At 42.3% G+C, this 124,987-nt stretch overlaps 3 protein-coding genes and 1 pseudogene across 9 annotated transcripts; 1 reads left to right on the top strand and 3 right to left on the bottom strand.

The window, feature by feature from the left end:
- Positions 1 to 9,486: 9,486 nt before the first annotated feature.
- Positions 9,487 to 22,220, bottom strand: CUNH2orf49 (chromosome unknown C2orf49 homolog). 4 transcript variants are annotated; one of them, XM_016142286.2, is made up of 5 exons: positions 22,072 to 22,220; positions 20,016 to 20,182; positions 14,948 to 15,074; positions 14,699 to 14,821; positions 9,487 to 12,578 (listed from the first exon to the last, which is right to left on the bottom strand). In XM_016142286.2, exons 1-5 carry the CDS (start codon positions 22,168 to 22,170, stop codon positions 12,522 to 12,524), a joined length of 573 nt encoding a protein of 190 aa, XP_015997772.1. In that variant the 5' UTR covers positions 22,171 to 22,220; the 3' UTR covers positions 9,487 to 12,521. The 4 variants fall into 4 exon arrangements, with proteins under 4 accessions (XP_015997772.1, XP_015997771.1, XP_036080007.1 ...); XM_036224115.1 differs by having other exon boundaries at positions 12,559 to 12,578; positions 14,699 to 14,801; positions 22,072 to 22,196; XM_016142285.2 differs by having other exon boundaries at positions 14,699 to 15,074.
- LOC118606230 lies at positions 14,290 to 14,408 on the bottom strand (annotated as a pseudogene).
- Positions 22,172 to 87,591, top strand: TGFBRAP1 (transforming growth factor beta receptor associated protein 1). Of its 4 annotated transcripts, XM_036224112.1 has the most exons (14): positions 22,280 to 22,790; positions 22,870 to 22,912; positions 24,518 to 24,582; positions 50,979 to 51,679; positions 60,419 to 60,613; positions 62,724 to 62,878; positions 69,595 to 69,677; positions 72,823 to 73,164; positions 74,812 to 74,869; positions 76,695 to 76,838; positions 78,457 to 78,603; positions 79,147 to 79,306; positions 81,976 to 82,409; positions 84,828 to 87,591. In XM_036224112.1, the coding sequence occupies exons 3-14, from the start codon at positions 24,569 to 24,571 to the stop codon at positions 85,002 to 85,004; spliced, it is 2,610 nt and encodes an 869-aa protein (XP_036080005.1). In that variant the 5' UTR covers positions 22,280 to 22,790; positions 22,870 to 22,912; positions 24,518 to 24,568; the 3' UTR covers positions 85,005 to 87,591. The 4 variants fall into 4 exon arrangements, with proteins under 4 accessions (XP_036080004.1, XP_036080005.1, XP_036080003.1 ...); XM_036224111.1 differs by lacking the exons at positions 22,280 to 22,790; positions 22,870 to 22,912 and adding an exon at positions 22,172 to 22,273; XM_036224110.1 differs by lacking the exon at positions 22,870 to 22,912.
- An 18,191-nt stretch (positions 87,592 to 105,782) lies between these two features.
- GPR45 (G protein-coupled receptor 45) lies at positions 105,783 to 109,136 on the bottom strand. Its single transcript, XM_016142287.2, has one exon. The coding sequence runs from the start codon at positions 108,113 to 108,115 to the stop codon at positions 106,994 to 106,996; it is 1,122 nt and encodes a 373-aa protein (XP_015997773.2). The 5' UTR covers positions 108,116 to 109,136; the 3' UTR covers positions 105,783 to 106,993.
- Positions 109,137 to 124,987: the final 15,851 nt, after the last annotated feature.

Raw genomic sequence — 124,987 nt, 5'->3', positions numbered from 1 at the left:
GGGAGGAAGAAAAAACATGAGTGAACTTAAAGATAGATCAGTAGAGATTATGAAATTTGAAAAACAGTAAAATGAAGAAAAATGAACCGAGAGCCTCTGAAGTGCACCAACATAAGTAAAATGGGAGTACTGGGAGAGAGAAAAGGGACAGAGAAAGTGTTATAAGAATTAACGGCTGAACACTTCCCAAAATCTGAGGAAAAAAACATTAATCTAAAAATTATCCAAGAAGCTTGACAAAGTCCAAGTAGGAAAAACACAAAGAGATCCATACCCAAACACATCATAGTCAAAATGCTGAAGACCAAAGGTAAAGGAAAAAGTCCTGAAAGCAGTGAACTGAGACTGGAGCCACTACACCTGGGGAGAGAGCCTGGAGCCGGAGTGAGGACACACACAAAGTCTGCCTCTGCCTCTGCCCCATGCCCTGTATCAGCTGGGGGATCACAGTGTCAAATGATATTTCTGACTGCTCTAAACTAATACAATTCTATGATAAGCCTTTTTTATTAAGCAAGACTTTTTATTAAACTGTGAAATAAAACACATATGGAAAGTGTATAAAACATGTTTGCAAGTAAAACTACACTATAGGGATAAAAGCCAGAATAGTGGTCACCTCTGACTGGGAAGGGACGGGAGGGAATTTTCTGGGATGCCGGAAATGTTTTAAATTATGGTGGGCAAACTGTGGCCCATGTGCGAGATCCTGCACACTGCCTTTTTTCTTAAACAAAGTTGTGTTGGAACTTAGCCACGTTCACTCATTTACACACGGTGTAACCCACAAGGCCAAAAAAGTCTACAATCTGGCACTTTACAGAAAGTTTGCCAACACTTGCTCTTTATTTTGACCTGGGTAGTAGATATATATATGTATCCACTACCCAGGATACATACGTGTGTGTGTGTGTGTGTCCACTGAGCTATATGTTTTAAACTTTATAATATTTTATGATATCTCAATAAAGATGAATTAAAAACATGCATGTTATACTTTTCATGGGTTCCCGGACTGGACGGTTATTTTAAAGCTTGTTTTTTTTCTTTGAATGCAGCAAGCAAACTTTGCCTGAGTATTACCTGAAAGCACTGGTGATCAGTTTCTGCCACTTGGTGTTTCTGCGGCATCTCACGATTGGTACAGTGCTTCCTTGGCATGCTTGGATAATTCTGATTTATGCTGGTCACTGCCTTTAAAAAATTATCTGTGGGTGTTTCCTGAGCACGTCTTCCTGCAGAGATGAGCTCCGTTGCCTCTGCCACGCTCTTGGGCTGGAAATAGCTCCGAGTCACTTCCTGTGTTTCTTTCACCATCCTGGGACTGTCAGTTTTGGCTACAAGGCTGTGCGAGAGCCAGCTTGCTTGCTTGCAACCTGCACCCACTTTGCCTCTTCTTCCTTTCCTTTTCCTGTTCTTCCTATTTCCCCGTTCTTTCTTCTTTTGTTCTTCCCCACCTCCTCCTGCCTCCATCTCAGCAGGGCAGTTTTACTTCTAATTCACCTTTACCACATGAGATAGGTGATCTTTGGGGTGGTGGCTTCTAGTTTTCCTATCTTGTGGGGCACGGGCTCAGGCTTCTCTCCTTTACACCACAGTCACCTAAACCATGGCCTGGTTTCAATAGCTCATCAAACAAAATGGCCTACTTTTCCGGGTTCTTGGGTTCTCTTAAATGTGTGCCTGTCAGCTCCTCAGGGCTTTTGATTTTTAAAAAAATTTTTTTCAACAGAATTGTCCCTTACATTTAAGAAGTCAGAACAAGTTTTTTTCTTAATGTTTACCATGAGAAGATCTAACATGTCACTGAGTTGCATGAATGTACACAATCCAATCTGCAAGCAGAGGACTTCCTTCAAGTTACGAATCCTCCTAATAAATGAAACCCAATTCTCTTTGAAAATATTTTTTTAAGTTAGCTATATTAAAGCAGAATAAAAGTGGTATTTATATCAATTAGTCATATTACTTTAGAATGTCCCGACCCGCGGGACTTGTTATTTGGTGGGGGCGAGGGAGACCCAGCCTGTAAGGAAAAACGGGCGGAGAAAGAGGAGCGGAGGCAAGACAGTATTCTGATCAAGCCTCCAATTTTATTTTGCAAAGCAGCTATATTTATACAGCAAGAACAAAGGGGGGCAGGCAAAAGGGACTTGTCACAATATAATTGATCTTCAGCTGGTGCTGTGGGGAAGGGGCAGTGGAAGGAAAGAAGATGAAAGGGGGTACTGGTCATGTGCTGATAAGCAAAGATAAAAGAAGCTCTCAGAGTTATCAAACAGGATGTCTGTGGTCGGCCAGTCTCTGGAATGTTGGTGTCAAGGGCTGCTGTTTGTCTTCTTTATCTTCTGTTCTTGTGAGGCCCAAGCCCAGCACGTTTTATCCTTAACCCTTAAGGGCCCGTTTAGGTTGTGGCGCCCCTAACATATCCTCCCTTTCTGTTTTTAGAAAGGCGGGCCTTAACCGAGTGGGGGAACATTGACCTGGTTCCTCCCGTGGGCTATATACGCCCATCTATTGTTGGCTCTTGGTATCTTTTGGGGAGGAGAGGCAGAGCCGGTTTTAGATTGTGATTTGGATACCAACCTCTATGCAAACCAGGTATGTTCTCAGGGAAGGACAGAGGGGACCCTCTAGTGGGTCTTCCCTTGCAGTAGCTTTGCATCTGCACCCATCTCGATGCCCATACCTTCCCTTGGTCTATCAAAGGTGAAGGTAGACATTTCTCTGTCCCTTATGTCGTCCCCGTAGGGAGAGGGGTATTTACCACCAACCAAACCTGCTGTACCAAGGTCGAGGTCCCTCTTGGGCCAAGGTGGAGAAACTTAGGGCTGCGCCGGCTTCTTCCGAGGGCTCTGTCATTGTGATTTGTTGGTAGTATACCGTGGGCCCTTTTGACAGCGCCGAGTCAACCTGTCTTTTGATTAGATCTGTTATTCTCCTGAACGCCCAGGGGCCAAAAGTGAGTAATAAGAGCAAGCCTATGAAAGGTCCTAACAGACTAGGGAGCAGTGTTGAAAAGAGTGGGGAGGTAAGTGTCTGGGAGTCCCCAGTCTGGGGATGCTCCCGCAGCTAGTCTGCAGAGGTCGACCGTGAAGGTGGGCCAAGGGGTGGTAGCGGCCGCCAAAGAGGACGTAGAAAGGGCAACATCGCCTGCCTCGTTAATGATTTGCCATGTGTAATTAAATATTTGATGAGTATGGACGGAGGCAAAAAGTCCGCAAAGCAGGAGTAGGTACATTATTATATGCAGGTGCAAAGAGTACACGCTCCTAAGAAGAAAAGTGTAAAGAACAGCAATCCTAATCTGTGGGTAAGGGGAATATTAGAGTCAGTGCAGAGGAGGACGAGAAACAGGAGGAAGAGCAAAATTCCCGTGAGGAGGAGAGGGGCTGGAGACTATCCTCTGCAATGCATCTCCGGAGGACGAGGCGATTATCTGTAAGAGAACAGAGGGGAAGCGAGGTCTCAGGGCTGTGGATCCCTGGACGGATTATAAAGTTTTAGTAGCCGGTCAGGTAACCACCGGGCGTTTTGAGCCTGATTATCATAGATGCAAGCGTGTCCCTTTCCCCAGATAAGGACAGGGTCAGGGCCCTGCCATTTATTGGTGAGGGGATCTTTCCAAAGTGCTTGTGTATAATCAGAAGCGGTGGCCGGGTGCCAGAGACGATCACCAGCTGTTTTGCCGCAGGCGTCTAAGGTTAGGAAGTTAAGGACAAATAGGGCATGATTTATTAGGGTTTTAGGGCTGGCTCTTGTGTTATAAAGGGCAGTATTTCCGGACTGTATTTTAAAGAGCATATTTTTTAGCGTTTGATGAGCTCTCTCAACAATGCCCTGTCCTTGGGGGTTATAGGGAATACCCGTGATGTGTTTTATTCCGAGCTGCGCGCAGAATTGTCGGAAGGAGGCGCTAGTGTAGCCTGGCCCATTATCAGTTTTAAAAACTTTTGGCTGGGGGATGACGGCCAAAAGAGCTATGACATGTTGAATAACATGTTTGGTGGCCTCCCCGGTTTGGAGGGTGGCAAAAATGAATCCACTATAGGTGTCTATAGAGACATGGATATATTTAAGTTTTCCAAAGGGAGGGTGATGAGTAACATCCATTTGCCAGAGTTCTCCAGGAACTATCCCCCGGGGGTTCTTTCCGCCGCCCCTAGGAGCCTACTGACAAATTCGCTATAATCTTCTTGTGGTCCCTGAGTGATTTTTGTAAGAGGAGTAGTCACAGCCCCTGAAATAGGGAGTGCCCTTCAGGCCCCAAGCGCAGCGCTAGTGGTCTGGGCGAGGAGTGCAGAAGGGAACCTTCTCTGTTTAGCCTCCGCGGAGGTGGCAGGGACCGCATTGGGCCCCTCCCTGTGGAGCTTATCGTTTAAGTCACGACCTACTTTCTGCCATTTTTTAGGGTGAATATCAGGTCCATTAACAATGAACCAAGGGCAAACCTTGTCTATAAAAAGAAAAAACTTAATAAGATCCTTTTTCTTAACTCTAACTCCTCTTTCCCTAAGAGATTCTTTTAGGTCTCGAATAAAGACCGCTTCTTTAGAGAGCTTGGGGCCCATTTTTCAGGGCGGGGGCCCGTTCCAGGGCGGGGGCCCGTTCCAGGGCGGGGGCCCGTTCCAGGGCGGGGGCCCATTCCAGGGCGGGGGCCCATTCGAGGGCGGGGGCCCTTTTAAGGGCGGGGGCCCATTCCAGGGCGGGGGCCCATTCGAGGGCGGGGGCCCTTTTAAGGGCGGGGGCCCATTCCAGGGCGGGGGCCCATTCGAGGGCGGGGGCCCATTCGAGGGCGGGGGCCCATTCGAGGGCGGGGGCCCTTTTAAGGGCGGGGGCCCGTCTTTCTGGAGACGGACGAGGGGAGACTTACCGGGGACGGGTGACTCTCATGAACGGTGAGAGGCGTCCTCAACTTCAACTTCTCTCTTCTGTGAGGGGGCCCGGGCGACGCACTTGGGCTTCAGGGGTCCGTCTCGGCGAGGGTCTCTACCTCGAGCCCCACGTTGGGCGCCACTTGTCCCGACCCGCGGGACTTGTTATTTGGTGGGGGCGAGGGAGACCCAGCCTGTAAGGAAAAACGGGCGGAGAAAGAGGAGCGGAGGCAAGACAGTATTCTGATCAAGCCTCCTATTTTATTTTGCAAAGCAGCTATATTTATACAGCAAGAACAAAGGGGGGCAGGCAAAAGGGACTTGTCACAATATAATTGATCTTCAGCTGGTGCTGTGGGGAAGGGGCAGTGGAAGGAAAGAAGATGAAAGGGGGTACTGGTCATGTGCTAATAAGCAAAGATAAAAGAAGCTCTCAGAGTTATCAAACAGGATGTCTGTGGTCGGCCAGTCTCTGGAATGTTGGTGTCAAGGGCTGCTGTTTGTCTTCTTTATCTTCTGTTCTTGTGAGGCCCAAGCCCAGCACGTTTTATCCTTAACCCTTAAGGGCCCGTTTAGGTTGTGGCGCCCCTAACATAGAAAACTTCCAATATTTAAAATACAAAATCAATTCTCAAACATCCTTAATGATGTTTATTCCATTCTGAGGTCACCTCTTATTTGCTGCCTGGCCATTAAAGACCAGACTGAGGGGGCTCAGGGATAAGTATAAGGTAGAAATACAGAGAAATAAAATCTACAAGAGACTTAAGGATCAGTGTGAAACCCACCTGCTGGACAGAGGAAATGGAAACCCAGAAAAGAATAAAACTTACTACACAGAGGCCGACGCACTAGAACCCAGGTCTCCTGACTCCTAGCCCGTTGTCCTGAGGGAGATTTTCTGATGGTCGTACAAAGCCAACTGCTATAAATTTTTAAGTAACATACATCTCTTCTCTCCATTAGCCAAGTCAACTGTCCTTATGAATAACTGCTTTTGTAAAAGCTGGTGCCATTGTACCCCTTACCCCATGGTGAGGGTGGCAGTGGGGTGTTGTAGTAAGGAACCTATCTCTGTTTAGAGCATGGGCTCTAGGTTTTAGTCACTGTTCTGACACCCACCAATAGCATGCATTTAGAGAAGTCGCTTTCCCTCTCTGGGCACCAGCTTCCTCTATTGTAAAATCAGAGTGCTGGGTTTCGTTGTGTTTACAGTCTGAAAAAATATCTAGAAAAATCCATAATTGACTTTTGGTAAGCTTGAGGGAGGGCATTATATCTAAAATAAATTTGCTTACATGTGAAGATAATTATGAAAGAAATACCATCTCTGAATATGAGTTTTTCTGAAACACTGAGAAGGAAATATCCATACAAGGCAGATCCCAAAATGTACACAAACTAAGAAACTGACCTTTCTAAGAATGCCAAAAGGAACTGAGAATAAATAAATCTTACAAAATTAAGAGCAGTGTAACTTCATCCCAAGACACCTATTAGCAATTATACAATTAGAAGCATATGAATAAAAAAATCTCCCAGGTTCTAAGGGATCTTCTAAAAGAAAAACCCATTCCGTTTTTGGTTAGTTTCCTCTAGTACACAGAATACTCTGATTTAATTATTAAAAGTTCTTCAGACTGCTTCTCAAATTACCTGAATGTTTAGACTCAATCGATTGGGATTAATAAGAGTAAAACCTCTTGAAGGCAGAGACCACATTTTATCATTCCAATTTCTTGTTTATAGAGTGGGAAAACACAGTACAACCCTGTCGAATGAATGGCATGTTTGTCCAGGGAGTTTTTTTTTTTTTCATTTTTTATTAAGTAAATAGAGAAATGTTAACGACATTCTTTTCGTTAAAATGATAAAACTCCAATATATTTTTGAAGTGATATGCCTTAAGTAACACTTAAGATGAGTGGATCCATAAGGATAAATGAAAAAGGAACAGCACATAATCACTGTCCTCTAGGTGATAAAGTTGTTTCCTACATGTTCCTGTTGGGGTGGGAAGTTTCAAACAAGCAGAGGAGGTCTACGATGATGCCTATGGTAGTGGATTAATGAGTTGGAGACAACATCATGAATTCATGCTTAGGTTATTATAGACAGGTACATATAAAAATATTTAGATGGGTATATACTGGGGTTGGTATACACACACACACTCACACATCTACGGTATCAATGAGCACACCTAGTTCCCAGAACTTGGATTCTAATACCTTTCTTCAATAAAATGAACCAGGACTCCTTGGAGAAATGGCTGAGTCTAGGCCTGGGGCAGGAATATACAAGACGAATCTGAGGCATCTTGTACTGCCAGCAAGTAAGGAAGTGCTCAGAAGAAACCACAATGATAAGTCAAAAGGACACAGGACCCAATTGAAAGAGTTTTCAATGGTCAAAGCTAGAATAATCTGAGGGGGGGAAAAAAAAGCATTAGATTATAACCAAAAGTATCTGAGTCCACCTCGACATATTAAATAACTGAGGGAGAACAGATAAATCTTCTGCAGAGAATTCCAAATAATTTGTGTAGCTATTTGGCTTGCAAGGTAGAAGATAACTCCCCACTCCTTAAGTGACTTCCTTCCAGAGTGCAGTGTGAAAAGGAGGAAAGACAGTAACTGTGTTAACCTGACAAATACTAAGATTCACTCAAAAGTGGTAGTCATATTGATAGTATGTACCCTTGATATGTGATGAAAGTGGCACTTGACCTCTGTGATCTTCCCCACCAAACCCATAACCCTAATCATGCAAAAAAAAAAAAAAAAAAAAAAAAAAAATGAGACAAATTCTAATTGAGGGGCATTCTACAAAATTCTGAAACAATATGCTCCAAAACTCAAAAATTTAAGGAGAGTCTGAGATAAGGGAGTTATGAAGACTCGACATCAGGTGGTATCATGGAACAGAAAAGGGACATTAGGTTAAAATGAAGGAAATCTGAATAAAATTATGGGCTTTCATTAACAATAACATATCAGTACTGATTCATTTCAACAAATGTACCACTGAGGTGTATTAGCAACAGGGGAAACTGGGTATGCCATATATGAAAACTCTTGGCATTGCCTTAGCAATATTTCTATAAAACTAAAACATCTCTAAAAGGTTTATATTTTATTTTTTAAACATGTAGCAGGGCAGAATAGGCATAACAGAAAGCTTGGCTAAATATGGTTTTTTTTATGTTGGTGAAAGCTATCTTTCACCATAACTGGTATTTTTTAGTCTCCTAAGGTTTTATGTTAAAGAAATAATATTTTATTTCAAACTATATACTTAAAGGCTAAAAAATAAAACACTTGAATAATTTTACTAGAGGTAAAAACATCTTTAGTGCTATCATATACTTACTTACCTAGTCGCATTTCTTTTAACACAATGGTTGGTTAAGTCTGAACACTGCTAACAAACAGCTTCCATTTTCTCTTAGAATGAAACCCCAAGTCCTTACCTGGCTTAGATACTTGGGCTCCTGTCCACCTTCTTTAACTCCATTCTATACCACCCTCTCCACCCATTTTCACTGATTTGAGCCCGAGTCTTTTTGTTCTAAAAACCTATTCAGAGTCAGGGCTTTCCCGTGGCCCTAGAGTCTGGTATCTGTTACCTAGTGCTGGGTAGTAACTCATCCCCAATACTAAAGCTTACTACAACCCCTAATTCTATTCATTCATGATTTGGGGAGTCAGTTATTCGTGCTGGTCTCACCTGGGACACTCACGCAGTTACAGTTACCTAGCATCTAGACTGAAGATGAGTGACCGTCGGGTGAGACGTTTTTCTAGCAGATATTTTCAAGTCATGGCTGCAGCAGGGATCCAAGAATGACAGTAGAAGCATTTGCTTGATCAAAATCTACCATATGTAGGCTCCTTTTCTTGAAAGCTTTCCATAGCTGACTCCCCTTAAAACATTGTCTTTTCAGAGGTCTTTCCTAACCACTGCATTCAAGGTGGCTCCTCACCCTCCCCTCCATCCCTACTCCTTTGCTTGATTTTCTCTCTCTCATTATGATCATCCATTACTCACTGTCCACTTGCTTATCTTCTCTGTAGGAGCAGGAACTTCATTACTTTGCATCTTCATTTTGTCCTGCCACAATAGGGAAGATAACCAAGTTCAATAGCACTAAATTGAAATAAGGGTTTTTTTTTTTGGTCTCTTCTCTACACAAAAAATGAAGGATCTACTTTTTAAGTTCAAGGTAGAAGGTTATCTGAGGCTTTTCCAAGTTAATCTAGAGCTTCACCATCCAACATTAAGATACCAGTTTAGAAATTACCTTTTTTTAAAGATCACCGAAATGCAAATAAGCCTTCCACTCAATCTCTGGTTTGTCCCAGTTGATTAAGAGAAAGCTCACAAGAGACGAGATCCTGGGGACTTGTTTCCACCCCTCCAGGTGCAGTGGCGGTCTGTGCGCCAGTTCTTGAATGTCCCGAACACCAAGCCACTCTAAACACTCTCCCCTCCAAAGGAGGGCCCCAAGATGGGATCATGCCTGACCCTAACCAATCCAAGTCCAGAAGGTTTTACTATAAAGAATGACACCTTTCAATACAGTTGGCGCAAGTAAACAGAGATCGAGCCATTAGAGTATTTTTCAACTTTATTTTTTTACGAATGACAGACCTACTCAATAATTTTATTCAGTTTATTTAAATAAGGATAAGGCTACTTAAAACTTTTTACATACAAAATTGTACATTACAAGGTTAAACTTTCTGTACTGAATTACAAAACCTGCACAGGCATTTAATAAAAGAGCACACTTAAAAACATTTTAACCATTTTGTAGCCTCTAAAAATTATTGAAGTTCCACAGTAGTAAATAGAGGAAGCTCTTACATACATATGATTTAATCTATTGGCAGTTTTACTTAATGTAAGTTTTAAAAGGTCATTGCTATTGAATGAGTCTCTAGATCAGTTTTAGAACCCTCTCTCAAAACTTAAGTTAATCAAAATAGTATTTCAAATAATAATGACAATTCTGAAGAATGTTAATATTAGCGAAAATATTATGGTCTCATAGTAGTAATTGAATCGACTTTCCAAAGTGCCTGGATGCTGTCGAGGTTAATAAAGCTATTTTGGTAAACGGTGCTGCCGTCACAGCCACCAGGAAGCAACTGAGGGCCCTGGTGTGGCACGGCCACAAGACCCTCCGGAACTCACGCAGCAGTCCATGACCCCCCACGTGCAAGAGGACTGGGAGTCTCCTATCTTCACCCCGCAAGTGAATGAGAAGGGCCAAGCAATAAGACTCGCAAATCTAAGCCTGAAGCTTAGGACCGACAGAAAGGAGGAAGGAGATGGAAGCAAAGAAAGTAATAATATGGCAAAGGAAGATAAGAAAAAAGAAAACAAGGAACTAAGAGGGAGAGGAAGAGAACAAGACTACCTGCCAATGGCAGGAAGTGGTAAAGTGCCTGTAACTGCACCTTCCAAGCCGCTCACTGACTCCAATGCCAATTACTCGCCTACCCCAGCAGTAAGAAAAATGAGCTTTATTGAAACACAGAATCAAGAGCAACAATAGTAACCCATGCTAGTGAGTAAAGAGTATTCTGAAGTTGTCAGCCATTCAAATCAAGTCCTTCTCAACTTCAAAGTTCACCAAAGCAACATTTCAAAACTTAAGATTCCCAACCCTTCTGCTTCTGACTCCCATCATTCAGCAGGTTTCATGTGGAGAAAGACATTCAAGACAAGCTGTATCTCTACACCTTGAGAAGGCACAGCACTCTAATATGTTGATATGTAATACACAGCACATGGTTTAGCGCTTTCCCACATTTCTAACTCAAAAATAGCTCAAGAATATGCTGCTATATGAGCACTGATTCTGAATGTTCATAATATAAACTTCAATTTGAAGCAACAAAGTTACACAGTTCAGCTGTTATTACCAACCTACTTTGTAAGTTAAATATACAAATTAAAAATTGATTTTGAGTAACTAAAAATAAGTTTCCACTGACTTAAAACCGTCAAATGGCTAATTCTCTCTTAACTAAGAGAGAAATGAAGATGAAAGCAGAAGGATCAACTGAATACAAAATATAATTTGTCATTCTACCCTAAAATCTGCACTTTTTAAAATATCAACACAGTTCTGTATAAGATTACATTTGTCCTTCAGCAACATTACTTACATACATCGATTCTGCAGATAATCATCATCTACTAAACAACCGACTATTACATTAACAATTCATGCAACACTTATTTAGCATGTATCGATTTTGTCTTATGTGTACAGATATATAGTCTGGACAAAGGCAGAATGGCTAAAATTTGTAGGTTTAAAGTTTTAGTACAGTACTTACCTGCAAGGCTGAGTTAATTTTTTGTAAGGCTATTTAATAGCTGAACTAAAATACTTCTTTTAGCAAATCAGAAGAGGAATGAGACTGCTTGAAAAAGCACTGAAATGCAAACCCCAATTTGAAGATTACACAGAGAAAAAGTATAAACTTCACACTAGGTTAGAAGCACAGAGTAGAAAAATGGACACTAGAACTCACAAACATAAGGTGCACCCTAGTTTGCAACCGACTTCCATTATACAGTTGAAAGGATAACACCACCTTAACACAAATACAAAACCTTAGGAGATACCTGTGCGTGAGACAGCCCTATGGGAAGCTGTCCACGTCACGCCAGCAGGCGGCCCCGGCCGGGTGCTGCACTCCTCTGCTCTCACTGGCCTGACTTCTGACTTCAGCGTCTCCTCTTGCCTCCTCCGCATCACACTGGACTCTTAAGTTCTAGAATTCCACCTGCTTCTTATTCTCTAAACTTTCTACCAACACGTACCACCTCTGACATGATTATTTCACCTGAAGATTTAAAAGTCAGCTTCATTAAGCACCTAGAAGGGAAGACATCTGAGCTCGCAGAGTGAGCTTGCAGGCTGCTCATGAAAAGAGGAGGCAGGACTGCTGCGTGACAAAAACTTTCTAAAGGGTGGACCAGGGACGAGACTGACCAGTTGACTCACAACAAATAAAATGGTTATGACTTCAAGGGAAGGAACAATAGTAAGCACTGATTTCCCTTTTGATTTTTATGGGAAGAAGCAACATAAGCACTTACAGAACAGCAATTTTATCTGTATATCCTGTGTAGTTTATTGGCAGCACTGTAAATATGCTTTTCTCGGTGAACCTTGAGGATGAGTTTAGTAGTATCCATCAAAGTATTGTGATGAACTATTATATGCTCTTGTTTGGAAAAAGATAAAAATTGTGAACTTCTAAAATATTTGAGTTTTTAAAAAAATCTCAAATTTCTTCAAAGACTAAAACAGACTAATGAGAATAATTCCTAAAATTCATCGGATGCTTTATACCAGACTTGCAGCTATTGATTTGACTAGGGTCAATAAAAATGACTTACACTGAACCACTCATTTAAAAAGAAATTATTTCCTAATCAGGGAATGAAAAGCAAGAATTTTTTTAAAAAGGAGGGGAGGTTTATTTTATTTATTTCAAACCTAATTTTAAACCTCTTAAGAAAATTCCACAATAATCAAGATCTCTGTAAATACTGTCAATATATGGGAACTTGTTTGAAAAACTAGTTACAGTTATATTTACATTTTTTGGAAACTTTCCTTTATGGCCATGTTACGTGTTGTATCTTCCTCTTTGCTTCTGGGGGCTTCAGGTTATTCTGAAAAGACATGAACAGAAATCAGTTTATACTTCTAAAAACATCAGAGGATAACTGGAACGAACATTTTAAACCACTGTTTACTACCAATGTACGAATGGTAGATCACTGCTGCCATCTGGTGGGAAAATATTTTAGAAGATTGGGGTAAAAAAGCAAGCCTCCACAGCTCCCATTCCCACCGTGGTTCCCCAATGTTTGGAAGTTAGAATCACCCAAGGCACTTACAAACATGCTGGGTTTTATTCCAGAACCAATCAGATTAGAACCAGTTAGATCAGAATCCACAGAAGGTAGAGATGAGGTGCCGACCCATCTGGTTCTTTGGGTGCCCCTCCAGGTGACTGAAAGCCACCCTCAAGACTGAGGGCCACTGGTACAGCTGAAACTTCTTGGATTTCGTTAACCAATGTCACCATAAAAAAATTAACTTACAACTGCTTCCTCCCTGCCTAGCCCACATCCTCTCTCAACCTCACAATCCAAAATCTTAATATGAGGAAAGATTTTTTTTTTTTTAAATCACAGCTCTGAAAGAGTAAATATCTCTTGAGTAGAAAAATGCTTTAAGAGAATGAAAACCAAACCTCGAAGTTCACTCCTTGTTGCCATATTTGAGGTCTGGATTCTTCTCCCCATACCCACCTGCCACCCTCCTCCTTCCTCCCACAAAAGAGACTGAGGTAAATTTGGAGATAGTGTGTGCTCTGAGGCCAAAAAGGCTGGAACTCAAACTGCAGTATGGCCACCTACTAGCTCTGGAACCCTGGAAAGTTTACTGAAACTATCTAAGTCTCTGTTTCCTTATCTGTGAAATGGAAATAACTATTGTGCCCACTTCACAAGGTTACTCAGGATTCACTGAAAGGATTCAACGAATATAAGAACCCAGGGCTGGTCAGGTACACCAAGGTTGACCATTTTAGAATGTTTGAACTACTCTGAGTGTCGATCCCTCTGACACACAATTTGAAGATGATAATAAAGCCAAAGTGCATACTACGGGAACGTGCTATACACTGAATACGTACCCCCCCCATCCCCCCGCCCTGCTAAAGTCCTATGTTGAAACCTAACCCTCAGTGTGATATTTGGAGGCAGAGCCTCTGGGGTGATCAGGTCATGAGGGTGGAGCCCTCCTGAATGGGATCAGACCCCAGAGAGCTCTTCTGGCCCTTCTGCCACCTGAGGGCACAGGGACAAGCAGTCAACTATGAGCACGAAATTGGGCTCCTCACCAGATATTGAATTTGCCAGTACCTTGGTTTTGGACTTCCCAGCCTCCAGGACTATAAGAAATAAATGCTCATTGCTTGAGCCATCCAGTTATAGCAGTCTGAATGGACTGAGAAAGGAATAAAGGCTATAAAACTGTTGGATGTTTCAAAAGTAAAATCACTTTTCTGAGGAGCCTGGGGAAGGGCCAAATAGGTAGGTAATATATAGAGAGATAGATGTATCATCTCAAATTAAATCTGGACATCCAAAAGCGCAAGTATAGTAGAGCACGACATAGTTATTTCCACAAACATCCTCTATCCCTCCAAGAATAGGGACATTTGCGGAACAGGGGAGGCAAGTGGTAAACCTTAAACCTCAAGCCTCTAGTGTGGTTTGTTTGTTTATTTTTTTAAGGCAAGGCAACCCTTGGTTGACCTCACAGATTGCAAGGACTTTGTCATCTTACAATTCTTATTTTTTAATTTTTTTACGCCTATAGCACCTGGTCTTCCTCGGTGGTCTCCCATCCAAGTACTAACCAGGCGTGACCCTGCTTAGCTTCCGAGATCATTTGGGATCGGGCTTGTTCATGGTGGCATGGCCGTAGACTTAGTTTAGTTTTCAAGTAAGCGTGTAACAGACAGACTAAGACAAAGCTCTAAAATGCTACTTAATAAATGTGTGACCCTAGACAAGCCACATGACATTTCTCTCTTTTAGTTCCAAGACAGTTAACGGATATAAGTAAGAAAAATCAAGAGAAAGAGTCCAAGAGATTTATATTTTAAACAAACAAAAAAATAGAGTGCACTTTAAAAAACATTAGTTTATCATCATGGATTTTAAAATTCCAGGGTGGGGAAACATCTCTTATTAGCAGAAAGCCACCCCATACTTACCACGGCCTCGGCTTCTTCTTTAGGGGCAGCTCGCTTTAACTTCACAGGAGTGGTTCCAACAGGGGACAAAGGCGGCGACTTCGCAGGCCCGGAAGGACTTTTCCTATGCGTTAAGTCATGGTTCTGTTTAGTGTCATTATTAGTGTGTTCCATTTTATTGTTCGTAGGCAAATTGGAAGACAAAATTAGGGGTGAAACATTTGAAGAGGAATTTGATAATTTTCGAAAGGCATGACTGGTAAAGCTTGCCTGAGGGGGAGGCTTGAGTCGATCATTATCCCCATTCTCTGTCTTTTTCACTTTTATGCTTGTACTTGTTGAACTTCCATCAAACACAATGAGGGGTCTTTTCCTTAGCCCATCTACAGTGCTACTCCTGAAATCAAAGAGATGTATACATGAAAAATGGCATCTGGAATGGCAAAGCAGTTCACTAGAATGCAGAGTTAAAGCAATGACCAAAAAGGTTTATTGATAGGACTACATTACTGTAAGTGCGACTACTGGAAATGAAATTTTCTATGTTCACTTCTAAATGAAATCATAATTTCCTAGTGCTTTAAAGTTTAAATATTTATTGACATGAAACTTAAAGGTAGCTTTATTGTATACACAATATAGTTATTTTTAAAACAAGTGACCAACTAACCCTAGAACTTAAAGCAGAAAGTAACTAAAAAAAGATTTAATTTTAAATACCGCCATCTTATGGGCTATCTTGATGATGTATCAATTATTATTTAGAAAGAATATAAACTATAAAACTATACCAAGAGCACCATAGTAGCAGTCACAAACAATTAGAACATTCTATTCTATTCATTAAAGGTCTCTAAAGCCAAGGCATTTTCTAAACTAATTGTAACATATGCATTATTTTAATTTTAAAGTTTATCAAGTCTTCACATTTAGTTTCTGAAAACCTAATTTCCACTCTTAATCATAAAGAGAATAAAAGTATTGTTCATTATTCATTATACGCCAGGTCAAACAATAGATTTATGATAGGAATCTTTTAATTAAACATGTTACAAGGACTTGAGCAGGAACAACAGTGCAGCCTTGCAACTCAAAGTGCGGTCTAAGAAAGCAGCATCAGCTCCACGTCGGGAGCCTGGAAGAAACGCAGAATCCGGGGACGCCACCTGCACCCATTCAGAATCTGCCTTTTGACCAGATCCTAGGCAACTGGCCAAACTTACCAATTCTTGGGTCACCACTGAACATCATTTGGTAGATGATGAAAAATAAGCTCACGGTACACCCACTGCCATTGCAGAAAGGACACAGAGGGACTTAAAGCAGGGCGCATCACCTCGTGAAGAGTTCAATCTAAGATTCAAGAGGCGCGCTGAGAAACACGGCACTAAAGATCTATATCTAGTTCTGTGTGACCTGGGTTATGTCACAACATTTCTCTGGAGCTCAGCTCCTTCAGGACAAAATAAGAGGTTCAACAATACCTAATGATCTCTTAGATCCTTCTGGCTTTAATGCTCCTATACAAGAGTCAAAATTTTTTTTAATGGAGCCAAAGATCCTTTCTCAAACGACACTGAGGGACTTGTCATATAAGTAATATATAACAGTATTGAAAGTTTTGATTAGGACAATGTGCCTGAATATGCAGATCAAGAAGAAAATACTTTCTTCTATTGACTTTCTTAATAAGAGTCAATAATAGTAAATGAAAGGAATATACAGCATAATCCTGAAAGCTAACACAGCTAATACAGCCTGTATCAACATGTAGCTGCCAAGCTAAAATGATGCTCTATCTGAAATGAATGTGTTCCTGATCAAAAATTGAGACTGTACATGTATTTATTTTCCAAAAGACTATGAGCATACATATTGTATTCTTCAACTATCCTAACACTTGTAGAATATTCTCTCCACCAATAATGCATTTTTCTTTGTAACTAGAAATTAAAACCACTGATCAAATCATGGTTAGCATTATCCCTCTCCTCTGCCCTCCACTTTCCCACTGTCTCTAGCACACAGTCTATGACAGTATCCTACGTACAGAAGACTCAAGAAGACAATCCAGTATTAATTACTAGAACCCACTTACAATAAAAAACACAAAGGAAAAAAAATAACTAGCCCACTTAGGGATCTTTGGACTCTTTGTCCTCATTAACTAACCAGCTACATTGATTGATCAAAATGTGACTTTCTTTAAACAAGGAAATTCATTTCCCTGTGGTTTTAGAAATATTTGCTAAGATCTAAACATTTTAAAGTATTCCTAAAGCTTGTGACAGTCTCTTCATTTCTTTATTATTCAAAGATCTGAATCATATGATCATATCAATAGATGCAGAAAAAGGCTTCGAAAAGATACAGCACCCATTTATGATCAAAACACTTAACAAAATCAGTATAGAAAGAAAATACCTTAATATAATAAAGGCCATCTATGATAAACCCTCAGCCAACATTATACTTAATGGTGAAAGACTAAAAACCTTCCCTCTAAGATCAGGAACAAAGCAAGGCTGTCCGCTATCACCACTGCTGTTCAATATAACATTGGAGGTCCTAGCAAGTGCAATCAGGTAAGAGATATAAAAGGCATCCAAATAGGAAATGAAGAAGTCAAACTGTCACTATTTGCGAATGACATGATTCTCTATATAGAAAACCCTAAAGACTCCACAAGAACACTACTAGAAACAATAAGCAAATATAGTAAAGTTTCTGGATACAAAATCATTGTTCAAAAATCCATAACGTTCCTATACTCTAATAAAGAAGTGTCAGAAAAAGAAGTAGAAAAAATAATTTCTTTTGCAATTGCAACAAAAGAATAAAATACCTAGGAATAAATCTAACAAAACGTGTGAAGGACCTATATAATGAAAACTATAAGATCCTATTAAAAGAAATCAAAGAAGATACAAAGAAATGGAAAGATATTCTGTGTTCTTGGATTGGAAGAATCAACATAATTAAAATAACCTTATTACCTAATGCAGATTAATGCAATCCCCATCAAAATCCCATTAGCATTTTTTTTATAGAAATAGAACAAAAAATCATCAGAATTGTATGGAAGCACTTAAGACCCCAAATTGCCAAAGCTATCCTGAGAAAAAAGAATGAGGCTGGAGGCATCACTCTGACCAACTTCAAATTATATTACAAAGAGACAGTAATCAAAACAGCATGGTATTGACAGAAAAACAAACACACAGACCAGTGGAAGAGAATCAAGAGTCCAAAAACATACAATGGAGAAAGGAAAGCCTCTTTAATAAATTGTGCTGGGAAAACTGGAAAGCCACCATCAAAAGAATGAAACTAGACTGTTGTCTATTACCACAGACCAAACTTAATTCAAAATGGATTAAGAACCTGAATATGACTTGAAACAATAAAATGCATAGAAGAAAATATAGGAACTAAATTCAAGTACCTTGGACTTTAAGAGGATTTTATGAATTTGATCTCAAAGGCAAGGGAAAGAAAAGCAAAAATAAATGAATGGGACTACATCGAACTAAAAGAGCTTCTGCTCAGCAAAAAGTATCATCAATGAGGTCAAGAGACAACCATCTGAATGGGAGAATATATTTGCAACCAACGCATCCGATAAGGGCCTAATATCCAAAATGTACAAAGAATTTGTATAACTCAATAACAACAAAAACAAATGACCCAATCAAAAAATGGGCAGAGGACCTCAACAGACACTTCTCCCTAGAGGACATACAAATGGCCAACAAATATATGAAAAGATGCTCAACATCGCTAACTATTAGGGAAATGCAAATCAAAACCACGATGAGATACCAGCTCTCACATGTTAGAAATAGCTATAATCAACAGACAAGTAATAAAAATGTTAGAAAGGATGTGAAGAAATAGGAACCTTCATACACTGCTGGTGGGACTGCAAATTGGTACAGCCACTACGGAAAACAGTATGGAGGTTCCTCGAAAAACTAAGAATTGATCTACCCAATGATCCAGTAATTCCTCTACTTGGTATTTACCCCAAAGACTTGAAAACTCATATCCCAGAAGATATTTGCACACCGATGTTTATAGCAGCATCTTTCAGAGTGGCCAGGACATGGAAGCAACTGAAGTGTCCTACGATAGATGATTGGCTAAAGAAGCTGTGGTACATACATACAACGGAATATTACTCAGCCATGAGATGAAATATTGCCATTTGTGACACGGATGGACCTTGAAATAATCATACTAAGTGAAATAAGCCAGACAAAAAAGTTTGAAAATAACATAATATCACTTGTATGTGGAATATAAACTTAAAAGCAACAAATGAACAGGAGAGACACATGGACAATGGACTAGTGGTTACCAGACTAGAGGGGGGAAGGGGAAAAAACCAAAATGTTAAATAAACAAATAAAATGTAAAAAAGAAACCACACACACACACAAACACAAAAATCTGTGTCCACATGCCAAAAAAAAAAAAAAGGGAAAAATAAAGATCTGTAGGGTCTTACTTGACTCCACTCCTTTCTCACACTTTAGCCTATCTTGTTGGCTCTACCTCCAAAATACATCAGACCCACTCATTTCTTACCAAGTCCAATGCTACCTTAGTCAAAGCCAACCCATCTACTACTGCCTAGATTATAGCACAACCTCCTAATTGGTTTCCCTGTTCTCCTTCCCCAGTCTTAAATCACTTCTTAGTGCAGCAGCCGGTGTGATCTTGTTAAAATGTACCTCAGGTGGTGTCATCATTCTCCTCAAAATCCTTCAGAGTCGTTTCTCAGTTCAAAAGTAAAGCCAAAGTTCTCACATTGACTTAAAGAGCTTTACACAGGATCTGACAATCTCTTCTACTCACCCCCAACAAACCTTCCCTCTGCTCCCTGGATTCTCTCCACTCCTGCTCTGATGGCCTCTTTGTTGTTCCTGGCATACAATGGGCACCCTCCCGATTCACGTTCTTGTATTCTACCTGGAATGCTAGCTTGCTCTCTACTTTCTAGAGGTCTCTCCACTAAAATGGCATTTCTCAGTGAGGTTGTTTCATGCCCACTTTACCTAAAACTGCAATACTTCTTCCTGTTTTACTTTTCTCCTTAGCATGTCACCATGTAACTTTCCATGTATTTTCCTTAACTTTTTAAATTGTTTTGTCCATTTAAAATATGAGCAGGGAATTTTTTTCAGTTTTATTCATGTTATACATACTGTATCTGGGCTCAATAAATAGTTGTTGAGTAAATAATTTTTTTTAACCTAAGTTGACCTGGGGGACAAAAAAGAAAAGCGAAATTGTTGAGTCATTTAAGATGAAAACAAGAACCACTGAAAAGTACCTTCTAGTTTCGTTTTTTAGCTCCTGTTGTTCTCTTTTCTTTTCCATCATTTTCCCCCATCTATTCTTTGGCAAGTCTCTCTGAGGCAATGGTATTGCATGCTGAACATAAAGATCAGTAAGATTGTCTTTGTTTATTCTTACGTCATTTTCGACAGCTATGTTCTTCTGCAGAAAAAGAAAAAGTAATTTCAAAACAACATCTTTCATATTAATAACCAACCAACTACTTACCTAACAAGGCAAAACACTGCTGCTTAAATAACAAATTATAAAACCATTTTCACAATTAGACATATGCGTAAGGGTCCTATATAATGCTGCAAGGAGCAGTATTATAAATAGGTTGATCTTGTAAATATTGGGTTCAGCCTCATCTTAAAGACAATTGGCCATGTCCTCAGTGTGACAAGGACTGCTGTCCATGACTGTTTAGCCAACATACCAAGCAATGAGTTATTTCCAGTAGCATCATCTTAATCTATGAAGGGAACTGAAAATGGGGGACTATCTAAAGAAATCAGACAAGAGAAAGCTAAAAATGATAACAATTAGTACATTCTGTCAAAAAAAAAAAAAAACGTTATATAGTGTTACTATCGTGATCAGATTAGTGGGCTGGAGGTGTGACTCTGCATATTATTCCTCATTTATTTAATACTGCTTCTTAAATGGAAGTTAACTACCAAGATTTCAAATGGCCCTATGAATGGCAACTGCAGTCCCCTGACCAATGACTGTAACTGATTAACAAATCATTAGAATCTGCTCCTGTTTTCACCAATTCTTTCAAGTAGCTTCCAGTCATTGTCCAACTACGCCTACCTAAATCACCTCATTCTCCGTAATTTTCTAATCTGTTCTCAACATCGTGGAAGACATATAGCTTGGATTTAGGTTTATGAAGATGGAAATGAGATCTTGGGCTCTTCAACTGCCATTCAGAAAGGCCTGGAAATATTCGTGTTTAGTAGAACTGACAAAATAAATTCAATCTATGTCCTGTGATAAACTTATCCTAATTCCTTTATTTCCCTCTAAAACTTGAAAGCACAAAATTTACTTTTCTCTCTTACACTAGGCAATTCTTTATTATCAATTTTCAGCCTGTACTCACTCAGAGGTACGTGGAAGCCCTGGGGTTAACTTGGACAACATTCCCAGAGAATTCAAAGGCACGTTAGTTTGGGAAAAACTACTCCAGGGCAGAGGCACTCAAACTGTGGCTAGCCCTGGACCAGCAGCAAGAACTTGTCAAAAATGCAAAATTTCAGGCCACACCCCAGATCTACAAAATCAGAAACTCTTGGGGGGGGGGAGGGGGATGGAGGCTGGCAATCTGTGCTTTAATAAACCCTGGAGTGATATACCTAAATAGTTTGGCCACCACAGGTGGAAGACAACTGACATCACTTATAAAACCCCAGGGAAACGTTCTGAATTCTTTATCACCTTAAACAAAACCTATCACGTTTTTGTCTTATTTTTCATCTGCTCTCAGATGCCGCGTTAGCTGAAAAAGAGCAAACGCTACATTGAGAGCCAGAAGCCCGGAATTCTCCTCCTTGCTGCATCATTTACTGCATTTACACATGGTGTGACCTTAAATAAGTCACTTCACCTCTCTTGGGACTCTGTTTCCTCATTTTTAAACGAGTATGGAGAATGGGCTATTTCTCCGATGCTTTCCAGCCCTGACAGTCCCTCATTACCACCCTTCATTTCCATTCTTCTACGATTCCTCCCCCCGTCTCTTGCGCTCAGGCCTTTGCTTACATACGAGCCGTGGGGGTCGCCTAGGACTCCTCTTTCCCAGCCATCAAGAACCGAGAAAGATAAGTCCTAATCCCCAGGAATTCCTGATATGCCAAAAACGTCTCTTTTCCGGATGGGGGCGTGGGGAGACCTGGTGGGTATCTGGGCCGGATGGAGAGTGGCGCAAACCCAACGGGATGAGCGTCGCCGGCGGGTGTATCCGCCGCCACTGAGGATACTTAGTGCAGACTCCGGCCTGAGCACCTCTCCCAAGCAGGCCCACCCGCTCTGGCGCGCCCGACCTGCTCCAGCGTGAGGAGAAGAAACTCCTGGGACAGCAGCTCCGGGTGCAGCAGCAGCTCCGAATCCGTACAGCTGCGACCGCCCACATCCCCCGCCATCGTCGTCGCCAGGAGACCCGGGCCGGCTACCCACAAGCCTCCGCGAAGGGAGCGCCCAGGAAGTGACGTTAAGGGTGGGGACTCAGGCGTGTCGTCACTCTGGGTGCGTCGCGCGTCTCCTCTGCCTCGCCTAGCCGGTTTGGTGAGGCCGGGCTGCCTCTCGTGGGACACTATCCCCCGAGGCGGAAGAAGTGATGGGGGTGTCTGCCGAGGGAACGAGTGGCATTTCAAATCTGGCAGGAAGAAAGGGAAACGCGAAATTCACGGAGCCGACCACGATTGGTCGCGCCTCCATGTGACGTGCAGAGGCAGAGGCCGAAGGGATTCCCGGTCGGCCTCGCGGGAAAGAGGCGGGGAAGGGAGATAGACGTTACCTTAAGTATGGCGCTTGTCGCGTCTGAAACTCTAGGTCTTCCCTTTTTAATCTGTTTATCGTTTGTTTCCTAATCCTCCTTTAATATGATGTGAGGCCAGGGACTTTGCTTCCTAGTGCCTTGCACATAGTAGGCACTCAAGTATTTGTTCCCTGAAATACTACGCATTAAGTTCACGTATGAAAATAACCGACAGAACGCGAGTGACAACGGTCAAACGTTTGTTAGACATTTAATATGTGCCAGGTAATGCATTTTGTATGGATTATCTCATTCCTCAGAATGGCCCTATGAGGTATACATTACTAGGATGCTTGTTTTCCAGGCGAGGAAACAGGCATAGGATGATGTGCTCAAGATCAGAGAAAGGAAGTAGCAAGACAGACATTTAAATACTTTTTCTCTGCACTTATAGCTACAAGGAATAATAGTTTTAGATTAAAAAAAAAAAAAAACTCGGAGGTGTTGATTATGAACTAATTACTAATAATTTCCGAGGAAATCTTTTCTGCTTCTATTTCATCTTTTGTGGAGGAGATATACATCCCAAACTATTTTGCACATTTAAAACTCGAGTCGCTGATAGTTCTAAATGCTTACTGTTTGTATCTTCTTTGATATATCGTTTTGTTGGAAATTAGTGCAATGTCTATAAAAATGTGAACAACAGGATGCCAAAAAGATACACTTTGAAAGAGAATTGGAAAATAAACGAGAGGCGAAATTGCAGACAGGATAAAGTTGAGAGGTGTTTTGCAATTTTTCTTAATTTCCGTATGATACTTTAGAAATTCAATTTCAGAATTGGGCAGAAACTTAAAATGTTACTCAGTCCATTCTTTCATTTAGTAGTAAGGAAGCAGATCTGAAGGAAATTAACTTGCCCAAAATTGAACAGTTTTAGAACTGAGTTGAGGCAGGTGTTTGCATGTCCTAATTTGGAGTTAAGTGTATTAACTTCGTGGTATTAGCATCATGATATTCCGTATCTAAAATCTGATTTGATTTTCATGACAATAGTGAAATTAATATAACTAATATTATTGTCTCCATGTCCTTTACTGAGGAAGAATTTCCCACTTAATTGGCCAACATTTCTAATCAGTTCTATTTTTTTTCTGCTTCTGTAAACATGCTTGCTGCATAGGCCAAAGATCTCAGGGTCAACTGAAAACTCACCCTCCCCTTAAGATATATTGCTTTTAGTGTTTAGACAAATGTATCCCCTACCTTTAAGATGTATTGCTTTGGTGCTAGTTAGAAAAGATGTATTGCTTTAGTGCTTGTTAGAAAATCCCATTCTCTGTAACTGCCCGTAGCCCATAGCAATTTCAGGGGTCTGTAAATCAGCCCATGCCAACTGTAACAACACGGGTATAAAAGTGAAATTGCCCTTAAGCTCTGGGCCCAGATTTTCAGAGTACTAGCTCTTCTGGGACTGCTAGTATAATAAAACTGAGTTATCTTTCTCTATGGCTACTGCTTGGTTTTTCGCTGATCTGATTTTCGGAGCTTTTGGGATTTTTCCATAACATTACCAAAAGGCATATTGTTTTAGTAGCAAAAACAGCTGTCTTGGATAGAGCCTTGAAAATGAGACCTCTGTTCAGACTTTGTTCTGCACCAAGACCTTGGGTGACTTACTCAAGCCACTCAGCCTCAGTCTTATCAGAAAAATGCTCTAACACCTGTGAAGATTTATCCAAGAGGTAGAGATTACATGTTTGTCACAGAGTAGGTGCTTAATAACTGGTAGCTGGATTTTAGAAGTAGTTCATGTCTCCCCACTTTAGTTTCTTCCCCTGCGAAATGGAAATTAGAACACTGCCTCACATTGCTGTGAGATTGTAACCTACTAACTGTCATCAAAGGACAGAAGTGGCAGGGTGGTGTTGGAGGTGTGGCAAAAAACTTGCATTGAAGAGTTTAAAAATGTGGTTACGCATCCTTGCTGTGTTCTTTTCTCCATGTAGTTTTCTGGACCAGTCACCTGAACTGAAACCCTAAGCTCTTCATCAGCAAAAATGTTTTGTGGCAGGTAAGATCTGTGTGTTTTCCTCACAGTACTTTCCAGTTTAAATACATTAAGATAATTTTAGGTGCCTTTGAAGCTAAGACCTCAATATAGAGGAAGTGTCCTCTGAGGTAGAGGGGAAAAAAAAAAATCAAGATTCAGAGAGGAGGAAGTAAAATAACATTTAATATCCCTCCCTCTCCAAGGGAGGGTGAGACTAGGAATGCCTGCCCCCACTCCATCCTGGGCAGAACTTTGTAGAGTGGAGCCTGCTGACAATTTTAATCAGCATTTCTGAGGGTAATCAGCATTTGGGGTGAGGAAGAATTTGCATTTCGAAGAAGTTCTGAGGTGATGTTTCAAATATGTCTAGGCAGAAGGACCTCCTCACAGAGATTTCTGCCACATTGCAGGAAGCCACAGATGTCTTCAACTCTCAAGCCAGCCAGTCAGCATGATTGGAAGGGCCAGGCCTGTTAGGACTGAAATCAAAAGCCTGAAAACCAACACCAGAGTGGACAAAGAACATCTTAGAATCCTTGTGGGGACCAGTGATGCAAAGATCTGGTGTCTCCTGCTTCTCATTTTGGCACTTCAGAAATTCCTTCCCTGGACCCAGGCCTGATGAAGGGTTTCAGCCTCCATTGATAAGATTATTGTTACTGCAGCCAAGTGGGGGCTTAAAATAGTAATAAAGCTCAGTTACAGAAAAAATTCTATGATTCTGTTTCTTACACATTTGAGTTTGTAGACTGATGTTTATCCTGCTACAGTATTATCCATGAGTATTATATAGTAACTGTAAATTTTTAAGTTCAGTGTTATGAGAATTTTCCCTTCACTCAAAGAACATGGGGCTTTATTTGTTTACATTTTTATTTGGTGCCTATAGTTGACAAGAACACAGCTGAGAGAAACCAATAAACACCACCTTACCTGGCATCATCACCTTATTAGCTTATGAGCTCATCTAGGATAGGGCCAGACATTTCCTTTGAATCTCCCATGGTCACTGGTACGCACAGTGCTTGTACTTAGTAGGTACTCAGTAAATCTTTATTGAATGAATCATAAAGTGTATACTGAGAACTTTAGGTATTGATTCCTCTTGTTCATGGTATAATATTTAAGATATTTATGTTACAAATATTTTACCATTAGTTGTCAAAAGTACATTTGTGCATAAAGAGTTTCAAAGGGAATGTAGCAGAAAACACTTCACATTTTAGACCGGTATTTTTAGCTATTTAGAATCACAGTTCTGCTTTGAGTTTCAAAAAACTACCTTCAGTACCATAAAGATAATGATTATATTTTTATTGTCATTTTTCATTCCTTTTACAACAGATCATCATAAAGATGCACTTACATAAATTACCTACTGGCTTTCCTGTAAAACCTATCTCATAAGACATTTGTTTCATCAGCCCCTTGACACAGTGTCTCATATCTTTGGGTTCTCAGTGCATAGCACAGTGCCTGGTACAAAGTATGAGAACAGAAAGTGTGCGCTGAATGAATATGAATAAACATATCCCGTTAAGTCAATAGTTCTTAAAACTGAGTGAGCAATAGAGTCACCTGTAAAGCTTGTAAAAAAAACTCTGCTGGGCCCTCTACCCTCAAGTTTCTGACTTACGAGGTTTTGAGTGGGGGCACGGGGATTTGCATTTCCAACAGCTTTCCAAGGTGATGTTGGTACTGCTGATACCTATCATACTTTTCACACTGTTGAACTAAATTAAACTACTTGAGGGCAGGAGCTGTGTCTTCATTTCAGGATCCTGAGCAGCCTCTGCCATAGGACCTAGCACATAGGAGCTGTTTAGTTGATTTGAATAACTGTTCCAAAGTTTATTTCACTGAATCTAGATTATAAGTGTATGAATATATGTGTATATTATCATTAAATAAGCTAATACATGTAAAAGTCTTAAAACATGGTCCATATTAAACTGCCAAAAATAATCATAAATGTAACTTTTCTTTGCTTAACCTCATCTTCTAAAATGATACCCAAACTAAATGTGTACTTTTAACAGGAGCTTATAGAGTAACAGAATCTTAGTATTAAACATCTTTTTAAAAGATAACCTAGTTTATTAATATTGAGGATCATAAATTTTAAAAATTGGTTGAGCGTTTCCTACATGCAGCTAGACACAGCAAGAACATGATAGACACTCGTCCTTAAGAGCTTACAGCTGGTAAGGAAACTTAAGTGTGAGTATGTATAAACGTGAGGGGTTAAATTTGGGGAGTAGACGGCAACTATTAAAACATTCAGTTGTATCTATTCAACTCTTAATCCTCATTAATCTATTAGAACACATCTTTTTCACATGCTATAAAATACTCAACATGTTTAGTATTTTTAATAAATATTAATATTTAATAAATATAAATGAAGTAATTAACGATTCCTTGAAAAACACATGACTTTGATATTTCCTAACTGTAATCTAAACAATGCAAGGAATTTAGAATTAGCTCTGATGCAGATATTTATGGAATAATTTACATACAGGTGCCTCTCACATGTGAAATAGACTTCTCAGAAAGTTCTAGGGAGAACAAATGTTTCTAAATGGAACAAAGTGCACATGTCAAGCTTGCCATTTTAAGAATCCTATGGTAAATCCTTTCATAAAGTAATTGTTTCTGAATTATCTTTTTTTCCCTTTTTGTTAATACACATTTTTACTCCTAGATTGTTTAAAGCAGAACACAAATGTTCCATAAACTAATCAATCAGTAGAACTTAATTTTATATATATATAAAATTAACTGTGTTGTTGAATACTGTGTTCTTATCCTTGCTCAGTTTTTACTCCCATGGAATTTGGGATAAGTTATTCACTTCTTTTTGCCTGTCACTCATCTGCGAAATGGAGAAATTAATATACGTACTTCATTAAGGACATGAGATAATCACTGTAAGGCCCTTAGCCTAGTGTTAGGCAGTCAGTAGGTGTCACCTCTGCGACTGGTCTCCTGCAGCTCTCTGCACCCTGCAAATGTGGATTTTTGGCCTGGTGGATCGGTGATTAGCTAGCTGCTCAACAACACATTTGAGCGTCAAGAAACACCAGCAAGTCAACTCCTCAAGTCCGACTTTGTCAGTCCGATGGCCTCGTGGTCAAGCTGTAGGACTGACTGGTTTGTTCGTTCGTGCGTTTGTTTATTCATTCATTCAGCAGATATTCATTCACTATGTCCAAGCTGTTTTGTTGTTAGAAATAAGAGTGGTGAGCGAATCGTACAAGGCCTGTGTTTTCAGGAAGCTCAACATACTGGTGGTGGAGGAAATACATTAACAACAGTCATCGCTGACACTTCGTGAGCACCCACCCTGTGTCAGACAGCGTTCTACAGTGCTTTACAGGAATTAACTCATTTACCCTCCAGACCGCCCCACGAGGCAGGCGCTGTTGTGATCCCTTAGGCTGGAGGAAACTGGGCCGGAGTGGAGGTTTCTAAACAACCCAGGGACGTCTGGGCGGCGGCGCGGCCCGGGGCCGGGACGGAGCGGGGACGGACGCGCTCCCGCCCTCCCGGCGCTGGGAGGCCGCCCCACGTGACGGGAAGCGGCGGCGGTGGCGGCGGGGCGGACCAACCCAGGAGCCGCGGCCGGGAGCGGGCGGCAGGCGGCGCGGGGCCCCAGGCCTTAGGGCCAGCTGGACGGCAGAGGCCAGCGGCCACCGCGCGGGTGAGTGCAGAGAGCCGCGGGCTGCCGGGGCGCGGGGTGCGGCCAGGAGCGCGCGGAAAGCGGGGCTGGAGGGCGGGGGGCCGCAGCGTGGTGAGCGAGTGGGTGCCCGGGGCTGGTCGAGCGCGGATAGGAATGACGGGGGGTGGGGGGGTTGCCTGTCAAATCGAGGACAGGTGTGCAAGTGTAGGGGGCCGGGTGCCCAAGTGTGCACGTGTATGGGGGCTGGGGCCAGCATGCCGGAGCCTGGGGTCCTTGGTGTGGATGTTGTGGCGCGTGACGAGGGAATGGGTGCAGAGTGGGTGTGTGCTTGGGGCAGGGGAAGATCTGAGAGCTAGTCCTTAAGTTGGTGTAGGCTTTTAGTTTTCTGGAAGAAGGACCCGAGAATGACTGCGCCCCTGCACCCCTTGCCCTTCTACCCCTGTAAGGAATGGTTTTGTCGCAGTGATTGATGTTTCATGGAGCTGTTGGGATTTGAGAGCTCAAATTACGGATCACATTCGGGCCTGACTTGTTGCCCTCAACTGGGAGACTGGGCAGGGTGTATTGGAGAGGAGAGCAGAAACCTCAGGTTCCCAGCTGGGTCAGGGCCTGGAAGCTGCCACCTGGTGAGACTTGCCCTTTCTCGGGCCTTCTGGAGGTGCAGGTGCAAGTTGGGTTTCCAGCTTGCCTCTCTCTGTGTCACATGGGGACAACTCTAAAGACAGAAGCTGTCCTCTGTCCTCTGCAGTTGTCTGAACTGGTCATTGCTTCCACCCATGTGCTATTGGGCAGTCCTCACAGGCCACTCTGGGGACTCTACCTGGCTGTTGGAAATGGGGATTCACACAGTGCTTCTTAATGCAAATGACTGTATTGGGTGCCGAGGTCAAAAGTTGTTAGTGCAGGATTTCATCCATGAAATAAGTGCTGCTGGTGGGGAGGTGCCTGTCCTTAAGAAGGAAGGCAGCCGCGGGCTTGATTGTAGTGACAGGCTCAGGCACCAAGAAAAGTATGAGGAGGATCCTTTGCAGTGCGAGCTGGCTTACCTGAAGTCAGCACTCAGGACCTGGAGGGCCTGTGGGAGCCCACTACACTCTCCTCATAGATTTACTTCTCTCTCTTTGTTAGCCCGAAGCTGGTGGGCAACTGAGGGCTCCCAGGGCTCTGGTCAGACAGGAAGGAACATCTGGCCAGCTGCTTCCTCTTCTTTTTCCTTCCATTTCTGCCCAGCAAGCAGCCTCATCAGTCATTGGATCTGCCTTTTTGGTGTGTGGCACGAGAAAGAGCCCTGACCAGACTCCTGGTAACCCATTTAGAAGTAGCGGTTCCGGGCCACAGTGCATCTAGGAAATGGGGGCAGTGCTACCCTGTGGTGGTGATGAGCATAGAACTGTGGATTCAAACCTTGGCCCTGCCACTCAGCTGAAAATCGCTTTTTGAGCTCTGCCCCCCCCCCCAAACTTAACTGCAGTCGTTCCTGGGTATTTGCAGAGCAGTTGGTTCTAGGATCTCTGTGGATTCCAAAATGCTTGGATCCACAAGTCCCTTTTATAAAATGGCATAGAACAATGCATACAATGCTAGAGTTGCCTGACCAAAGAATGGGCTCCTTACCTACCAGTCACTGGAGAGTTAGGCAGAGGCTGAAGCATCCTGGGACCCTTCAGAGGTGGAAAAGGACTGTTGCTCGTGTAGATGGTAGAGGGGAAAGGCAAGGCATAGCACCCCAATGCACACATTCACCTTTCAGTCCTTGGCTTGTCGAATTCATGGTTGTGAAACCTGGGCATACACAGGGTCGACTGTGTATTGAAAAAGAAAAGCCCTGTGTTGGTGGACTTAGGTGGTTCAAAACCACGTTGTTTAAAAGTCACCCAATGAAATGCTCCCCTCTGGAGTTAGACTCCTCTTACACCCTGATCCCAATCTGCTGTACACATCATGGTGTGTACATTTTACAATGAAATGGGGTGCTATGCCTTGCCTTTCCCCTCTACCATCTACACGAGCAGCAGTCCTCTTCCACCTCTGCAGGGTCCCAGGATGCTTCAGCCTCTGCCTAACCCTCCAGCGACTGATAGGTAAGGAGCCCATTCTTTGGTCAGGCAACTCTAGCTAACAAGTTTTAAAAGCACAGAACTCACTGTTTAAAAAACGCTGAATTTTCTAGGCCTGATTTTCAGCTGATATTTCTGTTTAGGGGGGAAAAAAAGGCATTATTCTGCCTTATTCCTTCCTGCTAATATTAAACATTTATGATCCTTTAAGAAAACTTGAGGAAATTTTACTTAATAATTTAAGCATCTTTGACTGTTTCCAGTCCTTGTTAGAAATACATTAATCATTATGGTGGCCAGGTGTTTGGAAACTGCCAAATAATTTGGCCCATATTTTACAACTCATCTCCTCTGTGGTAAACCTGACTCATCTTTCTTTATTAAAATTTTTTTCTTAAAAATACAGAACTACTAAATGAATGTAAAAGTAACAAGTTTATTTGGGGCCACCCCAAATGAGCCTGACACTGAGTGTGTTGTGAAGTCTTGCAGGTGATTTGAGACCAAGATCTTTTCTCGATAGTCAAGTAGCTGCTGTTGAGTAAAGATTCAAGGAAAATCACGTATGTAAACAAGGACAATTGCCTAGGATCCTGTAGGCACTGGATAATTTTTTGTGGCTGTTTGAAGGTCCAGTATTGGGGAAGGTGTTTTAAAGGGGATCCCTAGACACCTACACTCCCACATTTCCTCTTCCACCTTTGCTGCTCTTCCCAAAGCCTGTTCTCGGTTATGGCTGTTGATGTCACTGTTATAGGATGTATATGCTATATGCACAGATATACACAGACTATATGTATATATGTGGCATGTATGAATATGTAATGTGTATAAGTGGTATAGATATGTCTGTATGTGTGTATATTTACCTGTGTATTTAAGTAACTTTGGTTAATAATGCTCAAGAAAAGGACACCACCTATGGCTAGTCACATCTAAGTGTGTAGCGGAATAATATCAAGATGACAATTTAGATGTTAGACCTTAACTGTGTGTGTGTGTTTTTTTCTTCTTCTTCTTTAAGATACTCTTTTAGGTCACTGGAACAGGTTTATTGTGCTATAACTAGTTTCTGCTGTCTCTGTCATATGAGTACAAAAGGTAACATGGAATGGTTGTGAAGTTGCATCCTGATTTTCAAAAGAGGAACAAGTCTTTAGTACAATTCAAGAAATTTGTTGTGGATTCGTGGCAAGTTTCAGTATTGAGCCACTGAGCAGTTGGCTGTGAGAACTTAGAGAAGAACTTGGGGCCAACATGGGGTGTGGTTCTATAAGAACAACTCATGTCACATAAACTTATATCCTGTTTTGATAAGATTATGAGGTCAATGGAGAAATGTATCTGAAATTTAGCAAGGCATTACTGACAGTGAACCCCATTTTAAGAACCATTTATTTGTGACAAAGGTTGTTTAGGGGACAGAGAACAGGACAAGCCATTTTGGAAGCAGAGAAACCTAAGGAGGCAGATGAGGAATTATGATAGGATGCCTGCCTCCTCTAGACTCAAGCTGGGAAGACCAGGGCCCTGCTGATAACAAGTCCCTAGGAGGAGCTATAGTAGATGGGCATCTGTAGGCCTCAAGTCACAGTGGCATCATGTTTACAGTTGTTACTTTCTTTATGAGGACCTAGTTCTAAGAGCATCTGAAATCACACTTGTCCCCTTTGGTCAATAGAGTGGAAGGATATGACCTTGGAGTCAGATACAGAAACTGGGATTGAAGTCCCTGCTTCATCACCCAGTGGCTTTGTCACCTTGAGCAAGCCACTGAAAATCTCTGTGTGTCCATAATAATGTCCATCTCTCAGGGTAGTGTGAGAATGAAAGGACCTCACATATATCAAGTATGCAGTATCTGACCAAACCTAGTGCTTATGGGCTCTTAAGAGGTGGCCATCAGCGGCAGTCACTTGGTCCCCATACTTAGTCCAGACTTGAGCAACTCCTACCCCTGGGTAGCCTGGTGGCTCAGTGGTGAAGTACGTGTACTCCTGAGGCAAACTGCCTGGGTGGGAACCCCTGTTCCCCATGGTCACTGAGCCTTTATAAACCTCCATTCCTGCCCCCTGACTCCCCCTGCAGAATGCAATGGTGACAGTTCTTGCCTTATAGGCTCGTTGTGAGCATGAAGGGAGCATTTAATACAGAGTCGGGCACATAAGGAGCCTTCTAGAAGTCTGAGCTCCCATGTTATTACTACCCTCTCCGTAGGGCAGCTGGAGATTAGTATAGGGAAAACGCACCATCCAGTCCCAATTCCTATTTTACAAGGAGGCAACATGCCCAGACACTTTAAGTGCCATGTCCAAGATCATACATAGGTAGACAAGCCGCTGGAACTCAGGACCTCCAGATCAATATGGAGAATGTCTGCTTTGTGCCAGGCCCACTTCAGCTCTGGACCCCGAACCTGACAGAGGTCAAGAGCACTTAGAGGCTTGCTCCTCCGCTCTCTCCCAGTTCTGCTTACTTGCAGCCCTACTGCTTAACATCAGAGCCCCTCACCTGTCATCTTCTCCTGAAACTCATAGTAAGTGAGATTTTGGACCCAGTGGGAGTCAGCTCACAGATACCCCAATCCCATCTGAATTCCTCTATAAGAAATAGTTCGAATGAGCAAAAATCCCTAAGTCTCCTCTTTGAAATGTATTCTCAGGAGAAAAAATTAATTTTTAAGTATTATTCATATCTGTAATTTTAAGCTAGGACACTAACTTGAGAAGAATCACCTCCAAAAGTAACATAAAAAAAGATCATGAATTCGCTTGAGCAGCCTGAGGCACCGAGGGGCCAGCTATCGGACTGCTGGCCGTTGCCTGCTCCACTCAGATCACTCTGAGCATTTTCTTTCCTGATAGAAAAGGAGAGTCTCGGCTCTCTTTTCTTTTTTGATTACTCTAAGGCAAGGTAATAAACAAAAAACTAATTACGTTTATCTATTTTTAACTGTTTTGAAGTAACTTTAGGCTTAGGAAAGAGTGGGAAAACAGTGCAAAACTCACATAAACCTTTTCCTGAGCTCCCTTTTGTTACCATCCCGTGGGACTATGGTATAGTCAGCAGAGTCAGTAAGTTAGCTTCAGCACTGCCAACCAAACTACAGGCTGTTCAGTTTCACCAGTTTTTCCACTAATGTCCTTTCTCTTCCACAATTCTGTTTCTGATCCAGTTTTCCACATTGCATTTAGTTGTTCACATCTCCTTGGTCTCTAACCTGTGACAGTTTCTCATTTTTTGTGACCTTAACACTCATGAACAAGAGAGAGATTTTATAGAATGTCCCTTAGTTTGGGGTAGGGTGGCATTTTCTTATGATTAGTTTATGGTGACTGTGTGTGTGTGTGTGTGTGTGTGTGTGTGTGTGTGTGTTTAAATCAAGAATACCACAGTGGTGACATGACTTGATTCCATTTTAATTTAATGTTGGGCTGCGTTCCATGTCCCCTTGAAGCAGCAGGAGCAACTGGGATAAAACTGCTCTGGATCCCTCAGCAAGCTCATAGCACCCAGGCCCCAGTAAGCAATTTCCCCTCCCTGTGCTTCTGGCGACCCCAGACACTAAGTGTACTCTGTCTCCTGTCATGTTTCTCTTTTGTTTCCACATGCCTAGTCCCCTAATTATCCCATTATATTACTTTGCAGATTTAGGAGAGATCTTTTTCTGAGAAGCCAATGGCAGTTTAAGAAACAAAAATGTCAAGCCTTTTCATCATATACATACCCCCCACACACACAAATCAAGTTTGTGACTACTAAGCCTTTAAGTCTTCTCAAATCTCATCTGACTTTAGAGTGGTCACTAAGATAATTCATATTTTTAAAAACCTTGAGATGATGTCAATTGTAGTTATAGTCAGTTTATATCTGAAGAAGAGCTAATTTGCCCATGAAGCCACCCAAATTCATCATTTAGGTGCTAACTAAAGTTTGGAGACACTGATGTGGTTTTATTGAATGTGTTAATTCTATAGACTGTCAGCATCCATGGAGTCACCCATAGGAATTGGGGGTCTTTAGCAGTGGACTTCAATTAACATTTTATTTTGCTAATTTAGCTAAAGAAAGCATCTGAAGATAGCAGTAGCAGCAGCAGTTTTGCTAGCAAGGTTCATCTTTTCCCACCCAATAGTTTTGAATCTGTGATTTGGCTATTCATTCCATCAGGAAAACAGCATAGGCCAAAGAAAAAAGTGTGTCCGATCATATCTACTTGTCGTGCTCCCTACCTATGATAACGTGGCCAGGAGAGGAAAGATGAGCATAGGGGAGGGCCTGTGCCAGGGAGCAGGATGGGAGTTTCCGAGTTTGTGCTCAGTGCGGCGGGGATGCCAATACAGAGGCTGGACACTGGCCGACAGGTCCTTAAGTAACTGCCCTCACTGTTTCTACTTTATTAGGAAGCTGACCCGAGCCAGGCTGATGCCAACACCTGCCCCACCCAACAGAGTCTACCACCTGACTTTTCTGAGCTATCCCAATCCAGGCACCAGGTCAGCGTCCATCTCTGGGACCACTAGAAAGCTGGCCCCTGCACTTGCTTCTAAATTTTCCTCCCTTAAATCTCCATCAGGACCAACTTAAAACAACACAGGGAGTAACTCGTAGTGTCGTGCCCTGTTGCAGAGTGCAGAGCACACCTTTCTGGACCCTCGCCCTTCAGCCTGATGATTTCCCCTCAGGTCTGTCCTCTGAACTTGAGCTTTTTCTCCTGATCATATGGGACAGACCAACATCGTAACCTGGTGACCTGGAGCCGGAAAGAACTAAGAGACTTGGGAGGGTCTGAATTCTCTCCCAGCCCTTTCCAGGAGTGTAAGAATGTGTGACAACTTCTGTTAATTCCCTTCAAGGTTTGGTTTTTAGCTCTGATGTTTTCAGTTTTCTCAGAGATGTCTCCTGTAATGGATATTGGTATTGGTCCATTGCTTTGTGATTTTCCTATATATGTTTACCCAGGTTAACTGAGAAGCTTCTTAAGAAACTTTTTTTTCCCCTTTAAAAGGAAAGTCTTCCATTAAAATGACAAAATATAAATTTTTAAAAATTCACTGTATGTATAAACATACTGCAAATCACAGGAAGATTCAAAGAAGTCAGGCACCCTACATAACTCCTGAATCTCTGTGACCAGCCATCAGTGAAGGGTTCCGTGCAGTCTGTGCCCCACGACCACTCCTGACACAAGCTTTGAGCCTTCGAATGTTGCAGCTTTCCATAGGTACAAGTGACTGCAGTAGGCAGATAAGAATGAGGCAGGGTTTTTAACTTCAGGGATTGTTGTTAAATTAACCAAACCGTTGTAGTTAACGGTAACTATTTTGTGACTGTTGTCCCTTGAAAAGGTACCCAGGGAGCAGTTTTTGCTCAGGGTCCCTCTGATGGCTGGTTGGTGTGTAGAGTACCTCGGACCCTTGTGCCTTTGGATAATGAGCTCTTTTGAACTGAAGCTGCCAATTCAAGAACTTGGAACTGAATGTAACTAATAAAATAAGTGAGCTACGTGGAGTAATACAAATAGGTAATAGCTGTAACTTCTCTATAAATAAGAGAAATAAAGTTGGCTGAGGTTAGGTTTTCAAGGGCTTCACATGTTAGGGCGAGTTTGGAGATCTTTTAGACGGTGGCATATTTTCCGAAGCTTTTGAAGAGGGTAAGGACTTGATGATGTCTCAGGTGTGAGGTCCACGTTTCTGTCCACCCTCATGTATTGTTTTTGAATCTGGCCTGACTGGTCCAAACCTTAGTGTGACCCTATGATCTCTATTCACTTATAAGGGACTATCAGAGACTCAAAAAAAAAAAAAATTAATGTAAAATGTTATAGTAGCAAATCTAGCTTTAGGTAGAGTGTTCTTTTTAAAGTGTAGATGAAGAATTCATCTTTAGCCTGTTCATAAAAAAGTACTTCCTGTTATAGGGCATAATACCCGTTGAGGAGTTTTTGAGTTTTTACCCTCTGAAGTGATGAATCTCTGGTGCACGTATATCTACCTAGGGCTATAAAGACTTTGTTTCATATAATTCTCAAATGTGAAACTTTTTTTGCAGATACGTAGGGCACCATTCCCATCTTAAGGCTCCTGTCATTGTGTCCACTTTTTGTGATAGGAGATGAGAGTGTCATTCTTTGGATCAGGAATAATGATTACTGGTGAAGACCCATCTTAATGAGTGCATCTTTGTTATTGCATTCTTTTAGCAGCATATATTTATTTCTATCTCAGAGAAGGTGTCTATATAAATATTTTTTCTTTAATCTTGTAGTGTTGGATCTACATGCCTCTTTCTATATCTAAATAATCTGTTTACTTCAGAAATTGCTCTTATTCTGTGTATATTCTTTCTGGGTGACTTTTTTTTTTTTTTTCCGGCCTGGCCTTGGTGAGATTTAGTAGAGAGGAAAAGAAAAAGGGAGTGAGGCGATTAGTAGCACCAGTCTTGAACTGGCCAACGTATAGGAGTAGAGATACATGTACAGCACTGGAGGCCAAAGGAGAAGCTGAAGCTGAAGCTGGGTAGAGGCCCAGGAGTTAAGAGGCCGCCTTTTGGAGACCGTGACCCCGGAAGGCGCAAACACTGACCCCGCACAGAGTATCTGCCCACCACATGTCAGTGTTTTCTTCCCTCAGAGAATAATCTAGGGGGATACTTGACAGGATGCCTCATACTGGTCTTTGTAAATATGGGTACAATGTAAACTCAGCACTGGATTTAGATGAGCTAAGAAATTACAAGTAATCACTTACGTGTATGATACATGTTTTTATTAAATGAAATTTTAAGCAAAGGAACATGTATTTTGTGAATCCTACCAAATTTATTAAACTAGTAGTTTCTGTATCTAATTCCGGGGTGAGCTAGTTTGGGGAAATTAGTAAAATTTAATATTTATATGCATTATATTTAAGACATTTAAAAGAATATTTATAGCCTTTATGAAGTACAAAAAATAATAATAAAAGCAACCCCAACTTAAACAGATCATTAAGAATGCCTTTGAAATCTGGCGCATCCCTGTTCACGGTCCTCTCCTCCCTGCACTTGCGTTCGTCATTCCCTTACTTTTCTTTATGGCTGAAACCCTATTATATTAGATGGATTTCCATGTCTTTAATTCTTCCAAGGCCTTCCATATCGTTCAGCATATCATGTTCGGCCCTCAGCGCTGAGAGTCATCCTCGTAGCTAGCTGCTCTGTAGTATTCCATGCTGTCCAGATAACTTGAGTTGTCTCGTTTTCCTTCTCCTCAAGCAAGACGGCTGCCGTCTTTCTTGCTTTTGCCCCGGCGGACGTCGCTTCTGTAGGGCACGCCCCTGGAGGTAGAACCACCAGCTTAGTCACATCAAGGGCTTTCTAGATGACGCCAAAATGCTCTTGCCAGTTTAGAAGCTTCCACCAGCAGTGTAGGGAGTTTTCATTTCTCAGTGTTCTTGCAAACACTTGATGTCATCAGGCTTCAGTGATTTGGTCACATTAATAGGTGTAAAATGGGGTCTCATTGTAGCTAGAATTTGCAATTCCAGCTTCATCAGCTTGAGCATTCTTTCATGGCTATTTGTTCTTGTTTCCACTTCTTTGAAACTCCTCTTCATGAATTTTGCCCATTCTTCTATTAGATTATTGTTATTTTCTTTCCGTAGGAGTTCTCTGTATCATCTAGGTATATTTTTTTTGTCACATATCTGATGTCAGTGTTTTTTCCCCATCCCTATATTTTTCCCCATCTTAACTTCTCACTTTCTTTATGGTATCTTTTAAAGAACAAAGGTTTTACATTTTAATGTGAATGAATTTATCTTTTTCCCTAGGGTTCGTACTTTTTTTTATATCTTATTTTCGAAATTCTTCCCTACCGTAAGGTCATGAATGTTTTTTCCCATATTTTCAAAGTTTGAAAGTTAGCCCTGCTATACTTAAGAATTATAATTCATCTGGAATAATTTTGATGCTTGGTAGCAGGTAGAAAACTACTTTTTTTCTTCTATATGTATGTCTAGTTATCCCAGCACTGCTTACTGAACGTGTTCATATTCTTCATATACCTTATGATATATAGTGCCACGCTTGTCATGTTTTAAGGTTCTGTAAATGCATGGTCTGTTTCTGGACATCCAGATATGTTCTCTTGGGCTCTCCTTATAGCAGTGCCACATTATCTCAATAACTGTAACTTCGTATTACATCTTATCTGTTGGGTCAAGTCCCCGTTATCTTTTTCATAAGTCTTGCTTTTTTTGGCCCTCTGTGCCATATGAATTTTATAATCAGCTTGTTGAATTTTACACACACACACACACACACAGAATTTTTATTGGAATTACATTTTTTTTTCTTGATCAGGGGGAAATTTTCTTTTTGTTGAAGCATAATTTGCATACAGTAAAATACCGAGAACCTACGTGCACAGTTCAGTGAATTTTGATAAATATATATACCTGTGTAACCAATAACTCCAACAAGATATAGATTTATTTCCGTTAGCCTGGAAAGTTCTCTTGTGTTGTTTTCCACTTGGTTCCCCCTTTCTTTCCAAAGTATAAACACTGTTCTGATTTCTGTTACTATAGATTGCTTACTTTGAAACTTCATATAAATCGAAAATACAGTGAGTATCTGTATGGTTTCTTTCATTCAGTGTTTTTGAGATTGGATTCGTCCATGTTGACTTTATCAGTAGTTTTTTCCTTTTTATTCCCGAGTTGTATTGCACCATATAAATGGGTACAAATGGACAAAATTGAGTTGTTTCCTATTTTTGACTATTATGAATAAGGCTGTTGTGCACATTCTTGTGCAAGCCTTTTGTGGATAGTGGTATATACTCAAGAAAAATGGAAACATTTAAGAGTGGATTTGTGGAGTAACAGGATAAATCCATATTTGACTTTGCGAAGAAACAACAGATTTCCAAAGTGAGGGTACCATTTCATACTCCTTCCAACAAAATATGAGATCTCTAGTTCATCTCATTAACATTTAGTGTTGTTGGTCTTTTTAACTGTTTAATTGGTGTGAAATGGTATTTCATTGTGCTTTTGGTTTGTAGGAGTTTTTGTATATTCTGTGTATGAGCCCTTTGCCATATATGTTATTGAAAAATTTATCCCAGTCTGGGGTTTGTCTACGCATTTCCTTAATGGTGTCTTTCAATGGATACAAGTTTTTAATTTTTATAAAATCCAATTTACCAACTTTTTTCTTTAATGATTAGTACTTTTTGTATCCTAAGAAATCTTTATGTACCCCCAAAGCCTCAAATATATTCTTCTATGTGTTTTTCTAGAAGCTTTGTAGTTTTAGCTTTTATTTTTAAAATAATTCAATGCATCTTTAATTTTTGTATATTGTGAGGTCGGAATAATTCAGGTTAATTTTTTTTCCCCGTAAGGTTATCCAGTTTTTTTAGTACCATTTATTGAAATGAATTTTCTTTCCCCATTGAATTGCATTGGTGCCTTTGTCAAAAACCAGTTGAATGTATGGACTCAATGTACGACTCTAATTTTAGACTTTCTCTTCTGTTCCATTGATCTATTTGTCTATCCTAATGTCTTATTACTGCAATTTTATAGCAGTTTCTAGAGGCAATTAGTGTAAGTCTTTCAACTTTAGTCCTCATTTTCAAGATCATTTTGACTATTCTAGATACAGTCATGTGCTGTTTAAGGGCGGAACTGTGTTCCAAGAAATGTGTAGTTCTATGATTTAATTGTTGTGTCAGCATGACAGAGTACTTACACAAAGCTGGGTTGTATAGCCTATACTGCACACCTAGGTTATGTGGTACAGCCTATTGCTCTTGGCTACAAGCTTCTACAGCAGGGAACTGTACAAAACCACACAAGAGTAAATGAAACACAAGAGAAAATGATGCAATCAAGAGACCAAGTAAACATGAGATATATGAGGCTGCTGCTGGCGTACTACAGCATACTGTTTTACAGCAAACTTTTTTATAAGTAGGAAGAGTACACGCTAAAGTAACAATAAAATGTATAGCATAATAAATACATAAATAACAGTCATTTATTATCATTATCAAGTATTATATACTTGCGTGTGCTGTTCTTTTATATGACAGGAAGCACAGTGGATTTGTGTACACCAGCATCACCACAATCACATGAGGAATGTGTTGCACTGTGACGTTATGGCAGCTACAACATCACTAGGTGTCAGGAAATTTTCAGCTCCATTATCATCTTATGGGACCACCGTTGTATGTGTAGTTTGTCGTTGACTGAAACGTCGCTTATGTGGTGCATAACTGTATTTTGATTTCCATTTAAATTTTAAAACCGACTTGTCTATTTCTGCAGAGAAGTTTGCTGGGGTTATAATTTAGATCTTTAATGTCTAACAGTAACATTTTATGATTTTCTCCATAAAGATCTTTTACATCTTTGTTAAATACTTCATTCATACCTAACTTTTACTATGGTAAATGTCTTTTTTAAGATTAAAGTTTCTAATTACTGTTTCCATGTAGAAACTTTGATATATGAAAATTTTACGTATAAACAATATTTGTAAACTTTTCTTAATTCTAATAGATTATTTATGAGTTTCCATGCAAACAGTAATACCATCTGTAAATAATTACAGTTTTATGTCCTTGTTTTCAATTTATTATTACTATTCTTCTTTTTCAACTGTCAGACTCCCAGGACAGTGTTGAGTAGAGATGGGGCTGCCTTTTCAAAGTAACATAAACAGGGTGCTTTAAACAACTTAAATTTATTGTCTCACTGTCTGGAGGCGAGAGGTCTGAAATCAAGGTGATGGCAGTTTTGGTTCTTTCTGAGGGAGAATCTGTCCCAGGCCTCTCCCCTGGCTTCTGGTGGCCTCAGGCATTCCTTGGCTTGTAGATGGCCATCTTCTCCCTGTGTTTTCACCTGCCTTTCCTCTATGTCTGTCTGTCTCAGTGTCCAAATGTCTCCTTTTCATAAGGAACCTAATCATATTGGATTAGGGCCCACCCTACCGACCTCATCTTAACTCGATTATCTACAAGAACCCGATTTCCACAAAAGGTCATATTCACAGGTACTAGGAGTTAGATTTCAGCATATTTGGGGGGACATAATTTAACCCATGACAGATGGTAATAGTCTTATTCCTTGTTTAATGTTTTTTCCCTTTTAATTTTGTAAATATGGTGAAATAAACCAACAGATTTTATTACCTGAAATCGCCATTGCATCCTAATTTTTCATATTGTATTTATATATATATTGATTCAGTGTGCTAATATTGAATACTTTTGCATGTTTATTTATGAGTAAGAATGAACTATGATTTTTCTCCCCCTGTAGCTGTATCTGATTTGGATATCAAAGTTATACTTTATACTGGCTTTATAAAAAAAGTGTGTGGTGGAACTTACTGGGAGAACCATCTGGACCTGGTGCTTACATTATGGGATAAACAGCATCCATAACACCAGAATATAGCCAGTGCTCTTGCATTGCTCATACACTCATCCAAATCAGCTCCCATGGGCTTGGCTATGTGCCATGAAAAGAAGTAGGGCCTCTAGAAGCTTACAGGTCATATCAAAATCTCTTCTGCTCAGCTCCACAGGTAGCAGAAAGAATGAAATTGTTTTTGAGCCAGAGCTGAGGAAATCTGAAGAACCTAAAGGAAGATGCTAAAGCAACAAGTTTTTTTTTTTTAACAGTAGCTACAGGTGTTAACTAAAAGATAATGTTTCTGTGTACATCTGTAGAAGAAAATTAGTAGTTTTACATTAGCATTTTCAAAGACACTTCGATTCTAATTATCACTAGTGGCACTGTGTATTCTTAATTTGGTAGAAAGTAATTACTAATACTTTAATTTTGGCCCTTAGCACATATTGCTTTATGCTGTTGTTTATTTTTCTAGTCCTATCTTCTCAGTGAGGTTGGGAGACTCTTGGGAAATGAGACAGTCTTGTGTAACATGTTTTTTTGTTTTTTTAATTAACTTTTTAAAGGTTCTTGTTGCATATGTATTGTTATCTTTTTTAAACTATTGTCCATGAATGTATTGATATTTTTCAATTTCCCTAACTAGGTATGTGTTTTGCTATTTTGAGAAAAATGTAAAATATTGATCTTTTAAATTATAACCATGGTTTTAAAGTGACATTCTAACAGAAAATTCATTTAAATTTCAGATCAGCTTGAGATCACATAGTAAAGTGTGAATTGTACACCTTACAGAATTTTTAAATTTTATTACCATGTTAAAACTCTCTGAATTCAGACTCCTGTAAGTTAGCCTTATTAATAATATAGGGAGATATGGCCAAAAGTTTGCCTTTCTGTGATTCATATTTTATCTAAGTAAATTTATCATGTGAACTAGATCAGGGAGAAAAATTTTCCACTGCCTAAAGGAATAAACCATTGTTTAAGTATTGGAATGTTACTTTGTCAGCTTTCATTTATCTCTGCATAATTCTGTTTTAGCTACTTGGAATTTTATAATACAGTATTTGTTATCTGTAATCACTATTATTTGCTTTAGCTCTCCAGGACTTATCTACTGATTCTAAGTTTGTACCCTTAAACAACATATCCCCAATTTCCCCAACCCCCAGCCTCTATTATGCATCATTCTACTCTGCTTTTATGAGTTCAACTTTTTTAGATTCTATATATAAGTGATAGCATAATATTTGTCTTTTTCTCTCTGACATATCTCACTTAGCATAATGCCCTGAGGGTCTGTTCATGTCATAAATAATAGGATCTCCTTCTTTTTCATGGCCGAATAATATTCCTGTGTGTGTGTGTGTGTGTGTGTGTGTGAGAGAGAGAGAGACAGACAGACAGACAGAGACAGAGAGACAGAGAGAGACAGAGAGACAGACATCTTTATTATCTGTCAGTGGACACTTAGGTTGTTTCCATATCTTGATTTTTGTGAATAATGATACAATAAACCTGAGAGTACAGATGTCTCTTCAAACTCCTGTTTTCATTTTCTTTGGGTATATACCCAGAAATGGAATTGCTGGATTATATAGTAATTCTATTTTTATTTTTTTGAGGAACCTCCACATTGTTATCGCTAGTGGCTGCACCAATTTATATTCCCACCAACAGTGTACGAGGATTCCCTTATCTCCACATCCTCTCCAGCATTTATTATATCTTCTCTTCTTGATGACAGCCATTCTAGCAGGTGTTTTGATTTGCATTTCCCTGATGATTCATGATTTGAGCATCTTTTCATGTACCTGTTGGCCATTTGAATATCTTCCTTGGAAAAACATTGGTTTAGTTTTTCTGCCTACTTTTTATTGGATGGTGGGGTTTTTTGTTGTTATTGATTTGTATGAGTTCTTTATATGTTTTGGATATTAACCCCTTGTCTGATACATGGTTTGCATATATTTTCTCCCATTTTGTAGGTTGCCTTTTATTTTGTTGATTCTTTTGCTGTGCAGAACTTTTTAGTTTGATGTAGTCCCACTTGTTGAAATTTGCTTTTGTCACTTGTGCTTTTCGTGTCATATCTAAAAAAAAAAAAATCCTTTCCCAGTCCAATATCAAGTCATTTTTTCCAGGAGCTTTGTAGCATCAGATCTAAGGTTTAAGTTTTTAATCCATTTTGATTTAATTTTTGTGAGTGGTGTAAGTTAGGGGTCCAATTTCACTTTTCTACAAGTGGTTATCTGGTTTTCTCGCAACCATTTGTCGAAGAGCCTATCCTTTCTCCCATTGACTATTCTTGTCTCCCTTGTCAAATGTTGGTTGACCATATAAGTAGGGGTTATTTCTGGGCTCTCTGTTTGGTTCCATTGGTGAATGTTTTATACCACTACCATATTGTTTTAATTAGTATAGTTTTGTAATGTAGTTTGAAACTATAAAGTTTGCTACCTTTAGCTTTGTTCTTCTTTTTCATTTTCACTTTGACTATTTGTGGTCATTTTTGATTCCATACAAATTTTAGGATTGTTTCTTCTATTTCTGTAAAAAATACCATTGGAATTTTGATAGGGATTGCATTGAATCTATAGATTGATTTGGGTACAATGTACACTTTAACAACATTAATTCTTTCAATCTATGAACATGGATATCTTTCTATTTGTGTCTTATTTAATTTCTTTTATCAAGGTCTTATAGTTTTCATTGTATGGGTCTTTGGCTTCCATTGTTAAATTTATTCCTATTTTATTGCTTTTGCTGCTATTGTAAATAGGATACTGTTTTAAACTTCTTTTTCAGATGTTTTCTATAGAAACACAACTAATTTCTATATGTTGATTTTGTATCCTGAAACTTTACTGAATTTGTTTAGTTCCAACAGTTTTTTGATTGAGTCTCTAGGATTGTCTATATATCAGATCATGATTAACAAATAACAACAATTTTATATCTTTATTTCTGATTTGGATGCCTTTTATTTCTTTGTCTTGCCTTATTGCTCTAGCTAGTACTTCTAGTACCATGTTGAATAGGAGTGCCAAGAGTAGGCATCCTTATTTTCTCCTGACCTCAGAGGGAAATTTTTCAAATTTTTACCGTCGAATATAATGGTAGCTGTTGGTTTGTCATATATGTTCTTTATTATGTTGAGATACGTTCTCTATATACCTATTTTGTTGGGGGTTTTAATCATGAAAGTATATCGTATTTCATCAAATGTTTCTGCATCTATTGAGATAATCTTATGGTTGTATATTTTATTCTGTTAATACGGTGTATCACATTCATTGATTTGCATATGTTGAACCATCCTTCCATCCCAGGGATAAATCAACTTGGTTATGATAGCTAATTCTTTTAACGTGTTGTTAAATTCCATTTGCTAATATTTTGTTGAGAATTTTCGCATCTATGTTCATCAAAGATATTGGTCTATAGTTTTCTTGTGGTGTTCTTTTCTGGCCTTAGTATCAGGTTAATGCTGGCCTCATAAAATGAGTTTGGAAGTGTTCCTTCCTCTACAATTTTTGGAATAGTTTCAGGACTGACATTAATTCTTCTTTAAATGTTTGGTAGGATTCCCCAATGAAGCTGTCTGGTCCTGGGCTTTCCTGTGTTGGGAGATTTTTGATTACTGATTCCATCTCCTTACTAGTTATTGGTCTGTTCAGATTTTCTCTTTCTTCATAATTCAGTCTTGGCATGTCGTATGTTTTTTTAGGAATTTATTTATCCAATTCGTTAGCATATAATTGTTCATTGTAGTCTCTTATACTCCTATATATTTCTGTAGTATCGTTTGTAATCTCTTTCATTTCTGATTTTGAGTCTTCTCTCTTTTTATTTTAGTGTAACTAAGAATTTGTCCATTTTGTTCTTTTTTTTTTTTTTTAAACAGTTCTTCGGTTCACTGATACTTTCTCTTTTTTTTTCTGGTCATTTATTTTTGCTCTGATCTTTGTTATTTCCTTCTTCCTGCTAACTTGGGCTTCATTTGTTCCTTTTTCTAGTTCTTTGAAGTGTAAAGTTAGGTTACTTATTTGTGATCTATTTTCTTAATATATGTATTTCTTGCTATGAACTTCCCTTTCAAACTGCTTTTGCAATATCCCATAGGTTTTGGTATGTAGTCTTTACATTTTCATTTGTTTCGAGATTTTTTTTTATTTTACTTTTGATTTCTCTTGTGACATATTGTTTGTTCAGAGATGTGTTGTTTAATTTCCACATATTTGTAGATTTTCCAGCTTTCCTCCTCTTCATTTCTAGTTTTATACCTTCGATATTGGAAAAGATAATATGATTTCCATCTTCTTCAATCTGCTAAGAGTTATTTTGTGTCCTTTTCTATGATCTATCCTGGAGAGTGTTCCATGTGCCTTTGAGAAGACCATGTATTCTAGTTTCGTTGGATGGAATGTTTTAATAAATGTCTGTTAAGTACATTTGGTCTAATATATAGTTTGAGTCCATTGTTCCCTTTTTATTTTATCTCTAAATGATCTATCCGTTGCTGAACATGGGGTATTGTTATCTGCTTGTTCTTTCAGAACTGTTTGTATTTGCTTCTTGTATTTAAATGTTCCCATGTTGGGTGTGTGTATGTTTATGATTGTGATCTCTTCTTGATGAATCGCCCCCGTTATCATCATATAGTATCCTTCTTTGTCTCTTGCTTTTGTTTTTGGCTTAAAGTCTATTTTATCTGCTGTAAGTACAGCTAACCCCATTTTCTTTTGGTTTCTACCCACGTGGAATATCTTTTTTCATCCTTTCACCCTGAGCTTTGTGTCTTTATTAATCAATCAATCAATTAATTAATTATTTTAGGCCAGGCAACCCTTGGTTGATCTCACAGATTGCAAGAACTTTATCAGCTTACAATCCCTTATTTTTTATTTTTATTTTTTATGCCTGCAGCACCTGGTCTTCTTAAGTGATCTCCCAGCTAAGTACTAACCAGGCCCGACCCTGCTTAGCTTCCAAGATGCTTAGCTTCCAAGATCAGACAGGGTCGGGCTTGTTCAGGGTGGCGTGGCTGTAGACGCTTGTGTATCTTTAAAGCTGAAGTGAGTCTTTTGTAGGCAATATACAGTTGGGTGTTTTTTGTTTTTTGTTGTTGTTTTTTTTTCATCTGTTCAGCCACTCTGTGCCTTTTAATTGGTGAGTTCAATGCATTTACATCTAGAGTTATTATTGATTTGTGATGTTTTCTAATATTATATTTCTATGTCAATATCTAATATTGATTCTTGATGTTACTTATGCCATCTTATTAATTGCTTTTTGGGGTGTTTCATATTTCCATGGTTTCTTTTTCCTTCTGTTTCTACCTATCTTTGTAAATTGGCGATTTTCTGTGATGGTGTGCTCTGTATCCTTGTTATCTTCCTGCTCTGTTTTTGCTTTGTGGTACCATGAGACTTGCATAAGACATATCATAGATAAAAGAGTTCATTTTAAGCCCATTTAGCAACTTAACTTAGATTATCTACTAAAGCTTTACCCTTTTACTCCGCCCTTTTATGTTTTTTAAAATTTATTTATGTATTTTTAGTGCTTTGATGTCACCATTTCTTTGACCCCTTTTACCCCATCTATCTTCCCCCTCCCTCCTCCCCTTTTTATGTTTTTGATGTCATCATTTACTTCTTTTTATATTGTGTGTTCGTTAACACATTATAGCAGCTGTAGTTATTTTTGATATGTTTTCCTTTTGATTTTTATACTCTAGTTAATTGGTTAGCACATGACCCCATTTCATATTTAGTTTTCTAAGTCTGTGTATTTACCTTTACTGGTGTTCTGTTTGATGGTGTCATTATCTGGGTTTTCTCTGTCTCTGTGTGGGTGCGGCTGCTCCATTCTTCTTGCTCCCTCTTCTGGCGGAATTCAAAACTCACTGCCGGCTGCTGGAGACCTCTTTTGTTTTCCAGAAGGTGACACTATAGCTCAAGTTTGCCATTTCTCCCTTGGCTACAGACTGAGCGGTATTTTCTGAGTGGGCTCCCTGTTTGCCAGAGTTCTTTCTCATGCTGTGCATGGAAACACAAGAAGGCGGCTGCAGAGTTGGGGGAGGTGTGGTTTTAGTACTCAGGCTTTGGGGGTGCCTGCAGACCCCAGTAGGGAGATCCCTGGGTGTGAGACTTCAGGAGGCTGTGGGTGGACTTCCTGCTGTATGTGATCCCTTTAATGCCCTTTGAAATTTTTATCTACCCCTTTTCCAGCCTTCCCCACACCCCCCAACAACACCTTCCCCGCCCCCACCACCACCACCTGCCCAGGGTCCTGCTTGAGAAAAATGGGTTTCTCCAGGTGCATCTCTCACAGCCTGGGTAGCTGGCACTTACTCACCACTCTCCTTTCCACTACCAAAGAGGATGCCACAACCAAATATATCAGCCTTGTGCAGCCTTTCAGGAGTGCAATGCTGGGAAAGTTTCTCTTTCCCCTGCCTCTGCCATGATCAAACTTGTGTTTTAGTTTTGTTTGTTCCAAAGGCATGCTGTATTCTCCCCCTTGGGAATGCTGGGCTTCTGCACTCTTGTCTGTACCTCTGCCCCTTGTCAGCATTCTCCAGGTTTTTCCCCAATCACAGGACAGGTTGTCTGGGCAAGTGTGTTGACTCCACTGGTTCCCAGTTCTGTCTGCCTATCACTGGATGTACCATGGGTGAGACTCCACCTGGGCCCCTTGGTGTGTGGTGTTAGATCCCACAGCACCCACCAGGGTGCTTTGTTTGTGGACGGATATCTAATTTGTTGTTTAAAAAAGGGGGGAATAAAAAGGAGGAACATTTTATGCCACCATTATGTTGGTGTCACTCTCTTGCTTTTTATAAATTACCACTTAATTATTAAAGCAACTTTCTTATTTAAAGGCCCATAGTAGGAAACTCATTTTTAGCAAGACTTGAGTAACTGTAGTTATAGGTAATGAAACAAGATTGTTTTTTTTTAATATTATAGAATTATGACTTTTTAATAAACCAAATGCTTTTCTTACAACTCCCTCTTCTCTCTCCCTCCTCCTCCATTTACCCCAGTATTTTAGGCTAAATTCGAGGCGTTTGATTCTTTCCATATGCAGTTGACCCTTGAACAGCACTGATTTGAACTGCACAGGTCCACTTATATGTGGGTTTTCAGTGGCAGTGCCAGTGGGCTCAAGGGTCAACTGTATTCTTTATTACAGAAATGTTTGGTATATTTCTTATGCTAAGTAAGACACAATGTGCTTTTAAAAGATTAGGTAGGGAAGTTTGATTATCACTGCCTGAAGCTTATTTCTCTATTCCTTCTGCAAAGTGAGTGGTACAATTCACATTTTAAATAGTAGAATCACTCTATCCTGCCATTTTAAAATACAGCCCTATTGCTTAATCAGCGAAGGAAGAACTATTTCATATTACTTTGCTTTCACAGACTTAGGATGTTTCACAGCCTACATTTCAATATCTGTGTATAACTCATTAGAATTTAAATAGAAAAAGGCTGTCAAGGTTGGGTTTTGGTGATTCTATTTCGTCATGAGAAATAGATGTTAGTGTTTAAAAACTGAATCAGAGATTAAAAATCTACTCCTCACCCAACCCTAGGCTTTCCCTGAGACCCAGGGGAGTTTCTGCAGACCCAGGCGGATGGACTTGGTTCCTTTGTGAGGCCTTCTGAGCCTCACTCCTCACTCCCATCTCTTTTCCCTAGTCTCTGTGAAGATAAGCTCATGTAAATGAAATGAATGTGTGTGTGTGTGTGTGTGTGTGTGTGTGTGTGTGTGTCTGGCTTACCTTTCAGTCTGTCTGTCAGTGGAGATGGACATAGATTATCCACATTTAAGGCCATCCCTTGGTGCCCAGCTTAGGAAATAAAAACAGTGGGCTAGAGGCTTGAGAGGGATGCATTAATGATGAGATCAAAAGCCAGCTTTTATTGAGCGCTTATGTTATCTGACTCCATCCTTAAAGAATAATGTGAAGTAGATGACATTATTACTCTCATTTCACAGGTGAGGAAGCTAGTCAGGGAGAAGCCAAGTGAGCTTCCCAAGGTCATATAGCTAGTAAGCAACAGGAAAGGGATAGGAAGGAACTCTGCGTCTGTCCTGTGGGAAAATATCACCCCCAGATTGGCATACCCTCCTTCCTGGGACTTTTGGAGAGGGAAACAGAGTCTTATTCATGTGTAGCTGTCCTTGCCCCCGTGGACAAGGGGATATAAAATTGTAGAATTCTAAAATCTTTGAGGTGATTCCTCTCCTTCTCTGATGCATGAATTTTTCTCGAACATTTCCAAGAACTCTTTCAGCTTTTGCTGGAATGCCTCAAAAGATTAAGGAATTTAGTCTCTCATGAGGCAACCCTGTTCTTGGGAGCCTGAAGTGGTAGGAAAGCCTCAGCAGCCCTCCTCTTATGCTCCTCGGTCTTCTGCAATTTTCTTAGAGCTTCGGGACCGCTCATCAGGGACTACCTGCCACGTGCAAGTCTGCTTTCTTGCCCTCTGGGAAATCGGGATGGCCATCTTACTTCTTTCCACTGCCTCATACTCTGTGGAGTACGAAACCAGAGTCCTCTTCAGAGGAAGAAGTAGGAAGCCAAGGGTTGGGCTGGGGGGCAGTCAGTGAGATTAACCCATTAAGTGACATGTCTGCAACCTTCTCACAAATCCACTGGGTATCTGAACTCTTCACCTGAAAGATTAGGAGATTCGAGGCACACCTTTACCACTCTGCATGACACACATTCACTCTGGGAGCCATGTATGGTGCCAAGACCAACACGCATGCCTCCTTGGGGAGAATACAAAGGAATTCAAGGTGTGGTTCCTGCCTCAGTGCGTCTTCCAAGATCTGACATAGTCGTGTGTCACCATTCACTTAAACGCAAAATCAAGTGGCCAGAGATACTCAGTGTGGATCATTTTTGCCTTTTTCCACAGTGTTTTCGTTGTGCTGTCTGTGAGTGAATACGTGTGTTTGTCTTCCACCTGCAGGTATGTCTCCCAGCAAGGACGCGCCATACAGCTGTCAGCTCTGGAGCACGCACGGGGTGGCTCTCCTGCTGGGGTCTGCCATTTGTCTGGTGGGAGGCGGGCAAGTAGGAAATGTTTTCTTTCCTTCACTCTTTTTTAACGATTTCCTTTCCCTGAGATTGTGACCGAGGAATCAATATATATCCATTGCAATCTGAAATGGTTCTGCTTCTTCCTCGTTATGCCCAGTGACCTTTTTCTTTTCCTCTTCCCTCAGACCAGCCGCAAGCATGATGAGCACCAAGGCCTTTACATTGGTCTCTGCCGTTGAGCGGGAGCTGCTAATGGGTGACAAGGAGCGTGTCAACATCGAGTGTGTGGAGTGCTGTGGCAGGAACCTCTACGTGGGCACCAGCGACTGCTTCATCTGCCACTTCCTGCTGGAGGAGAAGACTCTGCCTGCTGGGACAGCCACATTCACTGCCACTAAGCAGCTGCACAGACACCTGGGTTTCAAGAAGCCAGTGAGTGAGCTGCGAGCAGCATCGGCCCTCAACAGACTACTGGTGCTCTGTGACAACTCCATAACTCTGGTCAACATGCTGAGCCTGGAGCCTGTCCCCTCAGGGGCCCGCATCAAAGGGGCCATGGCGTTGGCCTTGAATGAGAACCCTGTGAATGGAGACCCATTCTGCGTGGAGGTCTGCATCATCTCTGTCAAACGCAGAACCATCCAGGTGTTCATGGTATACGAGGACCGGGTTCAGATTGTCAGGGAAGTGTCTACACCGGAGCAGCCCCTGGCTGTGGCTGTGGATGGCCACTTCCTATGCCTGGCCCTTACCACCCAGTACATCATCCTGAACTACAACACAGGCGTCTCCCAGGACCTGTTTCCGTACTGCAGCGAGGAGAAGCGCCCCATCGTCAAGAGGATCGGAAGACAGGAGTTCCTCCTGGCGGGCCCAGGAGGACTGGGTGAGCAGGGTGCTGTCACTCCCGCCAATCTCCGCCTCCCGTCTGCCCTTTCTCTGCATTATCTCCATGAATTCCTGCTGAAACCTGGGAAGGAGATTTTAGTTGTGAAAAATAGATACTCGTAAAGAGTATGTGCCCCCATTGAGGATACATGGCAGAATATAAACAGAATCACATAATCAGTGTTTGCTAAAATTTCATTAGATCGTTTTGTGAATGTGGGATTAATGGAACAAAAATAGACTGGTCACAAAACCAGTTTTATTTTGTGCTAATGTGGAGCCTGAATATGGCTCTGGGGAGAAAATTCCTCTAAGTATATAACTACAAAATTAAAAATCTGTGAGAGTTCTTGATAAGATTTTCTCAAGTAGGTGAGATTGTCCGTTGATCCTTTTTACTCTTCATTCTAAAAAGGAGTTAAGGTAGCTGACCGATAGGTCTTTTCAAATGTGCAGACTTCACTGTGACGTCCGTGATTTTCTCTTAATTGACTGCGATTTCATCCCACCAGAAAGGTTCTAGTAGCCTGCTCCTTGACTTTCTTATTCTCTGCACTGCCCTATCGAAATTAAGAATCAGAGCTATTAATATCACTGGTGACTCATGTATTTTCTCTCAGCCATGGCTGGTTCACATTAGGATTCATGTGTATGTCTGAGGCACAGGTGGTGGGGGGTGTGAACTCACCTCAACACCAGTATCTTTTAATTGTAGAGAATCTGTGTGTTGGCATCTCATTTCAAAGTGATGGGTACAGACATTTTCTGGTAATAACAGAATTGAGGTCATGAGCTGATTAGTGGACGTTTCTTGATTTTTACTTTTTTTTTTTTTAACGGACTTTTTTAGAGCAGTTTTAGGTTCATAGCAAAGCTGACCAGAAAGTACAGAGTTCTCAACACCCTCTGCCCCAAACACACACAGCTTCCCCCACTGTCAACATCTCCCTACAAAGTGGCACATTTGTTACAATAAATGACTGTACTGACACATTATCACCTAAGTCCACAGTTTATATTAGGGTACACTCTTGGCGTTGTGCATCCTTTGAGTTTGGACAAATGTATGATGCCTTGTTCCCATATTCTCGGTGTCATACAGATTATTTTCACTGCCTTAGAAACCCTCTGCGCTCCACCTATTCAGCCCGACCTCCTCAACCCCTGGCAACCACTAATCATTCTAGAATGTCATTTAGTTGAAATCCTACAATGTGTAGTCTTTTTACAGTGGCTTCACTTAGTAATATGCACTAAGGTTCCTCCATGTCTTTTCATGGCTTGATAACTCAGATTTTCACTTTTTGGAAAAAAAATTTTTTTACCCAACCACTTTTTCTTTAAAAAAAACTATAATGAAAATATTTTATTATGGAAAACATTTAAACATATATAGTAAAGAGAATAGTGTAGTGAACCCAACGTACCCATCACCCAGCCTCCGCTATTACCGGGTCCTTGCCAGTTGTTTGATTTATATGCCTAACCACTCTCCCTCCTTAGTTATTTTGAAGCTAATAACAGACATCATAGCATTTACCTGTAAATATTTCAGTGTATAGTTCTAAGTTATGTTTTTAAAAAGAAAACCACAATACCATATATAGCTAAAAATTTTTAACAGTGATTTCTTAATATCAAATGTCAATGCATGTCATATTTCTATTATGTATCATGCAATATAGAGACATACATAAATACATATGAACATACGTTTATATCTAAGTATGTGTGTGTTCATTTTTCAGTTTGTTTGAATCAGATTCTCACAAAGCCTGTACAGTACAATTGCTTGATAGATCTATTTAGTTTATCTTTAGGTTTTCTCTCCTTCTCTTTTTATTTTTCTTTAATTTTTTGTTGACGGAATTGAACTATTTCACTTTTAACTGCCCACAGCCTGAATTTCGATAATTTTATCCCCTTCTTTTGTTGAATATGTCAAGCTGACTTTTGTGCTTCCTGCAAACTGATAATTAAGTGGCAAGATTTATCAGATTTGAGTGTCATTTATTTCTTATTGTTTTGGGCATGGGCTAAGCTTCTTCATAAGTGATAGAAGACTTCTATCAGAGTCAAATAGTTTCTTTTTTATCTCTTTGTGATGTTAATAGCTGTTTTTGAGGATTGCCTAGATCCTTTAAACGAGGGTGCCCAACCCATCAGCCACAGACCTCTATGGTCCCCGCCTGTTAGGAACCTGGCTGCACAGCAGGAGGTGAGCAGTGGGCCAGGGAGAGAGAGAAGCTTCATCTGTATTGGCAGCCGCTCCCCAGTGCTAGCATCACCACCTCAGCTCTACCTCAGATCCTCAGGCACTAGATTCTCATAGGAGCAATGGTCCTTGGTGCCAACGAGATTGGGGACCACTGTTTTAAATCATTAGGGTCTGCCAAATGGCAACATTCTATTTTTGTCCCTTTGTCCTTCATATACAAACTGGAATGCTTTGTGGAAGAGAAACTTCTCATTAACTATTTGGTTGCCCCCAGGTACACGATATAAAAAAGGCAGGATGAGGTTTTCAATAAGGAGATCTGTCTTCCAGAAGTGACTTTGTAAAGTCATACAGAATCATGGTTTTTAACAAATATATGGCATGTTTGGGTCCATCTGTGCTGGTGGGCATTTCTTCAGGTTGACTGTTGAGTCCCCGTCACATGTCCCTAGAACTTTGATAGCTTCCTTGCCTTGTGGTATGTCAAGGTGTTCCAGGCTTACTTGGTCCATTCTCTGCCCTGAATCTGCTTTCAGCTATTTCCCCAAGGACCCGTGGTGTTCAGAGACGCAGTCTGGGTGCTAGAGGTGCTTGTCATTCATTATTTCTAGCCACTTCAGTGGAGAGAGCTCAGAAATATGTGTTCGCTTTTTTTTTTTTTTTTTTTAAGATTAAATCATTATGAGATCATATTGCTAGAACCAGTTCAGGGAGGCAGGTTATTGACCTCACCTACCTGTATACCTGTATCTCCTGTCAACCACACCAAAAATCTTAGCAAACTTCCACCCAACACAGTTGTTCCTTTGACTTGTCCCACAATACACAGAACAGAATACAGTTCTGACACGACTGTTCCCACAATGTTAATACTGAAAAAAGTTTGATTGTGTATAGCTCTTTTTCTCCTCACGGTAGGGTATATAGCCCATTAGGAATGTACAGTCACATTACTGTGTTTTAAAGTCACTTGGAAGGGTTCCCCTCTGTATGGTTATGCTACCAACTGGGTATACAGTAGTTAGATTAACTTTTGACTTTTAGAAATTGCTTTATTTTATTTTTCATTATGTAAATAGTTACAAGTTTCCAAGTCAGATGGATTCCAATTGTTATAATATATCCTGTGTCCTTCACCTATTCTCGTCTTCCTCCATAGGTAACCTTTATTTTTATGTTTTATCCTTTCATTTTTAAATAAACAAATAGGTAAAAATTTGTATCTCCCTCTGTCTTGGCTTTTTTTTTTTTTTTTAACTTACCAGTGTATTTTTACTTAACAGGGCATGCTACTCTGTCATGTGGCAGTACTCTAGTTTATTCAGTCTGTCCCTTGTTGGTGGGCATTTGGGTTTTTTCCAGACTACGGTATTAATAGGAACTTACCTTTTTCTATTTTTCCCGTGTATTTACGAAAAGCTTTCTAGGGTGGGCTCGCTGAGTCCAAGAGTAAATGCATGTGAATTTGCTAGGTATTGCCATATTCCCCTTGGTGAATGTTGAACCATTTTACATCCTCCCCAGCCATGCAGGACAGTGTCTGTTTTTCCTCAGCTTTGCCAAGGGCGTAGAGTATGCGGTCAGACTTGCGTGGTTTTGCCAGTTTGGTACATTAGAGATGGTATCTCAGTGTAGTCAACTGCATTTCTCCTGTTATAAACAAGATGGAACATTTTTCCTACATTTGAGAGCCATTTGCATTTCTTTTGATGAGGATTATCTGTCCTCTCTAAGCATTCATTTTAGTGTTCTTTGTGTTTTCAAGATACCAACTTGCTGTTTTATGTTCCAAATATTTGTTCCCAGTTTTTACCATGAAGAAGCTTTTCTTAAAAATTTCTGTATAATCAAATGTGTTAACCTTTTTATTGTTTCTTGATTTTGAGTCATAATTAGGGATGTTTCCCCTCTTCCAGGTTATACACAAATGCACTCACATTTTTGTGCTAGTAATTATGGGTTCATTTCTTATAGTGAAGAGGATAAGTAATGGATTCAGTTTTTTCCTTTTCTACGTGGCTGTCTGTTATCCCAACAAACTGATCGAAGAGTCCTGTTCCTTGCTGACCTAAGTGGCTGCCTTTAGCGTACACGAGGTTTCTTTATGCCATTGGGTCTGTTTTTCTTGTTTTGTTCCAGTCCGATTGTCTGAGCTAATACTCGTTTTAGTTATAAAGATTTTATAGTGAAACATTTGATTCTAGTATCTTTTTGTTGATTGTTAGGATTGAAAGGAAGCGATAGTCAATCATATCTAGGATGCATTTTCCTCAAACTCACTCAATGACAAGGACATCATGCTAAAGGAACAATTAAGAACAACCTTCTTAATTGTTATTTTTAATTGTTGTACCAATTGTAAGCAAATTGGAAGATCACATGTTAGCTTTCTCATGCATCATCACCCTTGTATAGGTTCTGTATACAACACAGTAGCCACCACTATCATTATATGGCTTTAGAATTAAGCTCAAACAAATTACTATAATGAATACAAAGGGACTTTTACACATTTGAAAGCTATGAATTGTCATTTTGCCCACTTCTTTTCTTTTTCAAAGTAACGTGGGCCCATTCCTGTGTCACAAGAAATAGCTCTTAACTCTTGCCTTAAATTTTACTATTTAAGCATACTTTGTTGAAAATTTCATAATAGATTATTGTGTCTTTAAACTCTATTCTGTGATAATCATGCTTCTTGAAAAGTATACATAATTCAGCTACTTCTTAGCTCACAGGGCCGCTTCTTTCCCAGCTCAGATGAGAGGGTGCACTGATATTAAGAGGGTGCGCAATTGAAAATAATAGTTTTTAAAGGTTTGTACCATTTAGGAATTGTGTCACATTTTCACTCCTGCAACACTGTAGAAACAATAGTCTGTATCACCTACTTAGCAAGCATATAATTAGTTGGTGGGTGTGAATGACAGTGCCCTCTGTTCCCAAGTGGATCTGGGGCACATTATACTGCTTGACCTGTGTCCCCTAATTGCCAGTTACTGTTCTGCTCTTTTGTTCTAGTGAAATTTTTGGATTTTCTCTTTATGTAGAAGCCTTTGTTCTTGACCTCTGGTTTCTGTCCTTTACATTTTGAGAACATTCATGCTGGGGCTTCTGCCCCACACAGTTTTCAGGTGAGGCAAGGCTCAGTCTAACCTGGTTGAGTGCTGCGGCCCTGATTGATTCCCAGGGTAAGGCTAGACAACGTTTTGGCTTCCGTGTCCTCTGAGAGTTGTGCTGTACAGAACTTACCCAAAGTTCAGCAGAATCCTCAGGATTAACTGCATTTGCCAAACTCCTGGATGAAGGTGGCAGGCACGGTGCCAGTACCCTCGAATTGCTTTTCTTTCCCCTGTAGGCTCTTTAGCGGCTGGTTCTAAACACATGAAAAATTCAATAGTGCGCTAACCTGGTTCACTCCTCCAAAGCTCAGCCTTAATTTCAGATTCTTAATGCTCCCATAGCTCGGCGCCTCGTGTTTGGCTCCTTCAGCATTTTTTGATGTGATTTGAATGCTGTGGTGATGCAGTTGTTGGGTTAATTCAGACCTTAGTTCCACCCTGTCTGCTACTGTGAGATGTTGGGGATGCCAGGTGCCTTCCGTTACGTCCGTCGCCCCCCTCTGGAACGGACCCAGACCCTGTTATTGGTCCGTCTTGCCTTTGGCTCTGAGTCACTTCAGTGTCGTCCTCCACATTTCCATGGATCTCCTTGACTTCTTATCTGCTTTGGAAAGAAATGAGAACAGAAGGCGCTCACCAGCTTCAGGAGCAGCCTTCGGTTGTGCCGTGCAGAGATGTGCCCTCTCGTGTCATCTTGTGTTCTACACTGGCTTTCGGTGTGCTCCGTGCAACCATCTGTCCCCCTTCAGGAAGGAAAGGTGCTATTACCCCCTGAGAAAGTACTTGAACTCCAGGCTCTCCTCTCTGTGACCTCCAGTTCCTTAAAGCGCAAACCTTGCCTCTCACCCAGCCCTGCCCCTTGATCCCTGTGTTTAGACTCAGCCCAGGCCCGTTAACCTGAGGCCACCAGCTGCATGGTAGCCTTTGACTCATGCTCTTGCTTGCTCCCACTAAGGAGCCAGGTTCCCCCTGGAAGTTGTCCCCCTCCTCTGCTGTATCCCTACCCCTGGCCTAAGGCCTGCTTCCTGGTGGCAGGCAGCTGCCTGGCTTTCCCCAGCGTCCAGAGCTCTCCCTCCTTCCTAAAGCACCTGTGATCCTGTAACTAATTCAGACTGTGCTCCTCAGCTCGATTTTCCAGTCAGCACCTCTTGCTCTGACCCTAACTTAACTTTTAGACCCTCTGAGCCTCACAAAAGGGTTTGCCCTGTTTCAGGAGCTGCTCTGTTAGGGGAACACACACCCCTTCTCCTGCCTCCCTGTGACCTGCTTCTTACTGCCAGACCCCCGCCCCCCCGCCCCGCCCAGCCTCTGTGTCACCTTCCCTGTGAAGTCTCTGATCCCTGGGCTCTGGCTGGACTCCACCTCCCATCAGCACTTTCCCCACTTTCCTCCTGCTGGCTGTTATCTCTTGGTATTTAGATGTTCTCCTTAGCCCCTCACTACTGCAAGTTCCTTGAATGTGTCTCTGTCTCTGTCTCTCGGTACCTAACCCAGGGCTCCACGTATAATAGGCACCTAGCAGATGTTGACTGAATTTAAGTTGATGCTCAACATATAGATTTATAGTTTTTTCTTTTTGTGTGTACTCAATAAATGAGCTTTCCTTTCTGTGTGAGATGAGCTCACCAGAAGTCACACATTCTTTTGATGTATTTGTACTCAATTTTATGCTATTATTTAAAATGCCGCAGTGACTTTCCTTTTACTTATCAATTGGTGATAGATTTAAAGGTGGAATCATTGAATTAAAGTGTAGGCGTATATTCAGTTTTGATAGATAAAAGCACATTATTCTCCAAAAAGTGTTTCCTCATACCGCACCAATACTCGGTACTGCCAGTCTATAACCTTTGTCCAATTCGATGGGTAAAAGTTCATTTGTCACTTTTTTTCCCATTAAATTTCTGTTCCCCTGATTACTAGTGAACATGGGAACCTTCATGAATTAATTAGTCATTTGCATTTTGTCTCCTGCGACTTACTGATTCAGATCCTTTGTCTGTTTTTCTATTGAGTTATTAGTCTTTTTTGTAATGATTGTTGGAGATGAAAGGATAAAATGGAAATATACATGTAAGGTAGAAGAACGGTTTACGTTAGGCAGTTGTGACTCTGCAGCGAGAGATGAACTCTCACTCACATGCACACTCACACACAGACACACACACACACATGCACACATGAAGCTTATTGTTGTCTCATCTTAACAGAATTTTAGCTGGTACAGATGCACATGCCAAGAGCCAATGTTCAAAGTGTCCGGCAGGACTAGGCAAGGGTCCTATGTACAGCGTTGTGCTGCAGGGAGGGCCTCAGTGTGTCGGTGAGAGCGAGGTGTGCATGCCTGTCAGAGCCCCCATGGTACCTATTTTCAGGAACAGCCTAACCTAGAGGGACAGAACTGTCTTTGTACCTGATTAAGTGTAGTACTTTTCAATCTTTGTAACCACTGAAAATTTAGGAGAGTCAGTGATTTCACAGGTTTAGGACTTTTGCTCACATGATATATTTCAGATACCGTCCATTATTTCAATCTTAAAATACTCCCTGTATCTCCTTCTGTCTCTCTCCCTCTCCTCCCTTCTCTCCTGAGTGCGGTGGAGACTGCTTGACTCCTGCAGTAGCATCTAATCGTTTGCATGCTGTTTTTAAAGGTGTCTTATGTCAACTACTTTGAAAACTAAGTTAAAATGGATTGACTTTACTTGATGAATGCATTAATTTTGGTAAACCCCAGAATCTATGGACTGTATACAACTCACTTGGAAATGGCTCGTTTAGTACTTTATGTACAATAGAAACTGTCTAATATGGAAGCTATCACTGACAAACACACAGCACTCGTCTTGAATGCAAAATTGGTTCTATCTGTATTATACTGCACGTGTATCCAAAATTATACTTCAGCCCTGAGCAGGGACAGTTCCTGATAGGATGCCTTGTAGAGTGCCTGGCACATAGCAGGTGCTCAATTATTTGAATAAGCGTGTTCAATATTCATTGTTGAATGAATGTACAATGAAGAGCTGTAACTTAACGATGCAAACCAGTTGGAAAACTAGATATGAAAGAAAGCTTATGAAGCTTTTTGAATTGTTTGAAAATAACTTTTTCCCCACATGTGAGGACATATGTATTATGAACCTTCATGTAGGTGTATGTAAACATTTGTTTACTTTCACTTTTAATTGGAAGTAAATATAAGAAAATATGCATTCTAGGGAAGCTAGTTCTCACAAAATAAAGTCATGTGTGGTTCTTCGCACATGCAACGTATTATCTTTTCTATCTTAAAATATAATGAAGGTGTGGGGGTGAATATTCTGCATCCAGACACAGGGATAAAAAAAATACCATAGTTATTTGAAGGCTCACCTAACTCTTCCTATTTTTCTAGGCATGTTCGCCACAGTCGCTGGGATTTCTCAGCGAGCCCCTGTGCACTGGTCGGAGAATGTGATCGGGGCTGCCATCTGCTTCCCGTATGTCATAGCACTCGATGACGAATTTATCACAGTTCACAGCATGTTGGATCAGCAGCAAAAGCAGACTCTGCCCTTTAAAGAAGGCCACATTCTACAGGATTTTGAAGGTACTTGTTTACAGAAATCCTATCAAAGCTTAGTGATCAACCCTTTTATGACTTTTCTGCAGTAAATGCTATTAAGGGCCAATTAGGGACAGGGCCTTAGGCTGAACAGAGCAGATGCACAGCTGATGTTTGTATAGACTCTGCACTTCAGGCATTATGTAGAATTTTCCTACATACCTACAGTGGAGAGAGAGATATTTGAACAAAGAGCTATAGCAGTTTAAGAGCTTGATAGAAATGAAATAAGGACAACGGGAGAGCAGAGGAGGAAGTACTACCTAGAAATACCAGGGAGGGCTTCCTGAAGGAGGTAGTATTTAAGCCAAACCTTTTAGAGTGAGTAGGAGTCAGCCAAGCAGAAGCGGTGTGAAAGAACCTTCAGGTAGGCAGACAGGAGCATGTAAACCTGCGCCAGAGAGAACTCTGCACTTAGGCTTCGCAGTCAGTTCAGTGTGACGGGTGTACAGGGCCAGATTGCGTGGGATGCGGCTGCAGCAGACCGGGGCGCTCAGGGAAGCCTTCCTCTTATGTGCAGTGGTGAGCCAGGGAAGGGATTTATCTTACTTCTCCTAAATTTTATTACGAACATTTCAATTGTACTGAAAGTAGAAAAGCAAAGTGAACCACCGTACACCATTTACCCAGATTCAACACTCATTAACATTTGCTGAGCTGTTTGAAAGTAAGTGGAAGACATCATGACATTTAGTCAGAAATACTTCAGCATGTGTCTCCTAAGAATAACAGCATTTTCCTACATAATCATAAAGTCCTTTTCACACTTCAGAAAATGAGCTCTAATATCCTGTCTGTGTTCAGATCCCTGCAGTTGTCCTAAGAATGCCTTGGGTGATAGCTGCTTGAAACCAAGAACTAATCTAGATTTATGCATTGCATTTGCCATTTAAGGATTTTAGCTCACCAAATTTTAGCTGCCCTTCCTGTTTGGATGCTGGGCATATAAACTTACAAAAACTCAGCCCTCACATTAAGTGTGTCAGATTCCGGCTGGGGGCTCTGACACCCACCTTTTCACATTTCACAGCAGTGGTACAGAGCCATGTACCTCGAGTGCTAGAGGCAGGTACTGGGGCCAGGGATACCTAGAGGCCGATGGAGTAACTCCTGCTGGATAGGAACAAGGCAGGCTTCCTGGAAAAGGGGACACCAGTGCAGCAAAGGGACAGAATCTCATCTGAGTATGAGGAAAATTGCCTACCTTGGTGATGATAATAGAAGACAGGTGTGAGCAGAGCAGGAAGAAGACCAGGAGGAAGGTTTGATGACAATCCACGCGAGGAGAGATGAGGACGGGGTTAAACCAAGCAGTGGGCTGGAGTGGAAAGGATGGATCACAGGAGAGAAAAGCCCAGGGCAGGAAAGGCATGGCTGACACTGAACTATCCTTCAGACTGAAAGAAAATATCGTTTCAGTGCTTCATGTGAGCATCTAACGGCTTTAAAAAAAGTGTCTCCAGAAGGGAGCAGGACTCACTTTAAATGCTTTGTAGTAGGAGCTCATCTTGGATTATAGTTCCAGCTCTTGGGTGGATTACTTGAGCAAGGTCCCCCCAGTGAAACGAGGGTGACAGTGCAGGCCACGGGTCAATTTAACTCACAGCACTGTGTGGAAATGAATATGATAATTTGGATGGTAGGCGAATATGAAATATTGTCTCATTGTTCAGAATGTTGCATTGTAATCTAGTTTCCTATAAACTAACATGGAGAGAAAATAAATTTCTAAAACTTTCTTATATTTCATAATTCTTATTGATAATTTTCCATAATTAGTCTCTACAACCTCATTGGACTATATATTATGTGTCTACTCAACTGTTTTAAATTTATCAGCACTTTCAAATTTTAAAAAGGCACATTTTAAACTTCAGAAATATAGTATTAAGAATTTGCCCTTTTCTGAGATTTGAAAGTTTGTGAAGCAGAAAGGAGAAGTGTTATAGCTTATGGTTTCTGTGGGAGTTCTGTGCTGTGACAACCCTGATGATTGATCAGCAAATCCAGTCATGGTCCCGTTTAGGGGAAGCACTGTGTTTCCTTGCAGGCAGCATGTTCTTCCCCTTTCCAACAGTGTCAAATTTCTTCCCAGGAAGAGTGATTGTCGCCACAAGTAAAGGAGTTTACATCTTGGTCCCATTACCTCTGGAAAAACAAATACAGGATCTTCTAGCAAGCCGCAGAGTGGAGGAGGCTTTGGTTTTAGCAAAAGGAGCCCGGAGGAACATTCCAAAGGAAAAATTTCAGGTTTGTAATTAGCTGGCCACAGAACGCATGCCTCAGCCTCCAGTCAATGCATTCGGGTTTCACGAACATGCCGCAGTCCCCACCATGCGCCAGACTTTGCAGATTTCAGTTGTATCTGTACTGAATATTCTCAGCATATCCACATCGTACAGAGAAGGAAACAGGGTGCAGAGCAGCCAGACAGCTGGACTGAGGTGATGCTACTCACAGAGGCCACGTCAGGTTTTAAACCTCTGACTTAATTTTCATGCTTACTAAGATATACCGAGTTATCTTTCTAATCCACTCTCTTCTTCAATGGGTCTTTAGAGAAGAATCAGGGGCGAAGTTATCATAAACCAAAATAGTAACATCAGGTTAGTTTGTCTCCTTATTTAGAACTTATATTTGTTGGGCTGGGGTTGAAATTTAAAAGTTTAGATATATAGTGTCTACAAAAAAGCTTTGTATACTGATAAACTATCTCATGTTGCAGGAATCCATCTAATTAAGTTCTTTAGGAGAAAACTTTCAATGCTCTTAAGCACTAAATTTAATATACTTGGTATAATAAATATAATGGATATAATAGTCAAGAATTATTCTTGGCTCTTAGGAAATCAGATTCTCTAAAAATTTCCATTTGATCAGTTGTTACGTTAGTTCAGGTTACTCACTGCATTTGAGAGTAATAAAACAATTAGTGTGTGTACGCTTCCTATGAATATCTAAATCGATCATTAGAAGTTCTCATGAATTAATAATCCCCTTACTTGCTACCAATCAGATTCTCACCTATGTGATCATTATGGAATGAAATAATGGTTATTGGCCTCGGTTGCTTTATGCTGCTACAGGTAGGTTCTGAAGGTTAAAACCAGGATATTACTTCGCAGTTATAGGGTACAAGAGAGGGTGTCTTTTCTATATTTAAATACTGAAAATCTTTTCATCTTTGTTCCTAATTTTTTTTTAAGTAAGAACTATCTATTAGCACTCAGCAGGGGGCAGCAAAAGCAAAAAGAAGAAAGCCTTTGTTCAGAGCCTGTGGTGCTGAGAGCAGCGTTTTCCTTACCCCTTAGGCTGGCCAGGTGGCCATGCCGAGAAGGTGCTCTGGGATCAGACCGCAGTGGGGTGTGAGACCTGCCTCTGCCCAGCTTGCTCTCAGCCCCTCTCTGCTCCTGTAACGTGGGGCCCCCCGAGCTGCTGTCCGTGGACACGTTGGATGTCTAGATGGGCCACGTGTTGGGGTGCCCCCCTCCTTGTAAACACACGTGCACACTTTAAGTGTGTAACTTTTTAAAAGATGCTTTCAATGTTTTTTGTCTACCTTTGGCTCTTTCTCCTCTCTTTTTGCTGAGAATAGAAATATGCAGTCAATAGCAGAGAACGTTAGGAGTCATGCTCTTTAATTTGCTGTCTCAGTGGGAGCTTTTTACTTTCTAACATGTTCTCTGCCTACTCCCTGTTGCTGGAAACACACCCTCAGAATGATCTCGAATTCAACCGTTATGCTCAGTGCCCATTTTTCTGCTGGTGTGCAGACCCTTATCGTATTTGGCCTGAATGATATTAGAGCCTCCCTCATGTGTGCCCATTTGTTTTCATTTGACTATTGTTTTATAGGGATTGCTTTTTAAATTTTGTTTTATAATTATGTAAAATATTTACGTAATTCAAAAGTCTAATCAACAAAGCAAAGCAATATATTCAAAGAAGCCTAAATTCCTTCTCTCTCTTTACCCTAATGTTTTTTCCCTTCCTCAACCTCTCTTCTGCCTTCTCTGTCTTTTTTTGGTGTGACAGTCAGTATTTTTGGGCCAGTGGTTATTATAATAGTATTAACTTCATAAAAGTCCTTTGGTTTTCTTTTTTTCTTTCCTTTTTTTTTTTTTTTTTTGCTGGCGGAGGGGGGACTCCTGTTTGTTGGTTCCCCATTTGGAGCAATATTTGAAATTAGCTAGTAACCTTATTTTTCCCTTTTCCTTTTTTTCCCCTGGTATTCATATTAAAGTATTATACTCATAAGGCAGTCAGCAAGCATATTATACTTTTTATGTAATCTCCCCACTCTGTTTTTTTTTTTTTTGATAGTTGTATTGCCTCCTCTTTTTCAGAGCCTATAGTCATCACATACTATACCGTCTCCCTGATATTTATCAATCTTAGTTCTATAGGCAAATGTGTTTTGAATGCTCACCAACAAATTTTATGTTGCTGACCTTCTAGTCAGTTGGCTTTCTGAAGCAGTCCTCTGGCAGGTATTTCAGGAGTGGCATCTGGGAACACTGCCCTTGAGTTTTTACATTTTGATAACAGTTTATCTACAGCTTTTATACTTGAAGGCAAGTTTGGCTGGATATAAAATCTTTGACTCACCTTATGTTTCAATGAGTTTAAACACCTTACGTTTAAATAAGTTCCGTCATTATCTTTTGGCATAAAGCATTGCTAATCAAAAATCTAATGAGGATCTGAATTTTTTTTCTTGCAGCGACTTGGTCATTTTGTTTGAATGCCCAAAAGACTTTGTCCTTAAAGTCTAGTTTCTCAGTGTTGATACTTACCAGCAAATCAGAGCCTGGAAAGTCCCCTTCCACTTTCTACTGCTAGTCTCAAATGGCCTGCCAAGCTTTCTAGTGGTTCCTGATAGCAATTTGAGGATGCTGTCCTCCAGCTGTCATGGCTTCATGGCCCCTTTTTCTTCTCTGCACTTCTTCCCACAGTTTCTAATACCACACAGGTCCTAGAGTTGTCGGTTTGTCCCCAGTAGCTCGTACTTTTGGGTTTGTGGGCATGCCTTGTCACTTAGTATTGTTATAAATGTTTTCAGTGAGTTTGGTTTCTATCCCAATTGTTTGTTTGTTTTTCACTTGTGGTAAAATACACGTAACATAAAATTTATTATCTTAACCATTCCTAAGTGTACAGGACATCGTTTTTCCTCCTAAAAGCAGCCAGTATTACTATTTCCTAGTGTTTCTTTCCCAAGAGTTTGGACCACTATTTTGGTAAATTGAATTATGCATCCTCCCTCTTTTCTTACCCCTCTCTGCTCCTGCTGGCCCCCACCATCCCACCCTTGGAACTGACCTACATGTGTCCATTGCACGGCTTCCTTCCTACACAGGCCTTCCCAGCTCGGGTTTCACTGAGCCCGCGCTCTCAGATGGTTACAGGTGCAGAGTGGGAAACGGTTCTGTTTTACACATTTAAATTAATTGAGTTTCTTAATTGGAGAAATTCTTAGGGCCTTTACTATACTAAAAGTTATTGTGATCCATAAAAGGGCATATAGCACATATAATATTTTTATTATCTTTCTGTGAATTCTAAAGAGAGAATAAATGTAAAATATATTATTTTATATGTGATGTATTTATGTATTATATAAATACATGCACATATAGATACACAACACGTAGGTACATTATATATATATTTACATATCAACATTTACACATACACACATCTGTTTCCAAATTCAGTCAGGATGGATTGCCTTTTTAACAAAGAGAATGTCATGTTCCGCCTAATATATTTTTGGAAAATTATTTCTATTTAGGAAGTAACTAAGTAAGAGTTGTTCAACAAGTTAAAAAAATAAACAAAGTATTTATTAGAGGGAAAGGTAGGAATACAGTTAAAAGTGTAACATTCATACCAATTTTTGTTGGAAATGTTGGCTGTACTTATTTTCCAGGAATGATACCATACATCACAATTCCTCTTGGTGTTATAGGGCATTGCAGTGTGAATCTTAATGGTTAGTTCCATGTCAAGAGTAAGATAAAATTTACCATCTTAACCATTTTTAAGTGTACAGTTCAGTAGCATTCAGTACACGCACATTGTAGTGCAACCACCACCGTCATCCTTCCCCGGAATCGCCTCATCTTCCCAAATGGAAGCCTTGTCCCCATTTCACACTAACTTCCCATCTCTCCTCCCCCAACTCCTGGCAGCCACCATTCTACTTTCTGTCTCTCTGAATGTAAGTACTCTATAAGTGGAATCATACAGTATTTGTCCTTTCATGTCTGGCTTATTTCACCCAGCATAACATCCTAAAGGTTCATCCTTGTTGTAGCATGTGTCAGAATTTCTTTTCTTTTTAAAGATGAATAATCCATTTGTTGAGCAGTTTGACATTTCATTTAGGCAGTGCATTTTAAGGAAGAGCCATAAACAAGGTACACTTGAATTTAGTGCTAGAAAGGACTGTTCTTTCCAAAAGCCCTTGTATGACATTTAACTTAGACAATACAGTGCTGCCTTGAAAGCAGGTTTAGAAATCTTTAAAATAGAATCTTTTGTTTCACAAAATTTCCAGTTCCCCAAGTCACAAAAATCAGAAATCTCAATTCAGAAACATGATACTAATAACGTACATTCTGACTTCAGTTTCATGTTGCTCCCAGAACACAAGCAACCTCTTCTCCTGGCTGGTGTTGGGCCCTCTGCCTTTGTGCAGAGTAGGTATAGAGTGGTAATGCTTAGAGGTCTGTCTTGCTAATTTCCTCTCTTCACTCGGGAATTTATAGCCACCTTACACTGAAGGACAAACTAACAAGTTAAAAAGAAAGCTGAAAATTCCATTGGTGAGTTAGCTCTGGTGCTGGGGAGCTAAACAGACTTTCCTGTCCTTTCTCCTCATGAAGCCACTCTTCTTGTCCTTTTCCTGCTGGCCGACCTGGCTCCACATTTTGTAGCTCAGCATCACCTGAGCAGGAGGAGTTATCAGTCAGAGTGGACAGTCTGGAAAGGGGACAGTGACTGTCAGGGAAGCAAGAATTGGCCGTGCTTGGTAAAATTTCTTATCAAGTGTGTGTAGGTTAAGTTCATTGATGTTCTCTATATCATCCATGGTTTTGGCATCAAGGTGCTTATGTCCAGGATGAAGGAATCTCTTTGCATGCTTTTTCCGAGTCTACATATAGCATTCCCAGACTAGAATAAAGAAAATAACCCCCATATTTTTGGGAATTGGGAGTGTTAGCAAAAGTAGTTTTTATTTCCCCTTAGGAAGGGGTAGAGTATATGACATCTGAATCCTGTGCATGAGGAATAAGTCGTTATTCAGCTGATTGTTATTCAGCTGATTTCTCATCAACAAGCCTAGGTGTGATTGAGAATTTTCCTACTGCAGGTCATGGGTCCTCTCTATCCCTTTGCTCAGTGGGTGGCCTTTATTTCTACTTTTGGAAATAGAACTGGCATTCCCCCACAACAGAACTTTGGCCCACTCCTGGCTGCTTAATGTTGGGCAGTATAAATAGGCCAGTTTGGAGTCAGAAGTGGCTGGTATCAGGGAAGGAAGATAAAGGCAGATGGTAAGAAGAGAAGTGGAAAGGCAGCCTGCCTTTTCTGACTTCTCTAAAGGAATTTCTGTGGGAACAGGCATGAAATGCTATGCTTTTGAGAACTCTTTAAAACTAGAGCAATGGGGAACGGGAGTGACAGCATTGAGGGGCCGACCATGTGCACTCCGCTCGTTTCTTCAGTGGCGACTGTGTTACCTGCCTGCTGCGCACTAGGTGAATCAGTGAGCGGAAAGAATTGGGCTCTAGAATCAGAAACATCTGGTTTTAAATCCTGGCTCAACCACTTATTACTTTAGTAACTTTGAGCCAACAACTTAACATCTTTGAGCGGAATGTTCTTATTTGTAAGTGGGGATAATAAATGACAATGGAAATGGAGTGTCACAAAAATTGATCAGATAGTTCTTCAGGTCAGTAAGCACTTACCAGATGGCAAAGACTATGCCAGGACTGGGGAGTGCTAGTGTATGTGGATAACGTATGTGCCCTGCCTTCAAGGAACATGGGGCTTCCAGAACAGCATGATGGATTGGAAGGTGGAGGAACTGCAGTTATAGAGTTTCTAACTGTGAGGTGACAAGGGCCTGAGCTATGATGGTGGATCCAGTAAGAATAGAGCAAAGAGACGGGTCCAAAAGCTGTTTCAAACAAAGGATGGACTAAACTTGAACAGTGACCAAATTGGGCCATATTGGGGGTGTAGGGGGTGGAATTAAAGTCACCACAAGACAACTTAACAACGTGTGTTTTGCTGTTACAGAGTGTCATAAGAACAAAGGGGCTCTGTGGTCAAGAAAGTTTGGGTAGTACCGAATTAGGCAAAGACAAGCCAGGACCTTTATTATAGGGATTCCCAGGTGTCACACGTTCGTGTGGGTTGTGCATCACCAGGAGAAGAGAGAATACACAGCACTTCTCCAGTGTTACTTGGTAAAGCTTATCTGTTTATTTATTAATATATTAAATGGTATTGGCCTTGTTCTCTGAGGAACACTCAGAAATGCTGCCATGACATGCCAATTCCAGTTGAGCAGAAGAAGGCTGAACAGCTTCTGGACTGTCAGAAATATTGACACCTGCAAGTTTATGAGGAGGAGAGTGGAAGATAAGGAATGTGTTGGGAAGGATTGGGGTTCATAAAGAAGCATCCATGAAGAAGCAGGAAAAATAGTTAAAAAGAAGACATTGTTTCAAGAAAGAAAGGTTGATTTACATAAATACACAAACACACACATATATATTTGTGTATATCGAAACTAATTTCATATATGCATTATTTTTTCTTTACCTTGTGACTTCACATTTCTTCATCATAATAAACATTTAGTTTGGGTTATGATTAGAAACTCAGTTTCTCCCTATTGTGATGGTTTCAGGGTATCTGTAAGAGATTAAACCTGTCTTTCTTTACAGGTAATGTACAGAAGGATTCTGCAGCAGGCGGGTTTTATACAGTTTGCACAACTTCAGTTCCTGGAAGCTAAAGAGCTCTTCAGGTAATTTGAGGTGTGGTAGCAAGACTTCCAGGTGTCCCTCTGTGGTCAGAACCTCCCTTCCAGCTGTGACGCTGTGATGGGAAGTGCTGCCGTGGTTAGACTGTGCTTCTGGTGAGAATGACAAGGTCTGTTTATAATAGCAGACACCACTGGTGCTCATGCCTTGTCTCCTCCTCCCCCCTCAGCCTCAGTTTAACTGTCCTTTATCTTAAAGAGCATGGAGGCCATCATGACAGTCCAGGGAAGAGAGGAGCAAGAATTCTAGAGAGTGCATTTGATAACATGTGAAGGATTTTAAGGAAAATACTCTTGGTCATTTTTTCTACTCTTGAGATTTTACCAGAAGCTATGAATTTAGAAAAAGAGCAAGTGCTTCTGGGAAGACTTATGAAAACGAATCTTCTTCTAAAGACTATAGATGGCCCATTGATGGTTAGCTCTCCCAGGAAGCTGTCTTTCTCTTACGGAGGTCCCCTGGCACTGTGCGTAACCCTGCATCCAGGGCCGTGTCGCCCTCTCCTCTGCCCCTCTCACACATGCCTGCGTCACACTCCTTTGCTGTCATACCCATTTTCCCAGCTGCATGTCCTCTCAGGCTGGCGTGCTCAGTGAGGCAGTGGTTGTGAACATGCTGGCTCGGCACGCCTGGCAGAAGATTAGGTTAAACCTGCTTTGATAGTCTTAAGCATCCTACAAAAGCATTGCCTATGGAATGTTTTCAAAATGTCTGACTAGCATAGATTCTGCACAGTTTAGAGCCATCTAAAAGATAAGAGCTATAACAAGCGGAGCAGGACACCACCCTGCAGCTTGCTGCCCACCCCCTGTTCTGGAACATATTTGCCACATGGCCCGGGCCACAGTGACACCCACTGCAGCCCCTGCCTCTTGCTCTGTCACAAAACTGGTTGTAGAGAAGAGATTTCTGAGTCAAGAAGGAATTAGGTATTGGATCATGATGCCCCGTAAAACTTTTACTTAAGCAAGTTCTCGGTGCTGTTACCATCTGTACATGGAAAGATCAGAAGCTTCGGGATTAAATAGATTCTTTGTCCCTTTGAACTGAGGCTCTTTTCTGTCATATCTTGTCTCATCCCTGCAATGTCAAAGGCCTCCGTACTTGGGTCCTGGGTGTCTCCCAGGACATCTTCTTCTCACAGGTTAATTTGAAGTACTAAGTGGTCAGTAACTTTGTAAGAGAATAAATGTAGGGCCTGTCAGTTGTTTGTACAAGGTTCTGGTTCTTCATACATCACACTCTTAGAGATAATCTTTAACTTGACTGCTGCTTAGCTTTAGTCAAAGGTGTGACTGAGAAGTTAATATTTGAAGGGATACCCCTAAGATAAGCATGATTCCACTTTCCCTTCCAGTGCCATTGGTAGACATTGCTAGTAACTCGTGATTTCCGCTCCCCGCCCCCCATTGAAGAGGGACTTGTCCTCAGACTCCTACTCAGTCTGATGCTAGAAGCCACAACTGCCAACTCATCGTGGTTAGCATCCAAGATAGAACCTATTTACCATCCATGTCGTGGAGACATACACTGTGTGTCTAGTCCTCCAGGAGTTACACAGCCTGTCTTTATATCCAGTTAGAGCCACCCCTTCTTCCATTGAGCATATTTGGCCTGAGCATGAGAGCTAGGATGAAAGGGTAGGACAGCACCCCTGCTCGGTGCACATGCCTGCTCTGCGGTGTGAGTGGTTTGGGGTAGGAGCGTTGAACACAGACTTATATTGGGATTTGTCCTGGACCTTAAACGATGAGTAGAAGTTTCCCAAATCAGGAATCATACCTTAGGCCATGGTTTCTCAGCTGTGGCACTGTTGACATTTCGGCATAAGTGATCCTTTGTTAGGTGAGCTTTCTCGTGTGTACTGTCGGACATGTAGCAGCAACCCTGGCCTCTAATCACTAGGTGCCAGTGGTGCCCTCCAGGTCTGACAAAAGTGTCTGCATAGTCGCAAAATATCCCCCAGGGAGAAAAACTCTTCCCATTGCAAACCAACTGCTCTTGGCTAAGGGAACAGTGACGGCGAAGGCTAAGAAGCATGAAATGTGGGAACAGGGGGTGAGAGTGACGGGCGCTAGTGCTGGAGTGTGGGAATGGGGCAGGGAAACGACAGCTGTCAGGTGCTTTGGGTCTGTTCAGGCAGCGTCTGGAGGGCCATGCTAAGAACTGTATCCTGTGGATAGTAAGTAACCACTGAGGGTGAGGAGCGGGTAAGAGGCAGTTTAAGAGCAAGGCGGAAAGGAGACTAGCGGCAGGGAGCCGGGAGAGTGGAGGAGAGACTAGAGAGTGTGAAGGGAGGCAGGTGCAAGAGGTGCAGACCCCAGGCCCTGCCTCAGAGCCTTCCATTCAGTGTGTCTGTTGGAGGCTCCTGCTCTGTTTGCTCAGGATGGTTCCCACAGTCGGGTCTGAGCCTGTGCCAGGGTTAAGACCCTCAGCCCGGTGGTGCTGCCGTTAACAGTTGTGATTGTAAACAGGACAGCGGGCTGGAGGGACCAACAGGGAAGGAGAGATGGGACATCACTAGATATGACCTCCTGGGCCTTATGAGGGTAGAACACTGTGCCAGCCATTTGAATTGCGGGCTAACTTTAAGCTCTGAAACGCTATCAATAGTCATTCCAGAAATGGCCACGTGGATGCTCTGTGTCTTCTGTTACAAGATCATTGATGAGGAAATTGTAGGTTATGTTCTTATAAAGTCCCTTCTTTATGGACTGTTCAATAAACTTGTCTATAATTTAGTGCCAGGGAAAACAGTGGTTTCAGAAGGACTGTAATCGGCCTTTGATCGGATGGTGATGTTGTGCTTCCTTCGTATTTCTTTGTCCTGGTGTCCAGGGAGCCAGTGCTGACTTAAGGTCCAGATGTTTTGATATTCCGCTTTCACACTGATTGTGCACGTGTCTTTCACCATGGTGCCCTCCACTCTATTTTGGAATTGGGGTGGCACACAGTTCAGTAGTGCTCTGCCACACTTATCAGTGAGGATGGTCGGTCTGGCGTGCACACCCAGATACCCAGCTCACTGTTGACATGTGCGGACGTGCACTCCCCTTCAGTATTGTTTTGTGTGCCTATGTGTACTCTCTCTCTCTTTTTGCTTCATTTAGTTTGACACTGTAATTGCAGAAGCGGCCAGCTTGACGTCCGGGAGCTGATCTCTCTCTACCCCTTCCTGTTGCCCACCTCCTCTTCATTCACACGGTCTCACCCTCCTCTTCACGAGTATGCAGACCTGAACCAGCTGACCCAGGGGGACCAGGAGAAGATGGCCAAGTGCAAGCGCTTCCTCATGAGCTACTTGAATGAAGTCCGCAGCACAGAGGTAGCCAACGGCTACAAAGAAGACATCGACACAGCCTTGCTGAAGCTGTATGCAGAAGCCGATCATGACAGCCTGCTGGACCTCCTGGTCACTGAGAACTCCTGTCTCCTGATAGACAGCGCTGCCTGGCTGGAGAAGCACAAAAAGTGAGTGTTCGCTTCCCGTGCTCAACCAGGGGTTCATGCCTGGCCCTTCCTCATGCAGTGGAGAGATATGAAGTTGATGGAACCAGTGTGTTTCAGTTCCCAAGAGACCGATCAAGGGACTACCTTGAAATCAGAGTGACAAGCCAGCACTCCCAAGGTTACCTCACCCTCGTCACCGTCTGCAGACCAACTGGAGGCCTGGGGGGGTGGGGGGGCAGGCGGAGCATTAACTCTCATACCAGTTCTTTAACGATAGAGAATAGTGCTAGTCCTAGGCCTCATTAGTAAATGAAGTGACTCTTACATTTCCTCCACATTCTATCTGGGGTTCACATGCAGAAGATGCCACATGTACGTGGCTACAATTAACAGGGCACTTAGCCACTGATGACCAAATTGAGCAGATAGACAGACATGTGGATAAATAGATAAGGGGATGGGGGAGTTTCTTAATCTTGTTAATAAAAGGTTACAGCTTAAAACTCTGCCTTCGTTATGTGCACGAGTTGGTAGGCAGCCGCCCATGCATTACGCACCAGGGCAGTTAAACTGCAGTGACAGACTCGATCAGAGCTGGCAGCTTCCTCCTCCGGGGCAGGTAGACAGGTGCTTGAAACTTTCTGAGCATCAGGGTTCTTTCTTTAAAAATATTGGGTGACCTTGAACTCTATTAAGCAATAAGAGTCTTTGTCTATGATTTTTGTTATGTATTTGAAATGGCAAAAGTACTGAAGAAACCCTGCAGGGACCATGGCAGTTACATCGCCTGATCCCAACAGGAAAATGTACTGTCGCCTCATGGTAACGACTTGGGATGTTAGGATCCGGAGAGTCAGTGTGACTTTCTGAAATGTAAAGGAAAAGAGAAGGGTCCCAGCAAATAGTTTGATGTCTTGAGAGTTTGCTCTTTGCAGGAAGAAATCCGACACTGGGTCACCTGTTGGGAAGGAGGAGGGCCAGGAGTGGGACATACCTGCAGAACTTGGGAGGGTGGGGACGGCTCACTGCCCAGGCAATGCCAGCATCATTGCGAATCCTTTACCATTTATAAATGAGGAAATGGAGGCCCAAGGAAGGTAACCTACTTGATCAAAGTCATATAAGTCATAAGCAATGAAGCCTAAATTGAAACTCATGTCCTTGAACTCTGGGTGGCCTTGCCCAGGACTCCCTCTGCCGTTCTCTTCTCTGCGATGCCCGGATACTGTTGTCCTTTATTGCTGTGTTGTCCATACTCCTTACCCCTTCTTTCAATAATAGCTCAGACAACATACCTTCTGAGTGGTCTTTTAATGTCGGGTTAATAACAGCCAACTGAAAAGAGATGAAATTATAATAACATTTGATGCACATCATAAGGTAATTCCAAATGTGAGTTCTGGTAGTATAATTACAGTTTTATTTGTTGGCTGATCTTGGGCTTTAATATGACCCTTTTTGGAAATTGATAGGGCACACGTTTTAATAGCATAAGTAAATAATCCAAAACGAAAATCCTTTTTGTTCAAAATTTGTTATTAAACTCCAAGTCGAATAGAATATGGGCTAGGGAGCAGGGTGGGCTAGGGTCAAGGGGTATCGCTATGTTGGTCCTGCCTACAGAAGGTGGTGGGTACCGGGGTCATTCACCACACTGTTTTCTTCCAGGTACTTTGCACTTGGACTGCTCTATCATTATAATAACCAGGATGCGGCTGCCGTGGAGGTTAGTTCAAAAGCATTTTAGCGTTAATGTAAAGATCAGTACCGTTTAACTTAGTGTTACTTAAAAATTAAATCACAAAGTGATAGAGGCCCCTTCTGTCTGATCTATAACCTTTGTTACAGGACAAAATTAATACTGTTTTTAGAAAGTGATTTTCTTGAGAAATGTTGGCCATGAGTTTTTTTTCCTTTGTCCTTACATCTCTTTAAAGAACATTTCAAGATCAAGTTTTTGAAAATCTAAGAAATAAAAATATGATTTCTTATTGCGACACAAGGCATAGGATGTCTCTGCCTTATCAGAAAGTTAAAACTGGGACTAACAAACAGCTTGTTTATAATTTCCCATTGATGTTAATATATTTATGATATTAATAACTGTTAATGACAATAACTATTTCCAGTGAGCTAGGTGAGTTATTATCCCCATGTCATCTGCGACAAAACTAAAACTGATCGAGGCTTGTCACTTAGCCAGGGTCATCCCACTGGTCGTTGGTACAGCTGGGATTCGAACCAGTGTTCTAGGTGGCCCTGGCGGGGATGCCAAGCCTGAATGGACATGGCACTGAGGTTAGTCTTGTCTCTTGTCGTGCACCTGACACGTGACTGATTTTGTCTCATTCTCAGGAGACTATCCTCCGTCTGCTAGTTGTCATATGCTGATACCATTTATATTGTGCCTTCCTCACGTGCCTGTTGTTTTGTTTTGTTTTGTGAGTGGCGAAGACCATCCTCAGTACTTACCAACGCAAAATCAACTTCGTGACTGGCAAAGCCACACATGTATTTGGTTAAATCATTATAGTAACATCATTGTAAATAGGTTTTAAAAAATGGGTTTCCATCAACAAGCACCCAATGGCTGTGAGTAGATTTGGGTGTGAAAGATAAAACTTCTACTTTTTACATCATGTAATTCTAAGAATTGCAGCTTAATGCAAGTGTAATAATATTAGCAGAAGTATTTTTAGAGATTTGAAAAATTGAAATAATATGAAAGAAATCTATATGTGGTAGAATTCTATTTTTAACAAATGACACATTTCAATGTATGTGCGATTTGGCTTGGGGCGTTCAGTGCTAAAGAAGCTCGTACCGTAAACCGTGCCGGTGTGCTGATGCCGGCATTACGGAGGTTATGCTGCCTGCCCTGTTTCATGGGCTTCTTGCTGGTGGTGCGGTTCAGAAGTGCAGCCTCTGTCTCCTCTGCCTCCCTTGTGATACCACCTCATTCTGGGGTTCTGAAAGTAAGCAGCTAACACGGCAGGGAAGCATCTGGATGAATGGAAGAGGCCTTTGATTACTAGGCCTTTGATTACTTTGAGCCAGTGTGTAAAAGACCATCAGAACACTAGGGGACAGAATCACCAAAGTCTTTAAAAGCAAAGTATTTGACTATCACAGTCGCAAAGGACTTCAAAATCAAGAAATCCTATGATAGAGAAGGTGGAAACAGCCTAGTTTATGGATATAGGTGAATTTCTCCTGTGGTGAGATGTTTTCAGTAATCGTTTTGTTTATTTCACAAAGAAGCATTTTTAATACACCCACCTCTTCCTATATGTTATCTTTATGATTTGTGTTACTGTGATATCATTAAAAAGGAAAGATAAAGAATCTGGTGCTTTATTTTCTCTATTTCTTGGACCATGCCTTCCACATTTCTTTAGTTCTCTGAAAAAAAAAATGAAATTGATTTAAGCATTTAAATTCTGTCCTACTGCTTTTGAGTATTCAAAGGCCAAGTATGTAAACATGTGCCCTTTCTCGGCTGACTAAAGGGTACATGACCTGCTGTTCGTTTTATTGCTGCTCCTCTCCAGCTGTGGGTGAACATCGTGAATGGGGCCATCCACGACTCTACTCGCGCAGACCTGTACGAGTATGTCGTTGATTTCCTTACCTATAGCTCGAACCAAGAACTAGTGTGGAAGTACGCCGACTGGGTCTTACAGAAGAGTGAAGAGGTTTGTGCTTCATAAATGTGTTCTCTGGGGAGGGGGCTGGTAAAAACAGATAAAACCTTGGAAAAAACTCTGATGAAACTACATAGTTGATGAAACTACGCTTCAGCCTCTCTATCTGCTTTCTTTGCTCCTTTAAAATGTCCTTTTGAGCCATCTGAATCCCAGCTTTTAGTGAAGTTCGAGGTTTCGGTGCTTCTGAGACAGTGTTCAGCATCCTGACTGGGACAGACCACTTTTATAGAATAAAGCAGAGAGCGTAGCCAGGCCCCATTCTTAGCATCTTAAAAATGTGTGTTTGTGGACCACCACCCCTAAGTCTGGCACTTATGTTCTCTATAGGCTGGAGCAGGATCAGATGGCTACTGTGCAGGGCTGGGCACCGGGCCTGGGCCACACCAGGCAAACCGATGCCCTGTGTGTCATGCTTAGGACAGAAAGAGAAAAGCCCCAGAGATGACTGGGAATGAGAAAGCATTTTTGTTCTCACTGTTACAAATGTCTCCATTTTTTGGCTTCCCTTGGAGGGACACGGTAGCTTCCTGGCAGGACCTTGGTCATAAATGTCGAGTCTCTGTGTGTTGCATTCACTGTTCTAAAATCTGAGTTGGAAAATATTCTCCATGGGGCTGTCATAACTGGGAGGTCAGAGCCCATGTGCTTCATGTACGTTTTACTCCATCTTTACTTGGCATCTGTGCACACGCATGGACAGCTTGCCCTGACGGTGCTCACACACCCCTGCAACGCAGATCTGATGCTGTTGAAAGCTTCAGGCACTTCCCAGTGCTAGTGGATGATAACATCACATCAGGCAGAGAATCCTTTGTTCCTGATAGTGTGCCAGTCCCTTGACATATGTCATTTCTTTTAAACATTGCAACAACCCCGCAGGATGTGCATTTATAGATGAAACTGAGGAAACTGAGGCTCAGAGAGCTTAAGAAACTTTCCAAGAGCATAGCATACAGTTACTAGAGCTGTGCTATGCTGCTTTTCTCATGTTTTGGGTTTGGGGTATACACGCTTTGTGTGCGTGTGTGTGTGTCTGTGTTTGAGTTTGCACACGTAAATGCCCAGAGGAGGTACAGGACGGACTTACTTCCCTACTTGCCTCATTAGCATTTCCTTGGAAGGAAGAATTGTGCAGTGAGTGCCGTTAGACAGGCACAGGGAGGTGGCCTGGGAACTTGTCAGGGACTGGCGTGACTCTCACAAAGTAGTCTCAGTGTTGGGAGAACCGAGTTTACTGAGTGTTCGGCGCCTTATGTTTTCACATACTATTCAGCAAGTAACCATCTGTGTTTTGGAGTGATCTTAATATTACAAACTTTTGCTTTGTGGGTTGTCGAAACTTGATACCAATAAGTGCTTCATTCTTTTATTTCCAACCATTTAAAAAATAATTCACCCAGATGTGTGAGGAAGGTTTCAGAGCTTAGCTGCTTTTCCTATCTCTGCTGTATGCTCTTCTCTGTCAGTGTTTCATGCTGCACTATTTTTCTGTATAGCCATATTTTTAACAGTGGTTTTGCCCAAAGCATGAATGTGTAGTGCTCAGAATAAAGGTAAGACAGTGACTTTGAAAAACATCCTAACTCAATCTCTACTCTTCTTTTAGGTTGGAGTTCAAGTTTTCACCAAGAGACCTTTGGACGAACAGCAGAAGAACAGTTTCAATCCAGATGACGTTCTCACTTGCCTACAGAAATACCCTAAGGCCCTTGTTAAATATCTGGAACATCTAGTTACAGACAGAGGTCTGCAGGTGAGCACTTCAGAACTTAGACTGAGGCGCGGGGGCTGCCATGTCACGGTACTAACTTAGAGATGGAATCTGACCATACGTAATGTTTTGTGCTCCGCGGAGGCTCAGCCTCTGCTTGTTGATCTGCAGAGGAACTGGTGGTTCGGGAAAATAACAGGGGGGAATAGCTTTTCTTTAAAACTCTCCCACCCCATTTTTCATGTTCACTCCACTTATATTTTTCTTCTCTATTACTTTCTTGTTATTTTTCTTAAAAGACATGAGAGAAGCTGCCCCTTTTTAGAGAATATTTAAATCCTGTGGCCCATACTTCTCAAAATGAGAAGTAACCCTTTTATTTTTTTCTCTAGATTTTAAATTTGCCTTCTCTGTATTGTGGTTTCTGAATGATTTTCAGTCCAACAAACGTCTTCTGTTAACTTTCCTTGAGAATCCACCCAGAAACCCTCAGCACGGTTCGGGCCTTGGCGCACATGCTGACCAGGGAGCCCTGTACCCTTCCCTCTTGCCAACGCTGTGTCTGCTTGGCCCTGTTTCCTGCAGCGGGAAGAGTACCACACGCACTTAGCCGTCCTCTACCTGGATGAGGTGCTGCAGCACAGGCCCGGCGCCAGCAGCAAGGGTGCAGAGGTGACCGAAACACAGGCGAAGCTACGACACCTGCTCCAAAAATCTGATTTATACAGAGTCCACTTCCTGATGGGTGAGGCGGATCCTGACAGTTTCTCCATCAATACTTCTGCTGGGGGATGGAGAGCGCGCGGGGAGCGGGGATGAAGGCTTCGGCATAGCTCCTTGTTTTGATTCTGTGGATGATTCCTTGAGCCTCTTTTGGCACAAAAGCAGCCTATCTAGAGAGCCAGGTGAAGCTTCTCATGCCTCCCCGTCTCCAAGTAGACAGTGTCCCTTTACCTACAGCTGATTCTTGTTATTCACAGTAGCCAATATCTCCACAATCACTGAATCAGTGACTGTTAGACACACGCCTGAAGAAATACAGGGTTAGTGTCCTGCATATTCCCGATTACACCATGTTCCTCAACCAATTAGTACATAACCTTGTTTTATGAGTGTTTCTGTTTAAAGACTATATAGTTAATTCAGTACCATTGAGCTCACAAGCAACAGCACTCTAGCTCAGGCCTGATCGATGCTCACCTGACTCACACGTTTTCTCTGTAAGCCTTCCTGAGCTTAGAGACACTAGCCAGCACCTCAGCACTGTGCTTGGGAGCCATTTTAAATGCTAAGATCACCAACAAAAAAGCACAAATGTGCAAAACCGTGGCACTAGCAGGCCATGAGAAGGACACATGTTTACCCTTCAGGAGCTCCAACAAGAAAGCAGAGCGTCGCCTTGTTTGACCTCAGCCGGGAACATGCCTGTCGGGTGGCCCAGGTTTGTTGCCACTCTGTGAAAGTCCAAAAATAGCCACAAAAGCAACACAAGTATCAGTTTTGGAGTTAGAATAAATTTTGGCAAGAAAGAAATCTGGCAAATACAAGGTGTGAAGAATAGGGACCCACTGTACCTATGCCAGGTATAGGTCGAAATGCTTAGTTAGCATTTTGATGCTTATTCCCACAAGCCTATGAAATAAGTCCTATTACTTGTATCTTTATAGGCAAGTAAACTGAAACTTAGAGAAACCACCCAGTCTTCCTCAGGTCACATGGCTCCTGAGCATGAACTAGGTTGAAATTCAATGTAAATAGCCAATACTGGGTCTAGCTGGCACTTAACTTTCAGCCACACTGGTCGCTCACGGCCGCTGTCCAATCCGATGGGTCAGTGCCCACACTATATTGGTTGTCCAACATTTTTTGTTGTCACTCTGACTTGTTTCATACTTATGCTTTACTAACATTTTTTATAAAAATCTTATGCTAGTCATGAGTTCGTTGATGAATGTTTTCATCCAGCCACTTTTTTCGAGCATGTATAGAGTACCTTAGGCATGCACCAAGGATATAAAGATAGATGTGACTCGGTCTTGTCTTCAGTTTAACCAGAGGCCTGGTAGAAGCTCCATGTGTGGCTGAGGGAGCAGCGAGCTGTGCCTTGCGGGGAGGGGCAGGGAGAGCTTCCTAGACGGGGTCCCGTTTTAACAGTCATAGAGGGTAAATCTGAGATCTCAGGACAGACCTGGGAGCTTACAGGAAGTGGGGTGTCCCCAGGGCACTGTGGAGGAGCACTGCAACTCAGAGACTAATTCTACCCTTGTTTAGTCAGGCAACTTGGGGAATGAGGTGTCTGTCTGGCACATTGCAGTAATGGTTCCTGCCAAGCATACCTACTTGAGGTGGCTGTTAGAATCAACTATAAATGAGATGACAGAGGTGAAAAGTGTAGATTACTTCAGTGACCTCTTAACCATCTTTGTACCTCTTCCCGTGCCTTAAACGTGGTACTCATTTAGTAATTATTTGTTGGCAGTTCTTTGTGAAGTTGTTGACGATGCATGTCGCAGCTTCTGTGTCTAGTGCTATTGATGACATATGTTGAAGAGCCAGCTCTTGGCTACGGAACTAGTGATGTCTGCCATGTGTATGCATCAAGCCAGAGGTGGCTAAACTTCAATGCAAAATACCTATGATGGGAGTATTAACCTTCGCCCTTGAAATAGAAGTTGTCCTTGGAATATCCCATCACAGCAGGAAGAGATCTTATGTTATCTTCCTGTTCTACGAGGAGTGAGAACCAAAGGGACTTGACTAATGAGACACAGCCCATGAAGGGTAGGGCCTTGGGCAGGACTGATGCTCCCTCTGCTGGTATCATTTTACTTTTAACCTGGAAACTTAAATTGCAAGAGAAACAAAAGAAAATTTTAGACTGATATAGTTTCGGGTCTTTAACAATATGAACCCATATTTTATTCCATGAAATATATTTCAGATTGGAATGAAGGGGTTCGGCGTACTGTCTGGAGTGAGATGGTATTGTCTGGATCGAGGGAATATGGCGACTTTCTACTTTAGTCAAAAGATCCCTTAGAGGGAAAATAGGAATGACATGGATTAATTGGAGACCTGGCACTGTGATACTCTGTATGTCACTGGGCCTTCTGAGACCATGGGTTATGTGTTTCATTCATAATCTAAACACTGGTGAAAATTTATAGTCTGAGACCTGGCTGTACTTTGAAATAGAGTCTGTCTCTTATTACTAACACACCGGTGTGAAGCAAGGAAATGCAAGAAAACCTCCTCGGAGTGGTCTGGGTGGTGGCATGTGGGAGTGTCGAGGTGGCCAAGTTTGCTTTGCCCTTTCCTACACTGGCAGCACCAGGGAGGCCGGTGTCTGCACTGTGTTGGCATACCGGGTGGCCCAGGCCCTGCCTGCTCTGACGAGTGGATTCTGCCCAACAGAGAGAGTCCAGCGCGCCGGCCTGCCCATGGAGAGCGCCATCCTGCACGGGAAGCTGGAGGAGCACGAGAAGGCCCTGCACATCCTTGTGCACGAGCTGAAGGACTTCTCGGCGGCTGAGGACTACTGCCTGTGGCGCTCCGAGGGCAGAGACCCGCCCTACCGGCAGCAGCTCTTCCACACGCTTCTTGCCATTTACCTCAGCCCTGGCCCCTCTGCGCCCGAGCTGGCTGTGGCTGCCGTGGATCTCCTAAACCACCACGCGACAGAGTTTGATGCCACTCAGGTCCTACAGCTGCTGCCGGGCACCTGGTCGGTGCAGCTGCTCTGCCCATTCCTGATGGGGGCCATGAGAGACAGCATCCACACCAGGAGGACCACTCAGGTGGCTCTCGGCCTTGCCAAGTCTGAAAACTTAATCTACAAATACGACAAGGTGAGAACTTGACCATTTTCTTGGCCATTCGGCGTGTTATTTCAGGTCTGTGTTGCCTGCGGAAAAATATTCTTTGTCAGTTTTTTTTCTTTACAACTTCAACACATCGGATATATGATTTCACTCATGTAGAAGCAGAAGTGCCTGTAAGCAGAGGCTGCAGATGGGTGACGGGCATAACGCTGGTGTACTGTTTGTCCCCTTTTAGATACTGACGATCAAAAGAAGCATGCTCAGATTGTGTGCCAGGCACTTTTCTACACTTTATATCTTGATACCATTTCATCATCACAACATTTATATATGGTATCAACTATTATTGTTGCCATTTCACAGAAGAGGAAACTGAGGCACAGAGAAGTCACATAGTAGATGGAAGAGACAAGATGTGAATTCCAGGCCACTTGAGAATGCCACATTCTTGGCGTGTTCTTCCAACAAATATCACTGCCGGAGCCAGCTGGCTAAAGTCGATCGGTACCTGAAAGAGGGGGGTGAAGCCTAAGAAAAAAGAAGACAGGAAAGAACTTTTGGGAGGGCATACAGTCATTGCTGCAGCCCCGAGTTTATTTAGTACAGCCTTAAATAGGTTTTTGGATACAATAACAAAGCATAACATGTATCAGTCGACTGCTGACATCTACACAAGATCATAAAACATCCAGCTCTCAGGGTACAAACATCCCTGCTTTCAGAGTTGGAAAAACATTCCATTACTTAAAAAAGTTTCCTAATGGGGTGAATCTCCTCACCAGGGTCAGTAATGTTTAACTTAACCTCCGGCTCCCTTGAATCATTGTATAAGCTGTCTCAGCAGCTGCTATATGGCTCCAAGCAGTGTTAGCAACTGCTTTATGTCTCCAAGCTACGTGACACCTTTAGTGCCTTGTAATGGCTCCCGACATATCACAGACTCAGGGGCTCAAACAAAGACATGTGTTTCTCACAGTTCTGGAGGCTGGAAGTTCAAGACCAAGGTGCCAGCAGATTCGGTGCCCGGTGAGGGCTCTTCCTGGCTGGTAGACAGCCTGCTTTTCACTGTGTCCTCACATGGCAGAGAGGACAAGCTCTGGTGCCTCTTCCTCTTCTTATGATGGCCCTAATCCCATCACAGCAGCCTTACCCCTTGGCCTCATCTAACCTTCATCACTTGCCAAAGGCCTCACTTTCAGCTACCATCACATTAGGGGCTAGGCCTTCATCATGTCAATTTGGAGAAGGGACACACAGTTCAGAACAGTTGCCAATCTCATCTCCCTCAGGAGACTTCGCTCTTGTGAGGCCCGTACTCCATGTGGCCGGCAGAGTGGTCTGTCCAAGGCAGGAACCTGACGTGTTCACCCCACTTGGAAGCCTTCATTGACTCCCCAGTGGAGGAGTTGAGACCTGGAAGATTCAGTCTCAGCTCCTTTGGCCTGCCCCGGGTCATCTGTCACTGCTTGCCAGGATGCATGTCACCTGCCGGTGTAAAATGCTACTCCACACACACAGCCTTGGTACCTGTCATTCCCTCGGCCTGGGGTATTCTTACCTTGTCCCTTTGTGCCTGGCGAATTCCTGCTGGAAACCCAGACTGAGCACTTTCTCCTTGGTGAAGGCTTCCTATCCCTTTAGGCAGATTTTGCCCGCTTTTGCCCGATGTATACCACGCGCACACATTCATAATCATCTGCTTCTATGGCTAGACTTTGGGTTCTTTGAGAGCGGGAAGCTTCATTTATTTATCTCAGTATTTCGAGTGCCAAGTCTGGCATCCTTAAGGTATTAAATAAATGTTTGTTGAATGACTGATGAAACTAATGTGTCCACAGTTAAGTCCATGCCAATAGGCTGATATGCCTTGGTTGACACAAGTGAATCATGCAGAATGACTTTTTAACTTGAAAAATTTAAGTCCTAGTTACCAGACAGAAAACAATGGAGTTATAGCTCCGTGTCATTAGTTTCCTTTAAAGAATTCAAATTATGTCCTAGGACCAGTCAGGAACATGCCACTTATCTATCCTATGGCTTTGACCAAGTCCCTTATTCATGCCTTACTACTTGTATTTGTCAGTGAGAGGACCAGGGATTGAGATGACTTGTACGGTCTTATTCAGCTCGAACGTTACATGACATTTTTAGTAGGCCTTGCTGAAATGTGTCAGAGCTCACAGAACATGTGAGAGAGGATCTTGGTGGGAAATGCCTCGGCTAGACTTGCAGCAATAATGTTTGTAAAATAAGAAAGCTGATCTGTGGCTTTTTTATTTATTTTTTACTTCTCCAGTTACTAAGGATTTTTTTGTTTATTTTCACTTCTGATATTCTGTTTCAAGAAGCTGGTGTTAAAGCCATCCTTATCAGTAATAATAATCCATGGGGTAACACATGGTACACTGCTGTGTGAGAATCCTCAGTCTTTGTTTCTTTTTGCAGATGAAGTTGAAAGGAAGCTCAATTCGACTCTCAGACAAAAAGCTATGCCAGGTGTGCCAAAATCCCTTTTGTGAGCCCGTGTTTGTTAGATATCCAAATGGTGGTCTCGTCCACACTCACTGTGCTACCAGCAGACACACAAACCCCAGCTCCCCCAGCCCCGGCGCTCGGACTTGAAGAGACCACCCAAGGGCACCAGGGGGACCCCGAGTTCTTTACCAAGCCTGCTGGAAGCAAAGAGCAGAAAGCCACTGCACTGTCAGTCAAGACGAAGGGGTGACATCTGGGTGCTGGGGAGACTTCAGCCACTGTGAAATGGGGACTCTTCCCTGCTGACCACCCTGCATTGAATGTAAATGGAAAATCTGAAAATGGAGTCATTGACAGTTCGCCCGTCCAGGTACACAGTCATCCAAAACAGATAACCGCTTTGAAAGAAAAATGAGCCTTCCCTGTGCACTCCAGACAAACCGGACCCCCCTTCCTACTCCCATGCTCGATCTTCAGATACCCATTCGCACTGGAAACGTTTGCTTCAGGGTGGCAGAGAGGCGACACCCTCTCTTGGCCAGATGAGTAGCCAGGGTGTAGAGAGCTGTGTGGGCAGGTTTCACCATCACACATTTCCTTCCTGTGTGGGTACTTGCTCCATGGGGTCCTGTTTCCTGGATGACCTCGTGGGCTTGCCCTTGGCAATGGCTGACCTGAGGAAAGTACTTCTGTTCCTTTCTGCTTCCCATTTGGCTCTCAACCCTTAAAACATTCTGCCTTGTTTACCCAAGCACTACCTTTTGGGTAAACTCATGTGCTTCTGGCTGCCTCCAAGTGAAGACCGATAAGAAACTGATAAAGTCCAAGAGAGCAGCACCTGCCTCATCTTGAAGATGATGGTGGAGACAGAATTCATGGTGGGGCAGGGCCCAGGCTCCTTCACTGTCACATCATCTCCTGATCTGAAATTTCACAATTACTGTGTGTAACTAAAAATTTTTATTTGAAGTTATATCATCTTTTTAGTTTTTCTCTGGTTTAGAAATGCATCTGTCATATTCGTTAGGGATGTTTTTTGTTGTTGTTGTTTTGTTTTTTGTTTTGTTAAAATGTACCTCCTATTGAATACTCGGGAAATTAAAAGGGAATTGTCATGAGCACAAACTGGGCATATTTTCAGGAGAGTTGGGTTTTACCCCCACACTCTCAACAAGGCAGACAGTGGGTGACAGTTGCCTTTGCACGTGGCAGAGATGTCACCTTTCCTGCAGGTAATGCCACATACCCTTATGAGGAAGTCCAGTCAGGCTGCCTTACCTCCCAGCACTTTACACGCCTGCTCTGAGGTTTCCTGAACACAGGAAAAATGCTTCTCGTTCCTCAGACCGGAAGCTCACTTTGTGTTTTCGTCCGACGTCGCCGAGAGGCCACAGCTATTGTTCCTCCACTGCCGTCTTGAATTTTTTCATTTTGATTGTTGATTCTGTTAGGCACTAACAATAATGACACTGAACCCCCTGATGTAACACTTGGAAGACAAACACCAGCCTATATGTGTGAGAAGAGAGAGGACCCTGGGATATGCAGTCTCCATCAGCCCAAGTCTCACAGAGAGGGGATGGAGAGCTTGTTCTCTGTTCTTTAAAAACTGTTTTCTCCACCAACGGTCAGTGTTCCTTTTCCTTTAGTGATTCTAACCAGACCAGGAAAGCAACGACATCCATGCATTCTTTCCTAACTATGTCTTGATGATCTAAAGAATAAATGAAGAAGAAATTCTGCTTGTAATTCAGCCATGTGCTGTGTGGATTGGTGTGGGTTCAAAGCCCAGCAGTGATGAGTTTTACCCTGTGGATGACTCTTTTGAGGAATCGTCACATTACTGTGCACATTCTCATTACAACTTGGGGGGCCTGGATTTATTCCTCAAATAACAAGTACATGCAACATTGCACTTTTAAAAGCACTGTTTTCTGCACTTAAAATGGGTAATATCTTGAAAAAGCCTTGTGATTGCTCATTCTTAACTCGGGGGGCACTAGTCCTTTTTTCTCTGAACATTGATCAATATTTTGAAATGTTTGTTACCCTTTAGAATAATGGGAATTAAAGTTTAATAGTTTCTCATCTCTACCAAACCCTCTAAGACAGGAAGAATTCTATGACACTGTAGAATTATCCTCCTGTGTTAAAAACCATACCTTTCTCTAACCTTTCTCAAACTCTCACCAGGTTCTTTTCTCAAATCAGATTTTTAAAAAGAAATACATGGTTCTTTCTACAGGCCTGCTGTTTTGTGACTGTGCTTTTGAATAGAGCAATTAGAACCATCACCCAGCCCTTTTTCCTCTTGTTAGGTTCTATGTAACCATTCTAGTTAAAACAGCATGAACTGAACTCATTTGACGTCAATATCCTGTGGGCAGTCCTGTTTAATTTTATGAGCTGTTTATTCACTATTGCTGTTCAAGTGTTAATGTGTGAATGCCGCGGAGGCCATGGGGCACCAGGCCTGAGGTCAATGCTGAGAAGTCGTGCGGGTGAGTCAGTGTCCCTGCGTGCTTCCAGAGTGCAGGGAGGCTCAGGTGGCCGCAGGGTCACGCCATCAGACTGACGCCTATCATACAGCTAGGGCAACCCTTGCCTCTTGCTTGCTATCCTATGGAAACTGTTCCTTCTAACTTTATCCTTTGCCCCTGGTTGGGTCCCAGATATACAAGATGTACAAATGTAAACTTGTCAATTTTATTAAAATTCTTTTAATTCTTTGTTCCTTCTGTAGTTTTTTGTTTGTTTGTTTGTTTGTTTTGTTTTGTTGTGTTGTGTTTTGTTTTTAACAAAAATTACCTCAGTCAAGTGATGGTTTCCACTTGCTTGGTACGTAGCCTAAGCAATTCTAGAACTTACTCATCTGAACCTCATGGCTCTCCTCTCAGCGCCTGCAGAGGACTTACATGGCCACCCCTCAAGGTTTTGTTATGGCTTTACCAAATTTTAAATGATTCACCTCTGACTTTATTTTTTCATGTTCAAAAATTGCTCCTTGATTAATCATGCCTTGAGGAACTTAACAAAGAGATTCCTGATTACTTCTCACATACATCACCTTTTAGCCAAATGCTCTTAAGTAACCCCACTGCCCTTCGATTTCTAATCCTGAATATATTCAAGGAACAGAACATTTTTTTATCTCACCTATTTTTTTTAATAATTTTTATTTTTGATTACAGTTGCCATACAATATTATATTGGTTTCAGGTGTACAATGCAGTGATTAGACATTTGTATAAAGTACAATAATCTCACCTGTTAAGTGTTAATTCATCCCTTAGAACCTGTTCATAGCAGGTCTTTGAGAAGTGCTACTGAATGAATTTCACAGCACTTCCCCTTCTTTCATTCATTTCAGGTAGTGTACTAAGGGTGTGTTGACACAGTTGATACCCCCCAACTCTTCTAACCAATTCTGCATGCCAGCCAGGCTGGTAAATTCCAACTTTGTGTTGATGAGAGCAGGGGTGAGGTGTCCTGAGTCATCCAGATTTCAAGTTGAAGGAACTCAGGCCCAGGTCAGTGGGTGATTTCCTCGGAGTCTGAGTGTCCCTGTCTGCTGCTTCACCAATCATGAACAAAAAGGGAAAACCAGAAACCAACCCAGAGTTGACTTTATTCAAACAGAAAACCATGAAGCAGAAACTTGACTGTCCTTTTCATATTTCTGTCTTCTTGGTATTAGACGGTCATTCACATATTAGAGATGAAGGGGTGGGGGGACACTTAGGCTTACACACCTGACTAGAAAGGAAGAGGTTGTAGACTCACTGTCCATGGGACTGCTGCACAGCCAAGTGGTGAGAGAGAAAAGTGTGAATAGGTGTCTAAGTGTCTGTCTGTGAAGGCAGAGACTGGCGCCCGACTTGATTAAATGGGCTGTGACTCCTTTAGTTCTAATTAGAAACTGACTGATACCCGATCTGCTCTTAGCAGATCTGTCGACCTTAGTGTTTAAAATGAAAATGTATAAGAATTTAGACCATTTGGATGAGAGGGCCTTTCACCTCCTCCAAAATGCCAAATGGCTGGAGCACCACCTAAAAGCTTATTGATACCTTGTTCAGAGATAAGCACGGGAATTAATGAAATGTGCTTCTTTAGCTTGCAGCCAGGAATACAAGGAATACAAGTAGCCACAATTCAGTCTGCAGCCCAGAATTGTAAATGAGGTAAATGAGACACGTGGTAAGAAAGGATTAGCAACACACACACAACTCAGTAGGCCAACTGTGACTTGAGAAGTAAAATATTACCACTAAAGGTGGAAAAACCAGGTCTCATCGGGCTTTGACACACTCAACTGTGGTCCTGGGCAAGTCACATCCCCTAGACCTTGCTGTATCACCCATAATCTGGAGGTGGAGTGGGGTGGTGTCTGAAGATCCTTCAGATCTCATCCTCTGTTCCAAGCAAGGGAGATCCGGGCTAAGTAGTGGGGATGGTCCAGCCTTTGATACCAAGTGCTGCCTTTATAGGATCTTAGGTCTGTCAGGATGTCAACCAGCACAGGACTCTTCTACAGTGTCTCCATGGATGTGTCTGAGCACTCCCAGAACCTGACTGCATTGCTCAGTTATGAGGAAAGTGCTTCTGTACCCTACACTCCCAGAGCTGCCATCTGCAGCTGTGAGAGGGGTGGGGCTATGCGAGCCTTTCCAGCAGCGGGTTTCCAGATCCCCCTTTCCTCCAATATGTTCCGCTCCCGACTGGGAAATCCTGTGCCTTTTCTCATGTGCTCTGGTTTCCACAGTCCCTCACCATTGTCATCTTTCTTTAGAGAACTTTTTCTAACCATCTCACTTGAAATGCCAGTTTTTACCTTCTCAAATTCCATTTGTTTTTGACTAAACTGGAGAGGCAGATTCCCACTCCAGTCTCAACTGGATGGTGGACTGCTGGACCACAGACAGAGCACGGTGCGTCATTGCTGCCCGTCTGACTGACTCATCCATACTCCACCCTTGTCTTGTCACCCACACGTTTATATTTATCTACATTTATCTACTGTGTGCACAGTAGAACCTGGCTGGTAGTCTGCACCCCCTTCTCTCACCTCTGCATTACAATAAAATCCCCAAACTTATTCCTGAATTACTTTTCAATACATTGCTGACTTACAGACAACTGTTGACTTAAGCTCAGAAATAAATATAACTTAAATGCAAAACCTTTGCTTTCTTGAGAGTTAGAGTACAAGAGAGCATTTCACCAGTTGTGATTTGTGATGCTAAAGGCATTTATTTCTTTAATTTCAGTTAATTTACAAGAATGTATTCACTTTATATGAGTAAACATAGTCGGAAACTCAATATCCAAAAAAAAAAAAAAAGACAGGTTACCATATTATCAATATAGCTATATTTAAAAACAGTTTCCATGTATGTTAGTCTTGCCATTTTCATAGACTTTTTAAATTGTGATAAGTTACACACAACGTAAACATATCATTGTAACCATTTTTCAGTTCAGGGGCATTATATACTTTCCTATTGTTGTGCAACCATCACTGCCATCCATCTCCAGAACTTTTTTCATCTTCTTAAATCGAAACTCTGTCCCCATGAAGCACTAACTGCCCAGTCCTCCCTCCCCTCAGCCTCTGGCAAGCACTAGTCTACTTTCTGTCTCTATAAATCTGACTACTTTAGAGGCCTCAGATATGTGGAATCATGCAGTATTTGTCCTTTTATGTCTGGTTTATTTTAATGTCCTTGAAATTCATCCATATTGTAGCATGTGTTAGAATTTTCTTCCTTTTAAAGACTGAAAAGTATTCTATTTCATGCTTTTGAAATAGTATATGTAGTTACCCAAAGTGTATACATATAGACTATTTGGTTATATGTTTTTTATTTATAAAATTAGCATTGCTATTTTATATATTTTTATGAACATGTAAAATATAACCGTATATCAGCCATCTGGAAAGTCATCCATTTATTATCCTAATCCCTTCCATTGGTTGAAACAGACTAACAAACAAAACTCACATATGGTCTAATGCAGGCCCTTGAAAATGGGTTCAAAATCACCACAAGGTCTTTGCCAACAAAGAAAGGTACAAAGACTTCCCCATCGTGATGTGACACTTGTACATCAAGAGGTTCAGAAAGCTGATTCAGAAACAAGGACCACACCAACTTCTAAAGAAAAATCGGCCAGAGAGCGTGACTCAGCAGGTGGGATGTGCTTCCTGGCAGGCCTCCTCACAAAGGTGTGCACATGTTCCATCGTTCTTCCAACCTCTCTACACAAACTTGTCATATCTTTCAGGAAGGGAAGGAGTGATGCCTAGCCCCAAACCCCTGGTTATGGCCTGCCTAGACAGTGGATCCAGGAGTTATGGCTCTAGTCCCTGCCTTTAAGTAGGTCACTAAAGGACATCTCCAGGGTATTGACAGCCTGATGAAGCTGAACACAAGGTAGGAAGGGAACACTCTTGCTTTCCTGGGAGAGCAAGAAAGTGACTTAGCAGACTGTGTAAACAGTGTGTGTGTGTGTGTGTGTGTGTGTGTGTGTGTGTGTGTGTCTGGATCTGGGATGGTGAGGGGTGGTGTTCACCACTTTCTCCAAACGTGAATAAGGGAAATGGGGCCAGCGCTAGAACCAGAGTTAGAACCAGCCTGTTTCTCTCGTCAGAGTCCTTCTTCCACTGCAGTGAGGAATCTTGGTGTTACGGAATGCTAACATGTTTCTGCACCTCCTCTGCAGACAGATGTCTTGGGTAAGCATCAGCAGAGGTTATCTAGTGACAGGTGGAAGGTTGGATGTCCTGATCCATTGAATGCATGAACATCCTGTACCCCATCATCATCTCTGGCCACGTAACTATAATTGCACATAACTGAACATTAGAAAGGTATAGGGCTGTGCCATTTTTCTACCTGTACTCAGTTTGTGACTACTGGTGTCATTTTCAAGTATCTTGTGTTTGTACAAATACTGGAAAATGAGCTACTCATCCAATGGGCCAGAGGAAGGAAGGCTCTCTACATGGAAACCATGTGGGGCTGTCTTCAGTGGGGAGTGGCCATGTCTTCTGCTAGGTGAAAGCCACAGTAACTTACTCCAAGTTTACAATCATGATTATGCAACTGCAAAAATTGAACTGATGTTGATGCAGGAAACGACATCCAATGGAGGAAATTGGGCACTCAGACAACTTTGTTAGAGGAAAGAGAATTTATTAGCCGGCGGAGCATGTGGGGCTTAACAGCACCAGAGCACAAGCTCCCCTTGGTTAGATTTCTTACAGTTTATATACCTTTGCAGTGTCCATGCAAGGGGCACGTGATTCCTTTGTTTGAGGTTTTATGTCCACCTCATGACTCAGGATGAGGAAGGGAAGTCTCAGATGGGGACTGCAAGGGAGAAGGAATTCCCAGAATACTGGTCCTATCTATTTACGGATCGTTTATCTTGTAGGTTTTGCAAGAGTTTCCAGAAGGCCATTTAGAGATCTATAGGGTGTGGTTAATCTATAACCAACTGAATTGGTCATTTCTGTAAACCCTTCCCTTTTCATTTTTCAGATGCCTTCTCTCTTTTATTCCCCGCCCCCCCTTTGAGACTCTAGACATTCTATTTTTATGCTGGAGTCTCACATTCTCCATCTAAACCATCCTGGGGCATTTCCTGACAGTGGTGGACAAAGTATATGTGGGCTGCAGCTCGCTGCTGTACTATGGCTTCCATCATGCTTTTTAAGCTTTTTATTAGCATGGGCAGCAGAAACAGCTCTATCAGGCAGATTCCTGGGAGTAGTAAAACTGCTCCTATTAAGGTTTTAAATCCACCAAAGGCTGAATACCACATCCCCCGCCCACAAAAGGTTATTGGGGTTCCATTCATGCCATACTTGCACAGGCACGTGTGCCAGTTTTGTCGTCTTTTTGACAAGGTCTTCAACTGCCTGGCCCTGGTCATCTATTTGTAGGCAACAGTTAGTGAGATTGAATTTTTTATATATGCCTCCTGCTGCTGCTAATAGAGAGTCTAGTGCTAACTTGTTTTGGTAGATGGCGTTTTTCATCTGAGTCTGTTGATGTACAGGGAGGGTCAGGGCTCTCCCGGTCTTAGTTGGGAGACTGATTTTTAAGACTTCCTGCAGTCAGATAAAACCTTCCTTCATTCAGCAGGTGTCCCCTTGGCCTGGCTGCAGGGCTGATCAGTACAGTGCAGTCTCTGAATGTGGCTTGATTAATATTTTAATTCTCTTGCCTCCTCCCTACATTATTCCCCCTTGGAAATTTTATTCCCTAAATCTTAAAGGGATGTTGAGGGAGGAAGGTCTGTCTTCTGTAACTTCAAAGCTGAGATAGGGCTGTAGTTCCTGCCTAGAGAGAATAAAAATCTTTGAAAGCCTATTCTAAGGGCCCTAGAGGCAGACAACGTGAGGTCATTCCATCATGTAAGAGTAGTAAGAAGCTTTGCAACCTAGAAGATATAAAATTAGCAAAAAGATAGAAAAGACTAGTCAAAATTAATAGTAGAGGTCATTGAGAGTGAAATTACTTTTTCATGGCAGTTTGTTAACTCAAGGTAAAGATATATAGTGAAAGGAAATTGAATCATTTTGAAAGAAGTAGTGAGTGGCATAGATACCAGGCTAAAAGAATAATTATTCACAAAAGTTCTCTGATTCCCTGGGACATATGGACTTCTCTAGTTTCCGGAACAAGAGCTTAAGATCTTCCACAGGTTCACAGGAATAGGTCACACTTTCCAGTTTATTTTCCAGAGGAAACTGTAAGGACTCAAGAAACATTATTCAAGATAAATGTACCCAGCTGTTGATTCCTTGTAATATGACAGCAGTTGAGGAGCTTAACAAAGCTTGGTGGGGCCTTTTCTGCTTGCGTTGAGGGCTGACTTTCAACAGATTGTGGGGAGGTAGTTGCTCTGCTAGCAGGAAATCTTGACATGGGGCAGATTGTCTACGAATGATTTAGCCTTAGATTCCCCACAAACGTGCTTTGTGTGGTGGGCAAGCAGACTGCCCCCCTTTTTGGCCATGTCCCAGTTTTTCAGACACTCTCCGCACTGGCCCCTGGTCTTGATGCGTGGCAGAAAACTTTATTATTAGTCCGGGGCTCACAATGGGAAGAGTAAATTACATTAGACTGACTATTCCTGTCACTGTGCAGTTAACATTGAAGAAAGGCCCATGAGATGGGTCAATACAGAGTAGGTAGCTCTAGTATCTAGTAAAAATTCAGTTTTTCTTCCTGCCATGTCAAGGGTGACCCGAGGTTCCACTGTTGTGATCGTGGTGAATTTTCCTAGGACTGGAGCTTGCAAGTGCTTGGGCCTCCACTGCTGGAGGAGAGAGCAGCCCCTTCGTGAGAGGCTCATTATGTGGGGAGAAGGCTTATGAGGTCCACCCCTTCCCGGCTTCCCAGAGCTGGATGGACATTCGCCTTTCCAGCGCCCTTCCTTCTTCATTTTGCACTTGATTATGCCTCAGTCCTGACAATGCCACTTATGGCCAAACAAGATCGAGGCCTGCCAGGCCTGCAAGGTTTTTATTGCCTAGGGTCACCTTGAGACGGTCCCTATATTATGGCAGCTAAAATTTGTGCCCTTTTTGTACTCTGCTTCCTTCTCTGCCCAGTCCCAATTATTGGACACCTTAAAGACCTCTGGTATCAAGACAGCCTGCAGGGTTGGGGTCTAGGCCACAATTTTTGGAGCTTCCTTTGAATATTGGGCACAGACCAAGTTGTGGAATGTATAGCCAGGAGTGTCTGGCCCTCAGACTTTGGGCTAATATTAGTATATTCTTTAAAAGCCTTGGAAAACTGATTAAGGTAACACAAAACACATAAATTATTTCGATTAAGCATGGAATCCTTGTGTTCTACTCAGAAAACTTTTCCATAAGATCAGTAGCAGACCAATAGTCTGGAAACATTTAAATACAACTCTAATTTTGCATAAGCTTACTTTTGGCATTTAAATTTCCAATCTTATTTAGCTTAATCATGTAAAATTTCCTCTCAGGATTTCTCTTCACAAACCTTCTACCACTTTCCTCATTCCTTCAGTTTGCCTCTTCTCACTCATTCAGAAACAACCAACTTTAAGACAAACACCTTTCCTTCAATTCCCTTCAAAATCGATCTCCATACTTTATGCCTTCTGTTACCAAAAACATATTTTCCTTTCCATCATAATTAGAATTCTTAATCACCATATTACATATAACACCAACAAAAATAGATCTGAGGTCATGCACATATTCATATTTTCCCATCATCAGTATTTGTAACTTCCCTGGGGGTGCATATCTAGTTTCCTCAGGGACCAATAAAATAGATGGGGTACCCAGAGAACTCAGACTCCCCTCAGAGTCCAAGAGTGAAGGGAGAGGGGAAAATTCTGATTAATTTGAGATCTCCAGGAAGGCACTCTTATTATTGGGCTGCCTAATAAGTCTGGGTCTTGGTAAAGAAGCATAGAAGCTTGTACATAGGGACTTCTTCCTGTTTTCTAGTTTCCTGCAAAAAGAAAAATCTAATTAGAGGATAGTATTGTAGTTTAGTGAACTGTTTTCAGGCCAAACTTTTTGATATCCTTCTCATTGTTAGTTTGGAAGAAGAGGGCCCCCTATGAGTCCTCACTGCAAGGAATTGCTGCCACTGTGTTGCACTGACAACTGGGCTGTGGGGTTGCGGTTCCTGCCTTCCCTGTGAGGCACAACCTGGGTAGTGCCCGTGCTGCTGGTGAGGAAGGAGGAAAAATATTCTTCTCTTACTAGGAGTTGAACCTGGGCACCCTGGGTAAAACACTGAATCTTAACCTCAAGATACCAGGGAACACAATACCAGCTGTGTCTATATCTGAAAGCACAGTACTCACCCCGAGAAAATTGCGCATGCGCCTTGTGGTGGGGAGCCACCTTTCGGGTGAAAGGGGGACTGGGGATGGGGGATAGTAGCACGGGTCTGAGCCCACAGCTGCTACAAGGAACAAATGCAGTAGGGGTCTGGTCTGTCAAGTTGTGTCGGCTGGAAAATATTTCATTTATGACTTCAGTGCAATCATGATCTAACTGGCCAGGCCTAACAGGTAGCCAATTTGTTGACCTCTGACACAAGGAGAGCCATAGTTGCAAGTGCTTACATGCAGAATGGCCAGCCCTGGGTGACAAAGTCAAGCTGTTTGGAGAGATAAGCCATGGGACAGTGCCAAGATCCTAGCATTTGAGTTACGACCCCTACTGCGACACCCGTGCACTTGTGTACATGCAGAAAGAAAGATTTGGTTAAGTCTGGGAGTCCTAGTACAGGGGTGTTAGTTTCTATATGATTTTTTTCCAAAGGCCTTCTGTTATATAGATTCCCCAAGTAGGGGCTCCTGTTCCCCCCTTTTTGGGGCTTCATAGTGGGTTTTGGCCACATAAGTCAAAAGTAATTTGAGCCTATAGTTTTCTTGATAAATCTCATGCAATCAGTGCCACAGGGAAGAAAGGCAGATATAGAAATTCACGGACGACTTTTTGTCGTCTTAGGTTGCACCAGCAGGGCTGCAGGAAGGGTCAACAAACTTGTTCCTTGGTCGTAGCTATAATGGTAGCTTATCTTTGAGAAAGGAGGCCCACAGGCAGAGTTACAACTGAGTGGTCAGCTCTGGTGTTAACCATAAAGTGAATACATTGGCTCCTCGACTATCGTTTGGACTATAGGAGCCCTGTCTGGCCCAGTGCTGGTAACATAGGCTTCTTCTTTTTTTTTTTTTTTTTTTTTTTTTTTCCCAACTGACCTTGGAAGGATGACAAGGCTCGGGCTAGGAGAACCCTACAGTTCTCCTCTAGGCAGACTCTCAACCAAGGGGGTCGGGTGAGAACTATTGCCTGCCAAGAATCAATATAAGGAAATTGGTCTGGGTGGCCAGGTTTACTAGTAATGATTTGAGAGACCCCCCACAACGATTTCCTTATCAAGAGCTCGCTGTGGTGTTAGTTTAACTCTGTAATCTCTTGAATAACCCTTTTTGAAATTCTTAAACATACCTAAACGTTTTTATTTACTCTGTTGTCCACCCATCCTTCCACCCATGGTTGGTGATGTACAAGCACTCAGAGATTCGCTTCGCCATTCTCTGGCTGCTCCCCTCACAGGGATCTTTCAGGCACCTCTTAGCAATTAGTGGATTGGTATAAATCCCCAACTAGCATCACTGGAGTAGACTCCTCACAGAGATCCAGTGACACCGCCCTAAGCCATATGAGGTTCACCACAGAACCGCAGATAGAGGCTCAAATCTCACTTTGCAGTCAGGCCACATCTCAGTCAATCATCACTCACTCTCTTTCATACAACCTCCCACCATTCCTTAACCTGTCCTGTGGAGAGTAAGCAGTCGCTCCTCTTAATCTATGGAGGGTGCTCGGTTACTCTCCGGAAGGTGATCGGGTTTCCCTTCTGCCAAGTGTTAACCAAACACACTCTGCCATCCACCTTATGTACCTGAGGGGTCACGGTTTCCTCTAACAAATGTAGAGTACTCGGGTGACCTCAGGAGGTGATCAGGCTCCCCTTCTTCCCTATAGGACAGGACCTCAGCTAGCTAACCTTTGCCCAGTGTTTCCTTACTGTGGCTAGTTTTCTTGCTCCTCCATTGTCTGATCCTTGCTGGAACCAGCAGATGGAGTTTCCCCTTCTGTCCTGTGAGGAGTTTACACAAGGTAATTCCTGGTGTGCACTTAGCGGGCTCATCTACAGGAGGGTTGGGCTATGGGTACCCGAAGTCCACCAAATGAGGGTGCTGTTTTTCCACGCTTCCCTGCCAATGAACAAGAAATCTGTTGTAGGAAGTGACATTTGATGGAGGAAATTGGACACCCAGACAGCTTTGTTAGAGGAAAGAGAATTTATTAGCCAGTGGAACATGCAGAGTTTAACAGCACCAGAGCATGAGCTCCCCTTGGTTAGATTTCTTACAGTTTATATACTTTTGCAGTGTCCATGCAAGGAGCACGTGATTCCTTTGTCTGAGGTTTTACGTGCACCTCATGACTCAGGATGGGGAGGGGAAGTTTCAGGTGGAGACTGCAAGGGGGAAGGAATTCCCAGAACACTGGTCCTATCTATTTACAGATTGTTTATCTTGTAGGTTGCAAGAGTTTCTAGAAGGCCTTTTAGAGATCTATAGGGTATGGTTAATCTATAAGCAACTGAATTGGTCATTTCTGTAAACCCTTCCCTTTGCATTTCTCAGATGCCTCCTCTCCTCTCTTAATATTACCACAGAGGAAGGCAGCTGAGGGTCTAAAGATGCATATTACCAAGAGCTGCATTTAATGCTAAGGAGAAAGCTTTCCTTTTCAATTCATATGTTCATTTAATCATTTACTCAGTCTTTCATTCATTCCACAATTGTGTAAATTCTATAGATAAACTGGTGAAAAAGACACATCTGGTCCTGGCCCTGCTGAAGCTCACCAATACGTTAATTACCATACAGGGGGATCCCTGCCAGGAGGAGGCTTGCAGGTATAACAGAAGCACAGAGGAGCCCCAAGTCGAAAGAAAGTACTCCAGGCAGAGTGAATGGTGGGACCAAGCTTGAAGGTGAGCGGGATTATGGCCCCTTTGAAATGGAGAAAAAGAGTTTCAGTTTGACTGCAGGCCAGGTGGCAGATGGTGAGGGGTAAGGCTGGAGGTGGAGGCTTCTTCCTGGTTTCTAGGGGAAGAGTGACACGAGTCTTTGTGCTGTACAGAAACCAGTCTTTCCTCCCAGGACAATGACTGCCAGCATTTCTGTGTGGCATTTTTGCCACTTATAGTATTTACATAGTTTTTAATGACATGGAAAGGACCCCACATAACCACCAAAAAGGCAGGATACAAAATGTTTTCACCAGTTTATTTGGATAATCCTTTGTTTTAAAATATAGTCTATTAGTAGAAAATTGAGAGATAGTAAGGCCAACAGATGAGGACAAATTTACCATTGAAAGACAGTTTTTGAACTCACAGATCCCAGACTTAACACCATGAGGGGCTACATGGGGAAGCACCAAGGCCACCAGGGGAGGGGGAGCTGAGGGGAATTGCTTTCATTGTGGTTTCCAGCGAAGGAAGGGTTGGGCAGGTGAGCAGGCTCTGGACTAGCTAGTGTGAATGATTCCAGTGGGCTCTGGGGCACAGGGCCGTCCCTGATTGTCTGGTACCAGACCCTGGGGTGATTGGTCAGGGGACTAGTGGCCTGGAGTGCGAGAGCCAGATAAAAGAGGTGCCAGTGATGTGGCCTCTGGATTGGCCGATTTGTATTTAAGAGGTGCGCTGGTAGGCAAGTTGTTTACTACCTCTAGGAATTGCCAGCCCTGGGAACAGCAGTCTCTTGAGAGTCAGCCAGGCCCAAGGTGTCCAAACATCAGATCACAGAAAATGAAAAAAATGGTTAATACATGCTTTTGATTAGGCCACACAGACAGCTACAATTATATTCTACTCTGTTTCCCAGGATTGAGAATTGAACATAAACAATTTAATAAACTCCGAATAGCAAGGTAAAAAAGGTTGTCTCAGAGTAGCATAGGGTGAGAAACGAGAAATAGGGTGTTCTAGAAACCCTTCCTATGCCCAGCCTGCCTTACAGACAGACTTCTGCTGCATTCAAAGAGTTTCTCGAATTGGGGTGACTCAACTTTGCCTGTAGTCACCACAAATAATTCTTTAAGCCCAAACTGGTTTCTGGAGAGGTATAAAACACCTTTAATAGTTTTGCCTTACTTTTTCCATATCTAACTAGGGAGTTATCGGCCTCGGCTTATACAAAACTGCCCCTGAGTTGTGTCTCCTTGGTCACATGACTGTGTTTACTCTCCCTAGTACCTTCAGGCACCAATTCATCATGCAACTAATGTAGGGAGGAGGCAAGAGAATTAAAATGTTAATCAAGCCACAGTCAGAGACTGCAACATGCTGATCTGCCCTGCAGCCAGGCCAGGAGGACACCTGCAGAACAAAGGAAGATTCCTGCTGGGGTTGCTAACAACCCGTTCCCCACACCTCTGAAGGGGAAACAAAAACCAAGAGTCATTCTGTATGGCTAAGACCTTGGGGAATCCGAATATTAAAGGCTGGGAACTGCCAGCAGACCTTTCACTCTACATGGTCTTACCTTTTCGGAAGAAAAACTCTTAAGCCTTCCTCACTGTATGTCCATTTCAAAGGAAATAGGAACCAAAGAATGACATACAAGCTGAATTCCCTGAACACTTGGGGTTCTTCTCACTCTATGCCTCTGAGAGGAGACCACACTCTGTGGAGTGTTACCCCTTTTCTAATAAACTTTTCTTTTGACTCTAACTTTGGTGTATGTGTTAAATTTTTTCTTCACTCTCTGCCAAAGGACCCTCTTCTCTCTGTGCAGGGCTTGGTCTTCCAGCCACCAATTCAGGGGAATTTGCCTTGTCCTCCATCATAACTATAGCCCAGAGGAATCTCGGCCCAGCCCTCTGGTGGAGGGCCTGTTGGTGGCTAATAGCAAATGTTTCATGACCTACCTACCTTAAGACTTTCCTGTTTGCAGTAACTCTCAAACACAGCTGGTTAGAGAAAAAACTGTTACAACCTTTCTGAAAAAACAATTTTATTATGACATCAAAAGCCACCAATTTCACTTTTAGAAGTTTATTTTAGAAAAATGATCAGCAGTTAAGCAGAAAGATTTATGTCAAGGATGCTCATTACAGTATTTTTTTAAAAAATAGTGAAAAATAGAAGAAAAAAAAAAAAGAAACATGGAGTGCTTAAGTAACTTACCTTGTGGCACATCCACACAAAGGAGAACTTCCAGCCAACAGAAATTGCTTTAAAACATTAAAAGAAAAAAGAACAAGAAAAATCCACCAAAAATCTAGGCAATAAAGTTGTGGTACAGTATGATCCGAATTTTGAAATGGAAAACATACATTTTTATATGTAAAAACAAACACAAAAAACCCTAGAAAATATTTTTAAAAATATATTTGAGAAAAAAAAATCTTCCAATAAACACATTTTATTTCTACAAGGAGAAAATTACATCTATAATTGAAAAAAATCAATAGATTTTTTAAAGTTGTTCTTCAAACTAGGGAATATTTAATCATAAGGATAGAGAATACACTCTTCTTTTACAGAACCTGGATCTAGACTTTGATGTACAGTGTCATCTCATGTTTCGTTAAGAACTTTACCGGATCTGTTTATTGCATTGTTTGAGAAGGACAGAGCCAGAGAATACAGAGGGTCCGTAGGCAGAAGAGGGTCAGCAGGTTCACAGGAAGGTATAGCAGAGATTTAGACCGTGAGACAAAAACCTGCGGAGCATCATTACTGGAGAAGGCACAGGAAGCAACCGGGAGTACTCATCTGGGCCTGGCTGAGAGAACCCTACACGTGCCCCTAACTGCCTGTGCTGGTCTTGAGTGGATGCATCTCAGCAGCCACAGGCTCCCCGCAAGGGGGAAACGCCTGGGCCTGGGCCGACTGCTTCCTGCAAACCCCAGAGAGAATGGGAAGAAAGTCTTCTGTTTCCCATAACATCTCTCCCTTACTGCTAGGCATGCTTTGAATGTAAATCGAGCTTTTCATTTTTCCATATGCATTTTTTAAATGATTCGGTATTATTTGTCTTTCACGGTGATGGTGATGTTTGTGACCCTCTTTTCATGGCTTAATAAAACATTCCAAATCTTTATGACAGCACAAAATATTGTCCTGGGGGAATATAGCAGCAGCATTTCAATGAGGGAGGAAATGAGGAAAACAGTCCCCAACAGGACAGTTAATAAGGAGCCGCAACCCTATCTTTTAAAAAACACTTACAAAAATGAGCTTGGCTCTTCTTCCCCCCACCCCCTTGACTGGACTGATTGGCAAAGGGACAGCAGATGCCAGAGGCAGCAGAATAGAGCAAAGAGGAGATGCAAAATAAAGATCCAATGCAAGGAATTTGTTCTTACTGCCTAGGCCTCTGCCGGCCTTTAGGCATTTACCCGAACACCTCAGAAAGCCGAACCTGTGTATCAGCACATTCAGGTTCTTGACTGCAGATAGTAAAGTCCTGAGCACACCTAAGTGTTTCACAGATAAATTCTTTCTGTTCCTATCAGGCTAATTGGGAAATATCTCTCTGCACCACAGCCCACCCTTTTTCATTCTCTGAGCCCGGCAATTTCTGGCAGTTCTCCTATTCCTAGAATACCTTGTCTCCTGTTCTTCCTGGATGAGAGGAAAAAAGAGTAGGAAGTAACCTGGAACTGGCTGCTAAAGTTACCTTGGACACATGCTCCAAATCATGTATGCATATGTGTACACACACACACACACACACACGCACGCACGCACGCACACACACGCACCATGATTTTGTGTTCAAACAACTTTTTATTCTCACAGAATCCAGATGCTAACCTCCCAGTTAGGATCTGAAGGCCTCTCTTACCTTAAATAATTAAATTGCGTGGTCTGGCCTAAGCCCTCACTCACACTCTGGGGGAGCCTCCACCTTTCAATAGTGAAGCTTCAAAATTATTCTCTTTTCTTTAACATAATCAAATGCTCAGGCAAAGTTGCTCTCGATCACTGTTGATTGTTTTAAATTGTAATTCTTTTTTCTATCTTAGAAAAATTCATCCTTTTGTGGTTGCAAATTTTCAAGCAATTTAGCTTTCCTATCTCTCACATCTTTTGTGTCTAGCTGGTTAAATGTGATGACTTATCTCCTTAGCACAGGCATAAATACTTGTAGTTCCTGTATCTAGTTGCAGGTCCCTATATGTTAGGGGCTAAAGGTACAGAGAGAGGCAACCGGTAGGGTTTGGTATGATAGAGACGTGTTTCTTTTACAATGAGAAAAAGCTCATTGATGAAATTTGTACTTAGGACTTAAGAATTTGTATGTGTTCATGTTAGAATCTCGTTTTTCAAAATCCTGCAATGTCTTCGCAGAAAACTCTGGGAATCCACCAAATCCTTCTCCCACACTAAGAAAGCCATAGCTGGGCACGTGACCACCTAACTTAGGACTCCATCTCCCAGCCTCCTTTGCAGCTGTGTGTCATGCGATTGGGCTATGGCCAAGGGAAGCACAGTGAGTGGGAATGTGTCTTATCCCATTGTTCCTCCACATTCTTTGCTCTCACAGGAACCAGACCACAGACCTGTCTGCAGCTCAGAGTCACTACAAGATGAGGACAATGCCTCAAGGGCTAAAAAAAAAACAAAACAAAAAGCTAGATGGAAGGACTTCAGTCCTAAACCACCACATGAACAGAGATCCTGCCTGCCCACTTTTTAGAGCTGAGTGTCTGTTATAAGAGCCTCACCCTTTTACCCCATGCCATACCCCTTTCTCCCTCCTGCCTCCCTACCTTCTCAGAGGTGCTACTGAGCTCTCTGCAGACTGCAGAACTGCCCTCAGAGCAGCGGGATGTGCATCTTCGGTTGCCTTTTCTGGCATGGAAATGGGGTTGCACCCACCCAGCCACTCCATTCTGCTAGCAGCCCCGGGAGGTCGACACACAGCCCAGGGGGAGTTTCTAATGGAATGAAATAGAGCAGTTAAGGCCATCAAGAATTTTGCTCTTTGAAGTCAAATTCATGTTCTTGATTTCAGTAGATGTGTATTCTTATCAACTGAACACTAAAATCTTAGGGCTACATGAGGATAAGGAAAGGCACTGAACAGCCAGTTTCTACTTTGCCCCAAAAGGACAAACCCTGGCCATAAATCAAGTTGACTGTACAACTGTAATCGTTGTTGTCACCATATATTCAGCTCCCACCACGGCCCAGGCATTGAACGAGTTCTTTTATACATATTATTTCATTTATTCTTCATGGAGCCCTCTGGCTGAAAGTATTTTGCCATTTAGGAGGTAAGCAAGCTGGGGCACATCCAGAATCTTTTGCCTGGAATCACACAGAGAGCAAGGTGGCTCTGGGGTTTAGACCCTCCCATCCGGAGCACATGCTCTCTCTACTTCGACACCTGTGCATTCCTTTAGAGCAAAAGCCTGAGTTCTGGTGGTCTAAGACTTTGGGGCTTCAGGGAGCCAGGCTGCCAACTGCATGAGCAAGGGGAGCAGAGCAACATTCAAAATGCAACATTCAACATTCATAAAGCCCCTAGAGGGGCTTTAGTTCAAAAACAGCATGTGTTTTAAGTCACATTGGGGACAAGCATACCTGGGGCATGCAATAGCAAAACAGGAATTGATCTAGATTTTTGTCACTCATCTTGGTTGTGAGAACATCCTAGAGTAAATTTGTTTTCATTTCACCCCAACAACAGGGACTAGGATTCACGATGAAAAGGTAGTGGATTTTCAAGGCTAGTCAGAATTAGGATGACACTTCTGAGACTTATTAGTGTCTCATTTTCTGAGCCGAGGCTCTCTCAATGATCCTGGGCACCGGCCTACTCAATCCTAATTATGCTCAAGGTCCTGCAAAACAATTAGGTACCCCAAGGTTTCGGTGACCCCAGGGCTAATGAGGAGGTGAAAACACAAAACAAAGAAGCAGTAGGTTGCCCAGCAAGCCTCACAGGAGACTAGAACTGGGCATTTGTGCAGTATCTTAATAAGGCGAAGTTTGTTACAGGTCTGAAGGTGGCACACTAAAAGTCAGAGGTTAAGACTCACTAGTTGGAGTTACTTAACGGGGCTGTGATTTTTTAAAAATGTGGGCATCCCAGTTGTGACCTCATTGCTCAAACAGTCTCCCAATTTTATCCTATTGTTAACACCCTTCTTTAGTCATCCGGCTTGGTTAGTAACTTACAGATCTGAGATTTCCTAAAGTTGTGTCTTAGGAGATGTTGGATATCGACTTTTGTTTACTATTCATACCCTTGGTGCTAGTTTGGGCAATAACAGTCTTATACACTGAAAGAACAATAATACTTTATTTAAAATATATACAAAATTATTACTTTAAAACATATATTACTGTCCAACATACATCATATAACACCGATGATGAAAATTTTGGTACCTTCATTCATTCAGTTTTGTGATTTCTCTTTTACTAAAGGCTCTGGAGGAACACCCTTAAATGCCCATCAGAGGGGAGATACTCACTGGCCTGGTCCCCTCGGAGGTCTGGCTGTGCTCTCGGACACCACAGAGACCATGCAAGTCTGCCTCTTGGGAGCTGAAGGAACCCTGGGGGCATTTGGGATGGGTGCCACCTCAACCAATTACAGGCCAATTGCTATCTTCTTTCTCTCTCCATCTGGGTATAAAAGGAAGGTGGAGTTAATGAGAAAGGGTGTTAATTATTTTCTGGACAAATCCTCCTCTGGGTTTATATCATGTAAATCATGTTCTTCTTAACTCCCTTTTTTTTCCTGCCTCTGTCAGGAGTGCCACAGGAAGCCAGTGTGAGAACGGGGAGCTGGCCTCTTAATATTAACATTGGAAAGGAAACAAGAAGAAAAACAAAAGGGAGCATATGTGTTCTTAGGCCAAATTTGAGTTAATGATTAGTTGGCGATGAATCCGACTACTTTCAGGTACAGCCTGTGCCCATTCGTCGCTATCTCCCCCACAGTGCCTTGCACCTAGTAGGCACTTAATAAAGGCTTGTTGCATGGGTAAATAAACACGTGTAGGGGATCCGCCAATACGAGTAGACAACACACACATTTTAGAATCAGAGTGTTTGGAGATAAAAGAGACATTGGAGATGATCTAGACCTGCTTCCTCACTTGGAAAATGGGGAAATGGAGGCCCAGAGAAGTGAGGTGCAACAAATAAGCTCACACAACTAACTAGTTCCTGATTGAGTTAGACGTGGAATTGGATTTTCTGAATTTCTCCTTAAATTTCCCACTCTCTTCAGATCTAAAGCTATAAAGAGAGCTTTGTGGGCTCAGTGGTGTGCCTTAAACTCAGAAAAATTGATCTCATGTCCCCGGTGGTAATGGATAGCCCCGGTACAGTGGCCAAGGGTACAGCACGAACAGAAAGGTCCCCTCTAGGTGGCTGTACTTCCGGGGCCCCAGTCCTGCCTGGGCTCAGAGGACCAAGATCCCGCAAAAGTGGCCCAGAGGATAGCATCTGAATGAGGTAGGAGGAGCACAGAGGTCGATGGGGAACTGCCAGCCAGTCGGGCGTCCATTACGTCCCCTGCCAGCAGTTTCCAGTGCTGAAGTGGACGTGGCAGCTGACAGAGGCTAAAGCCTCCGGGTGTCGGGAGGAAACGTGTAAACAAAGCCCACTGACTACTTGGGAGACGGAAAGCAAGTTGCTACCAACACTTGCGGAAAAGATGAATTACAAGAGGAGAACCGTATTCTTTTCTGTGCACTGGGTACAGAAGGAATGAAAACAATGGGGGGCACGAGGAACAGCGAAGGGGAAAAGAGGAGGGGTACAGAGGCTACCACTGCAGGGGCCTTGGGGTGCAGGGATGGGGTGGGCTGTGCAGGTAGGAGGGGTGGGGTACATGCAGGAGCACTCAGGCGGGCTTCTCGTCTCAGCTGAGCTGCCCCCAAACAGTCCCTGGGCTTCGAGCCACTGAGGCCTCCCATATATCATACTGAGAGCGGAGAAGCACAGCGGCTACTCTGCTTCCCAGTGTGATTTTGGTTTCTAGAAAGGATAATTTGGCCTGGTCAGGAATGCGCATCTGATCAACGTAAAGAACGTTGCACACTTCCCCATACACTGCAAACGTAAATGCCTCTGAAGAATGTGGGCGTCAAACGAAGTGAATGCTGCCTATCTAGGTTTCTCACATCAGGTACGGAGGGAGCCCTTCAGACAGAACCTTCCTCCTGCCCCACACTTGACCAACTCTGCTTTCTGCTGCCCTCCTTAACTTCCTGCCCACCTTCTGCACCACAACTACCACTCCCGCCGCCATTTCCCAGCATCTTAACTACTGTCCAGGTCCCATCAAACCCACACTGTTCTCCTGCAATGAGAAACAAAAATAATTCATTTTGCAAACTTGGGAGCCGCAGCTCATCTGGTAACAAGTGAGTACCATTGTGCTTAAATGACCACCACAAAATGCCCAGTACGATTCAAATGCCAGGGAACAGAGCAGAAGGACAGAGGGGCTCCGTCTTGACTCCAGTCCCGGTGCACCTCGTCCACTCAGCTGGCCTCTCCCTAGACAGCAGACTGGTTTTCATTGCATGCGTAGACAGTGCTTGGCTGGATTCGCCTTCGGATCCGCTCAGGCACTCTGGGGAGGATTTGGAAAGTCTGGGGCAGCAACTCTATGCAGGCCTCGCGGAATTTTTTGATCCTCCAGCAGTAAACGACAGGGTTGAAGACAGACTTGACGTAGCTGAGCCACAGGATGCAGGAGCTGGTGGTATAGAATGAGGGGCTGCAGTAGAACCTCCGACTGAACACGGACAGAAGGCTGTAGACCGAGTGTGGCAACCAGCACAGTGAGAAGCCCACAAAAAGGATGAGGATAGTGGTGAAGGCCTTGGTTTTGAAGCTCAAGTCCAAGCTGACCTGCTGTTGCCGCTGGAGCCGCCGCAGGCCAGCCCTGGTGAGCTGTCTCAGGTCTAGGCTGTCGGACTGGTTGTGGACACGGGTGGCATTCTTCCGGAAAGTGTGCAGGATGCACAGGTAGGAGCACAGCATGACGCCAAAGGGCACGAAGAACACGGCCACCACCAACATCACCACATAGGCACGACCGGCTGGGAACTCAGTGTAGCCCAGTACGCACTGGGGAGCCCGTGCTGGTACCTCCATGATGGTCCAGCCAGTCAGAGAGGGAGCCGACACGCAGAAGGACAGTGCCCAGGACACAGCGATGATCACCTTGGCCCTCCGTGGGTTCAGCTTGTCCTGGCGTTGGACGATGATGAGAAAGCGGTCCACACTGATGATGAGCAGGATGGCCACACCCTCCAGGACGAAAAACCAGTAGAGTGTGGCGGACAGCCGGCAAAAGTAATCCCCAAAGTGCCAGTGGACGGTGATCAGGGTGATGGCAGTGAAGGGCATACAGCATAAGGACAGCATGATGTCGGAGAAGGCCAGCGTGGCTAGCAACAGGTTTATGGCAGAGCGCATGGCGGGCCTCTGGTACACAATGATGCAGACGACAGCATTGCCAAGGAGCCCCACCACGATCATAAGCATCATGATTACTGCCAAGCACACTCGGAGGGGTGTGGGTGGCATGGTCGCCCCCAAGTCCGACGCATTGCTCCCATGTGGCAGCAGGTATTCGAAAGTCTCTATGGACGTGCTGTTACAGGACATCATGGGGAAAACTTGCAGCTGGGACAGAAACGCCTGGAAGGGTGCCCCTCAGCGCTTTGGTGGCTGCCGTTTTCTGTCTGCCAGCCACATCTTCTACCGAGATGTCTCGGATCCCTCAAGCACTGGAATGGTGGAGAGAAAGATCTGTCTTTGGGAGCACTACCAAGGATCTGCGATTCATCAAACACATCGCATTTTTTTCTGAGACAACTAACTGTGTCCACAGCTTCGTACTTGGACAATCTCTGTAGCCTAGAGCAAAGAAACACAGGGAAGAGAAGGGAGTTACACTTTCCAAGCACATGTTGAATAGAGCAGAGTCTACATTTTGCAGGTTTTCTAAACACTAGACTGGAGAGAAAGAATGACTCATTTATTTACCATTTGCAATAAGGCTTGGTATTCACAAATACTATGAGCCTGGTACAGTAACTGAGGGAAACCTAATCAGACCTACTTTACAGGGCATCAGGAAGTGAATATCTTGTAATCAACATTTATATAATAGGCATGCATTCAATAACTTGAATTATATGCAACTGGATTGAATGAAGTTTTGGACAAGCCACCTTCCCTTAGAATGGCAATTGTATGAGGTCCAGGATTTTCAACTGTCCTTTTCTGCTGTCTCTCCAGCATCTAGATTAGTGCCTGGCACATAGAAGACACCTAACGGATATGTGTTGAGCAGATGAATTCATGGTAGTTGATGCTGCTACTATAAAATTTGTTTAGGTTTATTTTGAGATAAATGTATATTCGCATGTAGTTGCAAGACATAATCCTGCTAGATCCCATCTACCCTTTATGCTATTGTCCATAATGCAACATCTTGGATAGCTGTAGTGCTGTTACAGTATCACTTTAAGAAACACTGATGGGAAGGAAGAAAATCTCCCCAAAAGTAAGTTCTTTTAAAAGATGGTGTTAATTTTTCTTTCTCATAGATGTGATAAGAATGGTGTTCTGGGTCTCAAGTCCAGGGTCAGACTCCTGGCGCGGGGTGAAATCCAGCTTCCACCACTTATCAATCACTGGGCATCCTCTGCCAGGTTGCTTAACCTCTGCCAGTGCGGCCTCTTCATGCATAATGTGCAAAAAATAATCAGGCCAACTTACAGAGAAGCTGCAAAGATTAGATGAGAGAATGCCCATAAAGTGATTTTACCATGCCTGGATCATAGACAGTGCTCAATAAACCTTAACCATTATCATTTGACCCCTGCCGCAAATCAATTACAATGTCACAATGACTATTGTTAATTTATACATGATCCAGCTCACACTTGCATCTGTTTTAGATCTGCCAACAGGTGAAGCGCTCTACTCAGAGTGAGGATGTTTTGTCATACATCACCTGCTCCCTCACTCCCACCATTTCCAGTAAGCTGATCAGACCAGGCAACCGACCCGCGGGTAGCGAACCCACAGCCCGGCCAATGATGGCACAGCTGCAATGCTCTCTCAGCTAGAAATCGGAACTAGGGCATGCTGAGCGACTAAAGCAACTGCGTGAGGGATTTATGGGGAAAAAAAAGCCTCAAGTTTAGCCAAGGCCACGAGGGTGTGTTAGATGTTTTCCATTTGTCCCTCCAAATCTCCTGGCCACTCTCTTTACCTGGACCTTGCCTGGAAGGCTGGTCCTCTTCCTTGAGGAAGAGAGAGGAGGTCTTTTTTGCCCCGGTTCTCTCCCATTTGATTGTGGTTGGCAGTGAGTGGTTTCCAGAAGGTCTCAGTGCCTCCACAGGGCCCTCACGGGAAGCCCAGTGCCCTCTCCAGGTCCCTAACTGCCTCAACCTGTGGGCTTAGGGGCGATGGACCTTCCTGATGCTGCTAGCCATGGGGTGTTGCCCCAGTCCTCATTGGTTTCCCTTACCCTGGCCTCACCTTTGACAAGAATCTCTTTTCAATCAGGTCGAATCTATTTCTTGTCTGCACTCTGACAGAAACAAGGGGTCCTGGCAAACTGAAGCCACGAGGAAGCAGCAACAAAGAGCTGACACTAGGAGGAAGGGGTAGGCCCTCAGTGCTCCCCTGGATGTCATTGTTCCTAACCCTTTGCCATCTTCTTTCTTGGTTTCCTTTATTTTGTGGACAATATCCTTAAATTACTTTCTAAGAAAGGGCTCAGGGGAGGCGAATTTTCTGAGTCCTTGCATAGATGAAAAATCTTTTTCTGCCTTCCCACTGGCAGCTCGGCAGCCTAGAGAATTTAGGCTGAAATAATGTTCCCTCGGAAATTGGTAGGCATTGCCCCTTCTAGCATTCAGCGTCACTGGTATTGGGTTGAAAATGGATTGGATTCTTTTTCTTCATAGGTGACAATATTTTTGTCTCTAAAAGGTTTGATATTTTCTTCCTGAAAATGTTTTCACAAGACTCTATCTAAATTTGGGTATTTTCTCACTTATTGTGCTGGACACTCGGGCCTTTTCGATCCAAAGCCACATACATCTCCACTCTAGGAAAGACTCTTCTTTCATTTCTTTGATAGTTTTCTCCCATACGATCTTTTTGGTAGGTGCTTATTGTATGGTTGCTGGACCTCATTGATCGGGCCTTACTTTTTCTTTTATTTTCCCTTGTCTTTTTTATTTTTGCCTTTGTTTTTGGTCCTTTTTAGGCTATGCTGTGGGGGATTTTTTTCTTAACTTTGTGCTTAGTCTTATTTCTAATTTTGGCAATTCTATATTTAAAATTTGAGAGCATTCTTATTTTCTGTGCCTTTTGCATAGCACTTCATTCCTTTATGGCTATGCTTTATTTTTAAAACTCCAAGGTTCATCATTAGAGATGTCATTTTAAGTTATCTTCTTTTTTCTAAATTTTATCTCATTTCTCTAGAGTTAGGGACTCAGCTTATCTTTACCTTCCTCTTTAAGACAGCTGGTTCTCTTCATGTCTAGGGATTCCAGCGTCTTGATCTTGCTAAGTTCTAAGGGTGGGGCAGTTGTTTGGGGTTGGTTTCCCTATAAACTCTCTCATTGAGTGGTGTGCCCACAGTAGCCCAGTGTAAGTCAGGCCTTGCATCAGCGAGGAAGAGGTAGAAACAGCAAGCTGAGGGCTTCCCATGGGCCACCCTTCGATGAGTGTCAGGAAGAGCAGAGCTTCCCTATGGGATCCCATCACTCACAATACAAACCTTCACTACCATCATTAGCATTTTCAACACATTCACAGAAGATTCCCCTGCTTTTAGGGGAGGAGGGGTAAATGTCTACAGCCTGAACTTTAAAAAGGGTGAATTTCCTTTTAAAAACATGTGGTTTGAGTGGGTCTCTATTTTTCCAGTGCAGATGTTAAATAAATATTTTATATAATATGTAAGGATTACACCAAACCCATCACTCATCTTTAAAAAGTGCTGAGTATGTCATAGCGACTAAGAACCCAGCTTGGATTCAGATAGATCCTACTAGCTGGTGATTTTGCTACTTACTTTATCTAAGTCTTCATTTTCTTATCTGTGAAATGGGGATAACAGCACCTACCAGAGAGGGTTATTGTGTGAAGCACATGAGAGAATGAACACAAGGTGCTTGGTACACGGTATGCAGCTCATATATGCTAGGTGCTAATTTTTTATTTCTCTCAGTGTTATCGAGATGTTATTGACATTTAACATATGTAAATTTCAGGTCTAAACATGATGATTTGGTATACGTATGTATTGCAAAATGATTAACGCAATAGGGTTAGTTAACACCTCCAACCCCTTACATAATTACCATTATTTTTTTGTAGTAATAACATTAAGAACTACTCTTCCTAAAAACTTTCAAGAATATAATACAGTATTGTTAACTGTAGTCACTAAAATGTACAATAGATACCCAAGAGTTGGGCATTTGTATCTTTTGACCAGCATCTTTCTATTAACCCCCGCCCCCCAGCTCCCAGTAACCACTATTCTACTCTATTTCTATGAGTTTGGCTTTTTTAGATTCAACATATAATGAGATCACATGGTGTTTGTCTTTCTCTTCTAACATTTCACTAAGCATAATGCCCTCAAGGTCCATTCATGTCATAGCAAGTAGTAAGATTTCATTCTCTTTTATGGCTGAAAAATATTCCATTTTTGTACATAGCACAATTTCTTTATCTATTCATCTATGGATGGGCACTTAGGATGCTTCTATATCTTGTCTGTTGTAAATAATGTTTCAGTAAATGTGAGGGTGCACATATCTTTTCAAATTAGTGTTTTTATTTCCTTCAGATAGAAACTCAGAAGTGGCATAGCTAGATCATATGGTAGTTCTATTTTTAATTTTTTGAGGGACAGCCATACTGTTTCCCGTAGTGGTTACGTCAATTTACATTCCCTGCAACAATGCACGAGGGTTCCCTTTTCTCCACATCCTTGCTGACACGTTATTTCTTGTCTTTTTGGTAGTAACTAGTCTAACAGGTGTGAAGTAATACCTCTTTGTTATTTTGACTTGCATTTCCCTGATGATTAATGACTTCAAGCATCTTTTCATGTACCCGTTGGCCACTTGTATGTCTTCTCTGGAAAATGTCTAATTTAATCCTTTACCCATTTTTAAAATGGATTGTTTGTGTTTTTGCTATTGAGTTGTATGAGTTCTTTATTTTTGGTATTAATCCTTCATCAGGGATTTCTCTCATTTCAAGGTTACCTTTCCATTTTGCTGATTGTCTCTTTTGCTGTGCAGAAACTTTTTAGTTTCATGTAGTCCCACTTATTTATTTTTGCTTTTGCCATTTGCATTCCAGGTGTCATATCCAAAAAATTGTTGTAAAACCAGCACCTAGAAGTTATATCCTTGTAGTTTCTTTTAGTAGTTTTACAGTTTTGGGTCTTATATTTATGCCTTTAATCTATTTCAAGTTAATTTTTGTGAGCGATGTAAGCTAGAAGTCCAATTACATTCTTCTATGTGTAAATATCCAGTTTTCCAACACCATTTATTGAAGAGACTATCCTTTCCCCATTAAGTGCTCTTGGTTCCCTTGTCAAAAATTAGTTGAGTGTATACATAATGGATTTACTTCTGGACTCTCAGATCTGTTCCATTGGTCTATATGTCTGTTTTTATAACAGTACCATACTCATTTGATTACTATTGCTTTGTATTAAAGTTTGAAATCAGGAATTGTGATGCCTCCAGCTTTTGCCTGCTCAAGATTGCTTTGGCTATTCAGAGTCTTTGTTAGTTTCCTCTGGTGGTATCATGTTTCCTTGATTATTCATGATTCTTGTGGTACCTTGTATTGGTGTCTGTGCATTTGAGGAACTAGTTATATCTTTCAGTCTTTACAGACAGGCGCAGCCCTTCACCAACCAATCTGTCCAGAGCTTCTGGGTGGGCCATCTGGGATGTCTGTGGGTGGACTTGCTGCTGGTGTCCTTTCCTTGGGTGGGCAGGTCTAGTGCTTGGGTCAGCAGGTGGGCAGCCTGGTACACTGGGGACCAACCTGGAGTGTGGGTTCACTAGAGGGAGTCTGGGTTCACTGGAGTGAGCCTGGAGCTTGAATCTGCAGTCATGGTCCTGGGTCTGCATAGGTGGACTCAGGTTCTGGATCCACAGGGCTAACTAGATGCCAAGGACCAGTGGGGAGGTCTCTGTGTCTGAGTCACAGCGGCTGATCTGGCATTGGGATGGGCTGGGAGCCTGGCTTCTTGGGAGATGGCTTGGAGGCTGGAGCAGTAGGGTAACCAGTGATCTGGGGCCTCAAGGGTTTACCTGGGGGTTGGGCCTCTGGGAGACAGTCAGTGCTGGAGCAGGCCAGGAGCTTAAATCCATGGGGCTGCTCTGGACTACAGGTAAGAATTCAATCTGTAAAAGGCCTCCAGAGATACATCATGGATATTTAGCTCTTTTTGTCTTTGGAAGCCCTCATCCTGCTTTCCGCTTATTAATCCTTACTTCCTCCTCTGTGCTTAGAAGCAGCTTCTCTTTTCTAAGCCCCTTATGGTCAACATTATAGGTATTTCAAAGGGACATTAAAGGGACACGGGTGATGTAAAGACCCAGGAGGCCTCAGCCCAATTAGCCCAAGGCTCTGAAGGTGGTAGTATCTCAGTGATGTTATCTCAGTTTACATCCAACCAGTCCTGAGTGTTCCAGGTCTAGAACTTGATTTGGCCAAGCACACCCAGACAGATTCACTCTTAGGTGGGTCCAGTTATCCAAACTCACAGACACTGAACTGTCACATCAGAAATTTATTGTGTTTGTTTATAAGTGAGAGGTATTTCTCATGCGGACCACAAAGGCTCATGTTAGCATGATACCATACTTCTGTGCCTCAGTTTTCTGATCGGTGAAATGGAGATAGTTATGTATTGACCCCCAGAATTGTAAAATAATATGCACAATGCCTGGTACAAAGAAGGGCATAAATAACAAATAATAAATTCACTCATATCCCTCATTGTTTCATGTTCATGGACTTCTGTATTTTGGATTAAAGAGCAGGATCCATGACATGAGAACCCCTCATGGATTAAGATCTTCCTTGAGCAGAGAATAAGGGCCACTGAGTGTGTCTGTGAGTCTATAAAGTCCTAGCTGGTAGTGAATCCTTCACCTGCATCCTTCTCTATGCTATAAGATTCGATTTTCCCTACAATGATAACTACAAAGAGTGATTTCATGCTTAAGTGAAGGAACAAATAGTACAATGATTTTTTTTTTTTAATATGTGTATCTTGAGGTTGAATCAGATTAAAATTGTTTGGGCTTCTGGGCAACAACTTGTCTTATTTTAATATTTTAATTTAGCATTTAGGTCATAGTCTTGTTGTTAATATGCGAAGCAACAGCATTTTCATTACCCGGCACATTAATGATCAAAGGGAAAGGTAACTAGTGAACAAGAAATGTTCCGTGTTCTTTCAGTGTGAAGCAATACTCGCCAGCTCTCTGGTGCCCTTCACTTGGATGGACGGGAACCACAACACGAATTCTTACCCGAGAAAGAAGCAAGGTGGGAACTGACCCTTAAGGTACTTTTTAGTACCTACCCAAACAATCTCACCCTGGAACTGGGAGGTCATGCAGGTGTTAGAAGACGGATAAGTATTTCAAATTGAAGTCTAATGAATAAACTGAGGGAACGATGACCAGCCTGCACTGACTGTGTGCCACAGGGCAAGTAGAAGCACACCGACAACGTCCTCAGTAAATCGGGTCCATGTGAAGGACAGAAAGTGCTTTTGGCCACGAGCAAAGAGGAAACACAGCCATCCGTGCACTGAATTTACCAAAATGATTTCTAAAACTCCTTCAAATATCACAGTCCCCTTACTGTCCTGATGCCTGCCTCTGCACTGTGAGCCGTTCATGTCCGTGCCATCCAAATACATGCTCGTTCTTCATCCTCAGGGTGGCTGGGGGTGGCGAAGCAGGGGAGGCATGGACGGGATGAAAGGGCAGCTCAGGTATAGTCATGACCAGCTCAAGGGCATAAAAGTAGTAAAGAATGGAGCTAAGACTGGGAATCACTTTCTAGTACTGATAGTCCAAAAGAGGAACCTGTCTTTGATGAGGGTCATGGTGAGAGAGAAGGCGGTCTCATGTCTATGACGCTGATAAGCATGAAGAAAGAAAAACAGTCCCAACACTCCCAAACCATCCAAGCTGAGGCACAGAAAACTTTAAGATGGATCTGTACTCCTTTCTAGCAGGTGAAGAATAATAGACTGTTAAAGACAGCTTTGGTGGTTGAAAATCTGTGAGGATGAGGGAAAGAATCTGTTTTCCTGCTCTCTAAATATGATGACTCTATGTGGGACCTCAGGCGACACCCTGAGGGGTTACACTGGGCAAGGGGCAGCCACACAGTGCTGGGAAGCACTGGTGACTTGTTCTGACAATGCTGTCCTTCCTCCCTCCTTTCTTTTTGTCCTCCCTCCCTCCCTCCCTCCCTCCCTCCCTTCCTTCCTTCCTTCCTTCCTTCCTTCCTTCCTTCCTTCCTTCCTTCCTTCTTACCTTCCTTCCTTTCTTCCTCTCTCTTACCATCCCTTCCTCTTTCTCTCTTTCTCTCTCCTTACTTTTAGATACTTCTTATTATGGTACATTTAAAACCCATTTAAAAAAAGCAGGAAAACAGGTCCTTGAATAATAAAATTTTGTTATAACACTGTCGATATGCTGTTAGGAACATAATTCATTTATATCAATTAGCCTATGGTAAAGTTGTTTCATTATATATAATTTCACTTAAAGTTGTAGAACCTGATGATGTTAAGTGAGGACTTACTATATAATAAAAGCCCCATTTTGCCAAATTTTTGAGATATAGTTATTCCTTAGTATCCTCAGGGGATTGGCTCCAGGAGCCTTCCCCCATCGATTGATGATGCTCAAGTCCCTTACATAAAATGGGTAGTATTTGCATATAACCTATATGCATTATCTTGTATACTTTAAATTATCTCTAGATCACTTACAATACCTAACGCAATGTAAATACTATGTATAGTTTAGGGAATAATACAAGTTAAAAGTCTGTACGTGTTCAGCGAATGCAACCGTCATAGGCCTAACTACACAGTACTGTCAGTAACGACGTTAATGCTTTTTTCTAATATTTTCAATTTATGGTTGGTTGAATCTGCGGTTGTAGAACTCACAGATACAAAGGGCCAACTGTATATCTTTCCCATTTTTTTCCATTTAAGTGGGCAGCAGCTCTGCACATCCTTGTCCCCAAACACCTTATGTTCAGGCTTTTGTTTCCAATGAAGTGAGGAGATTCTGCCTGTTTTTCTTGGAAAGCAGAGGCCAGGCTGTGAGGTAGAAGCATGCCCTGATGGACAAGGAGAGGACTGCCCCACCAAGGAGAGGTCCCTAGAGTACAGCAGGGCCATAGATGGTGGAGGGGTACTAGAAGGCACCTCTCTGAGTCCCTTCCTGACCCAAGCTAATTGTAATGGACTTGAAGCCAGAGATGAATCCTTGATAAGATGCTGCCACATGTTTGGCAAACTTAAAGTTTCAGGTAGCAAATCTCATCTTTAGCTGAGAAATGTCTAGCTTTAAGTTGATGGAAAGAAGAAATGTGTTTCTTCTTTTCTTATCCTCAAGGTCAGATGTAAAAAGACAAACCAGGTTGGAAACTTGAAACTCAGAATGAGAGGGCTTGGTGAAAAGAGGGGAGAGTAGTAGGTGGAGAGAAGGAAGACAGACTGAGCAGAAGATGGTTTGGAGGCCAGCACAGGTAGGTCAGCCAGAGAGATCTGAGTCATGGGGAGGAGACGAGTGATTTCTATTGTAGAAGGAAGACTTCCTGGCAATCGGGAGGGGTAAGCACCAGTGTGGATTTTCACAGAGGGCTCTATATCTCCTTCCTCAATGCCTCTAAAACAGAATGGCCAAAAGGCAGGTTGCATGGAGGCGGCCCAATGCATTATAAAGTGTCTGAGGTCCTTCCGGTCCAGTCCAGAAAGTCCAGGCCTTCACCATTAGGGTATTCAGAAAATAACGAAATATCCCAGCATGATGGCAATAGCAGCTGCTCACTCATCTTTAGATCCACATGCCGTTCTCCAGTGCAACTCTCCTCATGCTCCAAACTCCAGACGGGAGCTCCCCTGCCACACTTTCCATATCCTTCAAGCAAAGGGAGCATTGGTTCCTCCCTGTGCCTCCTGGGACATGTCCCGGCTATAAGCTTCACAGAGCGTTCTGGGAACCTAGGTGCCTCAGAGTCTTGATTGTGTGTGTGCAGGCCGCCCCCCTCCCCCACCCGCCCCGTGTGTGCTGCTTGCCAGGAACAAGGCCCACTGAGAACAAAACGCCCAATGCACATCTCCAGGAAGTAGACACTTCTTTTGGAATGGTTTTACACAAACAAAAAAAACAGTCAGGTACTCACTACAGACAGGCACACTGACATTTTACAACACAAATTTAGAAATACACGCACATAACCACACACGTTGCTACATATACATATGTGTGTGTGTGTGTGTGTATACACACACACATATACATATATATATTTCTATGAAAGTAGAGCATTTCTATGAAAACTTTTATAAGCCAAAATGGCATAAAGTGAAGAAGCAATTACCACTAAAGAAAAAATTTTGAGCATTCCCAGGCCCCAAAAATAACCTAGCAAATCATATCGAATACATTTAATTACCTGCAGTTGTACACTAAGCACAACACTCTTACAAGCTCTCTTAGGCTTTTCTGGTCCCCTAGGGCACAGCTAACAGATGTACAAAATCAATGAAGATAAAGCCCAGATGCTCAAGACTCAGTCAGAGCTCTGGGGATAGATGCTGAGATGCTAAATGTGGTTCTGGGGAAGGAGCTGGGCGGGACCACCCTCTCCGCTCGGGGTTCACCTGCCTCTACAATGCTCAGCAAAACAATGCTGAACTCTGTTTTCATTTTTTACCTTTTTTTGCTTTTTTCCATAAAAGTAAAAATCCTGTTTGAATTTCTTTCAGTTACCTAAAGCAGGTACTAATGTAGGTATTTTGTAAAAGCGAATGGGTATAAAGCAAACTTTTGAAAGTGGGGTGTGTGTGTGTGTGTGTGTGTGTGTGTGTGTGTGTGTGTGTTGCCAATAGAATTTGCTGTTCTGCTTGTTCTAGTTCAATCAAATGGTGGGAGATTTGGTGGACTCTTCCTCTGTAGTTGTTAATATTGCTCAGGTAACCAATCAGTATTTTTGATATTAGACTTTTATATCTTAGTCCAAAAGAACATATTGGTTCACAAGTGCCATATCCAAGAAATGAAGTCAAATTTGGCAGATGAAAAAGTTTGCTGTGGAAACAGGTTGACTCTGTCATTACCTGCAACAGTGTCATCTGTCTTTTTGATACAAACTCTCAAACAGATGGTATATTTCAATTTCAATAACTTTATTGGCAATGAGAAAATATGCAAGAGCTGCCAAAAGTTATACATCAAGTAGCTGTGTTTAGAAGCAGGTGTTACGCCACATGTCTCAACTTCTAAGAAAAGTGAGCTGAAAGAGACCAGATTTTTTATTTCTCAACTCAGGCAAGACTCTTGGGAGGAATTTTTCTCAAATAGAACAGAATTGGGAAACTTTTTAAAGGAAATAAACCTTTGTCGACTATTCTTAGTAATGCCTAGAGTGCATTGTGTACTCACTACGCGCCAGGGTGAGCCCTTTAGAGAGATCGGTGGTTCTTTGGCCTGGCATCAGCATGATGTAGGAACTTGTTAAAAATGCAGACTCTCGGGGCCACTGCAGACCAACTAAATCAGAACCCTGGGGTGTGTTGAGGGGCGGGGGGGGGGGGGCAGCGGCTAGGGATCTGTGTGTTAACAAATCACCTGAGGGCTGGATGTTAATGGTGGGACCTACTGATATAGCTGATCTCCTTGAACTCTTCCAGCTACTCGGTTTCACAGATGAGGAAACTGATAGATGTTTCTTTATCTAGAAAGCAGCATTAGAACCCAGGAGCTCTGGATTAACCCTGCACTATGCCATTTCCAGAATGATATAAGTGGAAATTCATGTCAGGCTTTTACATTTGCAGTGAGTTAGTATTTCAGAGCAAGAGCAATTATGTCTTCATCAGGAGCAGAGAAGCAGTAAGGGAAGTGGCTGCAGGGACTCTCTGTAGGACAGGCAACGGCTGGAGCATAGCAGGGCCATGGATAGCCACAGAGTCATGGACAGACCCCAGGATATTAGGCTGCCCTTAGGTGTGTATTACACTCTGTGCCCCAGATGGATGTGCCTCACAGATGCTTCTGGAGCAGATATGGACGAGACCTACTTGTCAAATTTAAAATCTGCTGAACGTAGAGAATGTGGGATTTAATGCTAGAGCTATGGGAAACACAAAGTAGCATGGCGATCGGCCACTATCCAGTCTCTGTTCAATCTATGGTGCTTCCCCAGGCCACATATAGGAAATATCTGTATGGCATACTAGGGTGACAGCTCAGAGGGCTGTGAGGGTGAATGCCGTGGACACACAAGCAGCCCTTCACTGGTCAAGGGCCATGTACCTCAGGTGTGAATCTCTAATCTAAATTCCCAAATTTCAGGGCTCTGCAAATATAGGGTCTAATACAGACTGAATGTTTCAAAACCGTGCTCTTCTTTCTTTCTCTTTACAATATATTATTGTTCCCAATTACAGATGAAGAGACTTTATCAATACATTAAGTGATTTGCTTATGATGATACCAGTGGAAGAAAGTCACATCTAGTCACTCTTCTCTTCTTGTCTTCATCCTGGGTAGGCCCTAGGCCAGCCATTCTGCTCACTTCACAAATGGGTTCCATTGTGTGGACAAAGTCCTTTCCACAGTTTCACATGGTGACTAACTGCTCACACTTTGTCCAGTAATGAGAAAGAGCAACTGGTATTTTAAGTTCTTCTTCACGCTTCACAGAATGCCTGTTTGGATGTATCTTCCTATCAGCACCTTTCTTTAGGAGAGACATATGAATGATTCACTGAGAGGCATTAGCTCCCAAGTGAAGCCTCAGGAATTTTATTTGTGACTTTAACTGTTAAAAGCCATTTTCCCCCTTTCTAAACTAGTTTTGAGGTGTAGCATCTAAGGTAGGGTTTTTAAAGTCCCTGAACCATGTATGAAGATTTTGCTAGAGGCACAAAGCATATGGTGCTTGTTTAAAATGGGTATACTTGATATTTTAATGAAATCTGATACACTTAGCACTTTCTCAAGATGCTAAAAAGTGAGACATGCCAATGTCGAGCATCTCCAGGTAGAACATATGACGTCCCAAGTAACTTGCACCCGGGGCTCCCAGGACAGCTGTGGCTTACTCAAATCAGAAAAAAAACCCATGTTGGCACCTCAGACTTCTCAGGGCGGCATCAGGGTTGCTTTGCAAAAAACTTTTTCTTTCTGTAAACATCCACAGGCACCTGTCCCCTCGATTTGCTTGGCTTTCTTAAAAACTAATTTTAAACTTTTTCTTGTAACTTTTATAATTTCTCTAACATTTTATGGCTCTAATCTGAAAATGAAACATAACACCTAAGTCTGGTAAAAAATATGCTTTTTCATTTGTAATATAAAGAAGACAGCTTATGTATCCAATTAAAATTATTTTGGGTGATATTTTAATGTTTTTAACAGCTTTATTAAGACATAATTTACATATCATAAAATCTGCCCATTATAAGTTTACAAGTCAATGATTTTTAGTCAATTTACAGTGCTGGGCAACTGTCTTCACAATTCACTTTTAGAATATTTCCATCACCCTAAAAACGATCCTTCATGTCTGTGTTCAGTCAACTGGTCGAATCTTTTAATAGTGGTATCAATTTATGTTGTCAAGAAGAGTTCTTAATGCTACCCAAGAATGAGACAATTCTAGGGGAGGGCCTGGCCAGGCCGGTAGACCTGCCCTTATATTCTCACCTGGGCCCATGACGCGCGGATAAAAGTGGTGTCGAAGAAGCTACCTTCCCAGTAAAGGCAGAAAACCATTTTAGTCCATCAGCCTGGCCTGCGTTGGTATTAGTGGCTCTGAATTAGTGGCTCCCTGTACTGGTAGGAAGCAGGGCAGGGTCAACCTACATACCCACCACAATGCCAACAGTGAGCATGAAGCCATGATGAGCAATGAAGTACTGGAGGCAGTGGGGACATGGGCCTTAGGCAAATGCCAGGGCTGGAATCAGAAAATTAAAACTTTAGTCCTGGCTCTGCTTCTTAGCCTTGCAACCTGGGGGAAATTCCAACTGTTTAGCTTCAGAGTCCTCTTTTGTACCTACCTCCCTGGGTACAAAATTTGGAAAAGCCTCTTGCAAACCATAAGACCTCAGGCAAGGGCATCGGGACAGGTGGCAAATCCAGATGACACCGTATGTTAGGGTTTAGGGGTACTTTGAGCTGATCGTGGGTATATGGGTTCCCAGGGGTGCTGTCCTGAGGTTTTACTGAGGGTTTTGCTTCTAAACAAACCCAATTTTAAATGTATGGTGTTTACGGCCTTGCAAAACATTTTCATGACCCCATTACCTGTGCTATTCAATTCCCATGAGGTCACAGAGTATGTGCATAGTAAAGCTGGAACTTGGCACCGGGGTCATCCTTCTTGATTTCCCTCACGTTGGACTTTGGAGATTCTTCTCAGAAGAGGGTGAGAGCATTCCAGCTGGCAGAAAGCATGGCTGCACAATTTCAAGGAATGTCAAACCTTATTCTTATCAGTGTTTGAGCCCACCGATAGGTAAGGCACAAACTGTGAAACAAGCTATGACCTTGCCCATCATTAATGAGCTAAGAGGGTCTATTTAAGAGAAAAACAACCATAGAAGAGTTTAATTCAGAAAACATAAAATCTAAGGGGGAAGTACATTCACTTAAACTAACTTTTTGACTTGTATTTCAGAATGAAATTAATGTCTTAAATCTTTAAATAAGAGATGTGTTCATTGAATTCTTGGTTTTTAGAAAGTTATTAAAACATTTAAATAGTTATGTGTCAATTTGTGAGTTCTGGATCAAGCACCACCTAAATTTCCCGTGGCCCAATTACAAATAGGCCAGCCTATGTGCAGCTTCTTTCTTCTGCTATTATACAAACATAGGCCACCTATACAATAAATAAATAAATACATAAATAAAGTAAAGGTGACATTTTATAGCTTCCTAGGTTGAATGCCTGTAATAGCAAACACCAAATTGAAAATGTTCCTGTTTGAGTGACATGTTGGATAGAAATTCAGTGTCTCTTATGAGGCAAAACCTCTGGGATCCAAGATGTCCTGAGTGACATGGCGGCAGGGTGGGTATCTAAGGGGTGGGACCTCAAAGTTGAGCAAGCTCAGCATTCGATTTTCCCGCTCAGCCATTTGTCAGTTGTTCAAAGTATTTATATTTTAGGAGCCTCAGCAACATTCTCTCTGAACTGGGGAGGCAGTAATAGTACTGCTTCTTTAGGCTTAAGAACTAAATGAGAAAAAAGTATGTGAAACATACACATTTTGTCTTTCGTTGACTCTGAGGGCCACTGTGTTCAAAGTGCTTCACTATTTTACACACACTGTCAGGAAAACATACTGCCAAATAGATCCTGACCCAGCGTCCCAACAACAGTCCTGTGCCAGGAGAGGTCACCAGATCTGCTCCTTGCTTTGTAATTTCTTTCCTCCATTCTGAGGTGACTGACAATTATATCACTTCGGTGAACGTTGTACGATTTTTTCTTCATGTTATCTTGGTAATGAAAATACAACACATCTTCATCTATGAATTGCAAATATTTTCAATTTTATGTATATTATGATGTTTTGATATATCAAAAAACTTTTCTAGCTGGAGAGAGGCTGCCTCCCTGAGCTGGCCAACTCTTAGCGACAGCAAAGGGCCCAACCAGGAGCATGCCCCTGACATGCAGACTAACCAGTCCACAGCCAGCCTTCCTCTGTCCGGCCCATATACCCAGCTGACAATACTCCTCTGCCTTAATTGTCCCAGGGCCAGGTGCCAGGTGCTAGGCAGCTAGAGACCAGCTGTCTACCCAGTCTGCTGACATTATTCAAACTAGCCAGTCCTGTGATGTTCACCCCATCCTGCCTTGTCCTTCCTGGGAAACTTCAGCAAAGGTGGTGCCCTAAACCTTCTCTTTGCTCCTGTCTTCTGCCTGATGACCACCCTGGTGCCTCCCCTACGTGCCTCCCCCCCCCGCCACCCTGGCATGCCCTGCCCCCGTCTCTAGGAGTGGAGCTGTGAGTGTAATAAACTTTGTTTTCTTGAGCCTCTCCTCTGTCTCTTTGAGGCTCACCTGACTGACCATTTCATAAAAGAACATAGAACAATCTGTGTGTGTGTTTCTTCTTTTCTTAACTCCCATAAAGCAATTAGCTTCTGTGTTGCAAGAAAATGTGGAATTGAAGTCATTCCTTGAGTGACAAATTTTTGCTTTTCTAATATGATCTGACATCCCACAGTGCTGTTTTTGTCTGTGCTTTTGTGTGCATGCCAGTAACTTTCTAATTCAGTGCAGAATTAAGGTGTCATCTTTTTGAAGACAATTTAAACAGGGCAGTACCAGCAACACTCAATACTTAACTATAAACCATAGTGATGGCAACATGAACCACTGTGACAAACTCTGCTCTACCGCCTCCCACCCCCAAAGGGGAAATGGCATGTAGATGCCAACCACCCTGGCCAACAGCCACAATTGTAAGATGCATCCTGGTTTCAGAGATGTAAGAATGTCTCAGTAATTACGAATATTCTTTGCTTGATCAAACTTTAATCAGACTCCTGAACCTTGTTCTAGGCTAATCTGTGTACTTTCTTTTAAAATTTAGTTTTAGCAAGAACTCTGCTAAGTCAGTTTAGCCAGAACCACTCCCTCTTGATATCTGATCACCTTTCATATCTGACCTGATCGCCCTACCTTCAGCAAGAATCCTATTAGCGAAAAATGAAGGTTAAAGAATACTTTGTGGAGTTTGATCCTTCACTTATAAATGTATGCCTTAAAAAAATGATTTGCAGTGGTTTTCTCTGTCGGCCTCTCTGATCATCTCCCTGCCTCTAACCCCTGCTTCCTGCAGTCTCTCCTTAGCTCAGCAGCCAGATCTGTAAGTCAGATCAAGTCACTCCTGTGCTTCAATTTTTTCACTGGCTCAAAACCCACTCAGAAGTGAGAGTGAAAGCCCAGCTTGTTACTTAAGCTAGGAAGACCGATATGGTTCGCCCCCCGGCCCCAACGCCCCTCTATGTCACCATCCCCCCCTACTCCCTTCTTCTCGCTCTGCCTGCTCCTTCACACTGATGTTCTTGCTGTGCCTCCAACAAACGCTGTGCGCTTGTGCCTCAGGGCCTCTGCATCGCCTTTCCCTCTGTCCAGAACGGTCCTCTCCCAGGTCTCCTCACGTGTCCTTCCCTTACC

This window comes from Rousettus aegyptiacus, unplaced genomic scaffold (genome assembly GCF_014176215.1).
Source record: "Rousettus aegyptiacus isolate mRouAeg1 unplaced genomic scaffold, mRouAeg1.p scaffold_m13_p_7, whole genome shotgun sequence".
In the NCBI taxonomy this organism is placed as follows: domain Eukaryota; kingdom Metazoa; phylum Chordata; class Mammalia; order Chiroptera; family Pteropodidae; genus Rousettus; species Rousettus aegyptiacus.
This window is presented reverse-complemented; position numbering and strand designations above follow the sequence as displayed.

Bases quoted from the DNA above. Each gene is read 5' to 3' on its own strand.
- TGFBRAP1 (XM_036224111.1), top strand. The intron at 60,614-62,723 runs GTACTTGTTTAC...ATTTCTTCCCAG, and splicing joins CATTCTACAGGATTTTGAAG to GAAGAGTGATTGTCGCCACA. The intron at 76,839-78,456 runs GTTTGTGCTTCA...CTCTTCTTTTAG, and splicing joins TCTTACAGAAGAGTGAAGAG to GTTGGAGTTCAAGTTTTCAC.
- GPR45 (XM_016142287.2), bottom strand. From the start codon at position 108,115: ATGATGTCCTGTAACAGCACGTCCATAGAGACTTTCGAATACCTGCTG.
- CUNH2orf49 (XM_016142285.2), bottom strand. From the start codon at position 22,170: ATGGCGGGGGATGTGGGCGGTCGCAGCTGTACGGATTCGGAGCTGCTG. The intron at 20,183-22,071 runs GTCGGGCGCGCC...CTTTTTCTGCAG, and splicing joins TTCTCCTCACGCTGGAGCAG to AAGAACATAGCTGTCGAAAA. The intron at 12,579-14,698 runs GTAAGTATGGGG...ATGTCTTTTCAG, and splicing joins AAGAAGAAGCCGAGGCCGTG to AATAACCTGAAGCCCCCAGA.